The 144179-nt window shown below is 44.2% G+C and overlaps 1 protein-coding gene and 1 long non-coding RNA gene across 9 annotated transcripts; both read right to left on the bottom strand.

Annotated features, from left to right (window-relative positions):
• Positions 1–23507: 23507 nt before the first annotated feature.
• Positions 23508–50917, bottom strand: LOC148184550 (uncharacterized). Its single transcript, XR_015772191.1, has 3 exons — positions 50795–50917; positions 49592–49662; positions 23508–24014 (listed from the first exon to the last, which is right to left on the bottom strand). It is a non-coding gene; the product is annotated as an uncharacterized LOC148184550 (long non-coding RNA).
• A 259-nt stretch (positions 50918–51176) lies between these two features.
• Positions 51177–117532, bottom strand: CCDC85A (coiled-coil domain containing 85A). Of its 8 annotated transcripts, XM_088053301.1 has the most exons (6): positions 117290–117532; positions 116787–117175; positions 113318–114233; positions 67971–68047; positions 58643–58762; positions 51177–53130 (listed from the first exon to the last, which is right to left on the bottom strand). In XM_088053301.1, exons 2-6 carry the CDS (start codon positions 117003–117005, stop codon positions 53041–53043), a joined length of 1422 nt encoding a protein of 473 aa, XP_087909427.1. In that variant the 5' UTR covers positions 117006–117175; positions 117290–117532; the 3' UTR covers positions 51177–53040. The 8 variants fall into 8 exon arrangements, with proteins under 8 accessions (XP_087909427.1, XP_014110081.1, XP_014110080.1 ...); XM_014254606.2 differs by lacking the exon at positions 58643–58762; XM_014254605.2 differs by lacking the exons at positions 58643–58762; positions 67971–68047.
• Positions 117533–144179: the final 26647 nt, after the last annotated feature.

Genomic DNA, 144179 nt, shown 5'->3' with positions numbered 1-144179 from the left:
CCTTTCTTTTATTTTTCTCTCAATTTCATTTCCAGCCCTTCTTCCCCCAGCTACCAATATGGACAAACCCAGTCATATAATCACATAAAATATGCCAAAGCCTTGAAGAATTTCCAGGTTTTTTGCCATTAAGATCCTTGTGTGAAGCACTGACTCCATACGTGTCCAGGGGACATAATAGTCCTTTTTGGGACTGACCTGCTTTATGAAAAGGAGCCAGTCAAACCATTTAAATAAACATAGATTTTAAAGTGTCCTATAATACAAATTGTATTTGAATTATATTTTTGATTATCTAGTGCTTTCCAAGTGGTATTGTGGTAGAAGTTTGAAAATAGTCTTAATTTTTTATGAGTGTTTTAGTGTACTTTCAGAAGAAGAAGTAATTAAAACTGGTTTCCCACATGGTTTCTCAGCAAGGAGAGCTGCAGCCATAGACTCCACTCGGGATGGTTTTTGTTGCGGTTCCATAATGAAGCAGGTTAGGAGGACAAGGAGCAGCTTTGTAGAGAGCATTTGGACTGATTTGTGTATAGCAGCTATTTCTGGGATTGCAGTCTGGGTAATTATGCCCCTAAATAGCAAAACTATTTGTGCAGAGCTTCCTCCACGACTGTAATTCTGCTTGCACTTTGCACACCCAATTCAGCCCACACTGAAACGCCGTCAAATTTGGCTGCAAGCTTTTGCAATAGAATGAAAATGGGGATCCAGCAGAGAAACCAGAGCCACCCCTCCCAAAGCAGGCTCTGAGTGCAGCAGCCCATAATGAAATGAGGAGATGCTGGATCCTGCCCCCAGAACAAGGTGCTGCAAAGAGGGGAAGACTGCGCTGACCCAGGGGTGACAACTGAATCCCATCACAGGGAGAGGGGAAAATGTTACAGTCAAGGACCTTCAGCCCTTCAACAGGCATCCTTGAGAAGGAGAACACGGCAAAGGGAGTGGGAAACAGCCTCAGCTCAAAATCACACACACAGCTTTCTAAGGAAAAACCCACAGGAGTGTGTTTAGAACTGTGTTGGGTTGAGGTGGAGTTCACAATTTGCAGTTTGTGAAAATAAATAAATATAAGACACATGAATTTCCAAAGTGCTGCAGAAACAACAGGCAGCTGATCCTTGGGATCACTTGCATTTGCCTTCAGTCTCCTTGCATTTGCCTTACTGTCACTCATCCCCAGGTAAAGGCAATGAGAAGGGACACACTTGTCCTGCTCAAATTTGTAGTTCGGAGATCAAGAAAAGGCAGTCTGTTCTGTGTCACAGTGTGCTAAACAAATGGGTTTTCTTTTCCTTTGATAGTAAACATCCCCTGCGGCAGAACCCGAAGCAGGACCCCACGGCAGGTGAAAAACAAGGCCAGAACTGCCTTGCAGAGTTTCACCAGCTCAAACGAGACTGAGATAATCCCAGGTATGTTGGAATCACAAAGTTCTCATTTTCAAACTGAGAGAATCAGAAAGTAACAACCCATTTTAAATGTGCTTGGCTTAAATTTTTTAATGATCTCTGCATGGGAATTATGAATTCACCAGCACCACCAATGACAGGCTGTTTTAAAAAGAGAAAACCCACTGGATTCATTCCCCTGGTTTCTGTCACTCAGGCATGGTGTATCCAGTTTGTGCTGCAGCTTTTGCAGTTTAGCATTTCAAATAATTATTAAACCCTCCTACATTGACTCTTCAGTTCACCCACTCCAGATGAATCAATCTGTAATTATTGTTTGTCTGGGCTCACCTCATTTTCTGCAGAGTAAAGAGCCAATACAGTGTTTTGGGTATCACTAACACTTTTCCCAAAACCACACAAACAGAAATGCTCATAAAGGAGATGGGTTTGTAAATACCATCGGGAATTCCCTTGCCAAGAACCTCCCGTGCCTTCAGTACAGTCTTCCCAATACTGAGAGGATACAATCCTGCAAACACCACCCAACAAACAATGCAGAGATTTGTTTGGTAAAAAATAGGTTGGTGAAATCCTGCAATACTTCCTCTTAAATCTGAGATGCTTTGATTACTAAGTGTTCTTACAGCATTTTGTGCTTGTTTGGCTGCTTCCTGCTCCTGGCTAAACTCCTTGGAAAATTAGAATGGAGTACTGATGTCTCTCTTTCTTTCCTAACTTTACCAAGGTTTTAGGGTTTTTCCTATTTAGGAAAAGCTTTTCCCTCTAGACATGCCCATGGTGGGATGTTGGTCCCTGAAGAACATTGTTCAACCCAGGATTGGTACTATGAGGCCTTCCCATGTGGGAGAGAGGGAATCATTCAAGCAGTTCACTCTTTTTTAAAAGAATGTGTCAATCCCTTATCTCATAAAAATAAATTATTCTATCAAAGTGCATGTGTTTCCAGGAAGGAAAAGCCAGTATTTATATTCTAGCTTCCAACTTGCTGTTAAACGCCAGCAGTAGCTGTAAAAGTGAAGCTGAGCCATAGAAAACACGATTTCAAGTCTCAGTAATTTGGGTTTGGATCTCAACTGGAAGCCCAGAACAGAGGGGGGGATTATCCTCCCCAAGAACCACTTGGAGGATCCAGGCAGAGCCTCTCCCTGAACAGTCAGTGGGGGCTGATGGCAATTCCTGCCTTCCCCACGCTGCTGCTGCTGCCACGGGAGCTGTGTGGGGCCAGAGGGGCCTCTGCAGGTGCTGGGAAATAAACCAAAATAAATAAATTTAAATACATAAAATAAACCAAAGCCTAAGGGAAACCAGTACTGAACCCCATTTGAACTGGTGCTTTACCATTCCCTATCGCGACCAACGGCCCCAACGCTCTGTAGAATGATCCACTGCACTTGCTAAATTACCTTTTTCAAGGGGATTTCATTTGGGAAAAGCAAAACAAAGCAGCTTAACAGAACTTGAGGGCTTAAACATTCTGATGATACAAAAATAAGCCTGAGTTATCACTACTCGATATGCACAGATCACAAAGCTTCCAAAACAACTCCCAACAACCGACAGCGGCACGCAGATCAAAGGAGGCTCCTGGGCTGATGTGAAACTGCACAGGCCTTTCTATTAAACATTGAGATAATAGGGTTTATCCTGCAGGAATGTGTGCACACCTGCACACACCTATAGGATCTGTAGACACACCATTCCAAATTCTCTTCATCTCTGTGTATCTCTACATACACACAAACCTCTGTGTGTTTGTACACATACAAACTTCAAAGTCTCTTCAATTTGGGATCAAATTCTACTCAACAACCAATTAGACATTTTTTCCCCCAGCAATCCTGTAAATATTCATGTGATTTCTTTTCCCTAAAAGTTAAGTCTGTCACCCACGTCTAGAACCTGCTAAATAATTCCAAGGAAATGAAACACGGCTTTTGGGATGTCAGTTGTTCCATTGCCAGGTTTGCCAGCAGACAGGGAGTCACAGAACCACAGAATATTCTGAGTTAGAAGGGACCCACAAGGATTGGAAACCACTCATTCCCAAATCCTAATGCCTAATTTTCAGCACACAGATGTTCATGTCAAGTCTGTGAGTTCAGAGTATTGACAGTGCAGAGTTTCATCACAGATTGATCAAATTTCAGGCACCTCATGACAGTGAAATATCCACTATAAGCAATTGCCAATAGCCATGTAAGTCAAACCAAAATGGCTTTTAAAGGAAGGTTCATATGCAGCAGATACGAAAGAACTTCCTGATTATTCCAAATCCTGTTTTAATTAACACTTACTCCTATTCTGCCTTTATTTTTTCCTTTCCATCCCCTGCCTGTCATTTATTTGACATCTCTACCATGATGAGAGCAGTACTTACTATGAATGAGAAACACAAAAAGAAACAAAAGCCCAAACAAAACCCCACATTTCCAATACTCTCTCTGCTTAAAGAGATCCTGCTGCTTCACACGTACTCTGTAACCCATTTTTTTTCACTTCATTTCAGAACCATGTCACGATTCTAACCTAACTCAGGACAGAATTTTAAGAGAGCAACTCAGCTTCTCCTCTCCCCAGCACATTTCCCTATCAAACACCAATCCTTGGCTGCTAAGTGCCTCCAAAATCAGCCTGATGCTGAGGCTTTTCAATGATGATGGAACAGAAAAGTAGGGCAGACAAGGAGAGGAAATTTTTCAAATGTATTCGTGATTGCCCCGAGTCCTGATCCACTGCAGTCAGGATGAAAACGGGCATCGCTTCCAGTGGATGCAGTTGTGTTTGTTTTCTTCATGATTCCCTCACTTGCTGATTATTTTTCATTATGCAAAGCATATTGTTAAATGCTGAATTACAGGTGAGCTGACCTCCACTCACTCAGTTTGCTCAGGGTCTACATTATAGGAGATAGAGAATAAATCTGGCTCCAAGGCTTCTAGCTGGCCAAGTATGCTCTGTGGAATGAAAAAAAAAATCAACTTCTTCTGCAAAATGGGAGATTTAAATTTTAGTTGAAATACAGAAGCAGATTTACTCACATCTTTCTCTTTCCATGAGCTTTCTGTCAGTACACAATTACATTGTCAAATCTGTTTGCAAATGGACACGAGGCACACACAACCTGGGCAACACAACAGCTGCTCCACGTTTGCAGTCAGTGCAGAAATCACATTTTCCCTGATATAATTTCTGCCTTGTTTGATGCCAATTAAGCACCTAAGGTGCGCTTTCCAAGTTATGTCAAGGGGAAAAAGTTCACTTTGCTCAATATTTTGTCTCGTGTCTTCACAACCACATTGACCCTGGAATTCAGACAGGGCTGAATTCAGGCTGCCACAGCTTGGCACAGTCAGAGCTGACAATTTTTCAACCATAAGGTGGGAAAAGCTGGGATCCACACAGGATTATGGGGATGAAAGAGGAAACATTGCTTTGAGCTTCCCCCTGGTGACCTCACACCCAGGGAGGGAGAGAGGAACCCAACCATGCAAGGGACAAACACTTTCCCCCAGGCCTGAACTTTCCAAAGCACTGCTAAGGAAGGGAAGGCCTTGGAGGAGTTGCACATGAGTGTAACAGTGAGGTAACAGGCCTGAGACCTTGGGAGTTTTTATCGTTTCTTGAGACTAATCAGATTTTTTTTCCTAGCATAACACTATGAAGGTCACCCAGGGAAGAGTTTGAACTGTTGGCTGATCAAGTTTTTAATTGTGGTTTTGCCTTTGAAATTGCCATTAAAGACACCACAATTAAAGGGTGAAGGCTAAAAACGTGTCAAGACAGCAAGCGTTAACAAATGTCTTGTTTCCCTACCCCAAGATCTGTTAAAGACAAAGCCATCATGAAAACTTGTGATTTGAAAATTGTGAAATATGAATTGGAGTTTTTTTCCAGTTTTACTGCAAAGTGTTGCCGTTTTGTGGCTTGACAGATCTTCCCCTCACTGAAGCCCTGCAGACCAGGATGAACCCCTGGCCTGGAGCTCAGAACCCATTAATCTCCTACTCCATATCCATCCCATGCCAAAGCCACAGGGCTCTGCTACAGCTACCAAAGAGTCAGGCCTTTCCTGATGCCTGCTTTGTGTGGCTCCTGGGAGGTCTGCACTTTTGTAATAATAGAAATAATTATAAAAATACTAATTTAAGCAGCAAAAATATTGAAAGCACATGTGTGTGTTTGGGGATGTGTGTAGCAGGGGATCACCCTCGGTCCTGCACTGGGGACTGTTTCTCATCCCACAATCCAAGATAATACACATTTCAGGGCCCCTGTTGTGAGCAAGTATTTGAAGACTAACATTAAAGGAAAAGAAACCTCTCCAATCAATTGTGAAAGTAAAACCAGCACTGAAACTGCTACAGAAATGGAAGCACAGCTAAGAGAAAATTAAAAACAGCAACCCCAGAATACCTGTCCTAATTAAACCTTCACTGGGAATACATGAATTAAAATAGGAATGACATTTGAATTAATAAAAGAGCAACAGAATGTTTCAGGAACTGTTTTTCCTTGACTGATGGTGTAATTTCCTGAGCTCCAAGTCATGCTGGCTGGCTGACCAGCTTTTCATGGACACTTCATAGGCTCATGCAGCATTTTTGGGAACTGATTGACCTTTTCTATCCACGGTATCCAAGCCACCTCTATGGCTTGGGTAGTCAAAAAATGATCTGTGGAATGTTTTTAGGCTGTAAGCAAATGTACAATTTATTGTACATTTAAATTGCAAGAAAGCCAAAAGGTGGCGAAAAGCACACAGTGCTCAGGAGAGAAATAGAACCTTGAAATGCGTCCAGCACTTTCCTGTGCTGGACACATTTTCCAACACTTCCCTTGGTTCCCAGCATAGATAGAAGCTGAACACCACCACAAATCCCCACAATACAGCAAGATACAGCGAGATTAAAGATAATGTAAGAGCTATTTGAGATTTTTAGAAAAACTAAAATTAAAGCTTTGAAATCACAGGACCAAGTTTACATCAACCATGCATTTCCAGATTTGTGAGGCCATTTTTCTATGAGATAAACATTTGACTAGAAAAGGGTTGTCTGTACTAAACTGAATTAGTTTATACTGCCACAGCACCTGAGATTTTTGGCTGCAGGGTGAAAAACAGGCTTAGTATTTCTTAAAAGTACAGATTTATGACAAGCCCTGCTAAGGAGGCTCCAGCACACAGAAAGCTCCGTTTGGAGCCCCCAGTTTCCCTGTGTTCTATCCCTGCAAACTCCTTTCTGAACACACAACAGGGGCTTCATGCACCAGTTTTCTCTTTCTCCCCTGCTTTGCTCCATTCCCTGGTTCCAGAAACCCATTTTTCTAAATGGATGTCTTGGATCCCGAGTGCCCCTCCGTGTTTGAGCAGCCCTGCAAGAGGAGAAATGCAGCCTGATACTCATTAAAAATCTGTTGATGGGCTCAGCCTCTCCTGCTATTGAAGATTCATCAGTTTCTTTTTCCAGGAGAATGTATTTGACTGCAGTATTTGGAAAGTAGAGCAATAGCACCAATTATATCCTAGCAAAGCGTGTGTCTGCATACAAAATTTCTGTTGTGGTGGGATGGCATTAAATTTCCCTGGTAGATTGCCAGAGTTTGGAGATATTACTGCTGGATTGTGGCACGGTGACAAAGCCGTGTTGCTGCACCCAGGGGAGATATTTCCACACCCCTGCACCAACACAGGGACAGCACAGAGCTCAGGAACCTGCCCTGACACACCCAAACAAGCCCCAGGCTATCCCTGACTCCCACTCTTCACCCACAGAGGTGCGAGGCCCTGTGCTCTGCTCGGTGCTGCAGCAGCTGCTGGGCTGGAGATGTGGAACAGCCCCAAAAGTAAAACCAGGGGCCGTGCTCAGCTCCCCCAAGCGTGTGTTGTGACCCCCAGGTCTTGTCTCATTTTTAAGAATAACCAAGTACAACCAGCAAAACCACATTAATGATATAAAGAGCTGAAAGTCAGGACTGGCTTCCAAATGCTTTTGAACAGAGCTGGTTAAGTCACATGGGCACTTTTTAAGAATGTCTTGGTCATCTTGTTCTTGTACAAAGATGCCCTTGTTATTCTGCTGCCTTAACATCAGCCACCAATATCCCATTGCCTTCTGTAAGGAACAGCTGGCCCAGCACCTGCAGCTCAGGAAGAGAATGCTGTAAAAGCCCAGGGAAACGCTGCTCAGGGTAATGAACTGTGAGCAGAAGATAGCTGGGCTGGGTGTGCAGGACACCAGAGCACGTCTATCAAAACCAGGACATGAGGCTATAAATAAGAGCTGATCTGCAGAGCAGCTCCCAGCCTCCACCGTGGAGATAGACGTGTGAAATGAATTGCCTGGGGGAGCAGGCGGTGGGGAGGGGAGGGAATGGCAACTCAGAGCATGGAGTGAGAGAGAACCTTCATTTATTCACTCTGGAGCCTGCAGCCAGCAGGTCTGAACTCAGAAAACAGCAGTGTAATGGAGGGTGTTGGGTGAAATACAATTATTCTGTCAGAGGACAACCAAAGAAAAATTAATTGGGGATTAATATTAAATGAAGGCAAGAGAAGTTGGAAAGGGTAAATTCAGCCAAAAAGGTTTGTAAGAAAGGGGCATTCTGCAGCCTGATGGAAAACAAGGAGAGCCAAGACCACACTACTGCTTTTTTTACATCCCTCATACAGGAAAAAATAGAAGGAAGCCTGAAGAATATAGAGGAAACAAAAAACCCCTCTACATTTAGTTCATTTCAGCATCACACAGAACTTGCCCTAAAGAGCAGCACTCCTGTACCTGGCACAGGTCCCCCAGAGGTAAGAGTGGGACACAAAACCATCACTGCCCTGATGTACATCCAGGGTGTCAGGGGGTTATTTCCAGTTCAGAGCAGCACTGATGAGGGGCAGATTTGCAATGACACAACCAGGAGCACACTGAGGCAGACAGGAGTGTATTGAATATTGTGTGGGAATACAGGGAATTGCTGTCAAAGGGATGTACCTTTCACTCTGAGCAATAGAAACTTCTTCATAAACTGTCCCACCTGTTCTCAGTCCCACCTGACACCCACAAATTGCAGATCTCTCCTAGGTTATTTTTCTGGGCGACTTTAGAGAGAAGGTCACGACTGGAGAGCCAAGGACATTGCCCAGAAAAAAAAAAAAAAAAAAAAGGAGGTGCTTCCTTATGGCATTTCAAAAAGAAATATTCAAAGCTCCTGCATATAAAAAATTAATTAGCTGACCAAACATTTGAATGCTGAGTAAATAACCTTTCCCTGGCAAAAATAAAGCTGAATGATGTGAAACAAAATAAGGGCATCCATCCAGCAAGGAGAAGGAAAAGATAAGCTGCTTTCCTCTCTAAATTTCCCCAGCTTTCATTAGAGGTCACACAGTTCAAAGAGGATCGAGTTCAAACAGGGCTCCAGAGTCTGAGCCCAACCTTGATCACAGTGCGGTGTTCCTGGGAAGCACAAAGGAGGAAATGATCAGCCCTATCCCAAGATAAGGTGAAACTTTAAAAAGCACAGGTCTGTCCTGCACCCTGGTGCAGGAGCTTTGAGTCCCCTCCCTGTGCAGGGAGCTTGTCCTTCCCAGCACCTCCAGAATCTCCTGCATGGCCAGGAAAATACACAAAATTCCTACCCAGTAATGGGAAATTTTGCCCATTCCTTACAAAACTGGCTCTGTGCCTCCCAGCAATCTCCCAGTCTCCAGTAAGTGCCATGAATCTGCAAGGGAAGGAGCTTCCCCCTCCTTCCATAAGGTCCCACTGCTGTCTGCTGTAAATAAAGGAAGGCAATGTTCTCTGCCCCAGGGATGTTTTATCGAGTGGATTTCCACACAGAGAGGAAACACAATGCCCAGAGGAGATGGGAAGGCACATCCCACACAGAGATTCAGGCTGCTGCAAATCCTGCCTTAGTGCTTGATCAGGTTGCAAGTCTGGAGTTATTTATTCAAATTATTATTTTAATTTGAATCACAATTGAATTAGCTCAACCTGTACTTTTAAGGCTTGAGCATCCACACTGAGTCAGGCCTGTCTATAAAAACAGTGAATTGAATATTTTTATTAGATTCTTGCCATGCTTTTGTCTCCTGAGTTCAATCACTGGCAATTTATTATGCTGCAGCTCCTTTCCCGAGCCAGGGGAAGAACCAGCCTTTTGTCAGTACATGGAACCAGCAGCACGCTCATTTTCCCCACAAAACTCCCTCCTTTCAAAACATCAGCCTGACTCAGAGCGCTGGGGTCGGGAACCAGCTTGTAGGGGAGGGTAATGAATCTGCAATGTATGCACAGGAACAAACAGCCCGTGAGTCATACCAGATTTGTCCTACATTAACTTCACAGCCAGTCCCTGCTGGGGAACACAGAGGTGCTGCTTTAAAAGAGCTGGAAAAGAACTCGGGGGACACGCTGAACTCTCAGCTTGTTCACCAAAACGTGTAATTTGGAAATACCAACAATGCTCAGAAAACATCGGGGCAGTGCATTTATTTTCTCAAGAATTTCTCTGCTGCAGACAGGAAATTCACAGTTCAGCCCAGCCTTGCCAGTCAAAGAGTAGTTCAGATACACTTATATAAATGCTTGCAAAATTACCACAAAAATTGAATAATCCTACAGGAGATGCTTTCCCAGCTTTACTGCGACACCTGACAGCAAGAGCACATCGTGTTTTATTATCCTTTCATTTGAAGGAAACTCCTCAGCATTTTGTTTGGGGATGTTTGCAATTATTGCTGCTTTCCAATAAAGTGATTTTTTAAGCAAGTAATGGTATTTGGCCCATATTTGCAGAAAGAAAAGCCTTCCCTTGCCCCAAACACAGGAACCTAATAACGGCAATTAGTGCAGAGGAGAGTTGATGGGTTTTTCTCATGGAAACTCACCCATTGCACCTGATGTTCACCTACAGGTGCCCAGGCCAGGAGGGTGTTCAAACACACAAAGCCACCCCAGGGATGCTCTTGTGCCTGGGATCTGCAGCCTCTCTCTGACAAGGCCTGGCAAAAACCTCACTCGTGCCTTCAGCCACAGGGTTTCACCTGTGGGTTGTGCAACAAAATATGATCCAGACCCTTCTCATGTTCCCTGTCCCTCACAGGCTTGGTTTAGTGCCCTGCAGTGATATCTGCTTGATAAAAGCTTTTCTTCTGGAGGAATTCAAATTAAGATCTCTGTTGGAGCGTGCAATTATCCTACGTGTGTCTGAAATCAAGGAGAGCCAGTCAGAGGCGGATCTGTAACTGGGGATTATTTTCACAGCGTATAATTTTCAGATCACGCACATCAATGTTATAATTGGGCTGTGGGAGCAGAGGGTATCTTTATTTACACACAGTTCCTTTAACTCAGCAAAGTGCTGGAATTTCCCTTCTCCTCAGTAAATATATTTCTCTCTAAATCTGCATCACAGGGATGGCCCATAACTGGGAAAGCCCTGTTTGCTCCAGAGGTCATTGCGTTTGGTAAATTAATCCTAATTGCAGGGATACTTGCTGAGAAGCTTGTTGAAGCTTGATAGACTGAAATGGGTTTGTGATTTTAATCAGGAAACATTCCAAACCTAAACATTAGCAATTCTCCAAAATATAATTAGATCACCTACTTAAAAAAAAAACAAACAAAAAAACAAGACAACAACAACCAAAAACCAGCCCCATGAGATTTGTAAAACAGCAGTAGATACCTTTTAGGACCTGGCTGTTTCACAACTCCATAAAAATCTTGTTTCTATTGATTTGTATCTTTTGCTAGATTGGCAGACATCAGTGGAGTGAGTCTTTTCCCAGACTACATTGATCAAGTTTGCAAAAATAAAATTTTTCATGTCTAGTAAAAAATCCGTACTGGAGCCTTGTATGTGGGTTGGACTTGGAGCAGGTTACTTACTTCCATCTGCTTCATTTCATGAAATTTTTAACAGCCTAATCGTTTGTGAGACTTCTGCTCTTCTCCCTTGCAAACTTTGGTTGGATTTGCCCAGTGAGTTTAAAAATTTTAAACCCATGGAAGAGCACAAGAGACAAAATAGTTTTGTTTAGGGAGCAGGTGACTGAGATACAGACATGATGATTTCTTTGTCCTCTGGTTTCAGTCATTCAGAAGCACTCAGGTCATGTTACCAATTTATTTTCAACAGGAAGACTTAGTATTTTTTTCCCCATGAAAACATTTTAGAGTCAAGAGCTTTTAGAGCACATTTCAAAGAATACACACAAAACTCTACAAACTGTTTGAGCTCATTATTAACTCCAAAATCAGCATCACCCTGTACACACCTAGTGCAGTGGCCACAAGCCTGCCCAGCTAAGAGCCAAGTGTTATTTCTGATTTCATGTCCTGTGGAGCCAGAGCTTGGCAGTGTCAGCTGAAATCATGTGTACTTCTGGTGTCATGAAGAGTCATTTATTAGGAACTGGTCTAAAGACAAAATCTGCTCAAGAAAGCAAAAGCAGCACAAAGTAAAGATGAGCAGAATGTGATTTATCTTTTTCTTGGCAAGCCAACAATGCTGAGATTTCTATGCCATTTACTTTAAATATAGAGGGGTTTATAGGCCTGTCTTCATGTTTTCATTCCAGCACCTATGAAAACCACATGTGCCAAAGAAAATAAAATAAATTGAGGTTTCTTTCACTGAGTACCAGAACGATGCATTAGTCACAATTCCAGATGAATCCGTTATGGAAGATTTCATAACTATTTTATTTTGTTTTCAGCTGTTCTGCTGATACTTCATTGAGTGACTTTTCTGCAATGTGTTCCTTGCCTAGGGAGCTTTCAGTTCACAGATTTCTCTGGGCTGACCTTCCTGCTGTCCTTGCCACGATGTGTCTCCCTCACAGGATCCCACTGCTCTCACAATGCCACTAATCACAGCACTCGGCTCAGGAAATTTTCCCTGCACTGGGGTAACTCTGGAAACTTTGTCTAAGCAAAGTCCTCAAAATTCAATCTATGCAGAGCATCAATCCATTCAAAACAAAGGTTTTCTTTAGAGAAATAATGACTAATTATCATTAAGGGAACCAAACCAGCATATTTTGGCTGCTTGTCTGATTTGTGGAGTATAAAGATACCTCAGGTTATGTCACAGGACTGTGCCTATAGTGCCAAGTCCAATGCTGAAAATGAAAGCAAAAATCTCTTGAGTAGGCTCAAAACCTCCACCAGTGTTCTTAAATAAAGACTTGGATTTGTCTTTCAGTTACAAATACCACAGAACACTTTGGGTGGGATGGACCTCAAAGCTCATCTCAATTCCACCCCTGCCATGGGCAGGGACACCTCCCACCATCCCAGGCTGCTCTAAGCCCCGTTCAGCCTGGCCTTGGGCACTGCCAGGGATCCAGGAGCAGCCACAGCTGCTCTGGGGAACCTGTGCCGGGGCCTCACCACCCTCACAGGAAACAATTTCATCCTAATATTGAATCTAAACCTTTGTCAGTTTAAAGCCATTCCCCCTAGGCTCTTACAGATGTTTCAGGATTTTCTGCTGGGGGTCTGTGATCATCAGAACCAAATGATCAATTGCTCTAATTCAGCTTTTAAACTGAACTGAATTAAGATTCTCTATGATGTCCTTTTTCAGGGCTTTTCAAAACCCAGAAGAGAAGGGGAAAGGTACTTGTAATAAGAGGTGGCTGTGATGGAGCAAGCAGATTTTCTGCCATTTAACATCACAATGGTGAAGTTACTGCTAATAACAAATTCAATTTGTAAATCCATTAAAACAACAAAACAACCTGATTTGGTGTATAAAAAGTGATGGCTTTGTTCTAGAAGAAAAGAGGTTTGTTTCAAAAAACAGGGAAAAGAGTTGTTCTTGTGATTGCTGTCCTTTTTGCCCCCTCTGCTTACGCAACCCACAAGATCTGTAAATGTTCTTACTTCCAGCAGCTTCCCGCGGCCAAAACCTGCTTAAAGCCAGAACTGAACCAACATCCAAATGGGGACAGGAGCTGACCCAGATGTGTTCAAGCAAAAAGACTCAGGGGCTCAGCAGGAATTCAAGCAAAAATGGGAATAAGGAGCAAAGGAAGGCTCCCACATTGCCGTGGCTTCACTGCCCGAACCTGGAGGAGTTTTGCCCTGGGTGAGCTGCCAATGCCCAGGGCACACAAATGGCTCCGGAATGCTGGCAGCGCTCCAAGTGCTCAGTGTCCCTCACAGCCATTGACTGCAGAGGTTCTGGACCCAAAATATCACCACAAACATTCCAAAGGCAAATATCAAAACCCTGAATCATTTTACACATCTTTCAGCAGAAATCTTTGAGCCCTGCAAACCCAATTACAGGAATGAATGATGAGACATCTGATAGGGTAATTATGCATAATTAGAGTTTGACAGTCTCTGTGAGATGGACATTTGAGTACCAGGGAGAGATGTTCTCGTCTCCAAATTCACCCAAATGTGAGTTATTGTGTTGAAAAGTCAAATGCAGCAGTGTAGTGCTAAAAGAGAGGAATCCACACAAGCAAGAGGCACGGAGCCCTGGAGCCACCTCAGCTGTTTCCAGGCCTGGGAAGGCTCCCCTGGCTCCAAGGCTGTGTGCCCAGTGCAGCAGCAGTGCTGTGCTGCAGTTTCCTTCTCCCACCCCCTCTGCTAAATACCATGTGCATGTGTCAGGCTCACATTCCCATTTCCTGCTATATGCCCTCCTCACCACAGTTTTTGTGGCAGTCTGTGACTTGCCCCACCTTAAAAGCGGCATTTCCCATCACCTACAATAAACCAGCCCATGCTCTCAATAATGAGTAGAAAAAGAGGGAATGAGTTCCCCAGTTATTCCAGATGGGTGGAATTGCCTGCAAGGAGAGCCAGCTCCATCTTCTCATGAACAGTAGAAACAACATCACTGGCATATCACAAAAATAGCAGGTAGTTTTGTCTTAGACCTGGACAGAACAAACAGAAATGGGAAAAAAACCCTTTTGGCAGATTTTAGTCAGCAAGGGAGAAGTAAGAGAGAAGGGTTCAAGTTTTCCTTCATCCTTGCCTGATGGCAAAGAGGAATTTACCCCATTTTCCTTGCCTGAATTGAACAATAACTGTATGGAAACTAAAAATAGCGTTGACCTGGTTGTTGCTCTTTATGACTCCATTCTCATTTCCACTTTCCTTCCTTTATGCCTTTTGCTCAACCCAATTGCAAATTGGTTTAATGTTTCCCTTCTTCATGAGCATCCCTCCCGAGGGGGCACAGCCTCCTCATCTCTTGCTTTTTTGGCTTTGAATAGCTGAGAGCTTTGATTAGCATCCCCTCACTGGAGCAGGACCAGGGCCTTGCTCTGCCTTTCTTTCCTCAGCCTTCAGTAATTCTTCTATTCAAAACTTCCTTTTCAAGTGGCTGAATTTCCCTTTAGCCCATTTACACTCTCTGAGGAATATTAGCACTAAGGAATCTGCCACATTGACTCTCCCTTTGGTCCTGTCTCCCTCCCTCACTCCTGAGCCATAAATACAGATGGTTGGTCTTTAACTTCTGAGTTTCCCAGTGGTGTCCATCAGCCCCCTTCCACCTCCTGCACTAGGGAGCTGATGGGTGCATCATAAAACACGACTTGTGGTTTTTATTCCAGTACAAGCACCCTGAGCAGGCCAGAAGCATCACATTATAACCCCACACTGAAGGCAGCTCTGATTGAAAGGCTCCTTCATGTTGGAGAAGAGCTGCAGGCAAAGCTCCCACCCAAAGCTGGGATTCCACCACATCCAAAAGCACTATGGATGTACATTTGGGAACCACTCAAGTCAATAATGTGCTAATAAACTAATACTTAGTCCTTCATTTAATGAGAATCTGTGTGTGTGTGTCTGTGTATTTGTTACTTAATAATTCTCTAGTGGGAGGCAGCAGAAATGGGGATGAGAAAAGCAGGTCCCTTTGCTCTGGCACTCGGGACAGAGCAAGGAAAACTGAAATATTTGGAAATTTAGGCCTTCACCAATGCAGCCCCCAAGGCCTCCTCTGGCTCCACCATGGACATGGACATTTTCCTGAACCATCCTCAGGCCTCTACCATGTAGCCAGCCCAAGCATTCTGCCTGCAGGAAGCATCTGGAAAATAAAGTATGACCTGTGCACATGCACTGAAAGAAACCCAGTAATCTTCCCATGTCCTGTAGAGAAATAGGACACATTTTATCTCATGTGATTAAATTTGTGCTTGGCCTGCAAGAAAGTTGTAGCATATGATTTCCCTGGATTACTTCTGTGAAAAGCACTTTCCCTATTTCCTCTCTGATTCCTTGTTTGCAGCCAGACTCCCATTTTGGGAGAGGACCATTTACTCCAACACGTTTTTCTTTGCAGATTACATCACCTCCAAGAGATTTTCATTCCTTACAGCCCTTACTTGTACTTCTGGTTTCTAATGCATTTTGCTGTTGCTGCCCTAACATACAAGGAGCCAAATATATAAGGCAAGGAGCAGAGGGGAGAGATTCAGGGATGTGCATTTACTCAGATTTCTTCATTTCACAGTAGGTCCAGGAGAAATGCACATACATTTTTCAAGAGATCAATCAATAATCCTATTTTGTTTGCTTGCATCCTCAGTGCAGCATTTCCATCTTATTCCCACAGCAAAAAAAGGCTCAATTCTTATTTACCTGCCACAGAGCTACAGGTGAATGTTTATGCACAGACTTCAAGGAGGTTTAAAATAAGACAAAACAAACCCTTCTCTGACAGCAAACATGGAAATAATAAATTGCCTTAACACAGAACAGTGGCTATGGCCAGTGAAAAACAATGAGCACCCTGTCTGCTTTTGAGGGATTCCCTAGGGATGCTGTGGAACTAGCAAACATTTTTTTGACTAACCAAGAAAAATCCAAGTGCAGCCCTGCCAGCCTTTCTTGTAGAAGTCCATTCCCTGGGCAGCTTTGGATGCACAGACTCCCATAGCTGCTCCTGGACGGAGCACAAAGGATGATAATTCCAACAGGGTCAGCCTAAACTGTGCCTACACTGCCACAAACACAACCTGTCCAGCCTGGGAGCTGGATTTCCATCATCCTTGTGGGTCCCTTCTGGTTCTGTCCCTGACTCAAACATGCAGCTGACAATGTGGCCCTTGGCAATAATGGAATTACACAGAAGTCTCCCTGCTATGCCCCAGGGTTAGCCAGGAAAAACAATGAGTAAAGAGGAGAACTAGAAAAATTAGTGTCGTTATTGAGTATGGTCTTGGAAATACTGACTATTTCCACCTTTGTCACCATGAAAAACTGCACCTGATTCTGAGTTAATGAATTGGTAGAGGACTTCCAAAGGATATGGGATAAGTGACTGCAACTCCTCATTTCTGTGTCCCAAAACTTAATGCAAAGTCTTCCTGACTGTGCTGGCACAGCCTGCACACGGCCTGGCACTCGATGCCAGTGGCTGCTTTTTGCTGCAGAATTGGCAGTTCAAAGGTGCAAAGCTATTTCTGCACTAACCTGATTTGGGGCTGGGATGGATTATGTAAGGTTTGCAGAGAGGTATTCATCAGCACAGGCTGACAACGTTTCATCCTGCACAACTCCACAGCAGAAATTAATGAGACATTTAAGAAAGAAGATGAAAAGGAAGAGGGGAAGATAAAAGAAATGCATTGTTTCATAAAAAAAACCCCACCAAAACAACAACAAATAATAAGCAGAACTAGAAAGTAAAGGAAAGAACACTTTTCTCAAATCTCTGTCTTTTGTTCCTGAGATGTGTTGGTGTTTGTCTCCCTTGAGTTTTCTTTCCCTTCTCAAAAACTGTCCATGATCAATTCCTGTAACTGCAAAGAGCAAAAACCCAAAGAACTTTAAATGTGATTTCTCGTTTTAGTCCATTTTCCCTGCATAACTTTGCAGGCTGTATTATTTACCATTAAACAATTCTACATTCAACACTTCAGGAGACATTTTCTTCAGCAGTTTTGTTTGTCACTCTGAGATGAAGCTGCTGACTTTAGAGCAGAGAGGATTTTAACAGCAGCCAGCAGAAATGTCACTGGGTGTAAGTAACCCTTCCATAATAAATACAGAAAAGTCTCTTTAATTGGCACAGCTCTGGCAGAAGTGGAGAGGTGGCAGCTAAGGGCTGTCCTCTCTGTGTAATTCAGGGACAGGGGGACACGTGGCTGCCTGTGGGAAGAGAAGGGAGGCTCTACAGAAAATATTGAGTTGTTCATCTGTTACCCGATTGCGCCTGTGACAGACATGGGGCGTAAGGGGCTGAAGTAATTTTTCTTACATGCTCTTATGCCATTTTTTAGCAGGGAAGAGGAGGATGCCTCAGGTTTCTCGGGTACATTTCTTATGATTAAAAGCACACGTTAATGGTGTCAAGTAATACTCCAGCACCTTCTGCAAACTCACCTCCCATACTCTTAGGCAAATTTGTTTTCCATTCAGTAACCCTCTCTCAGGCTGACTCTGAGATGCAAAATGCTGCACAGTTTTGGGTCCCAGAGGATCAAAATAGGAACAGAATCACAGAAAAGAGTGGGAAAAGAACCTCCCAGGTCAGTTACTCCTTTCTCCTCCTCAGGGCAGAATCAGCTCTGCTAAATCACTCCTGACTTTGTCTGAAGTCGTCTGAAGAACCCAACAACAGCCCTTAAATGTGCAATGCCAGAGCCTGCTCTGCACTACCTCTCCCAAGAGCTGTCCCACCCGCCCTGCGCAGCCCAGGGGCCGCTGAGCCACACAGCCAGGAGCCTCACAGCAGGAATTTTCAGGTGTTTGACTCTCCCAAGCAGGAAAGCAAAAGGATTCCTCTAAATGCAGGTTAGAAATGAGGCTGGACATTCAGGAGCTGAAGGCAGAGCTGACATGGTGCAGTTGGAGAGGTAGAAGAGACCCTTTCCTCCCTTTTTTGGTTTTCCTATTACAGCTACTAACTGGGATTGGAGAGAACTGAAAAACTCATCTATCCACCAGACCAGGGCAACCTGTGCCAGCACACACTGGCTCCTCCCAGGAACTGCACACAGGGAAGGTTTTCAGCAATCCTTAAATCCCAAGACACACAGTCACAGTAAAAACAAACAGAGAGAGTGGTTCAAGGAGAGTCATTCTGTTGTTGTGGTACACCGGTAATAGCTGCATGTAACAGCAATGCTTTCTCTTGAAAAAGAGTAGTGTTGAAATTTCATTTAAAAGCACCCAAAACACACGAAGCTAGAGGTGATAAGAAGGTTAAAAAGTTAAAGCAGTAAGAAAACAACGTGAGGAAAAATGGAAAAATCATCTAACTGTTGATAAATCAGTCATGGTATACCCACAGGCTGAAGGGAAATCTTGGGCACTTTTGAGAGGAATCAATGTTTGGACATTTATGGACCATCCCAGTGCTTTCCACTGCCCCCTTTCAAAGTGACTTTGAACAGGTGCCTGCCACAGGACAGGTCAAACATTCCTTGTCTCCACAGGAGGGAAGAGCCAGCACCAAACAGATTTGTTCTCCCGAGTGCTTCCACACCGAGCTCTTCAGTCACTTGGACATCCATGAATACGTTATCCCACTCTGCTGCAACAAGATCTGCTAAATTATCCTGCCTGTCCCTGGACAGGGAGAGCTTGGAGAGAGGCCAGCCACCAGCTGAGAGCTCTCCTTGCCAAGTCTGTCAAGCAAATTGATTTTCCTCCAAGACCTTTGAGCCCTTTTGAGCAAAAAGAAACCATATTTCATCTCCTTTTTGCTCAAAGGGCTTGGAGTAAAAATCTCCAACCTGGACTAGAGGACGCAAAGTGCCACCCCTGGTCACCTACAAAACTTTTGGATGTGGCCCAAGACAGCGATTCTGTACCAGTGGCAGCTGATGAAGGATCAGCTGTGACGGGTCTCCGTCCTTTGATATAAATGCATTGGTCTATCTGCTTATTCACTGGAGATATTTTGAAGGTTCTGTGCTTGTGAGGGGGTTTCTACCCCTTTCCATCCCACAGCTGTTCCTCAGTTCCTAAAGAGTTCCAGAAACCCGTGAAAATTAGCAGGCTTGTTAAAAAGTAAATTGAGGATATTTGTCGCACCGGGGTAAGCTTTAACACATCACTCTGGTGCATCATTGCCTCGAGTGAAAATAACCAGGGAAGATTTATGGTGTACCCTCAACAACAGTGGAGGAAATAAAATTTGAAGCCAAAGTTTTTCCACTCTAAATATCCCTATTTCTGCCTTTGTCTGGACAGCTGTTGTGACTTCCCCTGAGTTCTAAGGAAGGGAAACATAACAAAACCAGCACTTTTCCTAACACCAGAGAAGGCACATTTCTGGTTTAGGGACATATTCCACACCAGCACTCCCATAGCTGTGGGAGCTAATTTTGGCATTCCACTCACGCAGTGGCCATCAACCACTCCGTGCCCAGGTCAGGGAGAAACTCCATTCCCAGCCCCAGCAAAATCTTCACAGCAGCACAGCTCTTTGCTCAGCAGCACTGAGTGGGTAAGGAAGGGCCATGAAGGAGCTGTGTATCCCCAGTTTTTCCCATTTCCAAAGGGGTTGTGTGCCCCTTGCTGGCACTGCTCAGACACTGAAATAACCCTCTTGTCCTGATATGTCACACACAGCTCTTCTTAGGGAACCACTGCTGGGACAGAACTCTTCCCACAGTCGCAATGTGTTTTCAATGGAAGTCAATGCTAAACACATAATGGTTAAGCAGAAATGTATCTGCAGTGTCAGAAAGGAAGAGAACCAACAATGCCAAGCTTTGGTCAGGTCTAAATGATTCTGTTTCAAACCTAAACAGGTTTGGTTTAATTACAATTATTGTTGCCAATTTCATTAGGACAATTCTTCTGCCTTTCCTGTCTTTCATCTAGAGTTCCAGGACATGAATAAATAAATATACATTCCAATGAACAGCAGCATTTCCATGGAGCTTTCTTCACTGTACACAGATGTCTGCCTGAGAATTTCACTCCACCTCTGCCAGAAAGGAGAAGAAACTATGATATAATTTACTTTGAACAGTGACAAGCTTTGGATACAAGATTTTGGTTTAGTCTACACTAAGAAAACCAGCCATGAAATCTAAGTTTGCATCTGGGCTTAAATGTAAATCATCTATAGGGAGAAAGGAGGGGAAGGTCATTTCATCTTGGCATTTTATCTTTGACTTCCTACGCCCTCAGCTGGAACAGCAATGGGCTAGGTGGGATCAAAACCTTGTCTGGAAGCACTCAGATAAGAACAACCCATCACTGTTTATGTTACAGGCTTAAAGTATGATAAAGTATATCGTTCCTCAACTCTCTACTGCTTAATATAAGCTCTAATATTTCCCTTACTGACTGCAAATCAAATCCCTCAGGTTTTGCCTTACCAGGGACAGTTCCAAGCGCTCCTGGTCAAGCAGAGTAATTGACCTCAGTGAGGTGGTTGCACCTGAACTGCAGCAAGTCCCTCAAAAGTGGCATTAGACACGGCCAGGGAGGATTAGGGACCCTTGCAAGAGTGCAGTTCAGTGCATCAGCTCCCCAGGATGCTCCCACTAAATCCAGCCTCATACAGACACACGATTTGCAGCTTTTCTATATATAAGCCAGGCTGATTCCTTATCCCATCAAATTTACATGTTTCCTCACGGCAGGCACTGAGGAGTAATTAGGAATAGTGAGGAATGAAGAGCTTTCTCTCGACCACGGAAGGGAAAGATTTAACTGTTCAGTTGTTAACGAGGTGGTTCCCCAAAGTAACAGGGTTGGATACTATTCATACAGCACATTTCCAATACTTCTCCAAGGAAAAAAGTTTTAAATAAAAGCAGCAGGGTGCCAGAGATTTTACCTGTCAGAGCAAGAGGCGTTACAAATGTATTGCATTCAAGCAGGAGGAGGAGTTAAAAAAACCAGCACCACTTGCCCAAACCCACCACCCTGACTGGGATACAAACTTGGTACAAAATGTACCTTTTTTTTTCCCTGTTATGAAGTGCCCCAAAGCACTGACCAGTTGAGACACTCTCCCAGACTGTGTGTGGAGTCATTTGACTCTGGACAATTACCCAAATCACCTCTAAGCTTACCTTTCTATTGTATTGGTCGCATTTACCTGAGCGGACACATTTATTTAAATGCGAGACTCATGGCATTGGTTTGCTTTAAAAAAGAAAAGCTCTGTAACAAATCTTAAAAAAAACAACCAACTGAACTGTGAGACAGAATTGGCAGAGATATGGAAGGTTTGGCAGAGCCCATTTGCACTCCTCACAGCTGGAGACAGGAGTGCTGCTAACCCCAGCTCCACTGGGAGCGCAGGTCAGAGCTCTGCAGAGATTTCTTTGAGACATCCTCTTTTCACTTGCAAAGGGAGAACATTTCTGCTGAGAAACAGGAGTGATACAATCCAGCAGGTCAGGGATAAGCAACGTCCCTCTCCCACTGCCCTTCACAGGCACAGATCCCAGCAGACAGCTGGGTTTTATTTCAGAGATCACTTCCTTGGCAAAAACTTGTGCAAGCAGATAATAACAGCCAGGTACAGAGATTCCCCTTGCATACACTGCCCTAGGACCTGCTGACTGTTCAACAGTTTGATTTGATGCAGTTTATGGTTCATATTAAATATTATTATTGTGGTTAATAATAAATTAATTAATATGGTTCATATTAATATTATTAAATAGGAATACAAATAAATGTTCTTATTTTCTGTTGGATGACAGCCTCTCTACAGATGATCTTCCTAGATCGGGGGGAGTTTACCACACCTGACACCTCACTAGGGAATTCCATGGCTGTCCCAGCTGATGGATCTGTGTTTGCTGGCAGGAGCCAACCAAACCCAACCCATTCCCACCAGCCAATGCTCCATCCCTGACCAAAGCTCATTATTCAAGATGTTATTCAAGGGACAACACAGAGAGGGGCTGTTCCAGAGGAGCAGGGGATAGGCACAGTACAGGCTGGGAGAAATCAAGGCAATTCCTGTGCCTCACAAGTCACAACAAAATTCATATTAAAATCCTCTTGCAAAAACAGGAGGGGAAAGAAAATTGCTGACAGAAGTACAGAGCCCAGGCATGGAAGATTTGAGGCTTGTGGGGGGGAAAAAAAAGAAATCTCTGTACTGTGTTTTTCCTTTTTGCCTCTCAAATGTCATGACCTTTTTTCCCCAAAGTATTCTCCAAGAGTTTTTTTGTTTCCAAAAAAAGATAAAGAGATTTCCATAGACAATTCTGTAGGAAGCTCATCACAGTCTCACCAGCAGAACTGACTGTATAATTAGTAATTTTTCCTTTCTTCAGTGACTGCAAACTGACTTTCTTCAAAAGCTCTTGCCCTACTAATTTCTGTCCTGTAGGAAAGGCTTTGCCAAAGCCAAATCAATTATGAGGTATAAATCCATGAGCAACCAGGCTTGGATCATTCAGCTGCCTTTGCAAAGCCGACCCCAGGGTCAGGGGAAGGGGAGAAGCCCCTTTATGTGGTGGGGTGACCCTGGATGGAGGCCGGGTCCCCATGGGCTGCCCCATCACTCCCCCCAGCAGGACAGGGTAGGGAGAAAATCGGATGGGAAAAGTGTCATGGATCAAGAGAAAGGCAGTTTACAGAAGCAAAGGAAAACAAAATATTTATTCTCTGCTTTCCATCAGCAGGCAATGTCCAGGCACCTCCCAGGCTATGGGACTTCAGGAGGCACAGGGATTGCTCCAGAAGACAAACAACATCATAACAAACGCCTCTCCTTCTCCTACTCTCTCACAGCTTTTGCTGCTGATGTGATAAGGAATGGGAGATCCCTCTGCTGAGCTGGAGTCGGTTCTCCTGGCTGTGTTCCATGCTCTTGCCCACCTCCAGGCTGCTGGTGAGGGGGAATCCTGGGGAGACAGCCCACATGCTGTGCCAGCACTGCTCAGAGCACTGGGCTCTGACCAACACCTTTTGGCTACCAAGAGAAAGCTCAGCACTGGGGGGAAAATTAACTCCATCTCAGACAGACCCAAAACAGCCAGAAACTCAACGAGTTTTTAAAAGGTATGCATTTGGATCAAAATTATTTATTGTTTCCATAATGCATTTAATTTTACATATCCATGTCTAGTGCATGCAACTTTGAACAGTATAAGAAAATAAAGTATAATATCCCAAGTTTTGTGAATGCACTTGGAAAAAAAAAAACAAAGTCAGCCATCAAAACTCTGGTCTTAAAGTTTCTTTTCACAGTCTGTCACCATAACCAGATCAGCGTCTTCAGCTCACTGCACCACATTTCTCCCTGACAGCAGCAGCAGTCACGATAGCAACCAGTGAGAGGCATCAAAGACAGCTCTTGGTGCAGCACAGGGTCCATCCCCAGCACCAGGCTGTGCCAACTTCCAACCAACTTCACCAGGAGCTCTGTGGCGAGGACACACAGGCCTACTGAGGCACAGATGTGAGTTTTAGAAACCCGAGCTTCATCCCAAGTCCAAAACCTCTGGCTCTTGTGGGTTTAGACCTCTGATGTCATCTTAATGCACTTCATGGTCTGGAAGCCTGCACAGAGTGCTGCAGTCGAGTGAATGTCCCTCAGGTGGGATGTGCTCGGTCCCTTTCCTTTGGAATCTCCTGGCTTCAATCCAATTCAATCCAATGGTTGATAATGTGCCAGTTGCTACCAGGCCTAAAGCACCACAATACAAGGAAATCAGCAGAAAGAAAGTGCTCAGTGCTGCCATCCATGGCACCTCAGTGAGGACTGCAAGGAAGGCAGTGCCAGGGAAAGGGCACTGACACCTGCTCAGGCACGAGTGTATATTGAAACAGGCCCCAAAGTGATGGCTGCAGGCACATTTCAGGGGGTTCTAGAACCTCAGAGCTCTCAGAAAATTATAAAATCCAGACACAGGTGAAAAACATTTTTTTGCTTGTCCTAAAATGGTTGAGCTCCAACAAAGACACAAAAATAAATACATCAGCATTAGTCCCTTGAAAGTTGAGAGCTTCAGCTCCTCTTTCCTTCCAAAAGCTTCATCAAGGCAATTTCCTTCCAGGAGCAACACAGAATCATTTTGCTGGAAAGGGCCACACCAAAACATTCTTTTAAATCTTTCCTTGGGTTAACTGTGAGACAGGCTCAAGTATGGCAGTCAAGGCATGGGCAAAGCTGCACCAGACTCTCTCTAGTGGCAGATCTGCCAGAAAAGCCTTGGGTCAAAGACTGCAGTGTTCATCAGCTGCAGCAGTGCAAAACAGGCAAGGTCAGATCCCATTTAGTAAACAGCAAATATCCTTGGAAAGGGGGAAGAGAAAAGGCTCCCTCTTTGTTCAATGTTCAGTTTTACTTATGGGAACTCTTGAAAGAGCCATTTCTGCCCTTCTCTCATTCCCTCAGGATTACCTGCTGCCTTCCAGGACAGCCAGGGCACCCAGCATCAGTTTATACACCCTGCAGCACGAGTCAAGAGCTGCCTGTGCACTTACTTCCTTGTTCCTGTGAGGACATCCTGAGAGGACAAAACCCCAGCTATCCTCTTGGGTTTCTGATAAACCCTCCCACCACTGCAGTAGCCATTGGCCAAGCAGCCAAGGCCTTTTGGAGGTGAAATCCCAACGGACAAGCCTGAAGCCCAAAGAAAGAGAATCCTCCTGTCCAGGGTTGCCCTTCCTGCCAACTGCAGGAGCCTGTGCATTTAAGCAAGGTCTGTCCTTATTTTTTGAAGTGCAGCAGAAGAATCAGGACTATTGCTCACTTTACCACTTCTCTTTAGCTTTCTGTAAGAGGCTTTCTAGAGGAAGAAATATCTTCTTTTAACAAAGGCAATTCTTTAACAGAGCATTCCTCTGATTCATCGTTTTCATCCCTTGTGTGTTTACAGAACTCACACCACCCTTCAAACAATCCTTTTGCCACCAGATCCTGAGAGTCTCGATCAATATTCCACTCAGCCCCTCACACAACTACTTTTTTAAAGTGTAAACATCCAGAAAAGATTTTAGCTCAATGCCGGAACGGCTTGAACTTTTCTCTGGCCTGGACCAGCTGATTTCCAGTGGTAGCTGGAAGAGAGATCAGCTAACCCTGCTTTGAAATGAGGCTCACAGAGGTGCAACTCTCACTTAATCCGGCCTGCTTTTCATCACAGGTATTAAGGATTCATCTTCAAGCACTTATGCTCTTCTGTTTAATCTTCCCTTATCTCCTGAGTGGCCATTGAGCAGCCTCTTGGAATTAAGAGGGCTCAGTGCTAATAAGCTCAGGAACTGCTCTGGTTTGGAAATGCCATGGAAGACTCTCCTCAGGCTCTCCCAAAGCACCGCCTGGAATCACTTCCCATTGCAGTGCAACAGCCACAGATCCCCTGCTCCACACCCAGCCCATCAGACGAAGGCAGAGAACAAGCAAACCTCCAGAGGGTGCAAGTCAGGAGTGCTGGTCCCACCTTGGCTGCTGCCCTGGATGGCAGCTGGGGCTCACAGAGAGTGAAGGGGCTGCTCACCCAAAAGCCTCTGCCTTCAAAGGAACACGTGTGGGAGACACTGACTGATGCTTTTACCCTTCCCTTGCGGGGGCAGCTGGGGTGGCTGGGGCTTTGCTGCACTGCAAAGTTCTGCACTCACATGGGCTCGGGAGGGTTCGTGCACACAAATCCTAGTCAAAGCAGGAAATCTCTTGTGCTGGTTTTGTGCCTGTTATTACAAGCTGCCTGTCTGGCAGCTTGAGCAGGAGATCCTTTCAGTATTACTAAAACAATAAAGAGCTGGAAAGGAAAGATGAGAAAGGACAATGTGGATTTTTGCAAGGGGAAAGGGCAGGAAGGCCCAGGAGAGTGTCAGTAGAGCCAGAGAGGGACATTTTGGCTATTTCCTCACTGTGCAGTTATTCCAGGCTGAGAGCCAGGTTTTATCCCATTCCTCACATCTGTCTGGACACTCTTTACTGTGGTTTGGAAGAGTCAGGTCTGAAACTCCTTTTGCTCAGGGAGGGAGAACTTCTTGCAGATTAACACAGCTGAATCAGGAAGGGTCACAGATCCTTCCCCAAGGACACATCCATCCCTCCAGCACTGTAACTTACCAAAACCAACTGTAGATCACAAACAAGCATAACATTTACCCAAAAAACTCTCAGACCCCAGAAAAAGTGAGGACATGTTAATTTAGGCAGGGTGTCAGTACATCTGCACTCTTACACGGGCTGCCTTCAGCAGTTTGATCAGAGCACAGCACACAAAACTGGAACAGAGCCCTACCCATAAGCAGTAAAATATATTTATTCTTGGCTCATGTTTCCACAAACCCTAGCACAGGAGTTGGGTTTCATGGTGACAGCCATTCTGCACTTATTGCAAAAGAAACACCCTAAATAGATTTAAAACTCTCTACCTACAAATCAAAGGTGTGCCAAATGTGTGCAGAGCTGAGATTCCCAAGCAACACAGCCTTGTGCTCTCAGAAAGCCCTGTTACTCCCCCAAATATAAATGATAAAGACATCCTATAACATGGAAAGGAATGAAAAAATCCCTTCACAACACTCAAAAAAACCCTTCTAGTGACTTACTGGCAGGCTCAAGAGATAAGAAATAGAAGATGAGTGAAGGCAAGCACCCCAAGTGCATTTCAAATACCAGTCCCAGTCTGGAAGAAGAAAATCTATTACTCTTCTCAGGAGAAGGAATCAAGCTCTCCATTGTCTCCAAGCTTGGAAAAAAAGAACAATATCTCAAGACAGAGTTTGTACTTCTTGGGAGATAGATGGGAAAGATGTTTTGTCATTTTTTCATTGAACTTTGTTCAGAAAAAAACGCTATTTTACCAATAAATCACACTTTTTGTAGCATTTGTGCTCTGACCTGATACAGAAAAAGGATTTGAAGAGAAGATATGAGAGCAGAGCTTTTCAGAAGTGAACCCACATCATTTGACTGGGTGTTACATCTCTGCAAAGATTGCAGGAATAACGAAAATGAACACACCCAAGGCTTTCTTCAGAGCCTTCCAAATGTAAAGGTCTTTAGATGTGGGCAATCTACCATAATGCCTTGGCAGAGCTATTCATATTCACACCAGTAAAAATACTGACAATTCAGGAAAGCTCCTTTTTTTGCCTGTTAGTTACCTTATTCCAGATATACTCTAGAAATACCCATACTGATTATTAAAATGTCTATACATTCAATTTGAATGATGGAAGTCACCCACTATAAATCAGCCTCATGTCCAGTTAAGGCCACGTATGCAGCATCAATTTATTTAGGAGCAATGTGATTGTTCGATTTCCAACCCAACATCAGATCTTCCCAGAAGATGTCCTTAATGTTCACCATCAGAATGCATAAACCACCTTTTCTTTCCCCTTTCCATGAAGGGATTAAAGGCATTTATTACTAGAACCTGTCCTCCTTCTCTACCAAACTGTTACAGGAGAGAACATTTCTACTAGGCTTAATTAAAACTCATGTTAATAAGATAAAGGGGAGTAAATTAATATAGCCAGTATTTTATTGTAAGAAGAAAATGTTATATATTTATAATATATATATGATGTGTTTTTTCACTGTATATTTAAAGTATTTAACATAAACCAAAATGTCTGGCCAATAAATACAAATGTTAAATATACATATAATATGGATATGCTTAAATGTAAATTGCACATCAACATTTTCTACAGTACACTGCTTCCCTTATGGTAGGTAAGAAATTACTGGTTTATGACATGTAAGAGCTCTGAGCTTGTAAAAGCTTATTTCTGATGTCCCAGAGCAGCCTGTGCTGAGCTCTGTCCAACCACTGACTTCCTTGCAGCACTCTGAAGGCAATTCACTCAGATTTATTTGATTCCCTTGAAATGTAAGGCCATACATGTACAGCAGATTATTAAAAATGCTGTCTGCTACCAAAAGCACAGCAAGATACACCTGCCTTGAGCAGGACATGCACAGAACCACCCCCTTCTCACAATTTGGTCACTTTTCACCACGAGGACAGCAAACACACCAGCAGCTGCCAACCCCTGGGCTGCACCCATCCTGGCTCTGAAACCTGCACCTCCCAGTCTGCTTTCCCAGCTCACCAGAGGCAGAGAACCACTCATGACTTCTTTATTTGCATTTGTCCTCCTTGGGTTTCCAAGGCTCACTCTCTCCAACATCAAGATGCAGTTCCCCCCGCAGGAAAGGATAAAAAGTGCAAAAACTTCATATTCAGCACAGACCTGCACGACCCACGAGAGGCCAGGCCTACTTTAGAGCCCAGTCCATGCAGGAGAACACGGATTACATAATCATTTTACCATTTTGCTGGTTTGGCACCACTACCCTTGAGATTTTAAAGCTCATTCCAGCTTCATCATGGGACCAGTAAAACAGCCCTGTGTCCCCTGGCTGGAGGGAATGAATACATTTCAGGTATGCATCACACACTATGACAGAGGTGTATGGTCAAGAACATCTACTGTGGTTTATAGGACATAAAGGAGAAAATGTGCTGTAATAAATTGTAAAAGTTATGCCTTTTAGCATCTGGATGGCCACTTTAGAAATTTAAGACCTCACCTTTAAAAAGTGAAACAACTGAGCTGTAATTCTTTTTTATTTCACTATTTCACTTCCCCATCAAAGACTTGCACTCCACATACACCATCTTTTTTTCTCAAAAGCTGTCAGGACTAGAAGAAATTTTCCCTTGAAGGAAAACACAGTTATTTCTTCCTACAACATTGTGTGTTTCAATCTGGACAGGGTTGTAGCAGTTCCATTTATGCAGATTATATTTCAGGAGAGTCCATCAAAGCAGGGAATGATTGTTTTATGTGAGAAAGGCTAATGCTCCTGAAAGGATCCCAGAAGGTAAATATTCCAGGAAGGACTCAGAGAGCTGCCTACACTGTAGGCTCACCTCCTGCATAGGCTGAAGCAGCTTCAGGGCTAAGCTTATCTACTTCAACCTTTCCAAAAGTTGATTTCACGGTCAGAGTGTCTTGTTCAACCAAGTTCTGAGCACACGGTGCTTTGGTTCCAGGTTGTGGTTATTTTGCCATTTCTGCCCTTACATTTCCAGAACCATGGACACCTTGAAGAAGCAAAGTCACATCTCTCCTGGACCATCCCCAGTGGTCACCATTTCTTCAACAGCCCATTTTTACTGCTGCTTGGGTGAAGATGTTTGTGCAAAACTCTGAAGTGCCTCCACTTCTATACAGTGCTTATACACAGACTTTTACTAATCCAAAGCAAAACCAAAGTACGGGTCCTTCACTCTTCCTTTTTTTGGAAAAGTGTTACAACTTTGCAGCTCCTTGACCCCTGACGATGCAATGAAGATTTCCCCTGCTTTACCCGGCTTAACCCCGGCAGAGTTTATTGTGGTGTCTATCACAGGTCCCTTCCTACGAGCCTGCAAACTCACATGAAACACTGAGTGGGACCTTTTCTCCTGACTTTGGATTAATCCAAGGTCACACACACATCTTTTTAAGGGAATTGATACTTTTTAGGATCCCAGCGCTTTGGGTCCCATTTTGCCCTGGGTAATGGAAGCTTCCCAAGAGAGCGTGGGTTTAGGCAGTATTTTGTGCTTCCCTAACCAATCAATACCCCATATAAAACACACGCTGAGGTTGCTCTCACAGCTCCAAGGAGCCTCCCAGCATCGAAGCAGAGCTGCCGGGAGTACTTGATCTTCCTTCGTGCCTTTGCCTGCAGAGGCCTCCCGTGGTGCCCTCAGCTGGAGGACAAAGCTGTGTCATTGCGGAGGGATGCAAACGAGCCGCTGATTACAGAGCACAATTAAGAGACATCGCGCCGGTCCCCGCAGGCTGGTGCATCTCAACCTTCCGTGCTCCAAAGGTCAGACGGAGCGAGCACAGTGGGAAGCTGGATCCCTGTCACAGGGGAAGCTCATTGCAAGCGGGGTCTCGTCTTTTGGGGAAGGCTCGAACAAACATTTAGATTTAATTGCAAGCGGCAAACCAGAATGCCAACGAGATGACAGCAAGCTGGTCCTCTGCAAGCACATGAGCTTCAGTCACTAGCTCAAGCCAGAAAAAAAAAAAAAAAAATCAACATTATGAGCTTGGGAAGGTGATAAACTCCTGTGCAAGGATATAAGGATGTTCCTTAGCTGCAAGTGTGACTTGCATATATTCCTTGTCTTTGAGAGACTAAACCACGAGTCAGTGTGATGTGGCTTTCACTTACACCACATATATAGCACTTTTCTGCTGAGTTTTACAACACTGGATTTTGGAGAAGCAAAGCTCCATGTGAATTTTCACATCTCTGCAATTTAGGCATGTCCTTCCATATTTTAGATTCCCATCTGAAACAGAGGCTTATATGATTACAGCCCTCTGTGAGCAAACCCCAAGGGAATAACAGCAAACACAGTGTGAACACACAGCCCAAGTCCTTCCCCATCCCACCTGCACATCCCTGCTCCAAGCTGGTACCACAGGGATAAAGGCAGGCTGATGCTACAGACCTCATGGGCTGAGGTTTGTCTCTGTAAATAAAACCACTGCTATTTTTTCTTTGAACAACCTTTAGCAGCTTGATCCTGCCTCTGGGAATGATATTTCCTTTACAGGAACACAGTTGAAGGATAATTCACACAGATCCACTAAGAGCCAAGGAAAGCTTCCAGAGAGAGCAGACCCTGAGCCTGCCCCGGGAGGTGAGTGCCACTGGCTTTGATCTGCAAACCCTCACAATTTTGCTCCATTTCTGCAAACTTCAAAAATTCGAAGTTTCTGTGAACTTCAAATGCCAGGATGCAACCTTGCTAAATTTGTTGTATGTGGACTATTCAAGGAATAAACTTGTAAATAAAATTTGTCTTTTTCCCTATGTCTTCGAGGGATTTGATGGAGTGTCTGCTGATATTTGGGGCAGCTGTTGCCAGAAGCTCATAACTGCAGAGTAACCCCCAAACCAAACTTGAAGTGCTGGGTTTGCACAGTCTGATCACAGAGAGACAGACTGACACTCTTTAAAAATATTTCTGCTCAGACTCTCCCTTCTGTCTCAGAGGAATTAACTATTTTCCAATGAGGCTGAATTTCCCTTTTTGTGATGCCTTCACTAGAGAGGCACCATTCTCTCAGGCTCCAGAGACAAAAGATTAAAAAAATCTTTCATGTCTAATTTCAGTTTAACTTCTGTTATGACTCCCCGTCTCTGGCTCTATACCAGGATTTCCTCTGCCTTCTGAAGCAAGAGTAAACTCAAGTATTAAACAAAAACTTCTATTTAAAAAGAAAACAATTGAACTTTTCATATATAAATCTACACATTTGTTCTAGAAATTTAAACTTGATTTATCTCTCTAACAGCTCTATCAAAAAACCCCATGCTGAGTAAAACTGAGGACTTTTTCCCTTTTGCTGACAACAAATTCAAAACAAGAGACAACTGTGCACAGACAATGTGTGAGTCACGGCAGATGAAGAGTTAATACAGAAAAGCTGATTTCCTGATCATTTTCTGTGCCTGAGTTCTCGTGTTTCAATATCTGTATTGTGCTATGATTTCAGAGAGATCACAAAGCCCTTGCAGACACCGGTCCCTGTGTCACAGGCAGGCTGAGACACCCCGTGCCCCCAACAGCACAGAGAGTGTTACAAAGTCAACCCTCAGATCTAACAGGGAGAGGAGAGGACACAAAACAAAAAGGGAGACAATTCAGACGGAAAAGATAAGCTGAGGACACAGCACAGCCTTGATCTGTAGCTGATCTCATGCCCTCAGCACTGCTGGAAGCTCTGGCTAGAGCACAGCAGACTTACACAGACCAGTCCCAGTTTCATTTAGTCAGAAATGAAAGGCACTGCTGGCAGAGGCTTCACACACAGCCAAGAGCTCAGGAGCAAGTTAAAGCCAGCTGAGGTACCTCAGGTGGCAGACACCGCCCCTTACACACACTCAGATCTGGAGGCTGAGCTGCATTCCAGCCATGGCAAGAGCTCTCCATGCCTTGCCAGGGATTTGGGCACAAAAGCAGCAGAGCAGGGAGGGAAGGATCTGCTGAAGTGGCCAGTGAGATCTGCAGCCACCATCAGACACTGTAGCTGCAGTGCTGCTAAGTCTGTGAAAGGAGGTATGAAATCTTACCCAATTAGCTCATTCTGAAAGCTGCAAATACCACTGTTTGTGCACAAATCATCACAATATACTCCTGCTATATTTTTTTCTGTTTTTAAATAATCTTTCATGTACCTAGGATCAGAAGTACACAGAGAGAAGTTTAAAATACTGGAGCAGAAGACTGGAGAAACTTGTCCTCTTTGTTCTTGCCAGAACAATGTTCCAAATTCCCCAGGAAACACACTGCCTTATAAAGCCTAAGTTCTATTTTCAAATGAGCTTAAAACCCCACCAGGGCTCACCAGGCACACATATGCTCCCAGACACAGAGCCACAGAACACCAGCAGAAACTCCTCAAAGATTTCCAGCATCATTTTTCCTCATGGCATTGTATGCAAAGCCCACAGCCCATTTCTGACAACACCTGTGCAGGTGTGGAACCCCATTCTCACACCCTCACCCACAACATGGCAATGCTGGCTTAAAATCCAGCAGAATCCACAGGACAACAGCTCGACCTGTTCTCCTGCAGGGCACAAGCCTGGTGCTGTTCCATAAGTCACCTTTTTGGTTTAGGGGACAACAATCCAGAGCCAAGGCCACAGCAGTAAGGGCATTGCAGGTGCTGAAGATGGGGATATGGCATTAAAAAAGGAGTAACTTTTGGCTGTATAATTATAAACTGCATCATTATGCATGTGCACGACCAAAGGAGAGGACAAACTGAGGTCACCCAGGGAACTTTGATGCTGGCATTTCTTCACCTCCAAGTGTCTGACTTTGCAGCTTTAATAATATTCTTGTCATGAAGGGGTTTTGTTTAATTTATATATAGATTATGGGTTGCTGTCTACTGGCAGACACCCACAGTATTGGCTGGATGCAGTTTAAACAGCAAACCTTCCCTCTGCTGGAAACACCTGTTTTAGCCAGAAGATCATTTCATTGCAGGTGTTACACTCTGAATGAAATAGGAAGCTATTTTGATTCTGTGATCTGCCCAGGGATGACAGCATCCTTTAATGTACCCACCAAAAGTTACTAAATTGATCATATGGAATGGGGAATGGCACATATGACCTTTATTTTAAATTACCATCACAGACTTTTAATGGGTTTCCCAAGAGTTATTGTTATTAACATGAATATTACAGGAATAAAATCAGCCCCTTACAGTCAGTTATCAGTGCTTAAACAAAGCTGATATCTGCATACAGCCTGCTGAGGTATCAAGAACTCTGTTGTTCCTAAAGGAAGACTTAGATGGAGACAAATCCATTGCCTGGTTGAGATAAGGGTAAAGATATCACCAGATGTAATCAATAGTTTTAACCAAGACAGAATTTGAGAGCGTGTCCTGTGGTTAAACAGGCAGAAGCTGATCTGCTGCATGTGCCATGCCTGGCTGGTGTGTGCTGGGTGCCGGCTGTGAGGTGCAGGACATGCTGTGAACCTGCAACTGTGACCCTGAGCTCCTGCAGCCACACACCAGAATTGGTGTCACATTTACAGCTGAGGCTCGCCAGCAACACAAGGGAACAAATTCCTAAGCCACGGTGGACTGTGGTTTTTTGAAGATGTCCCCTCTAAATTTTAATTTCTAAATCAGGTGTGAATAAACTGTTTGGTCATCCAGAAAGAAGAACAAAAAATCTCAGTCACATCCAACTCTGTTAGTTTGCTGTTCATCTTTCTTTGGTGCTTCCTCCCTCTTGGATCACCGCTCCAGCGGGTCTCACATCTGCTGTGCATATTTTATTTTTCAGTCACTACCAGAAAAACTGCAGTAGTGGGTCTGGGAAAGGTGCAATGCACACAGCAAGGATCAGCAGTTCCCTAAGGATGTCCCCTTGCAGAATGTCCAGTCCCGGGTCCAAGGCCCAGCCCCAGGCTCCACACAAGTGTTTGTGTTTTGGCCTTCTCTGGGAAGAAAGGGGCGAGTTTTGATGGTGTGCAGAATTTTTTTTTGTAACAGCCTCCGACTTCTCATGGTCCCTGTGAAGAGTTATCAGAGCCCTGAGTGCCCTCTGAGGGGCCACTACACCCCTTTACTCCATTTAATGTGCTAAATGCCACCTTGTGAGCTACGGTACCAATTACAGAAATCAATGTAGAACTAAGTTACTAAGCATGTGAAATAGGCTACAAATAGCAAAGGCATTCTTCCAGGGAAGATTCACATTTTTTTCTATCATGCCATAGTTTTCAGCTATTATTGTCATTTCTTAAGTATAATTATATATAGTTGGTGCTAAACTAAGTTTACAACCCGTTGTAACTCCATGCTGTCATCTATTTTTCTGCCCCAGCAAGCCTAACTGCCAATAACAGGAAAAATCCACCCCATTTACAAAGAGAAAATCATTATACTTGATTCTACACATATAGCAACGCAAATACCATAAATTTTAACGCTGGGCATTGCAAAAGGCACTTAGCTCTGTACTACGCTGCCTCTGCTGATTCAGGATATGCAATAACTGCGCAGTACAAGTCACTAAAGACTCCAAAAGCTACTGGAAATGGAGCATGTCTGGACCTGTGGAGCACCATGCCAATACTGTGTTATCCAGCTTTTCACCTGGCAGCTGGCCAAACCCAATAAAACTAATTAGCAGGAGATGTTTTTTTACAAATGGAAAGGCTGCAGTTAGAGACAGTCCAAGTGCTGAACTCTGTGCAAATGGCAAACAGCACTGCCAGGTTTTTTTCTGGTGGAGGAAAGGGCAATTTGCTCACTCCAACAGAGGAAGCCACAGTTGTTCTCTGGATCTGCTGCTCCTGGGAGACAGCAGCAGAGAGGACCTATCACTGCTATGATAAAGATGATTCCCTTGCTCTGCTGAAGTACTTACTTGCAGATCCCATTCCATTATATGCAATTTTTAGTTGCTTTTTGCAGATCACATTTTTTTCACACATCCTTCAACCTGCCACTGCTACAGAGTTTCATCCAGTCAGGTCCAACATGCAGACACAGTTTCCTGTTACAGAGAATCCCACAGACTCCTTTAAGCCACACCAACGTGGAAGCATTCTGAAAATCCTCTACTCCCTGCCAGAGCTTTCAGATTTCACACCAGAGAAGATCCTATGGCTCATGGTCTCACTGCCACTTGTTTTTGGCATGTGGCAGGAGGTCACTAGCCTGACACAAAGCTCCTGGCACAGAGCAGAAGCACAAAAAAAGCCGCTAAAGCAGTTCTGGTGCCCCCAGCTGTCACATCCAGAACTGGCTGCCACCAGTACCACAGCACATCCCAGTCTCATATCTAGGATTCTGTTGGCACTGAAAAAGCACTGTTGATATTTACCCTGATCCTCTGAAAAATTAGTGGGAAATGAAAAACCAACAAACAAGAATCTTTGCTCAAGATGGCAAAACCAGGAAGATTATTTGATCAGGAGAATAAATCTGTCTCCTTCATAGGCAGTGATATTTGGGATGGTACTGAGCAGTGATTTTCAGTTCCTGAAATTTTCTTTCTGGTCTGTGCCTGAATCCAACCACGTGCTCCTGAACCTCCTCGCTTTGAGCTGGGCCACAGCTCCCCACACATATCCATAGCCTAAGGCTTTTGGGCAGAACACATTTGCTGCTGGAAGGTTTGGTGCACCGAGTCTGTCAAGTTCTTGAAATTATTGGAGAACATTTACTGGCAGGTGCCAGCGCAAGGCAGTTTCCCACTCCTTTTCCTTTAGCTGCTGCTCCAATCCTAATGGATCCTTCCCAGAGCCCTCCTGGGAATCCATCAGACTGATCCTCTCCTGCCAAGACCAGCCCAGGAAACAGTGGCTGATAAAAGACAAGAGGCATCACACCAAGTAAATGGCTCATTAATGACAATGTTTAGCACAAGACAGACACCAAGGGTCCTTTCTCGAATGAGGGGATCTGTGTCTGACAATGACTGCAGGAAGAGCAAAAATAGCACAGTGTAAGGAAGGACACACAGCAAGGCTCCCAGGGATGCTTCTGCCCAAGAAGGAATCTTTCCCTGGGAGTCTACACAAGCCATTCTTTGTCTCATCTGCTGCCCCATTTCCTCTGCTCTGTGCAGGTCACAAGAAGTCAGCTGACAATGTGCAGGTACAATGGAGCACCACTTTCAATCCCCAGCCTCCAAAGCACGGCAGGCACCACGCTGCCATGGACACTTTCAGAGCAGGGCACTTGGACCACGATCTGCCACTTCTGTGAAGTTTCAAGGGTATTCCCTTCCTCCCAAAAAAGGCTGCCTGAGCAGATGACTGCACCATTTTGGAGCACTTTTCCCACTGCTGCGGGCACCTCTGCAGGCTGTGAGCTCTTAGTCCAGAACTTCCACCAAAGTCAAATGCATTTTGAAACACAGTGACTCTGCAGCCTTGGCCAAGGATTTCAGCTGCATTCCCCAAGCATTATGCTCACCGTGCTAAAAAGCACCTGCAAAGCAGTTCTTTCTGATATTTACTTTGTAAAATTAAAGTACAGGGAGGGAAAAAAAATAGAAATCAGTATCTTTCTGCTACTCCCTAGTTTGCATAAGCAGTCAATGGTAAATGTCAAATGCCAGCAGTGCATTAGTAAAGGATCACACTGAAAAATTCTGTCTTCAAGGCCAGAGCCCAAACCCCAAAACCGCTCTATAGTTTCACACACAACATTCTATATCAGGAGCGTGTACACTAATGCCTAATTTAGCCATCACAACTCCAGGAGTGTGGGAGTCAGGGAGACTCCAACAGCACATATGCAGAGGGTTCTCTATGCTGAATTTTAGGAAGTGCTCCCCTGCTTCAGACAGCTCTGCCCAGGTTCAAAGGAAGGAACGTGGAATATTGTGAGATCCGAGCTCATTAGAGGAGCAGGTGGGGATGTCTGCAGCTGAATAAGCAGGTTGCTTTGGGAATAACATGAAACAGATGTCCTGTCTTTGCACTCCCTGAACATTTTCTGCAAATAAATTGCAAGTTCAGGGTTTAAGGCTGAGTCTGTCATTTATCTCTTTAGCAACTCCTCTTCTGTTTTCTTCTGCCTGTTTTCTTTCAGGGTAGAAAATCTCTTCTGTAATAAGAAGACTTTAGAAGCTAGAGAGCAAAATCTGCTTTTTGATTGAGCAAGGGAAATGAAGGACTCCCTGCTAGATGAGTTTACTAATAATTTCAAGCAGAGAATACTGGGAGATGCTCTGCACATAGTCCAGGACAGACACATGTAAACAACATCAAAGCCCACTGAAGAAAAACTATCAACTAGGCTTTATTAAGGGCTTTTTTCCTTCAAGGTATTTCCCCAAAAATGTTTATTGCTCAGGCTGGGGAGGAAGTTGGGTTTTTACATATATTAATTATAGCCTGCAAACTGTTATTGCAGCACAGTAGCGCATTTACTCATATCAAATGTCTGAAAGAGATGAGGGACACTGGTTCTGACCCCATACCCAAGTCCTGGGAAATAGTCTGGGCTAGAACCATGTTTTCCAAGAAATTACTTAAATTTCTCTAAGCACATGTTAAAGAGGCTTGATTCCCCTTCATTCAGGCACATTTTGCTTTGAAAGAGCAAAGCACGCAGCATTTCACACACAGCAGTGTCCTGGGCTGGCTGTTTGGAGACACCCCCAGCCTCAACCAGAACATAGCTATTGATCATCACTAAGTCCCAATCCCTTCCCACCATGGAAGGTCTCATTGAGATCCATTCAGGTTTGGCAGCCAGCCCCATTGGTCAAGACCCATATTTAACATATTTAAAAAACATTACACAGATAATGTGCAAGGGACTAAAACAGGCAACAAACTTCAAACTCTTACTAGCACAAAAAATGGGACTTACAGGTCTACTGCCTTACCCCACAGCAATGTGTCTCTTCTGCCTGTGCTGCTGGGATAACCTTTCCTGCGTGCAGCTCTCTTAATCAGGTGCTCTCAAACAGGTTGCAAAACTGTGCAAAAGAAACTTCCAAAAACCTGCACAGAGGATTAGCTCAAGTCTCAAGACAAAGAGGCAATAATTCACCCACTCCATCAGTACTACCAGAAGCTAATGTAAAATAAATTCCATGGGAGTTTCCAAAAATGTCAGATGACAATAATACCTTAGTGAGGCAGAGCATATTTTATGCATCCTGTTCATTAGCTGAAAAGCCTGTCTGCATGACTGTTTTTTCTCATTTGAATTAATCACACTGTATATTAAGAAGAGACCTGCTGAGCTCTTTAATACATAAAGTGTTTAAAAGATGTTATTAAAAAAGTTATTTTGGAATATTGCAATTACACATCTATGTGTACACTTGCATTTATTGCTTCTCTTCCTGTCGAGAAAGAGAGACACGAGCATTTCCACAGCCAGAGCTTTGGAGCCATGACAGGGATGTTTACAGGGAAGTAGCAGTATTGCAGAATTATCCTTGTGAAAGGCTACACATCTTCCAGCACAGGTTTGGCACAAGTAGATTTGTCAAAATATTTCATACTAAGTTCATAGAGTACCTCAACTTTGTTCTACACCCCAGTTCCAAACCCAGGAACCCAGAAAATCCAAGCTCAGCTTAGTCCATCAGTAGTGCCAACAACCTCCAACTGATGCTGTGCATGGAAGCTCCTCTATGTGCAGCATCTCAGTTAGCCCGGAGCCTTAAGTAATTTAAAAAGCCCTTTGCAAGGCAATAAACCCATCTGTCCACCAATGTACATCCCCTTATGTGCATCGTTGTACCTAAAAGGAACTTCAACTTTTTGCTTTGGCCTTTACAGGCAGACAATTTTTCTAGCTTGAGAGTCTCTTCCAACTGATACAGTAAGTGCAGCCACTGCCACTTTATCCCCATTTACTCTGGCATCAGGCAGCTCTTCTCCCTTCCTGATGCTCACCCTTAAACTATTTATAGGCAACAGCCTAAAACATCCAGCCAGCCCCTAAAGCGAGGCTTGGGCACTGATTTTTGTGTACAAGACGAGCATAATTTCTGCATGTGGGGCTATCACCCTGCTACCACGACTAAAAACAGGAGAATAGCAAAGTATGAATTCCACAGCCCTAACAAATCTCATGAAATTTGTGAATCACAACAGCAAACAGGTCTCACTCAGACCCCTGTGGACAGTGTTGGTAAAGGTTGACACAAGGGCAGCAGTTCCAAGGGCTCAATGGATCAAGTGGCATCCCCAGCAGAATTTTTCTTCATTCACTATCAGACCATTTTTAGAGTCACCACATAATCCTGCCCACCCTTCCCCACAGGGATAAGGGTATCAAGTCATTCGTCAGCAGAATATTGTCACATTTTACAATATCACCCTAAAGTACACCAGCTCTCAACAGGACAGCGCTGGAGGTTATTGATTTTGAACCACTGACACAGCAGACAGCATCCCCCCAGCAGGAGAGATGCCCAAGGTCAACTGCCTTCTTAAAATACACATTTGGCTACAGGAGTTTCATTAAGTTCAATAAACCATCAGGTATTGACTGGCAGCACTATTTATAAATAATCAGCCTGTGCAGTGCTGACCCCTTTTTTATTTAATGAAATTTGCTTCCTCTTGTCAGTGTCAGGTATTTTGAGTCGGCAAAACATTGTGACCTCTCCTACTCTAAAAATGAAACTGTGTATGAAGACTGTCATAAAAGCCCAACACCAGCTCCCGGAAATAGCATGTATCTATTTAGGTAACATAAACAAGATGTCAAGTCTTTAGGAGCGTGAGCTGTTGAAGCAAGCACCAAACCCTCCCTAGACATTTGCACACCACAGACAGGGAGTGAGGGAGTTCTTTCATTCAGCCTTCATTAAATAAATAACGTATTATGCATGAGCAAAATTTCTGTTATCGCAGCAGTAACAACAACTTATCCTGAATGAAGACATCCAGGAATTAAAGAGCTTGCTCTTTCTTTATTTCCTAAGGGGAAAGAATTCCCCAAAGGCAGGATTTCTTGTAGAGGAGCTGTGATGTCCCACAGCACTGTGGGCCCAGCCAGGTCAGGGCTGGGACTCAGCAAAGCCTCTCTTCTCAGAGCTCCAGTGCAGGACCAGCATCCTGCTGTGCTCAAGCCCCCACACTCCCTTGGTTCAGCATTGCTTCCTCCTCCTTAGCCCAGAACTGGCAGGAGCTTTACCCACCACAGGCTGGCAAAATCTCATTTTGAGTTAATGGTCCTTTATTTCCCAATGGAATTTCCTTACTCCTATTCTTTGTACCACAGTGGCAGAAGTAGGGATCCCTTTTCCTCTTCCCGAGGTAGTTTGTTCACCTGACCTTTAAATTCTCCTGCACCATCCACAAGGCAGGTAGGGGCGGGGAATCACACGAAACAAACCCAGGAAACATAAGCTCATCCCTTCAGGCCATTCTATATTTAGCAGTCCCCTGGTGTGCTGCTATGTTTCTAATTGCTGTTGTCAGAACAGATGCAGGAGAGGGAGCTGCTGTTTTACAGAAGAACATCCCTTCCTACCCAGGTGTGAAGTGTGGGACGTCACCCGAACCCGAGCAGGCTCTGCCAGGGTCAAACACAGCACCCAGACTCTTCCTTCCCCAAGTCCCAGCCTTGCTGTATTCTCACTGGAAGCCGCCTGGATTTGTTTCACGCACATCCCCGCTCTCACAGCAAGGGGCGCACTCCTGGTGCGTGTGTGTGTGTGTACACGCCGATAGCCACTACATTGCATGGGGACACTGATTTGCGAGCGAGCAGCGTTCCGTGACACCGCACTGTAACGTATAGGGGGGATGGAGAGATAAGGAGTTATTACAAGGCAGGATAAAAGCCCTTCAGTTGATCTGTATCGATTTGATTTTTGCCATACATCATCCCATCCCGCTGCTGGGCAGGAGGGGGCACGGCTCAGCCGAGCCTGCAGAGTCCGGCGTGTACCCGTGGAGCGGAGGGAAAGCCGCCGGCATCCTTGAGTGGTTACAAATTACAGACCTCTCACCAGGGGACCGGGCTGGAGCCAGGATCCAGTTTTCAGAGTGCCAAAGCCAAGTACAGCTAAATTACACTCTCAGCTGCTTTGCCAAACAGCTGCTGTGGCAGACACAGACTCCAGCAGGGCCGTGCCCGGAGCCACCGCGCACATCCACCCACAGCGCCCCAGGCACGGAGGGGCCAGACTGCTCCCTGGCTGCCTCACTTGGCCCAGCTTCAGCCCTGTCCACGTGCAACAGCCGAAATCCCCTCGGGGGACAAGAGGTGCACAGTGGGAGTGCTGAGGGTGAGCTCCCGCACCTGCACACTCGGCAGCCACAGTGCTGCCTTCGGAACTCCCTTTCTTTCCAGCCCGGCTGACCCAGGAGCAACTGTGTGAGACCGAACAGCTCCCACCCCTCCCTGCTGGCCGGAAAGCAGCAGATTATTGGAAAGCAGGAATTCTTCTCAACCTTGTTAGCATTTACCAAGCGTCATTTCAACCCTAACATTATAGGTGTTTAATAGGGCCATACTGAAAGTCTTTGAACCTTGCAATCAATACGGCTGAGCCGCTGCACAAAATTTACCATTGATCTGTGTTTCCCTACATTAAACATGTTGGTTTTACAAGCTTTGAAGATAGGCTCGCTTAAAAATTGTTTAACAACCTGTGGCTGCATCATCAGCTCTAAATGGCCACGCAGCACAGGCTGCAGGATAAGCCACTGGTCAGCGATTTCTTGCCCTATTTGGCATACGTTGTTAGTCACTTGGAGACCACACAATCCTCAGGTGGACTAAGCCATACAGATTTGCAGCAGTAATAACGTGCACACCCAGCAAATTAATCATTAAATCTGCTTTCTGGCTTCTCTTCCTTGATTCATTGAGTTTAGAGTGAAACACAAAACCTTGATTCCTGCTACACCAGGATGGCTGAGAGAATCTATCAAGCCCTTCATCCACAGGCAACGCTCTGCATGGCATAAATTATGAGGGTTGATGGCAAACCATCACTCTGCTACCACTACTAACACACAGTGTTACTTATCTTCTAGACAAGTGTAATATTTTAGTGAAAATGGGTTTATGTACTAGTATTTCCTCATTTCTATGGCCTTGCCTCGCCAGCCTCTACATTTTCACTTCCACAGTCAACAGCTAGTAATGGAGAAAAATATTGTACATTCATTACAGAGGAAAACAAAAAACAATTCCACATCCATTAATCCCTTATGCTCCGGTTAAAGGTTACAGTTTCCTCTTCATTCCAGTCACCTGTAATTTATTAAGCCCTTTTCCAGGGTAAAATTGATGGCAATTATTGGAGTAGGTAAAAATCTATTTGCACATACAGCTGATATATAGCACAAACCACCAGATAAAAACCAGCATTCTTGAAAATTAAAACACACACACACATATATATATCTTTAAAGCATATCAGTAGCAAGGAACTTTGTCACCTACCATGTGCAGACAGCCTGGGGCCTCCTTGCTCCTCCTGCCATCCAGGAGCTGCTCCTGGAAGTGCTGCTCAGGTCCTTTGGAAATGGCTGCTCATGGTTGCTGTGCCAGTCCTGCACCGCGCCCGCTGCACTGCTCCCCTTCAGAGGAGAGCTCATGTTCAGCAGTGGGAGGTTCAGAGAATCAGGCCACATTTACAGCCCAAAATAAAGCAGCTCCCCCATTCACCAGGCAAATTATTGGACGTGGCAAAAGCACTGAAAACATTTTTGCACTGGTGCTCCGTGTGACAGACCAAAATCTCCTGGATGCCACTATGGAGGTGTTACACTTCAGCAGTTACTCATTCCCTGCCAACAAATGGGAAACCTCTTTTGGTTGCCAGGAGGGAGACACACACACACACACCAACGCTGAGGTTTGGAGGTCTGCACTGCCCAGAATGATCAAAACCACCTATGCAACACATCCCAGGGAGGTTCACAGCACCCACAACAGCAAAGGCACTCAGAGAATTCTCCTTTGTGCATTATTTCTCTCCCTCATCCACAGCTTTGCTTTGGGCCATGCTGACAGCAGAGGCTGGGAAATGGAATGCTGGACTTGGAGCGAAAGTATCACACGAGGCAATGTTTATTGTCACTGTCTGCAGGAGAAATGCCATTTCTCTGACACACTGACATTCCTACACAAAACAAACACTCCTACGGGATAAAAGGAGTGGGGAGCTGCTCCAGCCACAGCCCAGCATGACTCCACAAGGCCCAGCAGCCTCTGCCAACTTGCCTGGCACAGCCACAAAACCAACTTCAGACCCAAGGCAGGAACGGAGAACTGAAATCAGCTCTCAGCCATGAAGTTTTACTCCTCTGAGCATCGACAAAACCCAGATGGTCTTTTCTCTGAGTGAAGACCATTTTGCACCTGGAAAACTCCAGTTGGGCAGAGAAACCAGAAGGCAAAGGGAATCTGCTCACGCAAGCACTTTGCTTTGCAAGCAGAGCTGTACCCCTCTAATCAGCAGCAAATGTTCCTGTGCACAGCAGGAATATGTACAAACCAAACCTGTCTTTCAAAGAGATAAAGGCATTCCTTCATGTCAATAAATGTTTCACACAGGTGTAAACAAAAAAACCCAAACAGACACCTGTTGGAAGGTTTAAAATTGAGGGAAAATGTGTTTTTAAGAATGGTGTTAATGAGGCTGTTTGGGATCTACCCAATCTTTCTTTTCTGAAATTATTTGGGGGACTAGGGCTGAAGTCAGCAGCAGATTGGAGAGACCTTCCCTCAGGAGCAGAGCTCAAACAACAGGATTTTTCTGTGCAGTGTTCCCAAGCAAAGACCACCAAGCATTCCCAGGTGCCTTCCAGTAGTACCACAGCAAATAAAACCACATACCAACATAAACACTAAGCTAAGACCAAATAAAATAAGGCCCAGGCTCCACAAACCCAGAGTAAACCCCATACACCGTTTCCCCTCTCTACCAACTTGCAAGGCGAAATTGATTTTTAAACCTTTTTAATTTGCGACAATTTCCACGTAATTTATCCACTCCTCAGGAAATCACAACAGACACACCAAAACAAGAATAGAAAATGCATCATTTTGAGGATATTTTCCAGTAATTTATACCCATGAAATCCCAATTAACAGGATAGGGTCTGTAAAGCAGCAATACAAGCATGAAGGGATTTGGGCCTTTTTTTAAGTGAATGTCTGGTAAACCAGCATTAGTTTTCTGGTAGGTGGGAATATTGTACAGGTCACTCAAGTAATTGAAAACAGAATAAAAACTTGGGTTTGTGTGCAGTTATAGTTCAGCACTGCAGTCATTTTTGCTGCCCTTTGGACATCTTTATGTATCTGAAAAGAATGAAAACTCACAGGACACATCTGAGAGTTACTTTGGTTATACAGCTCTCTTCTAATACTATCCCTTAATTTATATAATTTCAGCTCCTCTTGTCCAGGCCACTGGAATGCTGAGGCTAGTAAGACATGAAATAGCAACTAGAAATGTGGCTAATAGGCAGTTTAGCCCAAAATCTTTTTGGGAGCATATTTAATTACTCCTAGGGAAGAAGAAAAAGAAAATAGTCTGCCTAATATTGCCTCCCCAGCCAAGCAAATAGCACAGGGTAATTAGACTAAACATCTTTCCCTCTTGCAATTGTTCTGATTTATGGACTGTTTGTATATTTTCTATGATGATAGAAAACTAAAATGCAGCAAATATGACTTAAAACCCATTTTTTATAACATGCATTCAGAAAGTTTTCCTCAGAGTGTGACATGAACAGCTCCCGAGTTACCCACAGGCACAGGTGGAGGCACAAATTATTTATGTAGATTCCATCCAGCCCAAGAAAAGTTCTCTCCCTCTATGACACAAAGGACTAGAAATCTCCAAATTCCTTTTTTTTTTTTCTTTTTCCCCCTTCCAGACTCTCCCAGATCAGTATTTTCTGTATTTACAGCGAGTACCTGTGCTGGGGGTGAAGCCCGCTCCTGGCGACGCTGTGAGGGGAGAGCGGGGCCGTGAGGGAAGATGGCGGAGATGGGGCTGTGAGGGAAAAATGGAACTGAGGAGACAGAGAGAGGAGTTGTGAGGGGAGAATAGGGCCATGGGGGAAAAATGGGAGCTGTGAGGAGCGAGAGAGGATTTATGTAGGGAGAGGGGAGATGGCAGAGACAGGGGCGTGAGGGGAGAGAGTTGTGAGGGGAGAATGGGGTCGTGAGGGAAAAAAGGGAGCTGTGAGGAGAGAGAGAGGATTTATGAGGGGAGAGAAAGGGGAGTTGTGAGGGGAGATGGCGGAGACAGGAGTGTGAGGGGAGAGAGTTGTGAGGGGAGAATGAGGCCGTGAAGGAAAATGGCAGAGATGGGGCTGTGAGGGAAAAATGGAGCTGTGAGGAGAAAGAAGAGTTGCGAGGGGAAATGGGAGTGAGAGGGGAGTTGAGGAGAGAATGAGGCCGTGAGGGGAAAATGGGCTATGAGGAGACAAGGGGTAGTTATGAGGGGAGCTGTGAGGGGAGAGACAGGGGAGTTGTGAGGGAAGATGGCAGAGATGGGGCTGTGAGGGGAGAGAAGGGAGTTGTGAGGGGAATTGTGAGGGAAGATGGTGCCATGAGGGGGGATGAGGAGTTGTGAGGCGGAGATGGTGGAGATGAGACTGTGAGGGGAGACAGGGGAGTTGTGAGGGGAGATTGTGGAGATGGGGCTGTGAGGGGAATTGTGAGGGAAGATGGTGCCGTGAGGGGGAAAGAAGAGTTGTGAGGGGAGAGAGAGAAGAGCTGTGAGGGGGAAAGAGGAGTTGTGAGGGGAGAGAGAAGAGCTGTGAGGGGAGATGAGGCTCCGAGGGGCTGTGAGGAAGCAGGAAGGGCTCCGAGGGGGGTGCTGCTCCCGCCATCCCGGCTGCATCATGTGAAAAACGCCACTGTAAAAACCAGCCTCAGGGAGCTGAGGGGACAGAAACACCCCAACAACCCCTGCCCCGATCCCTGCAAGTGGATCCTGGGACAAAGCAGGACCAAAGCCCTCGGTGCCTTCCTCAATTAGGCGAGGACATTTCCGACTGAGACCTCAGCAGCAATTCATTAATCGAGATGCAAGATAAAACCTTATCAGCGCTAGTCTGGGCACTAATCACTGGCTGCCTCTTCTCTCCATTGTTTCTTTTCCCTGCTAAGGTAGGGATGTTAGCAGGGAAAAGTCAAGCCCACTGTCACATGGAACTATCCTCTGAGAAAAAAGAAGGCAGCTTCAAAAGAGCCGAGGGAAGCAGCTGGGAAAACCTCAAGCTGTCTAGTCTTCATTTATTTGTATTTTTTTAACCAACCGCTCCTTTTTACACCTGAAAATGTTTCCAAAGTGCCTTCAGAGCAGTATGTTTATTGCTCTCTGCTGGCACTTACCTGCCTTCCCATCCAGCTCAGTTTTCCATCAGCGCTCGCAGAAACATTTTCCTGGACATAGTGAAGTTATTACTTAACATAAGCACATATGGATTATGGATGCTCTGTATGGATAGTCCTGCAGTTTCCATTCTGTCAGGGTTCTCCCCTATCTCTTTGGCTTTGTTTGTCCATGGTTACAAACATGGATAAGTTGCTCCAAGACAATCCACACGTACTGGAACAGGTTTTAGTTTAGGAAATTAAAATCTCCAGTCCATGTTTAGCAGCATAAAGTGAGAGTACCCAAGTAGCACATCCAACCCCCAAAATACTCAGTGCAAAACTCTGAGATCTCTAGTGAGAAAGCCAAAGAGATGCTGCAAAACAGCCACAACAGGCTTAAAAATAAAAACCAAAAGGAAGTGTGAAAATCATGCCAAAAAGCCAAGGAAAAAAAAATCCACACTGTTTTAACATCAGAACATACAAGAATGCTCATAAGGAAGGCTTTAAAATTATTTTCATAATTTGTTGTGATTGAAGAAAAGGCCTTATTCGTGACATCACTCATCTTGCACCTAATTGCATGCACATGTTGGGGCTCCAGCCTGAAGCAATGGGTTAATTCTCCAATTATTTCACAGGATTAAGACTACTTTTTTCTCCCCCCAGGAAATGTAGTGTTATTGTGAAGCCCATCAAGACATGCTATTTCATAATTAACACTAAATAAAAAGTGAATTCTCTCCTTTGTCTAAATAGTTTGCTTTGGCTCAGCTAGGAGCAGCAATTAGCAGGACAACCTCCCTGAACGCATTTGATCTGCTACGGGGTTTCCTGCTGCGGATCAGAGGAACAAACCTGATTTCACACAATCCATGGGGTTTATGTTGGCTGGATGTGCTGTAATTAAAACGATCTTATCTTTTTTTTTTCCCCAAGGGCTTTGTTTATCTGCTTGTGCTTTCTTACAGAGAGGCATGCACGTACCTAATTTAGCAGTGCTGTTGATTTACACTTCTGCTCTTTACCAGCTCCCTTTGTAGCATTCACCGTTTGTAGTTTGGTGCAGAAACTGGGACCTGTTGTCACTGGTGTTATAGGTCTGTTTTATTAGCAGGAGTAGAGGAACAGTTCCCATGGAAACATTTCCATGTTTCATGGTGTGCTTTTCCTGGGATTCTCAAGGTTGGGTAGGGTGGGCTCTGGGCCTTCCTAAATGGGAGCATGCAGCAGCTTGGACTTCCCCTTCAGCAGGGGGAGGAAAATACTGTATTTTTAGATTGTGTATTTCCTCTCTTATTAAGTCTAATGCCTGTGAAAACAGAGCACCTCAATGGCCCCACACCATTGATTGATGCTCAGGACAACTCCCACTGCTCTGACAACAAACCAGACCCTATTTGGAAATGCCACCTCCAAACCCAGGAGAACATTTTCCTTTCACTCTGACCTTTACACTTCAGCATTTTATAGAGCTCAGCACACTGGCCAGAGCCCGGATGGCCCTGTATCACCCCAGGGACTTCCCAAGCTTCCTGAAAAAATGCCACAAATGCACCATCAAACCCCTCCTGCTCCACAGTGGAGGTGTTCAGGCCTGGGAACACCATTGCTCTCAGGCCAACCCCAGCCCCTGGCATTTACCAAGAGTGATGATAAAAACAAAAATGAAATCACCTGTGAAAGAATTAAAATACCTTCTCTCTCTCTCTCCCAGTGTTTGCCACACACAGGTGAGCTCATTGCAAATAGATTGTCCCACCTAAACACAGCACAAGATTCTTCACCTGCAGCAGCCTGGCAGGGCATGTCCCCATCCCCCTTCCCTTTGTCCTCTTCCTTTCCAGAAGCTGGCAATGGGCTCCCAGCGTTATTTTTTAACTTTACTTTTTTTTATCTGCAGACTTAACAAATATTTTTTAAAATCTGCTTCAACTTATACACAGTAATGGGGGGGAAAAAAAATCCAAAGAAACTTCAAACTTCAGAGCCACAGCCGGTGCTTTGAAGAGATCACTATAACTAGTTCTTATTCAAAAGGAGAGTTAATTAGCATGTTCTAACAAACACATTAAATAATTCAGTGTTAGAATTTTGGTAGTTCTTTGTGAAGCAGGTGTTTAGGAAGCTGTTTCAGACAGAAGCATGTGATGCACTCCCTGGGGTCCTCCCCACAAGCTGGAGAGCCACTAGTTCTTGGACTAGACTCGAGCTCCCCAGAGCCTGATTCCAGCAAAGCCCTTGTATCAATATACCACAGGACACTGTGGCTTCACTTATTTCTCATCATCCCCATCAATATTTCTCATTTTTTAAATTACTCACACAGAACTGTCTGATCTTTCATAGTAAAGAAAGATTCAAGTAAGTTTTGGGTCTCTGGTCTGTGTTATCTTAAGCTTTTAAAACACACTCATTTTTATTTCTGTAAGAGTATTCAAAAGTTCATTTTCCTTCACACTACCATCTCTGTGTTGCTTGATCCTCACCAATCCCACGTAGTCTTGCTAAGCCTTCCCCTCCTCTGACCTGCCACACATTGAAAATCTCAACCATGCCATGCTATTTCTGGGATTAAAAAAACAAACAGAAGGAGTCTGGAACAACCAAGCAGGAGGGGAAGGAACTTTTTCTTTAAGAAAAGAGTAATTCCAAGCAAAATTATTTGCTCATTCCTCCTTTGGCAGTTCCCCTTCACTCCTGGTATTGTACACATCAGCCCTGAGCTGGCAGCTCTGGCAAACACCACCTCACAATCCACTCCTGGGCCCAATTGCATGTGCTAGAAAGCACCATGACCACAAAGCAGCCTAGAAAATCCCTGTTGCTGCTTGATTAATTAATGCAGAGCTTCTGTTTACTCCTTCCAGGCAGAGCTGCTATCGAGTCAGCTGTTCTTACCTTGGGGATCTTGGATGACCAGTTGCAGTTTGGTGCTGCTTTGGGGACACTCATAGCTGGTTCACCTGAGCCTGGAAAACACAAGTATGGAGATGGAGATTTTGGTATTCCATACCCAGCAGCTGCATTTGCTGGCCCATTCTGCTCAAAATGAAAGACAGTCTCATCAAGACTTTTTTCCACTTGAAAGTGGAAGGGGGAAAGAAAGGCTCCGGCGTTTTCTTCTGCATCAAAGTAGTGGTGAGATCAGTATAAAGAATTCAAACCGCCCTGGGACTTATTTCAAAAACACTTGGGGAATTAAACAAACCAGTGCTGGTACTTGTTGGGGAGGCAACACAGCCTGGGGGGAATTTGGTGTTTGAGAGGTTTGGGTAGCACAAAGGAGTGCAGGGCCAGGCACTGTCCCCAGGCCACAGAGGCTGTTTGGGCTGGCTCTGATCAAAACATTAAAGAGGGCACTCTGGCTTCATGCCACATTCATAAACATGTCCATCAACTGCAGCCTTTGGGGAACAGGCTCTACTGAAACCACTCACTTGCTGAAAACAAAGTGCCATTCTTTACCTTCTAACCCTTCAGCAAAGCAGCTTTTCTGCAGTACAGAAGGTAAAATCCACTCCATACATCCACTACACAAGTGCTATTTAAAATTCACTCACACAGTGAATTTATAGCTCATTCAGGCTCAGCTCAGATCCTGGGAAAGGCTCCATAACAACACGTACAAATCTCCAACCAAAGCAGAACTCTGCTAAAAGTAACTGCACAAAGAGTCCACAAGGCTTGGCACAGTCACATTCCACTGAAAAACAGCTTAACCACAGGGGCAGGGAGCAAGACAGAGGAGATGAAGGTCCCCAAGCACTACAGAAATTTTTATTCATTAGCACAGAGGCATTTCAGCAGGCTACAGACCCTCCCAAGAGCACTGACCCCCTTCTCCACACTGCCTGCTTTCTCCTCTTAGGAAGGTGCATTTTAAAGAGTTCCCATGGGATTTATTAGCTTAAAGATATTGACTGTACTAAGTATCTCTTTTCTCCAGAAAATTTAGTGGAAGTTTTGTGCTCTGCAGCAAGAGGCAGCCCCATCCCCCAGCCCACACAAGCCCATGCTGGGGCAGGGATGTGGTTACACACACAGCCACCAAAACACTGTAGGACACTGCCAGCCTCCCTCAGCCCCACCAGCACCCCTTACCTGAACAAGAAGATTCCAGAAGCTCCACGTTCTCCTGTCCTCACCTCAAGACTGCTCTGTGAGGAGGGCAGGAAGAAAGAACCAGCACAGAACATGGCACAGCTAAGGAATAAACGATTTGCACCTGGTCACAACCCCCTGCACAATTACCCACAGCTATTCCTCGTTTAGAAGAAAATAGAGAAGCAACTTCATATTGCTGGGAGTTTTTAAAGACACCTGGCAAGGAAATGAAGAAAAATGCACAGCGTGCAGCTAATTTCTCAGGCAAGCAGGAAAATTTCCACGGGCTCGTGCCTGTAAGCCCAAGCAGCTCAGAGCTTCAGTCAGTAAAGGAGAGCAAACAAGGGTGGGATTCTATAATTTATTACCGTTGCTAAGATGAACACAATACTTGATACCCCATCGTATGCAGAACTGTAAAAAAATAGCTTTAATACAGTATCAAAATTTACACAAGTGTAGTGTCAAAAGACCAGTGTCCCTCGCTTGGCCCCTGCACATCCAGAGTGCAGGCACAAGTACAGGTGTTACAGCTGTTCATACATACAGAGAGATAGGAATACAACAATTGAAACTGAACTCTGCAAACAATGTAGGGCAGAAAACAACATGGGAAGAGAACAGAGAGCTGTCTGGGCTGGGGATATAGCAGAAGCCACGCAGGAGGGCAATGGTTCAAAACAGAAGGCTGGATTCTGCATTTCCAACTCAAGGAGAAGCAGTGAACGGGAGTTTTACTCAGGAAATCAACGCTGGATCAGAGGCCTTACATTGAATGGTACCAAGTGAAAATAACAACAGAAACCAACAGAATTACTGCTGCAAATTAACACACTTTTTCTGGAGACAGATAGCAGATTTACATCATACTCTTATATAACAAAAGATTGTACAGCAACCGAGCTACATTTCACTGCAAATAGCCCACGGATACAGTCCAAGCTCAGAAAAACAGAGGTTCTGACTTTGGCTCAAATCTTAGTAACCAAGAACAAACCAGAAACCCAGGAATTGTTGCATTCCTATTTTTTTTTATTAATTTTTATTTATCTTTTTGATACTCAGCTATGGTAAAAAGTTAAGCAACAGCATTCAGTCACAAGCCTGTTGCACATTCATACATGAAACTATCATTGCTTTAAGATATACACAAAATATCTATCGTTGTAATTCAATACACACAACTAGGATCATACACAGAGATAAAAATAAACTAAGCACATCTAGGGCGCCGGCTGGTCAAATCTCAGGCAATCTGAACAAGAGCTTTCTGCCTCATAATAATGAAAGACATGCTCTGAGGATAATAAAACCTTTTTCTTTGAAAGAACACTACAGTGGCAAGAAAAGCTTTTTTATAATGCAGTGCAATCCTTTAGATCCTTGTAGGCTCTTGTTAAACAAACCAGCATGTCTCTAAATTAAACAGTAGAAATTAGCATCCTGACAATTGGAAAATACTTTCCAAAATAAATTCTGATAGAAATCCTGACTTGAGACCTGTAATAGTGATGCCTAAGTATTCTGTTTATTAAAGGGCCGTTCATGAAACACCTTACACCTCTTCAGAAGATGTGCACCAAAGCGAATCGAAAAGAAAGCTATCTTGACTTTCATTTAGAAAGAAATTGTGGATCACTACAAGTACTGTAGTTATGCTACACTACCGGCTGGTTAGGACTTTATGGTCTTTTAGCACCTCCAAAGGCAGGTATTCTACCAAAGCAAAGAAATCACCTGGAAATCGCCTAAGCACCATTAACGGATCCTTTACAGACTGAAGTGGGAGTTACTAAGAAGCGACTTTCTCAAACCTGCGGAGACCAAAGGCACAGTTTATAAGTGTCTCTCCAGTCTGCTGAAAAACCTCTCTTCAATCCAATGGAAAACTCGTTCAGACCTATCAGAGATTCACTGTAACTAACCAAAATAAAACTTATTTCGCCTAACGCCTGCAGAATCCCAAATATCTTTTGGTTAGGATGGCAATACCTCAGTGCTTCTAAAGGTGGAGTGTTGCAGTGAGGGTGCAGCGCTTCATTAGCCGGGATGTTGGAACAGCAGGACTGGGGGACACTGCCACACGGCCAGACCCCTGTGCAGAACGTCCCTCCTTTCCAGCAGTCTCTTGCAGTGCAGACCCCCCGTCCTCAGCTGGGAATTGCGGCAGACGCAGGCGGCTCTTCCCCTCTCCTGGGCAGTTCAGTCCGTGCTCTTCAGAGAGAGGACGTGCTCAGGGCCTCTTACATAGGTCCTTTGTACTGATTTCCTGACAAGTGCTGTCTAATTCCAGGGCACGACCCTGCAGCATCTCCAAGTTTCCTCCACACAACCTAGAGGGAGGGATGGAAAGAGAGCTCATTATCCCCAGTTAGGGAGCAGCGGCGTTCCCATGGACATGCACCTGGAATGCCACGGCTCGGCACACACACCATGCAGCACAGCTGGGACACAGGGCAGGGACACACAACAGGAGCAGAGACTGTCTCTCGAGGGACACAACATTCCCTCTGAACACAGAAAGCACATGCTGCCAGGTACAAATGATTAGAAACAGGGACACATGAACTGGCACGTACAGCACTGGGATATTTTATGCTTCACACACAGGACTCAGGGTGTTTGCAGACCTCAACAGAAACTCTGTCCAACTATTTCCCCAACCACACCTCTTGCAGAATGTGATTCAGAAGCACCAAGATCCATCCAAAGGTGTCTGAAATGTCTCCAGTTTAAGAACCACAGAGCAGTTCTCTATTTCAAAGGATTTACTTGTTCTCTTAAAATCAAGCAAGGCGTTGTTTACTTCACTAGTTCTTGCTTGAGGTCAGAGGAATTGTGCCTGCACTCACTGTGCTACACTCTGCTTAACACCCATGCTCCAGTACTGGAATTAAAAAGCAGAGAAGGGATAGCCCCAACATTCAGGGAAGTCTTTTATAATGATTTATAAAAAGGTTGATGTATGAGCACAAGAACAGTAGCTTGTGTCATGTCCTCAGGCCTCTCAAGGACCACTAGAGACAAGAATGGTGATTCCTATCAACTGTATCACAATTTCAGATTTTTTCTTTTTGTAACTGCTACTAAATCACCCACTAATCTCTAGGCCACCAGCAATATGACTGTCAAGAAAGGTAAAAGCTGTTTTCCATCGTCTTCATTGATTATTTGTATTTTACCAGTGCCTAAAGTCCAGCAGTGAACAGACTCTGTTCTGTTACCTGGCACTGAAAGACAAAGGAGCTGGATCCTGGGAAGCTGACATCCTGAAAAGGTAGTTCCAATAACTGATGAGCAAAGGCAGAACAAACTCAAGGTCTTACTGTGATTCTGTGCAAGAGATGGGAAAATAACCCCCTTTCTGTGAGCCTTTTCTGTAGAAAACCTGAATGTAAGCATGAAAACCAGAAATACTTTGGACTGGAAGCACCATGACTACAGTGTTAAAGCACAGGGCTGAACAGTCAAGTCTTTAAAGGGAACTGTCTTGAATTCCAATGGGTGGGCATGACCCAAACCCTGCAAACATGACCAAAATCTTGCAGCCAGAAATCCCAAGTCACTATCATAAAAAAAAGTGTGTGCTTTAGGCACGTTTGCTGTGCAGTGAAACACTGCAGTGGTGAGAGCATGAAAAATGGGGGTTCAGAGTCACCTCCCAAACTGGGTGTCTGTGGCACATCCAGGCTGGATCTGACTATTCTTTCCAACCTCTGGTTCCTGGTTTTCCTAACTTGAAGCTAGCAAAATGGAAGATCTCCTGGACAGCTTTTGTGACAAAGCACACTGCACCTATCCATGACTTTCAACTATTTTTTCTTGTCAATAGAAATTAAGACAATATTTACCATGCAGCTAATGCTGACACAGTAATAAACTAGGAGGTGACTCTTCCCAAAGTCCTTTATTTCCAGCTGAATGAGTGACCCCTGATTGCTAGGAAGGGACAAACCCATACAAGAAAGCCCATGTCCTAAGCACAAGTGACAAGTTGGGGTCAAAATGTCACTCAAAATCATTCCAAATTCCAGCAGAAACCTCAGCTAAAGGACAGCTGTGAGGATCACAAGATTCCTTTTTAGCTTACATCCAATGCAGCAGAGCTCCAGGATTCAGAAATGTCCCTGGAAGCCAAGTGAGAGCCATTACATCTGCTGGCAGCATTCCGAGCCTGTGGGACCCCACGAGCAGCAGGAAATACCAATGGAAATCTCAGCTCCCCGAGCCCTCCTGCCCAGCTACACCCCTAATCCCAACTGATGTATCCCACTTTCCCTTGGCCTCCCTTCCCAAGTGAATTGCAAACAAAATTTCCCAGTAACATGAGAAAAATCCTGAATAACAGCCCCCCAGACATTCCTGTGCTTTGGAATTACCCCCATGCTCACTGATACACCAAGAACTACCCCTAAACCTGCTGCCACATGTGGCTACATCCTCAAAAGGCACTACAAGCTGATAAATACAAAGCAAAACCATTCCCAAATATCAATCATCAAATTGTTGATGAGGAGGCACCAATTCCATATGCACATCCTGAGGAGAGAATTCCCACCTCCGTTCTCTTAATAAAATACCAGCACCATCATATCCCACCACAAAATTCCTACAGCATGAATTACACATCCATATTTGCATTTTGCCATATTTTGGTACCAGATTGCATTTTGGTACCAGTCAACACCATGCATCAAAATCCTGGAGCTCAAAGGGGAACTTGTCATCGTTCCACTGTTTTCACAGGCAAAACGATGCCATGGCAAATGTTTCCTGTGAAACACCCACAGTGCATCAGGCTGCAGCTAAACACTGAGTTACAGCCTGGCAAAGACTGCAAGGAGAATGCAAAAGAAACATTGTAATTAGTTTATCACAAATACACTGTGCTTTTAACGTGGACTGGGTGGGTGTAAGAGAAAACAAAACCAGAAAGGAAATAAGCAACTATTTAAAAAGTATAATAATATATCAAGAGTCAAATCAGGCACAGATTATGAAAGTCAGAGGAACAGGGAGCATTTCAATGCCAGCAGCAGAGCTTTGAATGGCTGGGGAACAAAGGGACAAGGTGGGATACAAGTGTCTATTTGAGATTTACACAAATGAAGTGATTATGTCAAGTTGAGTTATTATTTTAGGAGTGGCATTACTTACATCACAAGAATTTTTATGGATTACAATTAAATATATATGACTTACAAACTGGGGTTTTATTAATAAGCTGCAAAAGAATATCATAGGCAGGAAAATACAAAAGGGCCATTGTTCAGGTGGGGAAACTGAGGTTGCCAGGTTTCATCACACTTGCCAAGTTTTATTCTTATGAAGGATATATTCAGGTTATCTGAGTCACACAGTACTTTATCCCAGATATATTATACACATAGATTTTTCTGATCAATACTAACCTACATGTTAACACTACAGTGCTCCTAATGAAACAGTAATTGCATTACAGAAACAGTAATTGACTTAATTTCCATATAAAATCTTCAAGGGCGTACTGTCAGCATTTAAACAAAGATTACTCTGCATCTTCAGGTGTTTCCAGGCTCACTATGGAACATGAAGTTAAACACCTGAAACTTACCCTGCACATTTTTCCAGCTGTCTCAGTGCAAAGCCAATCTGGTGGAGCACCACCAGCAGTTTGGTTGGATACAAGTGGCCCAGGCATGAGGACACACACGTGGCAAATTCTTCTTCCAACCATCCTGTCTGGCAGAGCAGGTCATGGCAGAGCCTTGGCCAACTGGCTGCAAGGCAAAGCTCTGCTCTTGTTCCCTGTTTCTACACCAGAAGGAGATTCTATACAATTTTAAAAATGTTTTTTCATTTTTTTCAAGGCCAGGAAAACAACAGCGCTATTTTAATAACTCCCTCCTCTGTTTCCTAATGGAAATGTCCCTTCAAAACACATTCCTGCTCTTCGGGTTTCTTGCTGTGCACAAGTGGGTTGCACTAACAATGAGGTTTTATAACGGAGACTATTTCTTTGTTGCAGGAATTCCAAGTTGCCAAATTTGTACAGAAAAGCAGACTCCTGGTGCTGGCTTGTTCTTCCTCCTGTACCTGATTCTGCAGAGTGATGCAAGGGGCAGCTGAGAATTTTCCAGAAAGGTGGGACCAAACCCACCCTGGGAAACAGCAGGATCTGCTCCCTGACTGGGGATGGGGAAGTCTGGCAGTCTGTGAGCTGACAGCTCACTCTCCATTTGGATACAACACTTCATTCATATCAATTGCTGCAGTACCTTCTAGTGAACTTCAAGCTCAGCTTTCACATCATATTGAACTAAACTCTGTCTATTTCTTATCAATCCATTTCAGCAAGCAAAGCATCAGCTGTTGTTCCAATATTTCACTTACACAGACCAGCTGTTATTATAGGTTGTCAAAAGCACCTTGTTAAATGCTCTCTTCAGGGAAGAGCCTTTGCCAAGGGGGATTTTAAGAGAATTACAAACTGCTTTTTTCCATAATGACACATGATCTCTTCACAGAATTACCCAGCATAGCTTTATTTTCTAGGCAGCAGCAGGTGAAATATATGGAGGGTGCAGAGAGGGCCTGGAGAGCTCTGAAGCAGGCTCAGGGCTGGAGGCCACCACAGAGGGGACCTGGCAGTGAGGGCATGGGGAGAGGGGCTGGGGCCCTCTGGGCTGCCTCTCCCCTCTGGATGCCAGGAAAACAGGCGAGGTGGCTGCAGGGAAGAGCTGCCGTGCCCGGGGTTGTGTTACAGGAAGGGATCTGATTGCTGTAATTTGTGCTCTCTTCTCTTGCATAAACCCATTTCCTCAGGCTCCACAGAGGAGAAGCCAATGTCACCCGGCCTGAGGGACATAATCACCCTGTGCAGGAACTCGGATGTCCAGGCAAGTCAAACAGCACTGCTGAGCTCAAAACCAGAGCAAATGTCTACACAGGTCCCTTCCAGAAGGAAGGCAAACCTCCCCCTCCAAGTATGTCCCTGCAACCCTTGTATAGGTGGGGAAAAGCACCCGATTAACCTAAGGCAGGTTAGAAATGAGTGCAGCACAGAAGAGAAGAGGGGCCCAAAGCCCCAGACAACCAGGACTGAGCCAGCCCTGGCAGAGAGGAATGCACAGTCCTCACTCTGCTCGGCTCTCCCTCGGTTCTGTTCCCCTCCAGAGGAACATGGACACCACCGGTGCTGCAGCTGGACGCTGAACTCGGCCACTCCTTGTCTCACGTCACCCCATAAACCTTGGATCTTGTCACACTTTCTAAGTTGCTTTAATTGCAACAGTTTTACTGCTGACAGAAGGGAGAACTTGAAACTTTACCCCTCTGATTACTTGTGTCAACAGCTGTGTATCAATGCCACACAGGCCTTTGCGGTCCAGCCCCGACTTCTGGGTGAAACACATCGGATCCCAAGGGAGTTTCAACATTGACCTTGGGATTGTGGTCTTTGCTATTTTTAACACCAATATTCTGTGTGCCTTGGCTTTATCTCTGCACTAAAGTCTTTCTCTCTGCACAGGTTCTTCTACAACAATCTCTTGTATTCCACTGGAGCACAAACATGCATACTCAATGAAAGACTTCCTTATCCAGCAAAACACCACTCCCAGCTTCAAAGAAAAACTACAAATGTAACGTGGAGAGCAGCTCCAGCTGGAATCAACACGGCTGTGAGGGCTGGAGCCTGCCCAGGAAACACACAGTCCACAGATGCAATGAGTGACACACAAAAACAACCGCACTGGTGAAGGTAACATCCCGGCAGTGCCCACGGGGATGTTGCCAGGACAATACACACGTGTTGAGGGACAGACAGGACGTTTTGCATGGACTGTACCAGAGGAGCAGCGTTACCTTCAGAGCATTTACCACTGAGTCAGACTGCTGAGAGGCTGAGCCATGTCCACTGACGTTGGCTGGCTCGTTTGCAGAGCAGTGACTCCCCTCCGCCCCTCCTGGCATCCTAATGGCATCCTTCGCAAAAAATTAAACACTATTTAATACACAAAAGCCTTGGTCACTGATTAAAACAGATGTCAGTTATTTATTGCTGTTTTGCAAAAGGCTGAGAAGCGCTGAAGGCGTGTGTGACTCCAAAGCCCCCCTCAAGAGCGTCTCCCTGGAAAAATCAGGACACTGTAACAAAATTTCTTACGTGTGTACATTGCCTCGCAGAAGCGCTACAAAGTTTAGAGAGATAATTTCAACCTCAGAGGAAGGTTTTCACAAGGTCTAATTTTATCTCCGTAATTCTGGAGGTCGCTCCATCAACAGAATTCCCATTTTTGCATGTTGCTGTGAGGTTTGCAACACCAGCTGCAGCTGACCAGGGCTGCCAGCTCATTCCTTCCCTGCCTCCAGCCCTTCCAGGCAAGGGCATGGCCTCCTTGGCCTGAGAGATGCCAACTTGTCCCCAGCAGTGACAACCTCGGGGGCTTTGTCCTCCCAGTGGACACCTGGAAGGGCTCTTCAGGACACTGCCAAAAAAAATGCAAGCTACCTAAACTCTTCCAGCCCAGTCACCTCAAACTTTGCAGGATGTAAAGAATCTCCTGGAGTGAGGTAACCTGAGCAAGCAGGAGGCTCTGGAGGAGTGCTAAAAATACCCCTGCTGCATCTGTGGGCAGCAATGTGAGCGCTGCAGCTGCAGGAACCTCCCCAGCCCCGCTCCCGAGCTGCTCCCAACCTGCCCTGCTCTTCCCTTTCATTCCTCATGCAGAACTTTGTGTAAAAAAAAATTAAAATATTGAGAAAAACAAAGAAGCAAAACATTTCAAAGATCGAGGGATGGAAATTTCCTCCCTTAGAGAGTAACAAACACCATAGGAAACATTAAGAAATAATGTAGCGGTAATTCCTGCTGGAATGTGTGGGAAATGCATTCCTGAAGGAAAAATAATGACAGTGGAAAGAGCCTCTGATGAGGATCGGTGCCCCACGTGCAGTCATTTGCCCTGCTGAGCAAGCACACAGCACAGTGCAGAGTTTCTGGGGGTGTCTCTAATCTAAACAATAGGAAAGATGAAGGTGGGTGTGGGAGAAAAAAGGGCACAGAGCAAAGACACGAGGCTGAACTCTGCAGATCAAGTCTGCCTGAAAATTCATTGGAAAGTAACCCAGTCAAAGCAAGTTCCTAATGCTCTTGGGATATGCTAAGGCTGCTGTGAGCAATGCTGCAGGCTCAGAGCAGTGCCAAGGGGCAGAGAGAACCCTCCCGGCCACCCAACACATTAACTCGATCCCCACAGTCACCTGCAGAACTGGACCTCACATATTAAAAACACCAAAACCTTAAAAAAATTAAATATGTTTAAAAAAAACCCAAACAAACCCACAACAAAACACCCCAGAATGAAACCCATGGAAAAGGTACTTTTAAAGATACATTTACTGAATGTGAAACCTCATTTCATACACGACCTTGTCCTCCTGCCAAGCGCTGGATCCATGGAATCCATTCCAGTGGGTGCTAATGGATCTCGGGGCTGTGCAGGGCAATCCTCCCCAGCAATGACCACTTTGCTGTGAGGTATGGAGGGGTTTTAGGACTTATTTTGCTTTGGGAAGGATTTATGGATCTCTTAGTGACTGGCCAGACTTAATGCTGTACTCTGAGAAAGGAAATGAAAGTTGAAGGAAAAGGGGTAATAAAGCAGATTGTAACAAGTCTGGGTTAGGATAAATTCAGTCTGTCAGTTTTGGAAGTTTTATCAGTAGAAGTATTCTGTTTCTTTACTAACTCCAGGGGCAGCAAAGATTTTAGTCAGTTTTGAATAGAAAATAGAAATATTGCCATTAAAATGCTGAGAAAATGAGTAAGGACTACTGAAGACAATAAAATCCATTCCTCCTGCAAGTGATGCTGCTCTCAGAGTTCAAGCCCTCCTCCAGGCAGTTGTGTTCCTCTTCCCTGCCATATGTAGCAGATTTTCGTCTCCTTTCATGAGAAAGAGAAACTTGTGAACACACTGCTGCAAGCAGCCAGCACATGTTGGTAGGAAACTGAAAATAAGTATTTCCCCTGTGGACATCCTTCTCCTTCCTCCCTCTGTCCTTGATAAGAGACTTTTTAAGCTTTTCTCAAAAAAAGTAAGAGATTTTGCAGCCCTGAAGGCCCTTCCCCAGCTCAGGGATTTCTCATGTCAGGTGAGGCCACTCCACTGAGGCAGTAAAGCTTCTGCCTCCCTCAGAGGAAGCTGATTCCAGGGGATGATGGGGATGCCCAGCCTGAGCATGGGCCCTGTGAGCAGGAGACACTCCAGCACTGTTGTTAGGAGCTCCTGAGGCAGTGAAGCAAAGCAGGAGGAAAAGGCGCTTGGCCAACGCGGTAGTGTCTGAACACACAGGGGGTTGAACTGAGATCCTCTGGCAGAGCTGCTGCATCGTCCCAGGGAGAGCACGGACACGCTTCAACTTCCACCAAAACCTGGCCTTGGTGTCCTTGCACTGAGCCCCTGACACTGCCCAGCCCAGAGTACAACTGAGTCCTGAGCAGGACCTTGAGAATGGGAAGAGAAATCTGCTCCTTTCCTCCTCTTCCCCAGCTCCACACATGCATCCAACCACTGGAAGCAGTGCTCCCTGTGACTGATCTTCTAAATTCTTATCCACTAATAAACTGTGTTAGTGGATCCAAACGGGACAGGAGGGATGAAGTCATAGCTCTGTAGTGCTGAAATCTCTATAAACTTTAAACATCTGGAGTAATCTGCTGCATAATACCAGCACCTGAGAAATAATTTACTTTTTTGCTCATCCCCACACAACCAGACTTCCCTAGTGGCCCTGGCCAGCCCTTGTGCCTGAGTACAGCAGTGTGCACTGAATCTAAAGAGATCTAACTCTTCTGAGTCTAAAGGGATCTCTGTGCAGGTCACCCTGCTGCAGAGAGCAGGTAAAACCCACTCTATATCCTGTGCATGGCTTCACACAAAGATAAGAATGTCTGAATGCACAGATCCATTTGTTGTTAGAAGTAAATCTACAAAATATCTGATGCCAAAACGTGACTCTAGTGAATAAAAAGAACAGGAAATCTGACTCAGCCCTGTAATATCACCTAACAAAAAGCCCAGATGAATGGAAATTTAGCATTTCACTCAGACTAACTGCAAAATGTTACTACTAAGGCCATTTTCCCACAGTGCCAGAGGCAAACCCTGCACTGTACCCTGGTCAGGGTCAGAATAAAGACCCCTGTGTAGAGCAGGGTATTCTGTGATGGAGAGAATTAATCATGAATTTTCTACTTAAGTCAGTACAAAGATTAATTTTTTCAATCTGTATTGAAAAATTGTACTAAGGACAATCATGAACGGAAGCCACTGCAGTGTCCGGCTCAGTCCGTGGGAGCCCACGGCCCCTCCGGAGGAACCTGGCATGCAGGGAGAGCCAGGAAGGGAAAAGCATCCCATGGCTGCCCCAAGGACACTCACAGTCACCTCATCCAAACTTCCAAGAGAGCAAGATTTTCCTGCCTGCTGGGCACTGCTCTGTTCATTCACCATCCAAGCTCTACCTCATTCTGCAGCAGCCTCTTATCCCAGAGGCAAGTGCTTTACTGGGGAGCAGATCCTTCCTGCTGGGTAGCTGCCATGCCACTTCAATCACTACCTGATTTTCAAAGCTTTTTTCCCTGATTTCCCCAGCCTTCAATTTCCCTGTACAGCTCAAAGCAAACATAGTCTGTGTTTGTCAGCTTGTTTCAAACAGGCAGGAGAAAGGAAAACCAGAAAGCAATAACTGCAGCTTGTTGCTCTGCTGGATTAATAACACACTGAAGAAAACAGTGACATTTTTTTAGGGAACATTCCTGTCAATTAAAATACACAATCTTCAAATGCTGCAGTTTTTTGCCTATCCTCAAAGACCACAGCAGAAACCTTTGCAGGATATTGCTGCCAACATCCACACACTCTCACAGTGGGTTGGAGGCACACTCAGCATTCTGAGTGGCCAAAACCATTGCTGGCTGCACCCCCTCAGAAGCTGCCATCTCCAGCAGGCCCTTCAGAAACCTCTCTTGATAATGAACAGGCAAGAGAAAAAGGTTCTGGGCTGTGGCAGTTCCAAACCTTGCAGGCCACACATGTAAAATCCAGAAGATTCCATGGAGTCTACTAGAAAATCCTGAGGACAAAGTAATTCCAGACTTTCAGAGTTATAACTGGAAAAAACCACTACCTGTCCTCTGAGAACTGCAACTCTCTGCACACCAAGACTTTCTTGAATTTGTGTCTTTGTGACATGAAGTTCATGAGCTCTTGTCTTCCAGCCCTCCCCTGTCAAGCACAATGAGACAAAGACTCTGCCCAGAACCTCAGCTGTTGGAACTGGAGGCCTTCATTAATGGCCTATTAATTTACACTGGCGGTGGGAGCATATGAAAGAACAGGGTGGGTGGATGCTCTTGATTCACTTTCTTTCAGCAAATATTTGATTACATGATTAGGAAATATCAGTTTGTTCAATGGCTTTTAATTACATTTTGGTTGAAGGATTCCCTATTCTACATGCTAAGGAAGGGAGGAGACAAACACTATGGGCCTGTGGTGACACAGATTTTAGGAAAAAAACACTAACCAAACAGTTCCCATCTTCTAATTAAATTTATAATTAAAAAAATGTCATCAGGAGGTAAAATAAAAACTACAAATCTCAGCAAAAGGTTTTTGAAAAATTTGGAAAGGGGTTGAAATAAAATGAGAGAATCTAATGGAAGGGGGAAGAAAGAAGGAAATGGAAATGTTGGAAGAGCTTAAAAATAAAGTAATGTGTGCCTAAGAGTCACACCTGCCATTTCCCAGTTTAACATACCAGGACTGGAATGGACTAACAAGGATGCAACCCTCCCAAAAAAGGGCCTGAAGCAACAGTGCAAGTGAAGGAAATACAGCAAAAAGAGATGGAAAAGGACCAAAAGCCTTGGAAAGGCAAGAATGAGGAAACAGAGGCAGCAGAGCCCAGGTGAGAGGGAGCAGAAGGGCTCCAGCTCAGCCCAGCACTGGAGCAGCATCCTGGTCCTGTGCTGAGGGAGCCAGGAGCTCACTCCCTGCATCCCAACTCCACTTTGTCTGCAAGCATCCTGGCAATGCTTCCCCTCCCCTTCACTGAAAGGGAAAGCTGAATTACAAGGACAAAGAGCTGGAAGGGGAAAAGTCTCCTCCTCCCGTGAAACAAATAAGAACTGAAGCAATTTAAATTGGGTGACTTGCCAACTTTGTCTTTTGCAAATGCATTCACTGTCATGATATGACAGATGTCCACATTCCCAGAGCATTTCAGCTGAGCTGATCAGCCCTGAAATATCACCCCTACAAAAACCCAAGGATATCTCCAGCTAATTGACGTGTGGATGCTGGATCCTGATCCGGCTTTCCCCGGCATAAGGCACGGGGAGCAGTCCCGCACCACGGCAAGTCTGGGAGGACACTCGTCTTTCCAGGCCTCTGAAGTTACTCACTGGCACAACAGGGCTGTCTCAGCTGCAACTGGCATCCAAATCCAATCTCTGATCCCTACATATTTTATTAATTATCTTCATAATAATGCATAAATAAAGCATAGTTGTTATGTCCTGGACTGGTGTGACAAGAGTGGCAGGGGAAGATTTAGGGGTTTAGTAATGGGGAGTAAATAGGGATGGCTCCCTAAAAGCTCAGTGCAGATGAGTTACACATTTAAGAAGGAGGAAACAATGCCCTTTCCACCCTGTGCTGCTGATGGAGAGGAGATAGAGAAAATCAGGAGTAAAGCTGAGCCAGGAAGAAGGGAGGGGTGAGGGGAAGGTGTTTTAAGATTTCGTTTCTATCTCCCATTATCCTACTCTGATTAGAGTGGTAATGAATTAATTTAATTTCTCCAGGCCAAGCCTGTTCTGCCCATGACAATTACTGGGGAGTGATCTGTCCCTGTCCTTATCTCAACCCATGAGCCTTCTGCTGTGTTTCCTCCCCCTGCCCAGATGTGGAAGGGAGTGATGGAGCAGCTTTGGTGGGCACGTAGCCTCCAGCCAGGGTCAGCACGCTGTGTGTGGTTAGAGCACTGCTGATGCTGCATTTTCCCTTTTCAACATCAGCTGCACAGCCCAGTCCCCAGCGGTGCTGCAGCTCCATGTGCACTTTGAGTCAGCAGAAGGCACTGCCAGAGCCCATGTGCTGCTCCTGCCCCAGCCCCACGGGGAGCTACTGTGGTCTGAAGTCCATCCAGCAAACCAGAAAGGTTTGTGCTCAAGCCCTGCAGCCCCCAGGCCCTGCTGTCACACAGCTTTGCCCACAGGAGCGTTTTGAGGAGCACCAGTGCAAGCTGCTCACCCCTCGGACCGGCCACAGCCAGCACAGTCTGGCATTCCCAACAGAAGACCCAGCTATGTGTCAGAAATCTTGGAAATTGTCTGCTTTTTTGCTCAGAAGTCCTGTTTGTGGCCAGAAAGTGAAAGGGTCTGGATCATATCTTGTTATTGGAGAGAAGGAAAACAGAACAACAACAAAAGAGTAGCTCTCACCAAACCTGCAACCTAAGGCTCCTTGTAACTCTGAAAGCCCCTCCTATGCTCTGAACCACCTTCTCAATCCCTGTGCAGCACAGCAAGAGACATTGACAGGCTTAAGTGAACATTCTGATTTTTATACATTTTCTATTACCTGATCAAACTAAAATATTGACTCAGTGGTGGTACTGCAATTCCCCTGACAAAGCAGCCCTTTGGTACAGCAGAGTGAGCTGAAACTCAGGTTCCATTTGAACAGTGATGGCAGCACTTAAAACCATTTGCTTTGAAAATGCTTTTGCCACTAAATATTAATAAAACCTTTACATTAGAGGTCTGTGGGGTTTTGAAAAGAAAACTAATACATACAGAGGGAGACAAGAAAAGCAAAAGAAATTGGAAAAGAACCACATCTAAGTGACAGAGGAACAGAATGATTTGTCTGGAGAGGTGTCGACAAATGTGTCAGTGCATTTCCATGAGTGACACAAAAGCAGAAAAGGGGAGAAGAAAGGATATTGAAAGCAGAGAGGAAAAAGAAGAAAAGTGTGGCAGGAGGAGAGGAAAAAACACCTGAGACAAAGCCAGGGCTCCTCAGCAGAGACAGCAGAGATGTCACACTCACGACTGTAATCCTGCAATTCCCAAACCCTCCCAGTGCTCCAGCACCCCATCAGGGAGGGGCTTTCCAAAAAGCAAAAGGCATCTCTCACTGAGGCACTCCTGAAATTTTAAGGCAGGACACTGTAACTGAGCTGTGCCAAAAACCTTCATCAGTTGCAGAGCTTGTTGTAGATTTTCAGTTTATTTGTCAAAAGCGCTTGGCTTGGCTTCATGCCTAATAAACTCCCATTCCTCCCATTAAACAGAATCAAACCAGTGCCAGGAGTTGATGCATTTCCATCCTGCATCCTTGTCTTTGTGACAGGGCCTGATCAGCTCTGAGGTGAGCACGTTCTAGGTGGGACCCCCAGGAATAACAAACCCCCAAAACAAACTCAGGCACACGTAACAGCGAGGTGATGAGTGTAGAGTTAGAATAAACTCTGTGTCTATTCTTCCTTCCTCTCCCCAAAGCCGTGACTTCAACCAGGAGGGAGAGTAAAATATGCCCAGAAATGTGAACTCTTGCCACTCATTAAGCCTTAGAATGAAACACCCAAAGAAAAGAGATTTTTCAGAACTCTACCACAGATCCTTTTGCCAACAAAACCATACATAAGACAAACTGACCTGGCTATTTGAAAACAAAAAGTAGTTTCCAGGCTTGCTCACCTTGCTCTTCCCCTTCAAAACCCTACCCTCAGCACATTTAGTTGCAATGGTTTTTGCACCAGCTACAGGCTTAGGGCTGTTTCCACAGGCACTGTTCTCTGGTTGGGCACCCCAGCTGAGGTGTTTTCACTGAGATCAGTGAAAGAACTTCTCTTTGGTAAGATTTGGGAATGGTTTTTGTGGGTTCTGCCTCGGTGCCTCAAACCCAGACAAATCAAACACAAATCACATGGACACTTCTGAAGATTTGGTCCATGAAGAATGTTCTGCACAATTGACCTCCCAATGTTGTTCCAGACCCAAGACAAATCACACATTTGTGTATTTTTGGATGGGTTTGTTAACATTTGCCCTGAAAGACATTCTTGAAAAGAAAATAATATTTGTTATCACTGAGGATCAACCTTTGTCTTTCCTACTGAAAACTGTTAAATGTTAATCAGCGTATTTTTTGTTGTCTTGTTGTCCTTCTTTTCCAGATCCAAAAATCAGGGTAGAGAGAAGCAAAGTGCCCAAGATCACCAAGCATTGAGCTGCAGAGGCCCTTCCAACTGTCATAGGAAAGGTGAGGGGAAAAGCCACCACACTTCACTTCAAATCTGCCTTAGGAAAAGGGCAATAAATCTGAGCCAGTGGATTTTACTTCTTACTACATCACTGTTATCTTGGATTTTACAGTCAAACAATGGTACTAAGTCCAACAAAAAGCACTTTTCTTTGTCAGACCAATGACTAGTGTTCAATGTAAACAAAATCCAACTTCTTTTCTTTTCCAGTGGGTAACTTCATTTGAAGACCTGAGATTTTTCAAAGGATTATTTAATGAAATATAATAGAGATATGTTCTAGTAAGTATGTGCATATATGACAATTACAAGTGTCTTTGATTCATTTGTACCGGACTTTAAAATTTTTCATTCTTAGAAACATGTTAGGATAACTTTTAACATCATATTTGCTTATTTATTCAATTGAATTTCAGTCTTGCATTAATGTAGCTAATATATTCCTTGAAGTATTAAAAAGAATATAACCCAATTATTACTTAAAATGTTTGTACTTTTAGAGCAAAATATTTTGGTTAACTCTAAAAAGTAGTCGATATTTTAACAAGAACCTCTTGGAATAAAACCAGAATGCAAAGGGTCAGTTAATTGTGATTCCCAACCCATTAATTAATTAATTAATTAATTAATTAGAAGTAGTGGCTTCTAGGAAATTTTTCTTAACAAAATATCAAAGCCTGCAAAGGAAAAAAAATTAATGAAAGCATTGTCCCAGCCTTAAATGAATCCCCTACTGAAACACAGCAAGATGAGCAAACAGATGTGAGAGCCTTTGGTTATCTGAGTGTTGACAGGCAGGAAGGGGCTGCTGGTCCCTCTGCAGCCCGGGCACTCCCGCGGGGCTGTCACCCACCTGGGGCAGCATGCGATTTTCCTCCTCCAGCTGTCTTACTCTGGCCTCCAGCTGCCTAACATAGGACAAGGTTGATTCTAAAAAATCAAACAGAAAAAAACTCGTATTATCCACAGAGATCTGCTTGTGTTTACCAGTGCCAGAGCCTGCGCCACATTCTCACTTGTACTCACAGCAGATTGCCTCTCTCAAATATCCACGGAACATCCCACTCTGCTCCTCCCAGGGCACAGCAAACAACACTGATCCTGCAATCCATCAATTCCTTGTTGCTTGTGATTCCGAACCGCTGCACCCTAAGGTGGTCCCTTGTCAGACCCAAGGGATCTCACAGAAAGACAACACAGCTTGAGTTCTTCCAACCCACGTCCCCTTGGAAACGCTCCTGACAGGCGATGCCTTTCCCCGTGGGTCAGCCCTGCGGAGCCCAGGGAGAGCAGACGGTGCCATGTGGGCAGCCGGGGTCAGAGGGGTCCCTCGCACCGTCCCGGGGCTCTGGGACACTCATGGTGGCCCCTGGGCTCCAGCCCCATGGCTAGGGCTGGGCTGGGCAGCAGCTGTGTGTCCCCAGGGCCTGGGAGGCATCACCAGCCAGGGCACAGCGCGGCTCACGGCCCAGTTTCCTCTGCCCCACACACCAGGGACACGCTCCCGCTGCCCTGCTCTGCCCCCAGAACTGCACAAAGAGCAAACCCTGCTTGCTCTGCTCACCAGGCACTCACAGACCTCCATAAGGGCAACCTTTGGTGCTTTGTGAAGAATGTGAGTCACTCCCAGGCTGCTCCCAAGGACTCGACATAAGAGGAGATCCCTGATCCGGCACTAAAAGCACCCACGAGCTTTTACCATCACACAGCTCTTGGGTCACACTGAATTGCTGCTCTTAAAGTCCTGGATCTAAGAGAGAGACGTGTCTAGGAATGTAGCACTCAAGTGTAAGAAAAAAAGTGCAGAAAAACTGCTGTGACTCTTGCACCTCCTTGTATGTAGGTGGAATTCTGCATGGACTTGTTCCTGACTCAGTGATCCACTGAACTTCCTCTGAGATGTCGATTCCCATCACACATTTGTACTCACACCACCATGTAATTAGCAAAATTGATGATTGATGGTATGGAATCCACGGGTATCAGGGCAGCTCTGATGGCTGATATAGCCCTGCAAAGCTGCATTGACAATGCAACTGTTCACTGGTTTCAATTGACAGATGAATTTAGACATTAATTTCCTCTGATACCTCATCGCTACTGCAGCCTGCCCGTAAAATAAGGGGGAAAAGGTGTCACTTACTGCTCTTACAAGCCTGCAATAGGTTAAAATATGCATGGGAATTTACACAACATGAAGACAACACACAGTAATTTGTCAAAGATGATTAATGCCCAGCCAGGCACTGGACTAAAAATAGCCTTGTGCAATAAAAGAGGAAGAGGTAATCTGAGGTTCTGCGCGCTCTGCTGCGTGAGGATTTTCATAGTTAGTGATGGGTGCATCTCTGGAGAGCCGCTGAGCCCGGCTCAGATGAGCACTTAGGAGATGAACAGCTCATTCAATTAACTCCCTACGACAGGGGCCCTCCCACCAAATCAGCTCCTTCCCAGCACAGGCACTCCTGGGAGGAGCTGCGAGCTCCTCACCGTCACGGCTCCCAGCACATCCCAACCCTTCCCTCTGTTGTTTTCAACCTGAGATGATTCCAGAGCACCCATCTGCTCACAGGGGCTGCTCCCTCTGGCACTGGCCAGCTCTGAATTCCCTGGTTACAAGTTCTCTGCTGTGCCAGTGTGGGTTTGGACTATATGTTTGAGCCCAACTTCCCATCCGTGCCCACCAGTTCCCTTCATGTGAGCTCCCCTCTGGATTCCCTTCAGCTCCAGGCCTTCTGTGATTTCCTGGCTGAGCATTCCTTTTCTCCTCAGACAGCACATGTCTACCTCTTAGTTTTATTCCTTCACTTGTCTGTTGGGAGTCCAGAGCAGAGAGCTCTGCTGCTTCAAATGACACAACTTTGCCTCAGTTCTCAACTTCCCGAAGCCGGCTCCCACCAGCTGAGGATTTGGTCTGGAATCTCTGTGCCTCTTAACCCTTCTAAAGTGTGAAACAGTTATTTAATTCTCCTCTTGTACTCTGATTAAAAGGGAAAATTAGGTCATCTACCAAAGGCTTGAGCAAGCAAATCCTAATGTATGTGAGTCTTCGTGACACATAGACTAGACATATATATATTTCAGGATCTGTTTAATATATTTATGCTGGAATATTATGAGCTTAGAGAAAAAATGAGCAGAAAAGTCAGTCAAGGACATAGGAGATGGAGAAATTGAAAACACATGAAGTGAAGCAATGTCACCAAACTTTAAAAAAACCCAACCAAACAAAAGGTGAACCTAAAAATGTTTATGAGAAGACCTCCATCTCTTCTGCTCGGGAACAACCCATGCAAAGAGGACAGTCACTGGCTCGTGTCCTTACTGCCAATCTCAGCCTCTTGGTTACATGATTTCCACTCCTTCCCATTTTCCTCTGTGAGGCATTGCTAAGGGTGTAACAATTTGGAAAAATTCCCATTCTCAGGAATGGGTTACCACCAAATGAGCTTCCTGTGCTCTTAATGTCATTGAGAACGTGATCAACATGCGGTGCTTCATTCCAGGGCTGAAATAAAACTATTTTCTGAACTATTAGAGACACAGAAATATCTTGCTCTTAGGGAAATTCTGTGACAACTCACCCTCTCTCCACATCTGTCACTCTAACATGTTGTAAGAGAACGTCAATATTTACGTAGCTGATCTCTTTTTCTTTTGACATCCACACTCTTGAAGCAAGGAGATATTTTGGGGCTATGTCAAACTTTATCAGACACTCATGTTGCTGCCAAAGGCATATTTGTGCATTGGCTTTATCCATTTTAATATGACTGTGCCTGGTCTCACTCAAGCAAGGAATTCATAATATTCTTTAAGCCAGATTATCCTCTGCTGTTTCAGAATGGGTGAGGATGTCATGTTAAATTCTGATATTCTCTTTTTTCTTTCTGGGTTTTGCTTTTTTGGGTTTGATTTTTTGTTTTGGTTTTGTTTTTGGAGGCTCACAACTCACAGGCAGCTGCGGGACTGCATTGGAGAACATCTTAAAGTCTGAGGTCCTCTACACACTTTTTAGATCCCTGAAAAAGGGATGAGAACCCCACAGAAGGCAAAACCCCAGAGGTTCAACCCACTTTTCTACTTGTTCATAAGAGCTGGAATAACAAGCCCAATACAGCAGGTGGAAGAGATTTTATCCAACAGAGGAGTATTTGAGGGAAAGACAAAATGGGAGACCCAAGAGCTGGACAGAAGGCTGCTCTGAGGCAGTCCTTACATCCTCATGGCCAGATAATGGAAAAACATAATTTGGTGATAATGTAAAATTCACCTGGATTCTGTTACCAGCAACTCTTCCTGCTTTGGTATTCCTGTTCCTAAAGGAGGTCTGCAGAATCCCATATTTTTAAACACTGAGGGTATAAACGAGGGAAACTGCCAACAATTTACCCAGGCAAGGAACTCAGCAGGTTTGGTGTAGGGTTTGCCATACAGTTGGATGTGTGGCAGCAAGAGTTTAGTTCAGGTATATCCAAATTTGACAAACTCCATTTGTTATGGTGCTCTTCCAGAATCACAGAATTAACTAGGTTGGAAAAGACCTTTGAGATTCCTGCACTATGCTGGCAGGAATTTAATAACTGCATATCAAATCAGATTTTGGTCATTCAAATCCACACCCAGCAATGCAGTGACAAGCAAATAATCTTTCAGTAAATGGGAAATGAAAACCAAGGTTGTGCAAGGGGTACTCCGAACCCCCCTGTGACTACCTGGCAACTCCACACATTTAGGAATGAGTTTCTCTGCTAACTGATTCAGTGCAGAGCAGATTCCATAACATGCAAACCATCTCCCTGTCCTAGAATTCCTAGTCATCTGATTTAATTCCCTCAATATTAATATTCATGACTGAAACATGCTATCACTGCAATCCATCCCCTTTCAGCTACCTTGTTTGGAAATAAAAAAAATAAAATGGCACTGCTGGATTTACTCTCAGCAATTTATACCCCCTGCACTCAGTGCTGGCACTGGCAGCATCCACCTCCCCAGGGCAGGACCAGAGGACCTCTCAAGGTCATTTTTAGCCCTGTCTCCTGTGATTTTCTATTAGGGCTGCACATCTTACATAACATCTCTTACTGAAGAAGTGCTGGACAACTTCTTATTAGAGTGCAGCCGAATTCCCCCGCAACGCAGCGACGCTGGGATTAGTGCTATCATGTAGAAAGAAAGACAGCTGCCCAAGGCAGGATTTTATTAAGCTCACCACAATGTTTAGGAGCTATTTATGACAAAGGCACATATTCTGAGGAAGTTTTGGGACAGTGAGCACCGTGGCACCAAGACAGGTTTGCATTTCTCAGTCTTGCTCTTGTCTGAAATTCTCCCACCCCAAGCTCAGATTCCTTGTGATCATGGATCCAGCAATTCTTGACTTCTCCCAGTAATTAAAAATACAATTAACTAAGCTGAGCTAGTTCACCAAGTGTGTCAAAACTGAATCCCAGCAAAGGGAAAAGCTGGCACATGCTGTTTCAAACATCCAGGATGCAGTGGCAGCCCTGACACTTCTCAGGCACTGTGTGCCGTGTTTCCCCTTTTCAGCACACATTACACACAGACAGGTGCTAATTACCTTATCTCTGTAATCAGAGAATTTTATTCAGATTTCACACCAAAATGGTGTGTTATCTCAGGTGCAGCAGCTTTTAGTCCCAGATTAACTATTTATTAGAAGAAAGCATACTCTCCTTATCCGAAGGCAGCCCTTGCCATGCCTTTAACAATTCAGTGGTGGGGTCTGACTCAGATTCCAAGGTGTTTGCATTTGCCTGGATTTAGGTCCCACTGTGGATCAGGCAGTTTAGTGAGCAGGTCTGGGCTGACTGTGCACACACATCCCTGTGCTGAAGCTCTCCCAAGGTTTTCCTTCTTCCTGAGGTCACCAATACCCCAAGCCACCCAAATGCTGCCAGTGACACAACTTACTAGAAATGTATTGCTGGCTTCCACTTAAGAACGTTACTGATTTAGGCTGAAGGTTTTGTTGCACATTTAGCTTTAGGTGCAACAAAATTTCCAGTTAAATTCATCTGGGAAAAAAATAAGATAAAAAAAAAAAAAAGGTTTAAAAACCTTGCATGGAAAGGAAAGGATTCAACTATAGGAGCACCTAAAAATGATCTCAGATGTCAGCTGAGGTAAGGCTCTTGCTAACAGCTGGATAACACTGTCACACTAATGGGCTGCTGAAACACTAACCTTGCTTTGTTTGGGGTTTTTTGGTGCTAGAGGTGACAACAGCAAGGCTTTCCTTGCTGGCCTGTTTGATACCCCGTTAGCTCCCCTTCTGCCTGTGCTAAATGCATTTGGCACGTTATTGATGGAAACAGAGAAAATCAAAGCCATTATGCTGTTGCTGAAGCCTTTCCTGCTGGCTGTCAGCTTGTTCAGTATTGACTGGCTGTGGTTTATGATCGGTAAAATCTTTATTGGTTCCATTTACTCAACCACTCGGGTTTGTCCCCGTGCCACTGCACTCTCCTGGGCTCATCAGGAGCGTCCCCAAGAGCAGGCACAGCCCCCGGACTGGAAACACAGCAGAAGGAAAGGGGGATGGATGTCCAGCAGGCTCCTGCACAGAATCAAATGGAAGGCTGGAAAAGGCATTAGCTGAGAGCAGCTTTGCTTAGGGAAGGAAGGGAGATGAAGCACTCATTCCTCTCTCCAACCCAGTGCCCTCACCTCCTTCCTTCCCTAAGCCAGGCTATTCTCAGGCTCGTCTTTTCCAGCTTTCCCCCTGATTTCACACAGGAATCTCAAGCTTACATTGGTGCCTCCTGGTCACATGGAACTGCAAACCTGTGGCCACTGAGAAGCCACTGTATCCACAGAGCCACCTCCAGCTTCTTCCAGTTCTGCTCTGTTGAATAAACATTTACAGGACAAAATGAAAAAATACTATAGATGAAAACATAAATCTTCCTAGCAACAGCAATATTTGTGCAAAAACCAGAAGGTCAGACTCGCTGAGACACCAAATACATGCACTAAGGGCCACTCACAATCCCCAAAAACCCGCACAGATGCTCACAGCCACTTTCCTTAGCACATAAAATTATATTTCACAGGTTCCAATCATCAGATGTTGAAAAGACACGGTTTAGAAAAGTTAGTTTAGGTGAGAATTTTACTATTGGTACAGCAATTTCAAGTTAATAATACATTGGCTTCCACCTGGCAAACTGCAGCTTAGGCCAAACTTGAAAACTACATCTCCAGGAATTCTGAATCAGACCAAACCTCTCAATCATTTTTATGCTCATCTAGTGCCTCGTTAGGAGGCAGTTATCCAACCTGTAAACTCCTCTTTTATGGGTTACTGTTGGTGTGACTCAATCCCAAATTCAAACCATGTTCCTGAGAGTACAGAAATAGAAACTCTCACATTACTGAGGCCACTGAACCATTGAACGTTTTCTTGCTACAACTACAAAAGAGATGCCAAAACTCACAACAAAGATCGATAGCCACGTGAATATGTGGGGGAACAGCCAACCCACAGCTCTTCCTCCTCCCTGTGTGAGTGAAACCAACTGTCCTTCTGCTGGGTTTATATTCTGGGTTTATTTCTGGGTAAATTTGGATGGAGAAGCAGCAGGGCCACTCTCTCAGGCTCTGTTTCCAGCTCCTTGTCTCACTTCTGGTCCTCCTGGTGCTTCATTCCCCGCAACAGGAGCGTCCTGCGTGAGCTGAGTTGTGCACACAGCATCCAAAGCCTCCTCTAAACGCAGCAGGAAAAACTACAAAACCACTAAGGGAAAAAGCATCAGAATGTGCACAATTATCCATCTCTAGGAGGAGCCATGGGGAGCACTGCCATGAGCAGGCAAGGGCAGAAGCTGGGGAACTGCCAGAGGAAGCCAGGCCAACCTGGGCAAACTCAGTGGAGATTTAAAATTATCAGGACAAAAGGGGGTTTTGGATTAATCTCCCTACACTGAGTGATTAAGATGTAGGACAGGCTATTAAATGCAGTAAAAGATGTTACAAGATTAAATATGTCCTGGGGACTGAAACCACTCTCTTGCTTCCACAGCCCATTAAGGAGCCATGGTACAGTAATGCCTGCCTGTCCCTCCTGAGCTGGGCACGTTTAAAGCAGGAAAGATGAGCATTTTGTAAAATTACTGCACCAGCAATCTCAGCCCAGAACCTCATTCCAAGGAAAAATTAGCTCTATCCATTTCAGCTGGCAGCTACACAATAGCAGAGGAAAAGGCTGTTGGTACAGTCTCCATCTCCTCTGTAAGACTCTTTTGAAATGATTGGGGAAGGGATAATGAAAAGAAATATTCAAATGACAAGGTATTTAAAATCTATCAGTGCAAGCATGTCAATCTCTAGGGACTCAATCTCCTGGGCTGCTCCCTCCCCAGCTGGAGCATCCATGGAAAGCCCCAAGAGGGACCTCAAAGATCAGGAACCAGTCTAAGTGTCCTTGAAATCATCACTCAGCTACTTCAGCACTTAGGAAAACTCTGCAGATGTCTCCTGCATGTTCCTGATAGCCCAAACATCCTGACTTTAGAGGCAGAAAGATTCCTGTGCCAGAGCAGAGCAGACATCACCCAACAGAGGATCCTGCCCCAGCTTCAGCTCATTATTTCCCTAATTTCTGAAGATTTGCATGTCTGATCAGTATCTCTGTGCTCCTGATATGATGCTGGGATTATGGGATTATTCCAGAGAGACTCCCAGCAGCCAGGGCAGAGGGGACCCAAACCCTGCCACATTACACTTCTAGGCTTCCAAGCTCTCCCAGGGATGGGGTTTAGGCACCTTTTATCCACATGGTGAGATTCTGTCTATCCTAAACCCACATTCCCCTGCCTTGCTGAGATTTCTGTGGCTGCATCCTACACTGTTTCAGCTGGGCCTGGGAACTAATCAGACTGTGCTTTATTTTGTGAAGGTGCACAGATACAAACCCTCATCATGAACTGATGCAGAGCAACACTTGTGAGAGGCATAAACCACATAGGAGCCTGTGTTTTGTCAGGAGGACAAACACTCCTATGGTTTGTTCCTTTTCAGAGGAAGCCAAATGCTCCACATGAACATCTTGCTGGTTTCTCAGTGCCTTTTCAGCCTTATTTCACTGCAATCAATATATACCCCTGTTGTGTTAATACAATGCTGATTAAAACACTCATAATTTAAAAGTAATCTCAACACAGGTAACAAGCTCAGCATGTATTACTGAGAGCTGTGCTAAGCACATTTACCTGCTATAAAGCTGTTGAATTAATGATTTATAGTGATTTACCCCCAGACATGGCAAATGGAGCCTCTTGTCCTCTCCTTTGCTGCTGGTTGTGGATTTGCAATGTCTTTGTAGCAAAACCAGCTGAGATTTCCCAAGTCAGCACATTCCACAGCAGCTGTCCATTCCCTGGGCTGCACCTGGGACTTCTCCAGAGATCCTGCAGATCCCAGCACAGCAGATGTGGCAGCTCCTCCACTGAGGGAACTGCTCCCCAGTGTTAGTGAAGCTGATCCTTGGGCTTTAAATGTTGTGAGCATCTTCCTGACCAAAGAGGTTAAGGAAGTGCTTTCACTTTACTGTGCTTCCAAGACTCAAGTATCTCTCTGTGCAGCCCTAACTTAAAGGATTTTAATTGCCTTGCATGGAATGGTCTGTCCATCCTTGTGGATGTGTGTCCATCCAAGTCAGCCACCCAGCACAGCCATTCCCAGATCCACGTGCCCCTCGAGCTGTGCCTCAAACACAGGAATTGATGCCACTGCTGTTGGCTGCCCCAGCACCTTCTCCTTTTATGTTCTGAGCACCATTTCATCCAACAGGGATAAAATCAGACAAATGCAAGAAGCGTTCTAGAACCTGAAAATGGCAAATTGGAAGTTGCAGTAATTCCTCAGGGTTCTAAATCATCTGCATCCATTTGCAGGCCTGTAGTGCTGTGTTGACATCCAGACACAGCTGGGATGACTCAGGGAGAGCAGTCCAACTTGAGAGCTCCCCCAGCTGCTTATCTTCCTCATCAGAACAAAACAAACGTTTTAAACAAGGTCTCCTCTGTTTATTTCCTGGTTACTTCGCTAATGGGAAAGCAATTTACGCATTTCCTCTCTCCAAACATACAAATAATCGTGCAGGCTTTTGGTTCCAAGGGCTGCTGGAAGCGGTCGTGTCCTTCTCGCTGAGGTTGACGCGGAGCAATCCATGACTAATCCTCTGCCCCCGGCACGAGGAGCTCGCCAGGGCCCCTTCTTGCCCCTCCTGAACCACACAACACAGGCTGAGAGATGAGTCAGACTTAAAAATCAGGTGCATGTGTTTGTGTGGACATGTGCACGTGAGGGAAGGGTCTTCCCATGAATTACCTGCCCTCAAATTACCAGGATTTCGTTCTGGCCTCTCTGAAAGCTTCTTTTATACAAGGAGGAAGAATTTGCCCCATCAGCAGGTAAAAAGCTACAAGAGACATGAGAGCATTTCCCAGGCAGGTGGTACAGTCCCATTTATCATCTCTGATTAATATTACTGATGAAACTAAAATACAGTAATGTTGTGAAATACAATAAATTCTAGAAAACTAAAAAAATACCATCATTTTTCCTTACCAGCAGCTGCAAAGTAGAACTGAATGTCCTGAGATTTTTTTTGAATTAAGACAAAAAGAATTATTCCCAGGGTTCTGGGCATAAAATACAGATGTGACTGTAACTACAAACTGCAGGGAAACTCCCAGTAAAACAGCTGGGGGGGTGGATTATAAATCCCATTATATTACATATGTATGACCACAGCAAGTCATATTAGAGATGCAAGTAAAGCCTGCCTACTGCTTTATTACAGAGGGATCAGCTCAGAATCTGCACTGCTGTGGGCAAGGGAGGTAAAACCAGTGTATAAATGAGCTGTCAGGCCAGCTGCTGGAGCAAAATGCAGACAGCATCCCAAAATTTCTGGAGAAAATTGAGACATATAGACAGCCTCAGAGGTTTAAGGCTAGAAAAATGCTATTAAAACAAAGCAGTCTGGCTTCCTGCCCTGCAGAGACAAAGGAATTTTGATAATAATTCCAGGAATGCCTGGTTTCCTTTTCGCTGCTGGAAGTGGATATGGTCAAAATAAGTTTCTGGGTTTTTTCCTGTAAAGGAAATCTTGGCAGAAACAATTGGATCAAAATTAAATTTATGAATGAGATTTTTTTGTGTGACTTAGGACACGAACATAAGATCTGTAGCAATAAATTATTGCAGGAGGGTGATATATTTCATGGCTTTTGTGAGTCTAACAACCAGTTCCAATCCATGTGCACTATTTCCTGCCATTCCTCATGTTCACCTATGGAAAGAGCAGGAGAAAACCTGGTATCAGTTACCCTCTGTCACTTTGTTTACAGCACGCTGAGCACAAGAAGGAAACCCATCTGCCCCAGCTGGAAAACCACAGAACATCCCACAGTGTTTCCTGCATCCACCTGCTCTACACGAGGCTGGAATTGCCTCCGTGGCACTGAGATTTGTCCTGCTACAGTTGTTAAAAACCTCCCTAAATCTTACACAGAAGATGACCCCCAGCAGCCCCCCAGTGTTTCCTAGATGGCAACAAGCAATCCTGGCCTCACCAAGGGTACAGAAAACTGCCCTCAGCTCCAAACCTCTCAGAAGCTTCCAGTCCTACTGAAGTAACAGAAAAACAGAGCACTGGATTGGAGACTGAAAGGAATCTCCTTTCCTGCTGCTCTTCCTGGAGCAGTGATTACGGCACACCGACCCCAGAAAGAGCTGACACAGAACAGTGCCTTCCTGGAAAAGTGCCAGCAGCTCAGGAAAATTATAAGCTTGCTTTTCCTGTAGCATAAACACATTTCAAGGAGGTTCCTTGAAAAACAACGGTGGCAGCAGCTCCTCTGGCAGAGCAGCCACTGAGAGCTCCACACTTCCCTACCCGGCCGGCTCTTCCCAAGGGAGAGGGAATTTCTGGGACAGCTGAAATAATCCTTTCTTGGGCACTCAGGTCCCACTTCTGGTGGGAACTGAACTCTTCCAGCAGTGGCAAGTCCCACCATTCCTCATCAGCCAAACTGTGACCGAGGCACGTGGGCGGCAAGTGGAGTGAGAAGTAATGGGAACTGCTCCATTTGCTCTGCTGAGCTTGGGGTTGGTTTGGGGTTTGGTTTGGTTGTAACTTTTTTTGTCCCACTGTTACAAATAGGCAGAAGGCAAAAAAGGCATTTAACACATCTCCAGCCCATATCCCAGGAAGCAGTAGCGAGTTTTCCCACCTCAGTCTCCTCCTGCTCCCACAGCTGTTTGTTCAAAGACAATATTCCCAGGTTTCATTTTCACTTTTTGGTAAGGGAACACTTGCAGAGGCAGCTGACACAGCTGGCTGAGTTCTGCTGAGAGCATTTGTTCTATGCTGCCCAGGGCCTGGCTCCACAGTCAGCACCCAGGGACAATTTACACTGGGCAGGACAGCAAGAGAAGTGCTCCCAGGGCAGAACACATGGAGTAACAAGAGGAGGGGTTAGAAGGCCATGGCCTTTTCCTGGTTTTACTCAAGTCCTGCCTTTAATCAGTGACCCAAGGACTCTACGAAGGGTTATACCCACACTCCCTCCAGAAACACTCACTCCAAAGGATGCTTCCCATCATCAGAGAAAAAGCAACAACAGCACCAAACCAGGCTCACCCAGGTGGATGACTTTGGCAGCCCTTTTTGGTGGAAACCCTAAAAGGACTGAGAGCTGCCTGGCCAACATTTTAATGAGCCATCATTTCCACCTAAACATCAGGAGCTTGATTTAAAAGCCATCAAGCATTGTGTCAACTTCCAGATTTGCTTGCTGATTACTGTCCTTACTGAGGACATTTTATATTTTGATAAAAATCCTTCTCCTTGAGTTAAACATGAACACACAAGTTAATGCTCTGCCTTAGAATATGAGATTAAAGGGTCAGATCTCTAAAGGACTGAAACTTTTAGTAAGAGACAGATTAATGGATAGACTCACACCTGGATTTGAAGCTTTTGGAAGGGAAAAACAGGGTGGCAGAGTCAAAGAAAGGAAATTTGACCTCAGTTTGAACTAACAAGCGAGACAAATCTCTTCTTGTGGAAGTCAGAGGAATGCAGACCTGTTTGGGAAAGTAAATCAGAGGAAGTGAGCAAGAATGAGCCATCTTATTTTCAGAAAAACATCTTTACTGCCTCATTCTTAACACAAACACAAAGTTTCTTGTGTGACAGTAAAGAATTCCTTGTAAAGAAGTTGTTTTTTTCTTGCCATCCATTACATCCAAAGTCTGCAATCCCTTGAGCATCAAGCATTTTTGCCACTGGACACGGTAAATGTTGGCAGTGGCCAATTTTGTTTCAGTGTAGTTGTTCACTGTGTCATGTCAATTCCTACTTTGTTCTCCTGGTTCTTGCCAAAGCCCAAATAACATCCCCTGCTGGGGCCACCAAACCAGTTTCCTTCACAGAGCCACAGAATACTCTGACTTGGAGCAACAGAGAACATTTCAGAACAGCAAAAGAAATACATGAAAATTAATTGAAAATGGTTTCTTGTCTTCCCATGCAACTGCCTCAGTTCATAATTCCCAGGTGTTCAGACCCTCCCTGTGTCACAGGGATTTCCTGGGAACAGGACATCCCATCATAGACTCGAATTACTTCAAGATCCAAATCTGTTTTCCTAGTCTTTAATCAGAGACACTTCACTCTTCAATATTTAACACACTGACCTAGGACTAATGCAGGACACTTGTGACTTGAGTATCAATTTTTAAAGTGGTTCTGAAGCCTCAAGAGGCTTTTCCCACTAAAATTCAGCCCATGCTTAACTTATTTACATAGTCTTTCATCTTCCTGTTGTAAGGATATTCAATCAAATCTGCTGAGTCAGATAAACCTCATTATAGGAAAAAGGATATTTGTCCTTTGGATTCAGGCTTGGAAACCACAAGTTTTCACAAATTCTGTAGTAAGTGCTGATATATTCTGGGGAAACATCTTTGTGAGTTATTATTTGCTGCCTGGTAAGCATATCTGAGGAAATTTTACATCACAAAAAAGCTTTCCCATGCTGTAAAAAGATAATTTCCCATTCTGTACATTGCAACTTCTCAAATTAAATTCCTTTCCCCGTTTAAATACCCAATCCAACTCATCCAGCCTACAGTTCATTTAGGGTACTGAGCAGATCACATGTCAAGCCAAAGTCACTTTGATCCTAGAAAAGAAGTAGACTGTTGAATCAGCAGTGTCATCCACTAGATTAAATTTGCCACTAATCCAATCAGACCCAGCACTTACTTTGCCCTACATGTTGAGCACCCCCTCCCAGTCTATTAAGGACAGCGCATTTCATTAAATGGTGCCGGTTCATAATTCCCAGTTCACATCTCAGCACAAATTAAAAGGCAGTTTAAATTCCACTTGCCCTCGCTGATGTGTATCTCTGTGAGCGCTGCCTTGCCCAGCCTGGCTGGGTGCAGTGCCACGAAGCATTTCCCTTTGCACAGGGCAGTGAAATGGCTCAGAAAGCTTTGGAGGTGATGGATGTGGGAGCAGCAGGAGAGCGCGTGAGCCGCGGCCAAAGCTCCGAACACAGCACAGGGGTGAGCGCCCTGCTCTGCGACTCCTGGTCAGAGGGAGGTGCAGAGTAGGATATTGATATAGCGTGGATATTTGCATTTTGTATGTATATGGACACATTTGCTTCCAGCTGGGCACGGGTTCAGCTGCACCCCCTGCTCTCTGTGCCAGTGCTGCTGTAACCTGGGGGCACCAAGCCCCAAGGGAGGCCGGGCTCCCTCCTTCCTGAGTTTCTGTATCAGCCAATTGAAATCCTCACAGCAGGGACTAAAACTGGCCCCTGTAAAGAGTGTTTACAGCTTTACCCTGCTGTAAACACTGTGAGGTTCCCACAGCTGCTGGGGCAGCTCTCCCAGGACAATCCCCTTCCCTCCCCAGCAGCCTGGGACTGATATTACAGACTGGTGTGTCTGTTCATCCTGCTGGAAGTCAGCCCCAAACACCGACCTTTACCTGCTCACTGTGCACTTCCCATTTTTCACCAAGAATTGCCTCTCACCTGCTGCTCCAGACTTCGAGAGACCTTAAACCCTTCTCACCCAGAGCTGTCTCCCAGAGCACAGGGAGTGAGTCACTTCTCACTATAATTAATTCCTCCTGGCCCTGGGAACCACAATACAAAAGTTAATCAAGCAGAAGAGAAATTAAGGATGTTGTTACTCAAAACACCCAAGTTTTACAAGTATTATTTCTTGACTGTGAGATTATTTCCCATCTGCCATTCATTTGTTAAAGCTCCTCTGTGAAAGCACTGCAGAAAAATAATGTTTATTTCAAATGTCACCTTTAAGGAGTCTCATACCAAGTTAAAGCTCAGTTAGCTCAGACCTCTCTAAACTGAAAATCTGTTGAACAAGAGATGAATATGACTGAATTGCACTTTTCATAATGCCATAGCACATAATCAAAGGTAGGATTGCTGTCCTCAGCAGAATTCTCTCTAGAAAAAAATCTGTTTCATTGTAACAGGACAGGTTAATTACTTTTTGCCCCCCAATAAAATTACTTTTATATAGTTTTGGTTATTACATTAGAACAAATGATGCATGGACAATTTTAAACATGATTTCTCTCTCTGTGAAGACAATCAATTAGCAAACTCCCAAGTCCTTTTGCAGTTTTTAGTCTGGGTTTATTGAAATTCTCTTCAGATTTTACTCCATTCTCATTACTCTCTTTGCCTGATAATTTCTGAGACTGGGAATTAATAAATAAGTAATTAACTTCCTTACATCTTCATATCACCCATGAACATGAACTATTACTGTGAACACTTAGAGATGTGCCAACAAAAACACCTGAAAGCCCACAGACAGCAGTGGGAGTGGACATCTGCCTCCAGGTCCTCAAAATCTTGCTCCCCTCTCCTTGTCAAACACATCTCTTACATCTGACATGTTTATCAGCTGGATAAATATGCACATTGTTAAACTTCACACTCAGAAGCATCACTTTGACCCTGGGGCACACATTCACATTGTATATTTTTGCAGCTGGAGGACCCACAGAAAAGAAATATGCTTTGAAAAACAGCCAGGTCAAGGCCATATGAAAGAAGATTTAACATTAAGATTTATTTAAGCAAAACAACTTTTTAAAATAATGAAACCAGCTCAAAAAATAACATTCCAATGAAGTTAGAGCCTGTTGCAAAGAAAGGTGAGGGGACAAGTTCGAAAGGAGTGTAAAAGTCCATTGTCCAGGGTGTCATTTAGGGCCTTTTTCAAGGGGTTAGAATTCCCACAGAAACATCTTGAATGTTAATCCAGCACGAGAAGGGGCTGTCCTTGGCCATAAGGTGGCTTGTCACTTCTGCTATTTGTCTGATCTGTCACTGCTACTTGTGGCATTTTGACTGTTGCTCTGCATCCCCTTTGCAGCCAGCCAGGGACTCAAGGGCTGGTTCTTTCCATGGGTATTTTCAGCAATTGTCCCCCACATTTTTATTCCTAACTGGCCTGTTTTGTTACAGGAGCAAATTGTCACCCTTCCAAATGCTCCTTTCAAAACGGGAATTGCCCATATTTATTCCTGGAGTCTGTCCCATCTCCAGAGAGGAAATGTCTGATTACTCAGTTCATTTCAGAGATTATTCGCTCACTCATTCAGCTCCAGGGGAAGTGAGTACTCGTGGCATTTTCTTTTAAAGGCTTCTGATTCTGATTGTGTCACCAATGTAATGAACATTATGATATGAATGACCATGACATATATTTTTTCTAATAAACCAGTTCAAGCAAGGTTCCCATCCTAAAGAGCCACAAAGGGAAGCTGTATGGATAAGATGATTATTATGCAAGGGATGACTGAAAATTTGATTATTTACTTGAATTAATCAATGCAAGCAGGTGTGAAGGGAAGCAATTTTTCCCTAAAAATGCAGGAAAAGCTTTGTATTCTTTATTCTCTCTCTGGCTCGTGTGTCAGAAAATTATAAAAGCTTTCTAGTTTCTCTTTTAGAAAAATAAAAAGCCAACACATTAAAGCTGCTTTATGTTACAGGATCTGTGAAATCAGTGCCTGAAACGATGGACGCTGCCCCAACACCATCCTGGATGTGCTGTCAGTGGGGAATTTGGTCACAGCTGCCCCAATGTTTGGAACAATCTGCAAACAGCCTTGCCCACAGCCCCCGAGGCTCTGGCAAACAGGAACACAGTGGAGCACAGCTCTGGTCTCCCACCCTTGGAACAGCGAGAGAGGGTTCTGAAGAGGGACATAAAATGCCTGTCACGGTGGCTCTGCACCCACAGGCACCTCTGGGCTCAAGATGGGTTTGAAACAGATTTAGACACCTTTAGCAGGATCTGAGTGGAACTCAGGGTGCCAGATCCAAACTGTGCTCTTTGCTGCACTGCCTGGGGTTCCCTGGATAGAGAGAAGGCTGAGGAGGGAATTCACCAGCACAGGGCAGCCCTGCTGCAGCACAGCCACTGCTGCTCTCTGTGGTTCCTCCCACGTCAGCCCAGGGAAAGCACAACAATCTGATTTCCACTCCAACATTTATCTAGGTACACTTATTTGCATTTTCACATGACTGCTGCATTAAGAATTGCTCCAGGCACCATGAGAGAAACTCTGGCTTGAGTCAAGGAGCAGAAGAGCCCAGCAGAAGGGACAGGACACACGTTGTCATGGGCATCAGCAAACATGAAAGCTGCTCTTGGGCTGAGGCTGGTAAATCACAGGAGCTCTCCAGTGCTCTTTCCCTCCTCCAGAGCCAACCTATCCAGCACAAATTGCTTCAAATGCAATATACAGTGACCACACCACCAGGATAAATTCCCTAGGAAGGAGCCCTCTGTATCCAGCCAAACCTGGACAGCCCAGACCTGGCTTACAGTAACCCTTCCACTTCTGTAAGGATTATCTTAATGGGGATATTTGTGGTGTAAATTATGTTTACAGCCACTGCAAATGATGACAGTGATTTGTTGTATATTAAGTTATGGGTCTGATTTTCAAAGGCAGCCAAGTGCCAGCTTGGTTCCCATTAAAGCCATAAAGAAAAATCTCCCTTGATTTCAGAAGAGTCAAATGGAAACTCAAGACTTTTCAAAACTCTTAATTGTATAGAGATGCAAAAACAAAATAAGCCTAGAGAAACTGAAAATACTCAAAAAATTCTTCAAGTTTACATCAAGAGAAATTTTGCAGTTTGCAAGATTTCACATCAAAACTATAACAGATGTGAAAACCAAAAAGAGCAAGAGAGAGTTAGTTGAGATCCATGATTTCTTAAATCCATTACTCTTCTGTTTCTTAAATGCTGATAAAATGCAGAATTACTGAGTCTTAACCTTGCCCTGAAGTATTAAGACATGACACTACAACATTTCTTACAGAAGTATCTCTGTAAATTTTAAAATTTAAATCTTTGTAAAATTTAAATTGTATGACTAAGTAGATTTTAATAGGTACCTTAAATAAACTATGTGTCATGAAAATAGCATCACATACATATAAAACCTTTAACTGAAAATGTGGTAAAGCACTTGCAGGAAATAATTTTCATTTTCATAAGAGTCTAGAACAGTAGCTGAACACACATTCAGAGCTGGCATCAAAAGAACACCAACATCCTCAATAAAATCCCAGTTTATTTCAGAAGTATCTCCCATCCCATTGCTAGCACATCATCCTCAGCACTCAGAGGTTTAGGAACACCCAAGGAGACAGAGCCCAAAACCCAAAAATCCCTGTCAGCACTTCTAAGAGCTGAAATCAGCAGCTGCAATTTCCATGGAACCAACAGGACTTCCTTGTCCTCAAGGCAAAGAGTAGTAGACTCTAATAAACAATTGTTACTAAAATAACTCCTACAAAGGTATCAGCTAAATCAGGGGCTCCTAAAATGCAGAGAGGCTTTTTCTGATTCAGGTATTTGGGTGCAAATCCCACAAGGCAAATTGCAGCTCCCCTGCCAGGACACCAGAGACCTCCCACAGCAGCTCTCCCCTCAGAATAAATGGTTCAATGCTGAGTTAGAAACCTCCAGAAATAGAACTTTGAGATTATAATTTTCACATTCCCTTGGCTAAGGTGTTGCTCTAAAAAGAAACTGCTGAAGAGAGATCTATGAGTGAATTAAAAATTCAGGGCAGGTAAGTTCTGTGTGCAATGTCTGTGTATTTAAGAAACCCATTTATCCCATGCATTTATATTTCTCCCTGAGCTTCCTTTTCATGAAATTGTATTTAGAATTAATAGGATTTAGAATTATATTTAGAATTACACAGTCAACACTGTACAGCTGTGTCCATCTTTTTAAGATGCTTTATAAACCAATTTTCCCAAAGATTTCTCAGCAATCTGAGCTAGATATGGATTTTTTTCTCCCATTTTGCAATTCTTCAGATATTTGGATTTTAAAAAAATGTTTAAACAAAATGAAGCTTAAAAAAATACCTGCTAATGACAACAATTTGCTTAATGGCAGCTGTTCAGCCAGTGCAGCAGGAGACTGCTTACATCTGCCAACAGAAACCATTTGTAAAATATAGTCTTGTAAACCACCACACATAAATCCATGGAAAATCAATGCCCATGGTTTCTATTAGGAAGTAGCAATGAATTATTCCTTATCCAAGAAGGAAAATAAGATGCCTTTTATTTTTTTTCTTTCTTTCCTCCTCCAAAATTTTGAAGGCCAGATCCAAATCTTTCATCAGTTAACTGCTCAGTAACTCCTGTGGGCTTTGGGTGGCACCGTTCGCCTGTCCTTAATCTTGTCAACAAATTCCATTGTATCCTTCGGAGAAAATCCTGCCGTTGTTTTAAGTATGTCTAATCCATAAGGACAAAGCTTTAATGAGTTTCTAAATTTGTATCTTAAGAAGTAAAATAAAATAAAATTACAAAAACCCCTGTGACCTAGAATCCATTCCAGAGCTTCGCTCCGTGGTGAGGTCTCAAGATGGGATTTATCCCACATCCATGAGAAAGAGGCACAAAGCAGGAAAGTTTCCAGTGTTTCTGAGATGGTTTTCATATCCCTCAGAAGACACCAAAGGGGTCACACTCTGCACATCCCCTGCCACTGGGGAAGTGGAACCTCACCTCCCTGCAGGTGTGTGTGTGTGTCTGGCAGCACGACACCATTTCTACATGACAGACAGCACTTCAGTAAAAATGAGGAGTCCAATAACTGAGAGGTGGAGGAGGCTCCTGGGAACAGCAAGAGATTTCTCGATTCTCACTGTCCATCCCTTAGGTGGTTTAATAAAAGGCAGGATATTGAGCGTGGCAAAATGAAAGAGAGAAAATTTGTAAGAACTCCTTGTGTTCCACAGAGTTTGTTTATAATTCGGCAGTTGTGTAATTTAAAAGAATTGAGCAGCACTTCCCATGCAGACTTTATCAACCTGAGAGCAATAACATCCTTGCCTGTTACCTTGGGTTTATTACACTTCCACCAAAATGACAGATGAAACACCAACCTTTCACCTGCTTCTAGTCAAGAATTTAAATTCCTTCAGATGACCCAAATCCACACCCTGCAGGAAGCTGCAAGGCAAAATTGTTTATTTGGTCCCTTTTAATTTAATTTTTCATTTCAATCTATTCACTTAGATAAAACAAATTAAGGCTGGTAAGCAGGCAGGGGAGTGGAAGACAAGTGAGTGTAAGAATAGATGGGATTGTACATATTTCACATCTTCCTTTACGGTCCTGTGGTCTCTTCCTTCCTGATCCTGGTGCACTTAAGGAAGGAATGACTTTGCTGTCATTCACAGGCACAGGTGGAGGGCTCCTCCACCAGTGTGTATGAAATGTTTCATATTTTATTTCTACTCAACCTCTTCCCTGACTGCTCAGCCACATTTTCACAGAGAGGTATGTGCGTATCTTTAGAATGCAATATGTGTGGTGTTATGTCTGCACATCTAGCCCAAACATATTTCTACTTGCAAATTCCCTTAATTATAACCATCCTCTGTGCTAAAATAAGGCACAGTGTTTAAAATCCCAGAGTGCTCAGGGTGAACTCACACCACTGCAAGTCAAACCACGCACACAACCTGTAGCTACACCACGAATACAGCAGGTTCTGCACGGAGGGATCCCCTCTAAACAAGCACAGCTCCGTGTCTGATCTATTAAAAAATTACAATTGCTGGGGTAGGATTTGAGAGTGAAATGAAGCTTCAGTATAAAAGGGTAAAGACAGATTTTAAATGGTCAACTCAAGCTGATGTTACAGCACACAGGAGTTGGCACACTGAGCTGCTCCATCACTCATGAGTTCCTAATAGCCACATTTCAGTCTTTTTTCTACCATGAATAGCTTCTAAGTATCACATTTTATTTATATGTTCAAACAGTATGTCATTGCTTTTGAATTTCCTGCTAGTGCATTTCACAGAGCATCCCCAACATCTTCTAGAAGTAAAATAAAGCTTCAATCTGTCTTTTGCAGTTACTCATTGTTTATATATTTTCACTTTTCCCCCTGCTTCTCCTCAGAGATTAGTCTTTTCCAGTTATCCCTCACCAATTAATTCTTTTTCTGTCCCCAAGGAGGAGATGACCAGAGCTTCACTTACTATTAACAATGAAGCTTATACAAAACACATACATTTGTATTCAGGTTGTATTTAGGTTAATTGATATCAAATTCTAGAATTGGAATAGGAAGTCAAATTTGGAATGGGACTAATTTATAATATTCAAGTAAGTTGATCTCAAATAAGTTTGTTTTGCTGTAGGATGCATCTTGAGTAAGTTTGTTTTCCCAAGCATGACTCACTTCTAAAGCAAACAACATCCAGAGTGTGGTTTTACTCCCAGAGACATTTGAATCTTTTGCTAAAAAATTGACAGGAGGACAAATACTTGAGACCTCCTCTGAGGAGAACCTCTGGTCAATCACTGCTTTAACTGGGGCTTTCTTCCTGATCTCACTCACACCTTGGTTGTGAATTCTGTGGATGCTCCCTTTGTTCACTTTTAAATGTCACTCTCTTTTCGTGTCCCAACCATTTTTAAAAGGCAGATTTTCTTAGCTGGTAAAAGGGCATTTGAGAAGGCATAGCAGCAGTCTAACATTTTCAGCTCCAGTCCTGCACTGTGTCAATTTAATCTCATCACTTGCCTGAAAGTTCTTTCATTCTCCTTGTTTTGGAACCTACAGACATATGGCAGTAGTTGTCTAGAGGCAGAAAGAAGTGACACGTGGCGTGAGCTGAGAGCCAGCTAAGGAAAATTAACAGGCAGAATGTGAGGGTTCTCACTGGAGGCAACAGAGTTAAATATAGAATTAGAGTGTCCCAAATACAACAGCAGTGCTTTCCACAGGGGTGCATGTGCTATAAATACTTGGGTTTCTGGTGGCACACTCCAGGTGAGGAGCAGGATTCCTCCCCAGCTGAAATGCCAGTGCTTCTCACTGAAGCCCACAGGAAACAACAGCAGGAGCAGCCGGCAGCAGGGGACCAGCAGCTCCCACTCATCTGCAAGGTCAATACTCTGTTGACAACAAAAAGCACTTTCTCTTTCTGGATGAACTTGCAGGTATTTATTTCCCTGGTTGCTCTTACACTGGTTCAGCAAGAGCCCAGGGAACAGGGCTGGGGGACCTGCTCCTGCACTTAGTGAAGAGCAAAATGCACAGAGATGAAATTCAAGGAAAGGGGGTCTTGTCTGCACAAATATGAAGGGATTTGCTTCCTTTCTTTAAATGAAATTATTCCAAACTCAGAGTAAGGACCACCTCACGGTCAGGGTTTATACAAGCCCACGTACCTGTTAGACATACTTTCAGGTGCAAATCAAATGCAGAGCAATCCAGATCCTCTTGTAAGTCAGGGGTGTTTAACCCCATGTGCATCACACCCTCAGCTGTTTGAAGTTAACACAAAACTGCTCTGCCCACCCAGACCCCTTCAGAGTCCAAGCTGCAGCTCAGAGAGGCTCAAACAGAAGCAACGCACCCAGCCCACCGGATGGAAAATTATGGATATCCTGTTTTAACTGATGTCTCTTCATGAGACTTTTCCTTTTTCTTCCCAGGAAATATTGAAAAATCTGTTGTCTTTTGATAAGCTTTAGTTTTAAGCCTTTAAAGAACAAAAGGGAAAATTAGTGGGGTTAATGTCTGAGCACAATAAAGATAAATGCTGGTAAAATCCCTATAAAAGTGAAATACAGCTTATTCTGCTTGCAGCTTAACATGCAGCTTGCATTTCTTCCTAGAGCTTCAGCAAAGGCCAGGAGACAGACTATTTATCAGAAAACCGCTGGAATTTCACATCAGGCTAAGAGATCCCAGCTGAACTGTTTACTTCTAAATAAAAGAACCCACAAAGTATGGTATGGAGCTTGAATTCCTTCACTTGGAGCTCCAAAGCTGAATGGTCAGACCCAGAAAACTCCCTCCACAGTTTAATTCATGTCATTTTTGAAGCTCTGCTGCACCTGGTAGCCAGATCCACTGTGCAGAGCACTGCTTTAGCCGAATCCATATCATGAATTGTATAAAATATACTGCCTGAGCTTACCAGGTAAAATGGACTATTTTATTAAGTAGCAAAGTCAGGGTACAGAAGGAAGATGGAAAAGAAAAACTTCTGCATCACTGGAGTGGCCACTATCCCAATCTTTGCAGCTTTCAGAAGAGCTGTCCTTATTTGATGTCATGTATGAAAAGCCCTGAAGATCTGAAAACGGAGCCCAATTCTCCATCGGCCAGAAGCCCTTTGCATTATGCCACCTTAAATTAGTTAAGGATTTGGCATCTCATCATTCCATTTTTACACTTTCATCTGGTGATTTGGAACACCCACACAAACCATTTCCCATTCCCTGTGGGTGCAGGGGGATGCTTGCACAGAATCACGTTCTCAAGGTCCCTCTCCAGTAAGAGAGAAGGAAAAAGAAAGGAGAGACTTCATTTCCACAGCTCTATGGTCAGGAGTCATTTTCTTCCCTTCTCATTACAGCCTCTTTGCATTTGTTAAAACTCTTTTAGGGAGAAAAAAGAAAGAAAGTGAAAGGAACAAGATGCATTAAGATGCATAAACAGCTAAATTAAAAAATCTTTGTATTCCAGCTGTTACTAAATCAGATTAAACCAGCTCCTGCAGTCAGACCCCCCCCCTCTTACTGAGGAAAGAAGTGAAGAAATGGCTGAGAAAAGAACTGGCCTCAAGAAAAGCATCATTATTATTTCCTTTCCTCTTCAAAACTTTAAACATATTCAGTCTCCCTTGATTTCATCAAGATGCTGCCTAGGCAAGTAAAAATAGTGTCAGCACCGAGACTACTTGCACTGAACATATTCCCGGGCAGTTCCGTGCTGATGTATCGCTGCTGACAGACATGCAGAGCATCGCTGCAGCTCAGCTCAGGCTGTGGCACAGGAGGCTGCAGCAGCTGCTGCTGTTTTGTGGGATGGGTGTCTCTCCCCAGGAACCCCCAGCCGGCTCCTCCGCGGGAGGATGGGACTCGTGAGCAGAGCGCTCCTCTCCCACTCTGCCACAGAACTCCCAGGGCCTGCACACTCAGCACAACTCAGAGCAGCCCTGCCAGGAATTCAGAGCTCTGCTGTTCTGCAACCTCTATTTTCCCTTTCAAACAGTTACTATTTATGTGTTCTACTGGACAAAAACACCCTCAGCACATCCCGGTGCTTCCTGCCTTTCTCCCCTTTTCTTGGCTCTGCTACAACATCTCCAAAACTTGACACCAAACCTGCTTATTGTTTTAAGCACTCATTGCATTAAGTGTAAGGAATACTGCCTAGAAACTATACAGTGTCCTTTTTCCTATCCTCCTGTCCTTCAGAGACTTCTCGTTCCTGCTGACACTGCCCACCTGCAAAACCTCAGCTGGGGGTGAAGGACTTCAGTTTGCTTTCCCTAAGGAAGAGAATATTAATAAAATAAGAAACAAACCACACCATTAAACAAATTGCCTTATCATTAGTTAGGCAAACTTTTGTTTCATTCATGTATAAGAGTTTAATTTCTATTCCCTCTGGATTAAAACCAAACCTTCCATCACAGCAGGTACAGAGGGACTACAACTTCACACTCTCACAGAGTTGGTTCAAATTTGTTCTGGATTTCCAATTTAAGACATTCATTCCTTCTCCACTATTTTTTTTGCCATTTTTTTGCCTTTCAACCAGGAAAAAGCTAAATTGAAGCATGCAGTGCAAAGTGGGCATGTAATACCAAGTGCAATATATCCCCAGGGAGGCATCAAATCCAAATTCTGCCCTGGGACATGAGGATAAAGCTGCTGCAAGTGTATCAGAAAGAGAGAGAGACAACTTTGTCAAGATTTAATCAAGATCACAAAGCTCAAGTCATCTGAATTTCCAGAACCAGAAGCTGGAATGATACCTGTGGCTTTAGGAACAGTCAATTTCCTTTCCCTGCTTTTAAAGGCATCTAAACTAGGCTATGAATCATTCAGTGTTTTCTGTCCCAGAGTTTTATCCTGTTTCAAGATTATCTCTTGTTCCTCGCTGACAACACTCAATTTTTTAGAAGTTTGAATTCTACTAATTAATTATATTCCAAAAAGTAGCATTTTTGATGCACATGCTCCTTCTTGAAAACAGCTTCACCATTTTTCCTATCCTGAGGAACTATTTTTGTTTGCTAAATATCCAGGGAAGGGACACTGTACCAGCACTGAAGCACGCAGCTTCTCTCTGACATAAAAATGAAGCCCATGAGTTCCTGTCTCAAGGATAGTAACAAACTGTGGGGTCTCTTCTGACTGCACCCATAAGGGATTTTAAATTTACAGTGAGGTTCAGAACGATGCTAATTTTCCCCTTTACTCATAATAATAATAGAAAGGTTTTTAATTTCTGTAGACATGAAAGGGAGGAGCACACCATGGAGACAGAAGAGAAACCGAAGGAGCATTTGCAAAAGAAATCAGTAACATGTGTTTTACCACTGAAAGCAAAGCCAAGGCTGAGAAGTGCTGGAAGTTCATGCCTTGAGCACCTGGAATGATAAGGCATCACCTCTAGGAGATGTGGGAAGCCTCTTCCAGAGGAACAGCAAACAGGGCTCAGTTTGGCCAGCTTTGTTCTGTCCTGCCCAGGCAGGAGCACACAGCACCAGCCCAGCCACGTGAGGATCATTTCAGAGAGCTACAAAGAACCCACAGAGCTCTGGCTGCTGAGGAAGACAAACATATTTTTGACCCCAGATACATTTCTCCAATACAAAAAGATTTTTTCCATAGCAGAAGTTTGATGACTTCACATTCCAGACATCAATAATTTGAAAGCACTCTTCTATGACTACCAGGAGCACAAAGCTTAGTCCTTGAAAACAAGCCCATGTCTCCTACAACATTCATTCATTTTTCACAATTTTTCCAGGGGTGAAGTCTGAGTGCCAAGAGCCCTTTAAGGAAACTCATAGCCACAGTTGTTTGTCAGACAGCCTGGCCAGATTTAGCGATGAAAACCCAAACATGGATCATTCTGATGGATCCAAGATGACAGATAACAAAACAGGGAGATGTAGAAAGAATATGATGATTGATTTTTACCAAACAGACTATTCCCTGGATTGTTGCACTGCGGGGCTTGGTGTCTGTAATGGATAGAGGAGTTGTGAGCAGCTCCGAGTCTGAGGAGCACGTGATATTTACTTAAAGATGAAGGCCAAAAGACTGGCTTATGGATCATAAAATTCTTTAGCAATGAAGTTTCTGAAGATGTGCAGGGAAGCATAAGAGAAACAGAATTTCCAAGAGAGAAAACAGGTCAGAGAACAGAGACTTTTCCACAGAATGGAATGATTCTTCTTGACATAGTCCTACCCCATTCCTACCCTAAGCAGGCATTTTTGACTATAATTAAATCTATTTTATCTATATTACCAAACCACCAGCAGAGTGGCAGAGACAAGGGGTAAAGAGATGGTGTAAGGATGGTTGTGATAAAGAGAATAAATAAATAGGTGCTGTGATGAGAGAACAGAACACAAATCAGCTTCAGGACTCCAAGGAGAGGGGGACACAGGGGCTGTGTTTGCTTGGAGCACATGGCAGCACAGCAGCTCCTGACAAAAAGTGAATGATAATTCCACCACCGATGTTTGCAGAGAGCCTTGGAAAAACTTTCAAGCTCTTGGTCTTTGGTATTTCAAAGAGCAAGTAGAAAGAATCTCAGCTTAATATTTCAACCTTTATCCTCACGGTATTTATGACTGACTCAAAAGATAATGGTTTTTCCATCACAAGCACACCTGTGTTCTTTCCAGAGGTTAAAAACCCAGGTAACAATCCAGACTGACCCTGCTCAGCTTTCAGATGCTGAGAAGAGCCTGGCTTGCAAAAGTACAGCTTCTTTCCTTTTAAATAAATAAAGGATTAAATGAAACACGGAGCCTTTGCTTTTGTCAGCTCAGTGGCTGCTGAGCCCTTGTGTCACCCCGGACCTGCACAGGAGCCCGAGCCTAAAGGAGGATTATGAAACAACTTCTCACAAAGCAAAGTCATCCTCTCACCTCAGCTCTGTAGGGCAAGGACCAAAACTGCTTAAGGACCTATAAAATTCCACCTAAGTCCAACATTTAGTTGCTGTGGAGGCTGTCAGAGCACATATCCTATGTGGCCTAACTGCCTGCATTTCGGAAGCAGGGCTGACGCTGATGGTTCCAGCAGCAGACACGAGCAGCCCTGGAGGCTGATGCTGCTGAGCTGAGCTGCTCTTTGCTCCAGCAGGACTCTGGCTGAGCTGCTCACCTCCAGCACCCAGCAGCAGCTCAGCTTCTACACCCAACATTGCCAAAATGAGACCTCCAGGACAGGCTAGTACGTAAATGTATATTATTACAGAGCTCTGAGTGTAAGGAACCCACTGGGGGAGCAGCACATGTTTTTTCAAATCCCCCACAGTGCAAGAGGCAGACCCAAGGCTTGCTTGCATCAGAAGAAACCCCAAAACTCTGTGTTGTGGGGTGCTTGTGCTCCAGAGAGAAAACCACAGCACATTTCATCATTTTCCTTGCCTCTAACACACTTCTCCCTTCTCCATCTCCTGCTCCTGGATTCTCCTCTCTCTTTTCTAGTGCTCATCATCTGTCTGAGCAGGTTTTTCTCCCCAGAAGTTAGAGGGTAAAAGCAACTACAAGACTGGGAGCTGAAAATTCCCCTGGCTGAGCCAGCCCTGCTGTGGTGATTTCCCTGTGAGCTGAGTCCCAGTGCCTGGGGTTCCAAACTGAGGGCTGTGAGCTGGGATCAGCCCAGGGGCTGCAGTGGGAAGGAAGGACCATGCACAGAGGGATCATCCATACACTGGAGATTCACTCAATCCCCTGAGAGCTTTACAGAGTAAAACCAGTTATTTGATAAAGAACCAGAATAAAGTGAGTTATAAACATCTTCTGCAACACAAACTGATGCTACATTAGGTTTGTAAAATATCTCATGGGAAAAAGGGGGGGTGTTCTAAAATGCGCAACCTTAAAATCTCTCATAGTTAATTTCTGAGTTTGTTTTTTTCTTTTAAATTATGTTTATCAACCATACAAGATTCCAGGGGGTAAAAACAATGAATAATCCACTCAAAATTAATTCTGCACACTGGTTCTACAGTTTTGAAGGTAATAAATCATCAATCACCAGCACAGGACCACAATATCTATTTCATGCACGAAGCAGCACTTTATCATGGCAAATTTAGCTGTGTCTCATTAAACTGACTGCAGTCTCTGGCCAGCCAGTAAAACCTGAATAGGTTTTCACATTATATTCCTCAGAGCTCCAAATAAATCACAAAGTTTCAGCCTCATGTATCTATGTGATCTTTAGAAAATGAATTAACCATTGCCACTACTGAACAGCGTGGAGTTAGTGTGAGCAGCAAAATTTCAAGGAGAATCTTTCCTCAGCCTCCATGGCTCCATAACAATACTATTAGAGACTTAAAAGCTAATTTAGTCTCCATGCAGGGAAGTGGATTTTGTTTCTTTATTTGTGGTGGTTTTTGTTTGGGTTGGGACTTTTTGGAGTATCAGTGAATTAGTCTGTACCAAGAGAAAATCACAGTCACAGACAAACGAGGTGGCACATCCCATTCCTCCAGAAATCAATGGCAATATTCTTGCAAGAGGATCAAACTGTGTATGATCAATTCCTCATTCAAATTCATTTCTTCTTCCCACTAAAAATGAAATTAAAGCCAAATCCCTCTGTCCCTTCTGCCCGTGGTTCACTGGTCCCACTTTTTACCTCTGTTAATGCTCTAAAAGATGTTCTACATGTGGCCAACTGTGCCAAGGTTTTATTCCAGCCCCATGTGTTTCCTTCACTGCATTCTTCACTCATTTCTTCACTGCAAAAGATTTTTCATACTTTAGTTACGGTGGGAAGCAAAGACTTAAGGAAGGCATTGACTATTAAACACGAAACATATGTTCCTATGAAAATAAAATCAAGATAATCATTGTGTGAATGGTTCCTTGCAGCAAGATGAATGACCTCTCTCCCCCTGACATTCCATTTTTCATCAAAATGGGGTTGAACAGGCTGGGAACTCTGCTTTGGAGCTACCCCTGTGATCTGCCAACTTACAGCACACCAAGTGTTGAAAGGTCAGTTGTTGCTCCTGGCAATCCTAATTCTTATTCCTGCTTCCAGGACTCCACTCCTGGCAGAAAACAGGCTCAACAATCCTAGTTCAGTATCTCCTTGATTCTACTTCAAATCTCTCTCCTGCATGTCTAAGAAATGACCTAGGCTGTAAGTGTATATGGATTTTTCTTTTTAACATCTTTAGTGAAGGGGGTGATTGAAAAAGCATATGATGCTCTTTTTACTCAAGATATTTAAACACCAGAACATCTCATGTTAGGATACATTCAATAAATTATTTACCCTCAATATTCTGGGCAGCAGAACTTCATTCAAAGGTTCCACAATCCTGTGCTTCACTCTCTCCACAGTTTAACACCATGCCTCTCCATCCAGTTCCACTTTCCAGTGAAATGCTTTAAGAAATTCCTTGGTTAAGAGGAACAAATCTCCAAACCACACACAAGATCACACAGTAAGTTTTAATTATCAGTGACTAAAATCTGCATTTCCTCAAGAAGAGCCATCAGCCTACCATTATCTATTTAGCAAACACCACTGGCCCTCAGCTGTCACCAGAGTGATGTCAAAAGGTAACAGGCAAAACCCAATTCCAATCTCCAGAAATGCAATCACAGATTGTCACATAGCCTGAGTGCAAGTCCCACACAATTCCTCCTTGAAGCACCAGGCAGAGGCAGGTGTGCAGCAAGGATGGCTCCCAGACTTCCAGAATATTCATTTGTGTCAGAAAGCAGGGCTGATTTCCTGCCCCCAGTACAGTAATGGACTGGCAACTCTTGTATTCATTCTATTTTCTCCCTTACTGTGGTATCTCAGAGAGACTGTACATTTGAATATTGAGCTTATTTGTACAGCTACAGAACAAGCTCTATGTCACCCCCAGTGTACCCTCCTACACTGACCTGTCCCTTGGATACAGATTTGGAATTTCCCACCACAAGCTTCACATCCAACCTGGAACCTTGTACAGGGGCATGGAGGGAATGGGGTGTGGTGACAGGGAATGAATGTAGCCCACAGCTATCTAATTCCCTCAAAAGCACATGTTATCTTAGAGTGAAATTGGAAATGTAAAAACCCTCCCTGATAAACGTTTTGACTCTTCACAAACACCCTGGGAGGGATGGAGAGATGGAGGGATGGAGGGATGGAGGGATGGAGGGATGGAGGGATGGAGGGATGGAGGGATGGAGGGATGAGGGCAGTTGCCCAGCAGCTGCACATGATCACTGTTTTCAAACCAGAAAGGCAATTTCATAGTAGCCTGTGCAATTAAAACCAAACCCATTTCTTTTCTGAGTAACCTTCCAGGAAAGTTTCCTATGCCACAGTATTTTTGATTCATGTTAAATTTATCAGAATTACCATTTAGACAAAGGAGAGATTAAAGGTACTTCAAGCTATAGCTAGAAACAGTCCAAAGCATAAAAAATTATTCAATAAACCTTTCAAACCTTCTACCTTTGTAAGGCTATTCAACTAAGTTCCTTGACAATGCTGAAAACAAAATAAAAAACCATCTAAACTCATGTTGGATCAGAAATTTTCAGTTTAACATGTTTGTTATAAGGTGCCTTCTACCTGTGTAACATAGGATTAAATAATTACTGAGCAATTCATGGCAGCCTTAGTAACTGAAGTTAATTCACTGTTTTTACTTTAATTAATCTGATCCCATAATAGGTGTACAGATGGATAGTCCTATTTGTGCAGCTGACTGAGCATTTTCTACTTGAATTAAAATGAGGCACGTGGTCCCCTAAATGAGCTGCTCCCCTGTATGGCCACATGATGAACCATCAGATTCTTACAGATTCCCTTCACCTGGGATCTTTTTCCAAGCCCCAAAGCACAGGCTTGTAGGAACTTCTTAGTGCCACAAATTTCAAACAGTTGCTAGGCATGGACTGACAAGGGGAGCCAGGAGGAATTCCTAGATCCTTGTCTCATTCTTAATAATAAATCACCTACTATCAAAAATAAATCAAGGAAAAGAACTAGAACTGTAGGTTTAAATCTCACAATAGACTTTCAGTTGGTTTTCCAATGTAATTGCTTTTCCACCAGCAAAAATAATCAAAGGACTCATAGTAATGACTTGCACAAATCTTTAAGATTAATTTAGTAAAAGCAGATAGGAAGAATATTTTGTTTTCTCCTTTTTTAATAGGAAAGCTCAGATTCAGCAGCAGGGTTCAACAATCACAGACTATTGACTGATACTGTGGCAGCAGTCATTTGAAAAATTAAACACTCCTAATGGAAGATTTCTGCCTTCCAGCACATGGGGGAAGAATCCTGCTTCATAGAGAACTCTGGTAGTGGAAGAGAGGCCACACAAAAAGAAATTCACTTTTGTAGACCATCAGCTGCCAGGACCGCTGAAGCTCCATTCCCACTTGTGAGGAAAGACTGGCAGGAGCTTCTCCAATGCTCAACACACCCAAAGCCACGGGGAGCTCAGAGATGCTACAGAAACACAAATCCTGAGCAGTCCCTGGGAGCTGGTGAGGACCAGCAGCACCACGATGGGCACTCCACCATGGCTGGCACTGTGACAAATGTCCTGTTTTCCACTTTGTTCCATTCTGCCAGCAGAATGAGGTGGGCAGGAGACTGAACTGAAACCTGTGACTGACTGAAAAACTACAGTCATTAACAAAACCCTTCAGTCATATTCAGCACCCACAAACAAGTGATAGATAAGTGATCATTACCCACAGCTTTTCTGACCATTTCAAACTTTGAGCTCCGGTTATCCTGCAATCTAATTCTGCTCTCCCACACCTTCATTTTTGGGACTGTTCAAAAACAGGACAAATTCAACATGATCCAACTTTGAGTAACTGGATTATGACATTTTTCCTTGCCCAGAGTCCTTCACTTTACAACCTGTGCACTCCTAGATATAGCTCTGAATCTGTCTGACCTCATCCACTTTCTTCTCAAAAAAAACCTCAGAAACTCTTTGCTTAGCAACTCGATTGTCTGCACTCAGCAGGGTGCGACTCCAAACCTCCAGCATCAAACACAGCCTGCTCTCATTACAGCTCCAAAAGCTATCTCCACATCTGAGTGATGTTTCCCTAGAGATGGCAATCAGTCCTGAGCCCAGTTGCAGGAGAAAGGAGATCCTGTTCAGTCCATCCTTCTCCTGCCTTTCCGCTTCCAGCAATTGTGTGTTTGCTGCTCCATCTGTGATCCCGTAGGGGGAGAGAGCTCTGCCCCCCAGGCATGGCTGGCCCAGCTCCTCCTCTCCTGGAGACTGGAGATGCTTCATCCCTGCAGCATTTTCCAAGGTACCTGCCTTGTGAAGAGCTCCAGCCTTGGCTCAGCATGTCCAAGGCAGCAGAGAGGGAGCTTGGCACGCTGCCCCTGGAATGATTTCCCAGTGCTATGTAACAAGAGTTTTAGATCTGCATCATTCCCAAGATATGTATCTTTATACATTTCTAAATAGGTTTATTTAACAGGCCAATTAGCATCTCACTAATCATCTCTCATGCTGGGTAAGAGTCTAGCAATGTAGACAAAAATATACAGAATATTCTGGTTATTCCACTCCTCTGACTCTCCTGGCTGTGCCACACTCAGGAGCATTTCCAGTCTCCCTTCATTGTACACAGATGAATGTGCTGCTGGTTTACATTTTTTAATGCATGCTCCAGACTCAAGCTTCCCATGGCTCAGGCAGAAGGAACACCATCACTTGGGAAGCCTGTTCAGCAGACTGAACACAGAGATGTAACCAGCTCCCATGTGAGGGTTCTGGACACTGTATTTGAGCATTCCAGGTCTACTGACTGCCAGTGATAGCCCAAGAGTTCAGCTTAAAAATAAAATTACTGCTTTGACCCTTTCAAAATACCTGGGATGTGTTTCAGTATACAATTTTATTTTCTTTATACTATTATCACTATTTCTTACTACTCTCTTTGAATTTCTAACTACTTACTGCTCATTTATCTTATTCAGGGTTCAGAGTTTAATTTCTTGATCCATTAAAAATTTGCAATTATAAAAACGTGAAAATCCCATTAAGTAGCTATAAAACCAGTTAAATACAGTAGGAATGTTTCTACAGGAGAAAATTATATGGCTCTGCAGAAAATTTTACAAGCAAAGATATTTAGACAAGTGCTACCTCAGAAGCAGCACCATATGTTGCTGTACTTCAGCATGAAAGAAAAAATGTCTGCAAAATGAAACACAATGAATTTTTTCCAAAAGTTACTGCCACAAGAATTTAAAAAGATACACTTATTTCAAGTACCAAATAATCAGAGCAATGGAATTAGGAAGGAGATAATTAAAAGACTAACTAAATCATGCTCAGGACACACAAGCTGGTGTTTGCTCTGGTTTGTAATTAAGATGAAAACAGTAGCAGGACTAATGTCTCTTTAATCCCTGCCCAGGTCTGAAACACGAGGCTGTGCTCAGAGCACTTTCTGGCTGAGAAGGGCCATGAAGGACTGGCAGCCTGCTCCTGCTGTAACTGCAGGAACTTTGTGCTCCCAAGGATTGTTGCTGCCATCCTGTCAGAGCATCTCCTGGGCTGGGAATGTCTGGGCTGTCATCCCAGGATGTCAAATCCCAGCTCCCCACGGGGTGCAGAGCACTGGGGAGCTCTGGAGCCTCCTCTGCACGGGGCCATTCACAACCCCTGCTGCAGTGACCTTGCACAGGAAAGCTCCAGCTTTTGGCAGTCAGGGACAACCTTCCCCCAGTGCTCCCTTGAACACAGCCCTGGCTTCACAGGACTTTAAACAAACATTTCATCCTGCAGTGTTTGACAGAGAGCAGCAGCCACCTACCTGCTAGGTCAGAGTCTGCTGGCACCCAGCCAGAACAGCTCCAAATCCCCAGTTCCTCCCTTCCACATCTGCCAAGTCACAGATGTTCAGCCTGCGCCTCGCCATGGAGATTTAGATCTGCTAAGCCCCACTTCCCCCCCTCCCTGGCACAGTCACAACATGCCACACTGTTGATGGATGCTGAGGGCCAGATGACCATCTTTGCCAAAACACTGTGTTCTCTCTTTTTTTAAGCTCAAGAATGTTAATTTTCAAATTTTATTCTGATGGAAGATGAATACTCCTTTGGATTGTACCAGTTAGCAGCCTGAAATCCCCAGCAGAGAGTTGACCATGCCTCTGCTTGGTACCAGCATCTTAATTTCCCAAATCAAGACAACTACAGCTCCTCAACTACTCTGTAACAGTAAAAACAGGCCACAAGAAGCAGGACAGAAAACAGAGCTTCCTCTAGTAAAGCTATCACAGCCCTTCAGATGTGGATCCGTTGTAAATCACTTTGTGTGCCAGGATGCCTTGAAGCAGCCCTGTAAATGCAAAAGGTACATTAACAGCTTCTAGTTGGACTGCTGCACACACAAAAGAGAATTAAAAATAGCTTTGTTTCCCACTAGCCCAATTCAGGAAGTTCAGGAAGGAAGGAAACATTGCTTAAAAGTTGATTTTGAAAGGAAACACATTGAAAAGGTTTGTCTCGAGCTGATTGTTCATAAAGGTGTTTTCTAGGCATGTGAGTAACTCCAGCCCCAGTTTTTACACCATGCTGAAAACAAACTATTCTAAGAATAAAGCTGTTAGAAAACTGGCATGACACAATGGAATAATCAGCAGCAAAACCTCAGGAAAGCTGCAGTACTTGGTGGCTGATTAATCCTGTCTTGTCTTTTGTTTAGCTCATGGTTCTTAATACCCAGGTGATGATGACAATATTTGTGTGGCTGGTAAATTGTTTCCATAAGTATTGATAAGAGCTGCAAGAGGGAACCAGGCACCACTGACAAGTGTGGGCAGTTCCTCAGGGTAACAGCACACCCACAGCTCTTTATACACATCAAGATCTCGTCTTCATAAAGACATTTTTTCTGACTGGGGAGCGTTCACACGCATAAATCGATGTTCCACACATCGATGCTACCCCAGCCCACACACAGGAGCTCTCCAGGGCCAGAACTCTGTGAGTTAATCCAGCCAGGCTCTCCGGGCAGAGCTGCTTTCTCTCCTCAGTCACACAAGACTGCTCCCAGACCCTCTGTAAGCTCAAACTCCAGCATTACAAGTTGGGGCACAGACAGGACTTCCCGATGGCTTTCCACAGCAAGTAAGGGAGCAAAGGAAAACAGCAATGTCCTCCTCTCCCCTGGGTCCCCCAGTCCCCCCTCTGGAGTCACACATTTGCTCTGGACCTTTCAGAAGCTCTCAGGACCCTTTGGAACTCAGAAAGCTCCTGCAGCACAAATCAGAGCAGAAGTTTTTGGGCCTGAAAAGGACAGACATACTGCTAAGGCCGTTTCCAAAAGAGGCATAAATGTTGCTAATCTGATTACCAATATGTTACAGATCTTCAGTCTTTCCCTCTGATGATGAATTCAGCACATAACACCAAGATTGTAGGTTCAATCTCCATACAGGCCATTTTCTAAAGAGTTGGGCATGATCTTTGTGGGTCCCTTCCAACTCAGAATAAACTGTGAATCTCTGAAAATAGATGTCACTGATCATTTGATCATTTATTTTGCCAGCTTTCAGATCTTACATATAATACTTGGGTTTGGGCTTTTCAGCATTTGGCTTTGTGCTAAGAGGGAGAAGTTTTCTGCACAACATATACATAAAGACACATGCTCACAAAACAAGATGCAAGGTCTGATTACCCCCAGAGCTCTCCCCAAAATCCTACAACTCCACAGAGTCAGCTTCTAGCCCAGCTGATTGGTTTTCTATGACGGCATTCCTTCCATGGTGTGGAAATAAACACAGATGGAGCTGGCCATGGACAGATCCACAGGTGACAAAGCCAGCATCACACCAAGCGAAGGTCTACAGCCTCATCCACCCCTGGTTCTCCAAAGATCTGAGCTGGCTCAAGCCCTCAGTTCGAAGCTGAATCCTGAATTCAGATTGTTGAAGGGATGGTGCTCAGAAACAGAACTGTACCTGCAATCAGTGGGACAAAGAGCCACTTCTGATTTACACCATTAAAACTGACAAATCTGTGTTTGATGAAATTTATCTCTGTGGCTGTCTCAGATGTCTCTGGGTGTCTGCTGATGAGACTCCTGGAGCAGTGAAGAAACTCCCAAAGAACTCTTCCCACTGTGTTGCCACAGATATGATGGGACACAAATTTGGGCCCCACATCAGTAGTTCCATGAGCTGAGATGCCAATCAAGCAGCTGGTTCAGACAGCAGCCAACTCTCCCAACACCTGATGGGCAAAGCCACAGGCCAGCAGCCTCAGTGTTTGGCATGAAAAGGCTCCTGGTGCCCTGGGGAACAGCATTTCCTAATAAAAAAAATGCAAACACTACCTGGATTTTTCTCATTCCAGGGAGTAAAAACCTACTAGTAACTTTTATCTTTCACTACAGATTCTTTCCCAAGATTTTCCAGAGCCTGCTTGCTTCCTGTGCATCATGATGTGTTTCTGCACAAACAAATAAATCAAAATCTAACAAAACTGGGGAGGTTTAAAAGGTTAAAAGCACTTAAGTGTTAAATTTGAGAACAAGCATCACCTGACTGGATCTTTGCAGCCAAGATCCTGTTTCCCATGCAACAAGGACAAGGAATATCCAAAGAATCTTACATTAGAGGACATACAGGATTAATATCCAACACTGACTGACTGAAAAATACATGTGCTAAGTGCAGCTCCTCTAAGCACAAGGCAGACACAGCCAAGGTTTGCTACATTTAAACTACAGATCTTTTCAGTGATAAATTCAACAGTAGTTTGCTCTTAACACCAACAGAAATAGTTTCTCAATCATTCTTCAGCAATCCCCATTTTCCAAAGTGATGCTGGAATAAACTCTCGGGATTTTTAGTTAAAAAAATAAAATAAAAGCGCATGAAACAGGAAAGGTGGAATAGAATATGTTTCCCACTCCAGTGCCTGAAGGACACACTTCCAGGTGGCAGCTGATAAGTAAATACTCTTGAATTTGCATTGCTGTAGAAAGTGGGTCACAGAAGTCCCTTTGTGCTACATCTCCTTTTGGAGTTCTCCAGTCACCTTTTCAGGATTCCACGGATACAACCGGCTGTACTTGTGATATTGCAATCGATACAAGGCATCAACCCCATTCAACTCATTCTTGACAAATCCAGGATGATGGAGTGACTTGACAGCACAAAACTCTGGGATCTGTGCTTCCAAGACTGTCTGATCAGTCATTTCCATGCTTTTGGCCAATCCACCAATTCAGGCTGAATATAACATTCCAATACACTCAAAAGTTTAAAAAAACTTTTGATTATGTTCATGGAAAAGCTAAAACGTATAAATCCCAATGCCCTCATGCTGAAATTAGCATTTTTTTAAAAATAAAAACTCAGGATCTTTTGTCCTCATAGTTCTCTAAAACGTTTGCTATGGTTTTAAGTGCTCATAATGTAGCACTTAGCAGGATGGCCAGGAGTGTAAGCCAGGCATCAAGTGCTACAACAGAAATGAATAAACCAATGTTCTTAGCACCTGTACCTGGAGGAGACACAGATTTGGTATCTTCTGCTGTTCAGTTAGCACTGAAGAGCCTTTGGTCTCAGTGGTTGGAGAGCTGGGTAGGAAAATATCGTTGCTGGAATGCTTTCTTGTCATGTTTTCTTTATGGACTTAGTGACACTGAAAAAAATCTAAAATTCAAAATTTAACTTCAGGTTACATAAATTTCTAAATTGGACCCAAGCAAACAAGATGAATGACAGTGACAGACCAGTGACTTCATTCAGAGCACTGCATGAACAGGGATATTTAAGCATCTTGTTCTGTCTGGGCATCCCATTTCAGCACAAGTCAGGTATTAACAAGGAGTGAAGTGCTCAAATCCTTGGAAAGATCTGAGTCAATTTGCAGGTTCTGCCTCACAGCATTTGTGTGCTTGTGCTTGATATATTCATCTGCTCCAGTGGAATGTTCTTCTTGTTTCTCATAATCCAACACTATTTTTAGAGGCTCATCTTAATGTCCTCAGCAATGTTTGCAGACCACAAAACTCATAAGATGGATTTTGAACATCATTAAAATTTGTCCACTGTAAACCAAAACCAGACTCAGGAGCCAAGAGGGGATGTGGGTCAGGAATCAATGCTTTTCTCCAGGCTTATCTGCACTTGGCCTAAGTGGGAGCTGATCACAGAGTGATGAATCAGCCTTGTACCCTTTGCAGAAAGCACAGATATTTTTCTTTGAATCCAAGTCACAGGTACAGGCTCCACAGTTGATCAAGGCAAATTTTCACAGCTCGCAGGAGCTTAAAGAGATGCAGTGAAAGAAATCGAGTGAGTTTTGAGGTCAAACACTTGAAGGAGCTATCTCACTACTGATCACATTAGAGATGTTTAATATTACAGGCATAAAGGCTCTGGAATAATTTGTGTAACCTTGTGGAAGTACCAAAATGGAGACCTTTAGGAGACATTCCATATTGTTGGTTACCACATGGCTCACTGAGCTTTTTCAGCTATGACACACCTTTTACTCTTGCCAGTGCTTGAACACTGCTTTCACTGGCCCAAATAACCATTTGATTTATTAAATGGACTTTTACAAACCAGTGAAGATCACATGAATCATGCAAATAAAAATAAAGGGTAGAAGAAGCACATTCTTGCTGAACTACACAGGTCCAGAGCTGCTGGCTTCTTCACTCCCCATGAATGTTACAGAAACAAATGCAAATATGCCAGAAATTTTATAGTAGAAATGATGAGTAGAACTATTTGTTATTCACAGCCTTCACAGAACTGTTCATCTTTTAAGACAGCCTAGCTCAAGATAGCAGCTTTCCCATTCACAATCAATAAATTTGCACACACTTCCATGCTGCATACCAAATGCTCATGGACACAGATCACAATCCTGACCCTCCTCTGTGTGCCTTGTGGAATTAAAAGCACTTAAAAAATAAATGTATAAGCCCACTAAATATGCACAGAGTAATATCATTACTGCTTATTTTTTTAAGACAGCTTTAATTTCAGCCCTTCCCCCACCATGTTATACTTGTGTAACTCATTCCCTCTCAAACAGATTATTGTACTGCTTTCTGCATTAAGCAGAATTCAAAGCCATGTTTCAGTCCTAGCTGATCCTCTTCAAGAGACCACCCTTTAACCAGTGAAGAAGCACAGGCAGACAAGATTTACATCAAGATCATGACTTGAAGATAATTCTCAGTGCTCCCTCAGTAACTATATATCTCTGCACATGACAATATGACCCAAGATAAGCTATGCTTCAGTTTACTAATTAAGACATAACTTACTAGCTCAGAAGCCAATGAATTTTCATTGCCAGAGTCATTTTCTTATGTACACATGGCTTTATTATAGCTCATTAAATACCCTGTAATTTGGAATGCCTCGCTGTCCCTTATTCCTGTCAACATCTCTGCACTTTGTGTGTGGCAGTACAAAATCTGAGCCCCACACTACACTGCCTGCTTTCTTCCCTAACTCTTAACCCATTCAGCTCCAACCCCTGCTCTGCCTGCACAAGTCTCCATTGTTAAGTTCTTAATAAAACTTAAAAATTAAAAAACCCCAAAACATTAATAGGTGAACAGAAGAGACAGGATATTCTGACTGGCAAACATAATATATACTACAAGGCTAAATGTCTTAAACAAGCAGCACTCACAAAAATTATTGTAATATACTTGACTGCATTGTAAATGACTGATTGCAAAGTGCCACAGTTTAGAGAATTTTACAATTTAATCACCAGTATTTCTAAACCCATATTTTACTGCTCTAAACTCACAACACTAACTCCAAAAGCTGTGTGAAGAACTGATACATGAGGTCCTGAGAGCAGGTTAAAGGTACTCTCTCTACACAAGGACTCAGACAAGGCTTTAATGTGAGGATTTGCTGTTCTGGCACTAAGAAAAATAAAATAACACACAGATGTGCCCACTTATTTCAGGCATACGACACTAACAGCTGTGCAAACTCCTGAGAAGCTCTCTAAGGTAAAGGCTAATGGCTCACACCTTGACACAATCGCCATGAAAAAGAAATAAGCTTCTCTGCTGTTTCCTTTACGCACCAAAACAAACTCCCACTCGCTACCCAGAAAAGACATTGTTTCTCAAAAAATGCCAATGAAATGAAAACAGAAGAAAGACCGGTACGCCAGCTCCATCCCAGGTGTACCAGCACTAGTCAGGGGGTGGGAGCAGGCGCTGGCTCGCAGGGTGTTTGTGGGGACACCATCGGTGCGACTGCTCTGCAGCCCTTCCCTGACGGAGCTCCGGGGTCAGGGAAGTTCCAGCAGCCACTCCGGACACGAGAGGTGGCCACACGCCCCCAGTCACGGCTCCTCCTCTGCACCCCGGTGAAACCCTCGGGAGGGACGGGCACTGCTCACGGGGCTGCAGGAGTCACTGTGGGACCAGTTGCCAAATCCCGGGCAGCACCGACTGCCTCCCATTAACACCCCTCTCCCGGACTAGCAGGGACCTTACTCCCAGAGGAGATGGCTTAAAGGTAACGTCTCTATTCGCTACTCTGCCTCTCTCTTCCATCAAAGAACGGCTGAATTAGCACTAAATCCTCACTGCAAAACAGACTCGCCTGTGGAGCGGGATATGCAGCCTCAGGGAGAAAAGAAAAGACAAAACTTGGAAGCAGCGAGTTCCCAGGAGGTGCTGGGGTGCTCTCAGCCTTGCAGCTGAGTTCCCCTGCACATCCCACAGCAGCAAACAGCAACCCCTGTCCCCAGCAGCTGCCTCTGCCCTGCACAGGAATCGGTGCTGAAGGTCCAGACAATCGTGTGAAACCGGGCCACCCTCCAGAAGCAGAGGCATCACTCTGCCATTAACATTTCAAGAGTTTTGCTGGAAGGAGGATCCACCGCACACTAAAACATTCAAATCCAAAGGAGTTTTGTCAGTGGAGTTAAGGATGTGGAATTGTAAGCCTCTCTCAGAAGTCCTGCAGCATGGGTTCCTAGTAAATTCACTGTTTGATACTACAAAACACATTTTCAACATGATAAATCAGTCTGCAAAAAAATGAGTTGGGTAATAAATGCGGCATGCTGTAGTCACATCCATATTCACATCTCATGCCCCAGTTCTCTTGCAGTGTGCAATAGCTAGAAACAATTTACAAGTTTGACATCAAACCTATGGAGTCCAATGGAAGGACTCTGACTGACAAAGCTTCAGAGCTCCACACTTCAAAATTAAACACTTGAAATAAACATGACGTCACTTCAGACCGTCATGAAAAAAATTCTACTGATCCTTGTAGCCTTTGGTTACTCTGAAAAGTAAGAAATGCTGCCTCAGGCTCCCAGATGTGCAGTCGTGGGTGCCAGCAGGACAGGTCAAATCACACAGAGCGCTGAGCAGTGCCATTAATGCCAGGCAGATTATTTGCATTTCAGTTTTAAGAAACATAACGTGTAAACAAACATACATGGAAACACGGTGTGATCCCACTCTTCAGCCGGCAAGGGAGAGCTGCTTGCACAAAGAGGGTACCAGTTAACTCAGTTACATTGTTGTTTTTTTTCTCTGGAGCCATACTGCAGTTTTTACTCAGTGCAATGTTTTCTAATTTAAGTTCCCTTCTCACAAGTGCATTTATAAGAGAAAGTATCTAAAATGTGTGCTGAGTCTGTGTTTAGCCTACAAACACCTTCACTCAAGGAGAGGTGATGCTGCATTTGTTCTGTAAGAGCCCTCGCACCTCGAGCAGTACAGGAGGTGTTAGTCAGCAGTTTGACTTCTCTTCATTAATAACCTCAGCAGGAAGTGAGAAACACACATGAAAGCCTTTGGATACCTTCCTTTCACACAAAAGTCAAAGCTCAGAGTAAAACAAAGGACTTCTCAAAATAGAAAGTTGAAAATAAATCACTTAGATTAAAAAACCAACACTTGGACTGCAAATGCTGAAAGCAGATCAATTTATAGAGGCACTTACACCCCAGATATCTGTGTCAGAGCTAAACTGTCACATATTCTTCCAGGGTGCCTTAATGCTCTCTTCTCAAAATGTTTTTACTGCTGGTATTTTCTCACCTAATTTCAGCAATCTTTCTATCCTAAATACCTCTGTTCTCATTACCCAGAACATTTAGGTGTGATTACAGCAAAAAGATTGTTATCTTGTTTTATTTAGTTAAAACCTCTAGAATTAAATACACGTGTTTTCAATTAACAGGCACTGAGCCAAATTCAGCTCTCCCATCCCATTTTCTGTCACTCCAAAGGCAATGGACACTCATTTCAGAAAAACATGTAGGAGAACCATGAATAGAGGGTTTTTTTAAAGCCTTATAAATCTTATAAATGAAAGCTGACATGTCATACAAGAAAAAATACCAAGATCAAACTCTTGAGCATAGAAGATGAGAAGAATTACAAAAGGAAATGTTATCACCTCATCCTTTATTCCTTCAGCTGTGCCTGTGAGCGAGAGGCTGAGGTAACTTCCCGCATAGCTTAAAACATGCATGAAGGCCAATGATTAATGCATAAACACATCCTGCAAAGCAGCTCCAGCTGCACATCACATTTCTGATGGCATTGTAATATTATACTGCACTGCTCTGACTGCAGCTCCAGTCTGTCAGGAACCTGCAAACTCTGATCCATCCCACCTTTACCTACAGCCCTGCTCTGGGAGAGCTAACACCACCCTGCAGAATCCACTGCTGCCCTGTGGTCACCAGGTGCTGACAAATCCAGGATCACAAATCCAGGTAAATGGGAGCTGCTAGAAGCTCCCATTTCTCCTGGAATAGCCAGGCTGTTCACAAACATGCTTCCAATTAGGAACACCAGATCCAGGCAGAGAGTACAGCACTTTTAGAATGAGGTTTGACATGCAGAGGAATAGCTTCTCCTCTCAGACATGATTCAGAATGTAGTGTAGACCAAGGAAGATGGACAGGTTTGTACTGACTCCAGTAAATTCTGACTACATAGTTAAAATAATTTATTTTACTCCTTTAAATATCAAAATAGGTTTGTCTCTGCCATTCATCATTTCGGGTCACCAACACTTCATTCTTGCTGCTCGCATGACAGCCCAAAGACCTACAATAAGTTTAGAAGTGCCCTGCAAACTCATGACAGATGTGCAAACATCTGCCAGCTAGAGATACTCCAAATTTGCAAACAAACTGGATTCCAGCAGTGATATCACCAATGTGAGATAATATACTTACTGCATGACTTTGGGACCACAATCAAAATATTGTCCTTTAATTGCTCATCAGAGTTTAGGGCCCAGTTTCCAGGCCATTTCCTAAATCCCATTGTCACAATTTCAGCATTCAACAAGATCAGGATTTTTATCACCTACAGTTAGCTGGCAGGGTGAGGTACACATAGAACATCCAAATTAAGATTTACACATTATTTTCACAACAATAACAAATTATAATGACCAGCACTTCTACCAGCTCCATATTAACTGTTCCCCACAACTTTACAGTAGCTGACAAAATCAAAACACAAAATACCCAGAAGGATTCAGCCTTGCTATGAAGACCAAGTATTTCCCTAAAGTTAAGCCTTTACTTCATAGCAGAGCTGTCAAGAGTCTTACCAAGTTTGATCAAGGTCAGACAGATGTCAGAATTAAACCTCAAGCTTGCATCAAATTACATAAATATGAAAGAAGAGAGGTTCAACAACTTTCTGGTGAGAGAAGTTGTCAAACCAAAGAGGACTTCTCTGTAAAAGTGATTATATAAAGAACAGGGCAGGCAAAGCTCTGATTAAAGTCAATAAAGAGTCTCCCAAAGCACCAGCTGCCCTCTCCAGCACCTTGTGGCCTGAGTCCAATCTTTTGACAGCTGAAATATGCTGCACAAAGGATGCCAGTCAACTCAGGAATAAAGTAACAACTGCTTTCACTGCACTGTTAGGAATATGCTTCTCAACAAGGCTACTTGGGGAAAAAAAACCAACCAAACAGAAAGCCTACAGTGCTGGCAGCAAAAAAAACATATCTTCCTTCCCCTGTGAGTTTTAAAAATATATTTAAAAATTGGTTCACCTTCCTACATAAACTGTGCTGGACTGCTGAACACTAAGGGTGCAAGAAACAAGTCTTTTTTAGGAAGTCGGGTTCCATACTTTGTGCTACTTAGAGAAGGTCAATAGCAAACACAAAGAAGTGAATGGAGAAAAATACAGCATTTAATGGAAGTTGTGTAAGACCAACTTTAATGACTTCTGTGTTACACATCTTCACATATTTGTCACACACTCACCTTATTAATAATTTTTAAATCTTTAAAAAGAGGAGTCTCTACACTTACCATGCTGAGGTTGGTCAGCCCTGTCAGAAATACACATTTCACAGAAAACAATGTGGATTTGCCCCTGCAGAGAGGGGTTAAGTGAAGGTGTTGTGCAAGTTAATCCCAACAGGTCACTGGACCAGTGTGACAAAGGCTGAGGACGGCACCCATCTCAAAGCAGATCCAACAATGGTCACTTCCACTGATGCCAACACAGCTTCTCACAGCTGCTCATGAAATGGAAACACATGAACTCCATCCAAGACAATTTGCAAAGGCAAAATCATCACTTTGTGTAGAGCTTGACTTCAAATCTAAGCGTAAAGGTCTGAGAAAAGGGTTTTCAACTAGGACACTAATTGTCTTCATAAGAACATCCCACAGCATAGAAGAAATAAAAGGCAGCAGGCTATAGAAATTCTGCTAAGTCTAAAATAAGTTATTTCTACAGCAGAGTAGGATGTCTGAACTTTGTAGCTTTCAAAATAACAAAATACTTACATTGTGACTCTCCTAAGACAATTTATTTCCATCAGTCATTCAGGATATACAGCTCTTAAAAACTAGGCATGTTTATTGGAAACCTTTCTAAAGGGCAGCAATAACAGCAAAGAATCCCCTTCTTGATCTTCCTAAATTTTTAATTTGTTATGATTAGAAATATGCAAACTCAAGACTTTGAAAAGCTTTAGGAGCTATCAGATTCATTTCTATTGAGTCTACCCTTCATCTGGGGTCTCTTCCAAAGTTCATGGAAAAGGATATAGGACGCCTTCAATCAATAAACAGGAAATTTTAAAATCTTTGAAGCTACAGACAAAGCAGATTAGGAAGGTAGAAATGAAATTGGAGACACTCACCTCCACTCTGCTGACTCAGATACAGACAGGGCAAGAAACATAATGCAATTCCTCTCTTATGCAAACACAAATTTACCTAGGGACAAACAGTTTACATCTACCAACCACAGAGCAGGGTCAGGGCTGAGAGCTTCTCCTTGATACCTACACCAACACTCAAAACTCACTTTTCCCCTACTTCTTTAATCTGCTCCACACCTGCTGGATGGACAAATGTGTACTCCAATTAAATCATCTGCTAAAGGAGTGACACCAGACTCACTGCCTTTCATTTCATATCAAACATCATTCCTGCTGCAGAAATAGCTGGAATAACACCAAAACTACCTTAGCAATTTTCAAAGTGAGCTTTTGCTCCAAGTATTGACCCACCATTCATTCCGTTGTACAAGCTCCTGTGGTGAGGGGACAGCTCATCTGTCACTTGTCTCCTGAGGGTACCTTCTCTGCTGCCTCCGCTGAGGTGTTTGAGGTGCTCTGGGCTCCCTCCATAATGTTGTTTGAGATGCTCTGGGCTCGTACCCCTCACCTTGTGCAGGTGCTCTGTACTTCCACTGGGAGTGTGCTTTTGAAGGTGATCTGGGCTGCCACCGCTGTGCTTTTGATGCTCAGGGCTACCACCAGGCCTCTGCTTTTGAAAGTGTTCAGGGCTACTACTCAAAACGTGCTTTGGGATAGTTTCTGGACTGCTGCTGCTGTGCTTTTGTTGTTCAGGTACTTTGACAATGGTTTTGTGATGCTCAGGGCTCGGCCCTTTCAGGTGATGATCAGGACTGCCAGAACCCCTGGGCTTCTGCAGGTGCTCTGGGCTGATACTCCTGTGTTTCTGATGCTCAGGGCTTCCTTCCCCCCGAGGTTTTTGCAGGTGCTCTGGACTGGTGCTTGGGTGGTGTTTGTGATGGTCTGGGCTGTCTGTGCTGCCCGTGCTGGAAGTGCTGCTGCCATCCCCAACATCTCTGATGTACGCGCTGGTGGCAGTCAGCTGGCACAGGCTGATCTGGCTGTCGATAGAGCTCCGGCTGCCTGCTCCTCCACTCTTCTCCTCATCCAGCAACACACACAACTCCTTCAGCTCCAGGTTCTCCTTAACCACTTCTTCCTGCCTCACTTCCAGCTCTTTCAGCTTCTGCAGGTATAAGGCCACCTCCTTGTGCATGACACTGGCGCTGTACCTGCCCAGCCTCTGCCACTCGCGGGACACCCTCTTGCCCTTCTGCCGGTCGTCGTCCAGGAAGCAGCAAAGGTCCCTCAGCTCCTGGTTATCTTCCTGCAGCTTCTGGTTGATGTCCTTTAAAAGAAAGATTATCATGACAGAGGAGTGTCTAAAAGCATTGGTGTTAAACTGTTACACAGGCCAGAGGACAGCATTACTGCAAACTCATATTTAAGCATTCCAGTGAGGCATAAATAATTCCATGTGTAGATTTGGCATGAGCAAACAAAGCTGCTGTCCAGCAAAAACTGCCCTTAGCTTGGAGCTAATTTCTAACTTCTGATACAGCAGAAAAGTTTCAGGTGCTTAATTAATTTTCCTGCTAAATATCAGAGTAATTTAGCTCCCAAATTGGGCAAAGGTTGCAAGTGCTCTCATGATGATCTCACTCCCCTGAGAAATATTCACCTGTGAGTTATTGCTAAATAAAAGTGCAAGGTACATCAGAAATTGTAATCTCTCTTAAATAATTAATTATTAACATTTATACTCCCTATTCCCTAAAGTATAGTCACATATAAAGATGACCATTTTAGAGATTCTTAAAAATTGGGGTTTGCTGGATTTTGCTTCTGATAGGTATAAAAAGCCTGGTCACTTGACCAGGATCGCTTTACCCACTCTGAAATGAAATAATCTGCTGAAATAGATTTCCCACCCCTAACAGAATGAAGTACAGGATTCTGTGCCCTTCCCTAAGTGAGGAAAGCTCTGAAGCAAATGCTCTGAAGTACAAATGTCCAGGGTATTACTACAGCAGAATAAAAATATTTTCAGTATTTTATCCTTGTAGTTTGGACTTGTGACCATATTTATCTTTCTTCCATCATCAACATATTCATTCCTTATGGAATCTCAACTAGAGATTAGCCACAGTTGTTAAAAAGTCAGTCTCATGGAAATATCATTTTAGCAGTTTCCAAAGAAAAGGAAGCTTTTGTAACTCCAGTGGGTTTGGGGGCACGAACACCTGTGTTTGTCTGATTTTTGCCTCAAAATAACTTGGAATTTGAACAATTTCAACCTGTATTTGACAATGGAAAAAAATCTCATTGTGGCTTTAAGATGTCCTTAAAGACCTCTGCTAGTGGGAGACATTTGAAATGATCCCACAGTGGAATAAAATAGTTGTGGAAGTCCACAATTCCTCAGTCAGGAAGCAGGAGACACCCATCCAGCTGGTCATCCTTACTCATGGAGCAGTTATTTCATACAGGACAAAGGAGGGAGATTTCCAGGCACCAACACAGGGCTCAAAGAACCTCCTTCTCCTGGATTCTTTTTAAAAGTTCCAGCTGAGGCATCTGAACAAAGGGCGGAAGTCAAACAAGACTTAAGGAGTTCAGAATTGAGAGAGGAATTTGTGACTCCTTCCTACCATCTTAAGTGTGTTTGGTCAGTTATCTAGAAGATGCAGAAATCCAGATATTGGATTTTTGCACATAACTGGGAAAAAGATATTTTAAATGGAAGTTCACTTACAACAGTAGTATAAGTTCCAGTTTTACTCAATACTACCATGGGTGGGGTCTGTTTTACCCTTAGACACCACCAAAGGGACACACATACCTTGCAAACACAAAAACTTGGGAGGCAGGAACTGTCTCCCCCCAGGAGCGATTTATTTTATGCCACACAATTACCAAAGACACTTTCTCAATAATTCTATCATTTAAAGCCATTCTACAAGTGAAGAACTCTCTTCTAATGCACTTTCCTGTAATAATTCAAAAGCCCACATTGCATCTCCGTCTCCTCTCTCCTTCCCTCCAGCCTCACCTCACTGAAGGAATTTCCTGAAAATTCTCAAAGCAGTAAGCCACAAAATGTTCTGTAGTCCTGCCTACTCTAAGGTAACTTTCTAGGTCTATAATGCACAAAGCTAGGTAATGCTCTGTAAATAGGCACACTTTCTTCCCAGTCCTCAGAACTGGCAAGGAAGCATTAGGGACTAAGCTTCTCATCCACCGAGAGTGAAATTAAGAAGGGATAAGCTATTACAGACTTGTAATACAGGCTGCAGCCTGCATGAGCAGACAACTGAGAATGGTTTGATCAGAGATGTGTTACCAGATATCTTTCCTTCTCTTTTCGGACAATAAATTTGGGAATGGTTCAATTCCCAAACCCGAGCCCAAGGGTTTGTCATCACCTGCCACACGCTGCACTGAATCCTGGAAATGACCGACTCTTTCCAGCAGCCTACCAGCCTGCCTGACAGGCTAAATCGTCTGAAAATACTGACAGAAAACAGCGTGAGCTACACAAACCCTTATTCTCGTGCACTTCAGGCAGGATCATTTAACTTCGCTCAAAACCAAGGAAGTCTAATACAAAGCTGACAAGATTTCAGGGCTTTTAATCAGCCCAAAAGAATACTGGGGCAGAGCATAAACCAGCTGTGCACTACAGCCTGCCGTAGAGCTGGTCGTCTCTTAGCCGGCCACTTAATTGATTATTAAGCGGGATCAAATGGTGTTCACCCCAGTTCTCATCCACTTTTCATGCGATTCTGGGGAGCGGCTCCTCCCAGACCATCCACCTGACGAGATTGCTCCCGACGGGGCGGGCGGGGGACGCAGAGAGACCGCACAAACTTCAGGGGTCCCACCCTGCCCACCCCGCTACCTTCAAGCCGCGGATCTCGCCGAGGTGGAGCTGAAGACGGCGGTTCACCTCGCGGATGAGGTTGCTGTGGTCCAGCATCGCGCTCATCTTCTCGGCCTCGGCGCGGCGGAGGCTGCGGATCAGCTCCTCCTTGCTCCACTTGAGCAGCTCCTCGTCCGACACCTTGGACAAGTCCTCGGCCGGCGCTGCCCCGCAACTTTCCGCCGCCACTTTGGACATGGTGGTGGTCCGGCAGCCCGGGGAACTCGCGGAGCCTCCCCGCGCTCCCGGGGCCGCCCCGCCGCCGCCGCCGGGGGAAAGGGCGAGCCCGGAGCCCGCGGGGTGCCCCCAGCTCCAGCGCTGGGCCGGGGGTAACGAGGGAGACCTCTTCTGGCCCCAGGCAGCGGATCCTGGAAAAAAGGAGGAAAAGGAGGAGGAAAGGGTGTGGAGGAAGCCGGGCCACAGGCTGGGGAGCAAACTTCCCCCGTCGAGAAGGAAAAAAAATAAAAAATAGAAAAAAAGACCTAGACAAAATATTCCCAAGACAAGCCCGGCTCTTGCAACAGGTCAGCGGTAGCTGCGTGCGCCCGGTCCCCGCCGCAGCGCCAGGGATGCGCGGTGGCTCTCACGGCACCCGTCGCCCCCGGGCTGCGGGATGCAGGGGAGGATGCGAAGTGCCGATGCCGAGCGCCATGGCGGAGGGCAGAGCGGGCCGGTCCGGGCGGCGGAGGAGCGGCGGAGGAGTGGGAAGGAGGGAGCGGAGCGGGCGCTGCCGGCGCCAGTGGCGGGCGCGGGGCCGCTCGCGGCTTTTCAGCGGGGCGCGCGCCACGTGCGGGCGGGGGCGGCGCGGGCTCCGCGCGGCCCGAGGGCGCTCCCTGCCGGCCAATGCCCGCCAGCGCGGCCGGGGCCATCCCGGGGCGGCGGCGGGACGGACACACCCAAGGGACGGACACACCCCAGGGACGGACACACCTGCGGCCCGGACACAGCCGCAGCAGCATCCTGGCCCTCCCGGCCCCGCGGGATGGAGGTACAAGCGCAGCCGGCCGCGCAGCATCGCGATGGCTCCAGCGGGGCGGCCGGCGAGAGGTCACATTACATCACCGCGGGCAGCACCGCCTCGGCTCAGCGCAGCTCGCAGGCACCGACAGGCTCGCACCGAACCCCAGTGCAGCTCCTTAGTCCAGCTGAAGGTCTCATGCCGTGAGCTAAACCCCTCACAGGAATTAGGCTTGGGCTGCTTACACACCTTCCCTAAGAATATTCAGCTGCACTGTAACAAGATACTCACATTCCCCGATCTGCATAAATCTGTCTTGCAGATGATTTGAGAATGAAACTTGATCATCCATTCATGCCGCTCACAAAGAAAGATGAGACGACAGATCTCAGAGGCAGAGGTGGATGAACTGAAACTATTAGGTGAGTAATTGGTTGAATCCCTGTTTTTCAATCACGAAGTTCCCCCTGAACAATCCCCCTGCGGACAGAGGAGGCTGCCTCGCTTAATGGGCCCTTCCTACCTCCAGCTCTGCAATTTTAGAATTATGTAGGATTAAAGAAGATTTCTGGTTCTTGAGGGGAAAATTGAAGTAGTTAATGCCAGCACTGGCAGATCACGAGGCTGCACAGGCAGCTGCAGAACCTGTCCCATGTCACTGTCCCAGACGGCTCCTGTGGCATTTTCCTGCCAATGCCAGAGGACCAGACCAACGATTATTTTCTGCTCTCTTTCAATTTAAAAATTGCTAGAAGAATGGTTAAATCAAACACTGTTCCTTTGTTCTTACTGCTAATCCTCTCCTTGAACTGCCAGTTGTACTTGACCACAATAGAAGTTCTGCTCCTATCCATCATGGGGTGCACTTGGACTTTTCACCAGAAAAGTTCTCCATGTTTTCCCTTCCTAATTATCATGAAGAGCTGTTCTTTCAGCTGATCCATTTTCCATGTACCTTCAACCTCCCAGGCACCTGCCAGACACTCTGGTTCCATCCAGGATGGGTGCTGCCATGGGAATGGCACTTGAGCTGCTCCCACAGGTCCAGCCTGCTGCTCAGGATCCTCTGCCCCTATTCCAAGGAATACCTGTGCCACAGGAGGGTGGAATGTTGGCTCAGCTGCAGGAGGAACCCCAAAGCCCACCACTGTCAACAAGAGCTCCAAGCAAGCACAGAGCTTTGCCAGCATGAAATCCCATTTCCTGAGCAGTGACAAGTATTGTGTGAAAATTTTATTTTCTTTGCAAACTCTATCACTCTCTTAAATCCTTGGATTTTTTTTAATTTTTTTTACCACTGCAAAGAATAAAGCTCGAGATAAAAGCATCTGACCAGCCACAGCAAAAATACAGTAAGAGGCCATGAAAAGGAACTGTCATCTTTTATGCCCAAATATATTTAATTTTAATGCAACTGAAAAAGAACAGCTTGGCAGCAACAAATAAAGGCTTTTCTAATTCAGTGGTGTATGAGTTAAAAGGTCACATGATGAAGGATTTTTAGAATTAATTAATTTAACCCAATTAATTTCCATCCATGAAATAAACAGTTAACTGAAAAAATTTCCAAAAACTTTTTAATCCAAAAGCTTCAGGGAAGAGTGTCCACTTGCCTCAACGTTAGCAGCGTTTCTCTGGAGCAGCATTTCACAGCTTTTGATCACGAGGAGCCACGGAAAGCACGGATCTGAGATGAACAGCTCCGGGGAGCACCGTGTTCCCCACAAAACCTGTTATTGTACAGGCACCAGTGAGATGGGGGAATTCATGGAGTAGGGACCTTGGAAATAGTTCAAACTTCAAACGTCTGGGACAAATGTAGCTCTAATAACGGAAGCAAAAACGTATCAAGTGAAACTAATCTGGAACGTTTCTATAAGGAGAGGATCTAATTTCACATTCACTCACGCTTGTGTAACAAGATCAAAACCAGAGTGGGAAGTGCAACATAATTACTCCCATCTCCTGGCAAGTTTAAAACTTTCCTTTTAGATAGTCCACCTCACTGTCCAAAGCACCTCCCTGTCAGTGGTGAGCACCACAACTGCTCCGAAACAAACACTGATTTTCACATTAAAGTGGCATTTTTTCAATACTCCCCTGAATAATTCTCATTCACAGCCTGAAATGGAGAGTCTGGGCAAATGAGTTTGGAGACTGCAGTGCTGGGATTGCTGCAGCCTCTGTCCAGTGGCAAGGGGGATGGCAGTCTCTGTCCATCCTTCCAGTTCCTTCACACCAGGAGCCAAATGCCAGCAGCAATGTGGATCCGCAGCCAATTAAATCTCCATAGCTGACCACGCTTTGCCAGCTTGGTAACATTTCCACTGCTGTGTCCTGCTCACCCCTGGACATGCAGATACCCAGCAATTGCTGCTGGAAATTTTCCCTGGCATATTCTCAAGGACTTGCTTTTCATTGCTGCCTGCAGACCCTCCAGTGCTTTAAGTCTCTGAGTCTCTAAGGATTATTATAACCAATAATAATCATCTGATGATTTAAAAAACTCCTGGACATTTCCAACGAGGCCCTAAAGCTGTTTGATAGCTCTCTGCCAAAAATATGTCATAGCCGAGTACTTGCCTAGCAGTCATTTTACACAAAGATGGCTAAACTGGTTTTGTTCAGAAATGAACAAAATTTCTTCCAAAAATACTTTTGAGAGGAGTTCAGACTCGAAAAATGTCATTCCCAAATTGGAAGGAAGTGGAGAGAGCTTTAAAAAATGAAAAGTTCAAGTAATTTTAGTTACAGTTGCTTCTAGATGCTCTTCCCATCAGTCATGTGTCTGTAGCTGACACTCAACACAGCATCCCCAACATCAGCTGCTCTCCTGTGCAGCCTGTTCATTCCCTGCTGGCTCATCCCCTGTCCCTGGGCAGAGCTCCACACCTTTCCGTCCCTAACCTAGGAGAGAGTTCCCTTTCCTCACCCTCCCATCCTGCCCTCCAGAGCCCCTCTCCACCATGGCAGCACCCCAGCCATGCATCTCTTGTCTACCAGTCTGGCCCATTATTCCCTCATTTGTGTCATTGCCATCAGCTCTCTCTGTCCATCCCTAGGTTAAAGTTCTTGGCCAGCGCATTGGCAAAACTGCTTGTACCTCATTTGGCTGGGTGGATCCCACCTGTCCCTAAGAGCACTCAAAGAGGGTCCCACAGTGACAAAAACCAGATCCCTGCTGTCAGTGCCAGCTGTGCCAGCACTCACTGGCCACAGGATCCATTCACTCCTGCTCCAGCTCTTTCACCACCATGGGATTCACTTTCCAGCCCTGGCTGCCACTCCTGTAGTCACTGTAGCAGCATAAATTAGATAATGCATTTTACAATACAATATAGATCATTTTCCTAATGGAGTCTCCAGCAGTGTTCAGAGTGTTGGTACACATGGAAGTTAATAGTCTGACACCAGGCCATCCACACAGCATTTCCTACTTCATTGCATGCCCTTCCACTGCACAAAGGATGTTATGGATAATGTCATCTAGCTAAAGCTGGCCACAAACAAAATCCCTCAGTACAGACACCTTTCAAAGCATTTACAGATGGAATCCTCATCCTTTGCTCCTGACCTGACCACAGTTAAAAGTAAATAGCCAACTTTGAGCAAACCTAACCAGGCAACATGCTCTTTTCTCATCTCAGAAATACTTTGACAGAGAAAGAAGTTAATCTATTTCCAACTAGGAGAAAATGTAAAAGAAATCTAGAAAAAAATGTTTTCAAATTAATAGTCTGAAGAGTGCGGGTAAGTTCAGCTTGAATTAGTCATTGAGCTTTTTAAAATTTCAGAAGTTGCATCTTAAACCCCTTTAACTATTTACTTGTGGTAAATACTTTCTATTTATTCTCTAAGAAAACTAACTACATAAAAAGTTTTTTCATCATTAAATTATTGAGAAGTTACCTCCATATTTCAAAATTCAGAAATTCTCACAAAGCAAAGTTTTCTGTGAACTTCTTCCTGCTGCCACCTACACCTCCCTTATGGTCCAGTGACCATGCAAATGTGTGGTAAGCTGGATCAGCTTAGTGAGTCAGTGAAAAAATAATGTTAAAATCTACCACTTATGAATAATAGCTGGTTTTCCCAGGGATGACTGCACTGATCTGGCTCACAGAAGCTCTATGGGATGCAAGGGAGGCAGAAGGAACACACAAGGCCAGGGATGGAGATGGAGCAAGTCCATCCCTGCTGACAGAAATCTGCATTTGGAACAGACCAAACAGATGATGACGCAGCAGCCACCAAAGATGCCCCAGAGGAGAGGAGTGGAGAGCAAAGAGCTCATCCTGCTTGAGCTTAGGCAGTGCCTGTGGCTCAGCCAGACTTGCAGCTTTGACTTGGAATCTGTAATAGAATGAAAACTCCTGGAAGGTCTCACGTAGGCACTTTGCCTTTTATTTCAATTGCAGACTTGTGTGTCCCTCCTCCAGGACAAACCCAGGATCCCCAAGCCATGGATTACTCACAGGAGGTGAGTAAGGAAAAGACTGAGCCAGGGAAAGATACTGCCACTCAAACTGACAGGGAAATTGGTTCTGGAGGGGTTGGGCCATGCTCCTGAACCTGCTGGTTCATCTCAGTGAGGTTCATGTAAATGAACATGCTTTATAACTGCCCAAGGTTAAACAAGTGGGCTGATGGCTGATCCTTAGAGACAACATCAAATATGGAAACAGGCACCTTTCCAACTCAGCAGAAAACATTCCTGAGACAGTAACTTAAAGGCATCCATAGATGTTAGAGGGAAATCGTTAATTATAACATTTTTATGGGCTTGATTTTATCGTGGAGAGCTTGGCAACTTTTCTGCAGAGCTGACAGTTTATTCTGGCTGGAATCCAACACAGACACATAATCAGAGCATCTGTGGGGTTGTTTTAATTGTGCTCCCATTCTTCACTTGGGTAACACTGGACTTTGCTTCCTGTTCATACTTGATTAGTGAGTTAATAAGGGGCCAGATGCTTATTTGCTTATTGTTGATGGAAATAAAGTACATGCCCATATGGTGGGAGTGAGACAAGGTGCATCATCGTTTACTTTCCCAGCCCCAGAAGAATGGCAAATACTGGCCCAGTATCTACAGACATGAAGATAGAGACCTTCTGTCCTCCTCTAAGACATCAATAGAGCTTTAGGTGTCTGTAACATACTTAGTAAGCACAAGCATTGGAATGAGATTAAGGCATTATTGATACTTGTTAATAAAACCTTTTTACAAAAAGTGATTACTCACTGCATTTTTTATAAAGCTGTGTGTGCTTAAGTAAAACTAATCTAAAACAGAATAGACCTCCAATGGTTTCAAACACTATTTTTCATTTAGAATCATCTTAATTTAGCAAAAACCATTTAAATCAGTCACCCATCCACTCACTCTGGCTGACTCATGGTTATGTGATGGCCTTTTGTATCCAGCTCCTTCCTTGGTAGGGCAGGATTTTGTAATTTATAACACATCTCCTAAAATTCCAGGTTTTGCCTGCAGTATGGTGGGCTGTTGTGAAGTCACCGGTGATTTATTCACCACTTACTTTGTCACAGAGACACCAGTGGTCAAAAGCCAATTTCTCCCTGTGTCTTGCTGCTTTAGTGACAACTTCCACAGTGCAGCTCAGTGGGAAACAATTCCAGGGACTTCCAAATTATCCAAACTTCCCATCCCAAGATTTTCACATCTTTACTAGGATTACCTATTTACAGAGAAGCAAAATTAGATTCTTTTGAAGATTTCCCTGGAGACACTTCAAATACTAGACTGGTTTAAAAACACAAACAAAACCATTCATCCAGCCAAGCATGGGTCCTTGAGTACAAAATTGGAAACCAAGTAATGAAAGCAAAGCCTAAAACCAAGGAACGCCCTAGGGAGACATTTGCACATCAGTCCACATCATTCTCATGTCCTCACTGCAAGCCCAAGTCCATCCCAGCACTTCCCAAAGCCAGTGGCCAGGCCACAGCATCTGGAATTCTGCTTTCCACAGTGTCCCTCCTTGCTTGGGCTCCAGAGCCAGGACAGCAGTTCAGGAACAGCTCATTTCCTGACAAGTTAACCTGCAATGCTGTCCTGCCAGCCCTAACCCAGGCTTCATCTGAGGGGTGCTTAGCTCTGCACAGCTCCTGCTGCAAGAAAGAATTCCAAGACAAAAGCCCTTTAACTTTTAGATAATAAAAAGCAGCAGGAGTAACACAGCCTCTCAAGCAGATGTGGCTGTGATAACATTCATTTCCTTTATAACAGTTGCAGCTCAGATAATTCCCATTTCCTTAACCCTATTCTTTAAAACTGGGCTGGTTTTTTTTCCATTCCTTTTTAATTAAAAAACAAACAAACAAAAGGAAAAGAACAGAAGAAAAACCCAACAGCAGCAACAACAAAACCCTCTAATGTTTGGGCTTCTATGAAGCGAAGCATTCAGAGCTTATCTAACGGAACATGGCACTTCCTATTGAGTGCATTCCCTGTGCTGCTCCAGCAGTTTAGAAACGACTGCAATACTTCTTAGGGTTTATATCTCACATCTGAGCAAACCCTGGGTCTCCAGCTCACTGGCAATTCCCTCCAGGGCTCTGGTGGAACGTGGCAATAACACGGGTGAAGGAGCTGGCGCTCAGGGCCCTTCGGGCTCATTCACAGTGTCAGTGAGAGGGCCCAGTGAATGCAGAGTCTGAGCGGGACAGGAGACACCTTTTGCCATTTTATTTTTTTAAATTGCTATCTACAGATTAGTTTTGATGAGAAAAACAAGAAAAGTTGCCCAAAAAAGGAGAGTTAATGGTATGGCAGTAGAACTATCACAATGCCTAGTGGAGTTCTAAGTTTTAGCTGGAATTAAAGCCCAGCTGGATCTAAAGTAATTGCCTTCACTTCAGTTGGAAACTACAGGACTGTGGAAGGAAGCTGCCTGCTAATAGATAAACTGTTCACTTGCTCCAGCCCTGTGCAGACACCACTGGCTCCAGAAATTAATTACCAGCTCTGACAATGCCATTCAGGACAGAAGTAAGAGTGCAGTTTATTATCCACACTGAGCCTCACTTATTTATTTGCACTGCAATAGCATCTGACACCCCCAGCCATGGAGTGGGATCCCTCGGAACTGGGGCTATAGAAACACTAAAGGAGAGGACCGCCCTCAATATCGTCCATAAAAGACAATGATCCTAGAATTTACAGGATACACCTTTAGACCCCGGGTTCCTTCAAAGGAAAGAGGCAGAATTAGTTAAATCTGAGTGTCCCATTTAACATGTGGGCATTTCTCACTGCAAAGCTGCACTGACATTAAACAGAGGAAGGAACAAACCACAGCTTTAGTGTCAGTTAGCAAACAGAAATCAACTGAACATTTACTATCATGTCATGCAGCAAGGCTTTGAAGTTCTTCACTGGTTTGGGGCCACTGAAATATGCATCTACATATCAATGTATGCAGTGCCCCTCTCGGAAGGAAGGTACACAGTAATTGGGAAGGCAGCTCATGAGGTTATTGAATGAACAACAATCCTCACAGATCACCTTCCTCTGCAACTTTCATCTCCAGGAACAAACTCGTTAGTTATTCTGCTGATTCCTCTCAGCAGGAAAAATCCATTAAATATTTAATTAGGCTGTGTTCAATATATTAGGTAAGTGAACTGCTCTATCTAGTGCTAACTTAACGTTACATGCTGTATCATTACAACACTGTGCTGCAATGATATGCACATTACTGGAGATTTGGGTCTATTAGCTTATGAACAGGAACAGCAAAACAAAAAGGAACACCCAAATCAGAATTTCTATTCTAGGCATCCTCCTTTGAGCTATTATTACTTAATCAAATCCAGAGGAGATGCATGAACTCAGGAAACTGGGCATTGCAGTGAGGGGGTTTTTGGCTTGTTTAAGTGGAGTAGGAATTCATCAGCAGAGAAAATCCCTGTGTATGGCTTGCCACAGGCATGACAGACCAGAGTGGACATTCTAAACTGAACGAAACAGAGCTTAAACAGACAGAGAGCAACTTAGCGATTCCAACAAATAAGATTTGATCTAGGTAAGGCACAAACCATTCCTTGAGAACAGCCAGCAAAATCCTGCTGACCTCAGTCACTTCCCAGAAATTTGGAATGACACACACCATAATGTTTGGAATACACAGGGAGAGGAAAGAGAATCTCACTGATGTACATTTTGTCACAGCTGAGGTATGAAAAATGCCAAGGGCAAGTGGTTCTGAAAATAAACTGATAGGATCCAGTTGAAACAATTGTTTCCAACCAGGAAGTATTAGACACCAGAAACCCCAAACCCCAATCTTCAGGGGATGAGCATTTTCTGTTTGTAGCATTAGATAAACATTGAGCACAAAGATCTTTGCACAGCAAACTCTTGCAGCTTCAGCACCACATGAAATAAAGGAGGATCCAACCCAGAAGTGAGATTCCCTAGGCTGACTCAGCATATGTTCTTCAAGGCTAAAGAACAGGCTGTAACTTCCTAATATCTGTGGAACAATTGGGTTCAGTCCTGAAGGACTGAATATGATGCCACTACCAAAGACCCCAGAACTGACTAACATAAAGTTTTGATTACAAAAGGAAACAAACTTCACTAATTTTTAATAGGAATTCACTGCTATGAAGGCAGAGACCAGTTAGGTATTTTCAAATTTGTCCCAAGACTCACTGGCTCCAAAACATGGCTTTCCATTATTTGCAAGGAGACCTGGATTCATAACTGGCTCAATTACTTCTTATCAGCCTTGATCCTCATCTCTTTCTAAAAGCAGAATGACATTTAGACAAAGAAAATGACAGAAACAAAATTAGAAGAGGGAAATAGCTAACAAAACATAATTAGGAAAAAAAAATCACATTGCCTACTCTTTTCTCTCGTCAACTGAAATCCTCAGTTGCAGCAATACAAGTGGTACTTCCTTATGTTGCCAAAAATGCAAAGATGTTAAAGAGAATTTTGCAAGTCAGCCATGTGTCAGAAAATCCCAGCTGACTGAACTTTGATAAATGTCTTTTAAAAAAGAGCAAATGTGTTTGTATTCTTTTTTCCATTATAACGTCTTTTTTATTTGGGTGGGAGATTTTTTAACAGTGGTTCATATAAGCATTAAAATCGAAACATTTGGGAAAAATGCAGAACACAGAGCCCTGTTGCAAACAGCCACGGGAAGATGTGCAGCTGAGAAATTACTTTTGGAAATAAAGCAGGTTCTGGAACTAGACCATCTTCAACTTTACACAAACCCAGAATATCCCTGATCCATCACAAGGGTGGGGGGAAGCAGTTTGGACCAAGTTGAAAGGAAAACCTCCCAGAAGTTTTCTTCCAAGAGGATCAGATGTTGAATGCTTCCCTCAAAAGTAGCTATTTATAAATAAATAAATAAATAAATAAATAAATAAATAAGGCAAAATAGAAACAGTTATTTTCCATACAACCTTCCAAAGCTCAGACAAGAACGAAGGACAAAGTCAGAGGGTTTCATCATGATTACAGACATAGAAAGAAAAGAGAACAAACTACAACCAGATCCTGTTAAAGATACTATTGCTTTAAAGACAACTCCCCTTCTTCAAAGGGTGACAGAAACATGCTGGTCCCACAGGGAAATTGAGAATCTTCCCATTTTTGTGCTATAATCTTCTTGTTTCTCGTTTTCCAGGGACATAAATCACTGCTCAGCCCTGTGACACATCCCTCTGTAGCAATAGCATCACTGGGCTGGGCTGAGCTCTAAACAAGGAGCCAGTTTTGGGGAGAGGGAAGCCATCAGATGCAATGCTCATGTAGGACAAACCTAAGCAGATTTCTGTATCAATCTGCATAAACAAGGCAGTCTCCTGATTTGTATGGATGGGCACTGCAGCTGCTCTCTTTGCCAGGATTCTGAGGACAGCCTCTGCTATGAAATCATCTTCACCCAGTTTACATCTCAATAATCCACTTAAAATGTACAAGAACTAATTAAACTTAGTGGATAATGATAGTAACAATAGTCCATAGTAATTTCTAGCATTTTCTATCTTTAATGCGCTTTATAGGCATTAACTAATTAATGGATAACATGAATTGAAAAAATCAATGCTTGGGCATAGCATATGATTAGAATTAACATTTCAATTGCTCTCATTCTCTGACCACTACATTTACAAAACGCTTCTCACTTCTTTGCATGTGTGTGTAATAATTAGAAGGGATCACAGCTGTACAACTTATTACAAAGTAATTATTGAGTTTCAGAGCTGTCCTGTACAGTCAGTGAGAACTCACATCTGCTCTCCTATTGTCCCTGAAATTCTGCCTTTTTAGCTATTTCCACAGGTCCATGTTGCTGTAATCTCTTTTTCCTTAAGCTTTGCTCATGCACAGGGGGTACTGTGAAGTTTCTGCAGCTACTGGAGCATTCACACCCAGACAGAAAAGCTGCATTTGGGAAGTTCCAGGGACCAAATCCCATTGCTTCTTCCCACATGGCAAACACCCTCACCAGATACCTGGTGAGTGCAGCCCTCACTGACTCACCTCAAAAATCACCTCCAGTGCTAAAAGCAGAGCAGTGCAGAGCTCTCCACGGGCCAACTGCTCTGGATCTGCTTCACAGGACATTTCTTTTAGCCAGAGCCTTCCGATTGCGCCACAGCAGATTAAATGAAATGCAAGTGTATCTGTGCAGGGGCCAGAAGTGGAAGTCTCCCACTAGGAGGAATTGAGGCTTTCAGAGACACAAAACAAAGACACATTTTGGCAACTTGTCTTCCCCTGCTGCCAATTTAAACCTTACAGTTTAAATGACTTCCTTTCAACATCTGTTGTTTTTGTGGCAAATGGATTGACCTCTGTGAGAAGGGAAAAGTTACTTCTGGGTTTCTTTGCAGGCCACTGGTCTGCAGGGAAGTCCGTGGCTGGATAACTCACAGTTGTTAGATTTTCTCCAACAGTTTTTGAGGGTTTTCAGGTACTAAAACCAACCCAAACTAACAATGCCCAAAGCCACGAGGACCCACACGCATTAGCTACCACACACAGCCTGCAATAAACAAACCTCCCGCAGCTGACAGGGTGAATGCATTTGCCTTTTCTCCAAAACACCAATTTGCAGCATTTTCCCTGCTGGTGCCTTCCTCCCACTGCCCTTTCCATCTGCAGAGACTTGCAGTTTGTCCTGCTGTTCCACGCAGCTTTTTAATGAAAATTAATTCATGTTGCAGCATTTTCCCTGCTAGTTGTGTGGGCTGAGCCTGCCTTTGCTCTGCTGTTCTCTGCCTTTATGGACCAATGCAAACTGCCCAGCCAGAGTTCCCCTCAGGAATCTGTTTTTCTCACACATCCCCACACAGTTGTCAAGTGTTACATGTGTGGAGGGCCAAAAGCACTTCTCCAGCCTGACAAAGTTACCTCTTCCAAATGACTTCTCTGCTCCTAACTCTTTAGGTGACTGTAGCAATCTCTGAGCAGCTGGTTCCTGTTCCAATTCCCCTTTTTTTTGGTGTTGGTTCCATGTTTCCAGTCAATGCAATCAATAGCACACTTCTCATGTTCCCCCGATTACATAAATAAATATAGATCCAGTGCTCCCAGTGCTCAGGCTGAGGTGACAAAGGAGAGCACAGCAGTGAAAGCCAACACCAATCACTCAAACCTTGCTGAATAAAGTTCTTACAAATAATTCAATTATCAGCTTCCTTTTCCCATTTAAATTCATTAAATGCCCATAAACTTCTAACAGGAAAGGCCAGCACTGATTTTAATCTTGCTCATTACCTCTCCTGCTTCTGACTAATAGGGCTGCAAATATTCATTCTCGTGTTAATTATTTTTTATAATGTTATTATTCTTTAAAATGGAGTCTTTCTTTAATTTAGACAGAAGCTGCCAGGTGAGGTCTATATAGTGAATTTTCCAGCTCATTGGATTTTACTTTCAGCCGTGAAAAAAACTGTGCAACTATGAAGACAAGTTTCAATCTGATCACTTCATAAAAGTGTTTCTGGACACTGTGGATGAAAGAACTGTGCTAATAAAGTTTTCTGGACCCTGAATGGAAATTCTCATTGGAATTCTCATGAACAGGACAGTCCTAAACCCTTACTAGTAACTGTGGCGAATATTTCACAATTTTACAACAGCATTAGTGACTCAAACAGGTTGAAACTGGAAAAAACCTCCAAGGCCATTACTGCCACACGAGCCAGAGCTGTGAAGCTGAAATATTTGGTAGCCACAACATAGGAATCAGATTCAATGATTGAATTTTCCAAGCAAACAGAAGCTGGGAGGGTTCCAGGTGCTCTGACATGGAGCCCATCCCAGGAATCCCCCTGAATCCATCCCTGTGTGCAGCAAGCTCTGCTGCCACCGTAGCTCTGTGACCTCCGAAGAGGATAATAAGGGAAAACCACACAATTTCTAAAGCACAGGAAAATGTTTTTGGAAGAACAGCAATGAGTGCCATCTCAGGAGGCTTGGGAGAGCTGGAGAGGGATATTGCTCTGAGCCTAGGAGATGATTTTAGACAAGATCCAGGCACTGGCCCAGAGCACAAGGAAATTTCCACTGCTATTGGTACTGTATATCATTGAGATAAATAAAGGCTTTCCTAAGCTATCCCCTCCCCAATGCCTTTCAGAAGTACTGCAGTCACAAAAACCAGCAAAAACTTGAAGACTGCAGGAAATGCAAAGTATTTCTCTTCCATAAAAATGTTCTAAAGCAAAGAGGTATCATACAGAGCAATATTTCATAAGAAATTACAGTCTCATAGCTCTGCTTTTTGCTTTTCCATTTAGCACTCCTACCCACCTGCTCTCCCACCCACACACCCCCAGCATTATTAATGCTTATGAAAGGGCATAAAGTTTTCATAATAAAGAAGGTTTTTGTCCATTATCTAGAGAATAATGTGGTTAATTTCATATGCTCCCTTGGGGAAAAGTAACATTTTGGTCTGATCTAACTAGATGCTCTCTCTTGGGACAATACAACCTGATTTTCTTTTGGATTTATAAGAGTACCACACAGTTCTGCCTGGAGACAGTGCTTTTCATTGAGGGGGTGTCAGGTGTGATGCTTGTTACACCTCATCATCTCATACCATGTGTTGTTATGTGTAGACCAAGATGCATCTTTGATCCTAAAAGCTGATTCTGTGTTTTTTATCTCATTACTGAAAATGAGATTGCTAATGCTCGGGTTTTTGTACATAAAATCTACTTCAAGGATATGCTTTGTTTCCATTTATTGTTTGCTTCTGGAAAGCTCTTGATCAGACAGAAATCTAGTGATGTCACTAAATCATCCACTTGCAAAACAACCTAAATAAGCATTTGCTTGTGCTAAGGTTAAGGCCAGACTAGAAATTTGAAAGTCAGTGGTGGAGCCAGGGATTTCAGCTGACACTGCTTTAATATCTACAGTCTTAATGTTATGGTAAAAAACAGCAGGAGCAGTCCAGGCAGGAATGTTTTGGCAGAAGGGAGAAGCAGCTCTCAAGGCAGCCCAGTGCCCTCTAAATGCAAACCAAAGTTTGGATGTGCCCGTGGCAGTGAGGGGACACCAGCACAGAACAGGGAAGCTGTGGTACAGATGTCACACTATGAAACTGGTGGTCACCTTCAGCATCACCTAAAGCCTCCAAACAATTGTCAAGGGTAACCAGCCCTCTGTTATTCCACTTTATAGTGATTTAGAATAGAAGAAGCCAAGCAGGAGTAACCATCTGTGTAAAGGCTTGTCATAGCCCTCAGCAAGCATCTAGCAGGTAGGGGACAGTCCCCTAAATATCACTCCCCCAGCTGAAATAACCAGTTCCATAGCAGCCTCGTCTGTCCATGAGAAGTACTGCACGGGAAGTAGGGAAACAGCAGTGGAGTGACTCCAGTCAGCTCAGTGAACTGTGTGGATCTGTTATTTAGTGAACATCACTTGGATGGGATAAACAGACAAACAAACCAACCCCTGGACCTATTCATTGAAATTTTCAAAAATCATTAATATGAGCACTAAAATTGCAGAAATTAGACATAAAGCATCAGATAAAACATAATTGTACTGAGGAGCCAAGAGCTACCTCCCTCTCTGGCTTTTATACAGGTACATCAAATACAGCTTAAATAAAGTTGCCCTGTACCTGTCTTTGATAAGAAATGCTTTCCCAGACTTGTCTTCCTCAGCTTTTGCCACCTATCCAGATGCACCCACACAGAGCCGGTCACTCCAAGTGCTCCATGGGGAAGTGTGGATCCAAGAGGATGGCTCAGCTCTCCAGGACCCTTTGGATGCATCCCCAGCACACAGACCCCCGGGCTGAGGGCTGCCTGCTCCAGGCCGGCTGTGCCCACCGGGTGCACAGGGCACATCCAGGCCTTTGTGGCCGTGTGTTCCCATCAGAGAGGGCTGGAACAACGAGTGACTTCCAGCACCACAAACCAGAGACCAAGGCTCTGAGCCACACTCCCTGTGTGGGACTGACTGCTAATGGAGAACAGGGTGCCTGCCTTAGAAGAAATCCCTGCTGACATTAATACAGTCAGAGACAGTGAAAGATGACCGGGCATCTCCACTGAGGGGGAATCTCCACTGAGGGAGAATGTCCACTGAGGGGGAATCTCCCCAGAGGACAGAGAAAGTTTCCTCTGGGGCCGAAAGCTTGGGTCTCCCTGAAGAAGCTTAAAAATAAGTCGGGATAAATGTGGATGACGTATAACACGGCATGCGGACATCGTTCACAGTTCAAAATACCTTCAGCCTGCCGGGCGGCTCCCTCCTCAAGCAAATCCCCTCACGACTCCCGGCGGGAAAGCGGCGGGAAGGGCACCGCGGCCGGCAGGTGGCGCCCGCACACAGGCGGTGCCTCAGCGCGCCGGCTCGAGCGGACACTGGCACGTCTGAAGCACACACCAATTATTCACTTATAGAAATATGTACATCGGCACTCCCCCGGCCGCCTGAGAACCCTCCTGTTTGATATCCACGAAAAAAGGGGCTTCACGCCAGGCCGTGGTTCTTAACGGCCCTTTGGAGCATCCCACGCCTCCAGGCCTGTGCCTGCCGCCAGCTTCCTCTCCCGACACTGGCTAAGAGGCAATGGCACCACAGAAAGCGATTCCAGAGAAATTGCCTTTGCCTCTCCCGAGGAAGGCCCACGCCTTTTGTGGCTCACAGAAGAGCCAGTTCCACGGGTGTTGGGGTGATTCCCAAGAATCTCCCCCATTTTACAAGGCTTCCCCTCACAGACTCCATACATGGTATTTTGTACCGCTGGCCACTTTGAGGTTACCCACTGAAGGAGTTCCTTAATGTACAAATGCAGGATTTACAGTATCGTTTGATAGAGGAAGGAAGCTCAGGCATGGCTTACAGGCAGATGAAAATCAGACAGAACAGGATTCCTTTGCTTTAGCTACACATCATTCCCTCAGCACCACCACGAGCCGATGCTACCACACTGTCAGACAGAAATCCCTGCGAACGTGAGCTCAGAAATTGGAGGTGAATTGTCTCAGTGACAGGAACCATGGCTAAGGACAGAAATCCTGATCCTCCACTGCTGCTCCAACCATTGGGACCATCCCTGTGAAAACTGCCACCTGATCTCCCTGCCTCACTCTCTACTCTCGCATACAAGTCAAGACTGTTCAAGTCAAATCAAATCAAAATAAAAACCAAAAGCTGAGCAATTTGCTTTTACTGCGGTGTAGTGCACATAACGGTAACTCACAGTTACAGCTCTCAAACTGCGATAAAATAAAACCAAGGGACATTTCCCAAAAGGACCACAGTCAATCCGGCTGCAGAGAGCAGCTGATAAAATAAGCACTAAGAAAGACAGAATTTGAGTGATGTAGCCACCTCCAAAAGCATTTGTTCCTGGAAATGTATCTGGGAGACATCTTTCTCCCCCAGTGCATCGCCTTCCTCACAGGAAGGCAGGAGGAAAATACTCCCCACCTTAGAGCACTGTATTTACTAAGAACAGAACCTGGATTTCTATAAGATTGGACAATTCCCTCTCGTGAGCGATGCCATTTCACACTCTCTGCTCCGTGATCTGTGCCAGAGTCTGCTGGCAAAGGGACCCCACAGGCTTCTTCCTGCTTGTGGAGCTGAATAAGTTCATTAGGCTTACAAGGGAGAGCAACCTCAAATAAAGTCCACACATTGCAGTGCCCTGCTTTAATTAAAATGTATAATCACTAAACAGCTGCCACCCAAAGCACTGCCCACACAAAGAAGGCACGCACATCCCTCTGTTAACAAGGCTTTATTTTCTGTCAAAACTTCGCAGGTGAGGTATTTCCTTGGTGGGTTTGAGGTTTATTTTTTGGGACGGGCATAAGAGGCTACACCATGTGGAACTGGGTCTAATAAGTTTATGGATGTGTTTCAGAAAGAACTTGAAATAACAAAGTTTTCAAGAAAATAATTAGAAAATATGCATATCTTTCAGTGACTCGATGACATTTCTGCAATCAAGATTTTGCAAAATACCACATGAGCACTGACCATCTTTTTTGCTATTTTCCATTTTTGTAACTGATGGCGACATCTAAAATCTAAAAGATTTACACCTCGGAAAGAAATATAAGCATCTAATTATACAAGTTTTTCTCCAGGAGAGGGAAAAAATGTCAGTCCTGTGCTGAACTTTTAATTTTGCCAGACCTCAAGTAATGAACATTTGCCACGGGTGTTTCAACACTGCTCTGCCCACTAAGTGTTCCAGAATATACGATCCAGGCTTTCTTCTGACAGCTAACTAATTCATTCTCAGAGAGAATCAGCTTTCCAAAGGTGAGGAAAAATTATTTATGCAATCATTTTTTGTCACAGCAAGCACAGTTTTAAAGGAAATAAAAATTTTATTTGGAATATGATAAAAAAAAAGCATTTCAGCAAGCAGGATTGAGCTGGCTCATGTCGCTTCTGAGAGGAAAAATATGTGGGTTTTTTTTTTACTTTGTTCTATTACTTGTGATATAGAGGGTTTAGATTTAAGGTTATCTTTTTTATGTCCATTTTTATCACCAGCCTTTCCAATGATCTTGTTCATTCTGGCTGCAGAAACTGGGGCACATAATGTTATGCCATTTGCAACCCATTACAGAATGTTGTTCCAATGACTTGCAATTGAGTGCAATATAAAGCTGTTTATAAGGCAGTCACTTGAGTACAGAGTTTAACATAACTAAAAGATATGGAAGAAAGAAAGGAAAAGAAATGCTCCCAGAGCCATCGTATTTTTATTTGCTCATAAAACTATTTTGGAACTTTAATATTCAAGCGTAAACTTAAGCCAAATTAAAGCGTTGAAATGTTTACTGAGAGTCGTATTTTAGGAACGAGCAACTTCAAAAGTATTAAGAAAACAAAAACTGGGATCTGAAGGCATACCTCTGCTCAGGACGGCAAAACTCAAACAGGATGGTTTAGCTGGAAAACAGTGTGTTCACTCAAAGGGAGAAGTAATGAATAACCCTCTTATGAAGGTGCTTCACATGCACAGATCCCATCAAACACAAGAGGCTGAGAGACACGTCCAAGTCCCCTTTGAACATCAGGAAAAATTCTAAATCAAATGTACATTTCCTTACAAGGGGTAGGTCTTTGGGAGGTAAAAATAGTTGAGCTTTGCTAATTTAAGTCCAGGACTTGAAAGTGTTTTGCAAATAGTCTGGGCTCAGCACTGCTCCTGGGAGATGAAGGTGTTGTTGTGTCCTTTTTATAGAGACTGTGCAGGAAGTGGATTTTTGCTCTCAGCCATGAGGTAGAAACAATTTTGAAGCACATCTGCCCCTTAATGGAGTTTTAGGTCAGCTGCTGCTGCTGGAACGCTGAAGCATTAATCTGATTCAGCACAGGAATTTTTGCACTCCCAAAACTGAGGGGAGAGAGGCTAAAGGCCATCACAAAGGCTGGGGAGCAAATTCTGCTCTGAGTAAGCGCTGTGTGCTCACCCCTGATCCAAAGGGAAAATCCTCTTGTCGTGGAGCTGTGTATGAGCAACCAGGAGCAGATGCTGAGGGGCCAGCACAGGACCCCAGCCCAGATTATTCCAGGCAGAGGCTGGAATAATCTCAATGAAGATTATTATTATAATCTCAAATGGAGAACCATTGCCCTACTGGAGCAGCCCTTTGGGGCAGGATCACAGGCTGAGCTGTCTGGGAGGGACAGTGATTCCCCCGAGGAGCTCTGTGGTGGCATTTGGCAGTTTCATTGCTTTCCACATCTTCTGCTGGTTTGCATTACTGCAAAAAGGCAGCATAAAGTGGAAAAAGCACATGTTTTCAGAGTTCTGACAGTTTATACAGTGTGCCATGCAAGACAGCCCAACTGTTTTCCTTTTCTGAAAAAACTTTCCCCTGAGCAAGCCTTAATTCCCCGTTCCAAACTGACTGGCAATTAGGAGTAGATGAGCACTCCACGCTCCATCTCAATACACTTACAACTATTTAAAACCCAATTAATTTCTTTCTAACTTTCCCATCAAGCTGTAAAGTTCCAGTTGGCAAAGATTTTTACTTTGATTTTGAATTCCTGCTTGGAAGATTAACTGAAAATGGATTTGGCTTGAACAGCTGCACCGAACATATTTTGTTTTATTTTGTTGCCATCTCAAATAACAATACTTAGCGCTCTTCATCTTCAAAGCATTATACAAACATTGAGTCACATCCCCTCACAACAATCTCGTGACATCACCTTCTGTGAATAAAATCATTCTCATTCCAAAGAGGTGGAGAAGCAGCAAGAAATCCACAATTTGTGCGGGTCACAGGAAGAGCCCTTGGCTGAGGCAGATGGAGGAGCCGGGGGATCACAGGCCTTGCTTTATTAACCTCCACTTCTGCAGAGGTGGGGCTGCTTTGGGGTGGAGTTTTCTTCTCTTTTTTTATTTTTCCAGCTCTGTTCATCCCAGGATGACAGCCATGGTAGCCAGTTGTGCACGTAGCAGTTCTCAGGGGCTCTACGAGCCTGCTCTGCCACCTGAAGCCGAGCACGCACGGCTGGGTCCCGGGTAGGGAGTTCCCTTTTCCCTCACTGAATAAATGGTATTTTGGGCACGGTCCTATGCAAGTGTGTCTCTGTCCTCGAGTCACTGAGGCCCGTGGATCTGGCCACATCCAGCAGGGGAGGAAGATGATCTTTCTCTTCAGCCACACTCAAGTCTGACCAAGCTGGGATCTCTGAAGAGTTCCCTGTCTGTGGGGGGAAGCAGTGCCAGGGCCAGCACTTAATCCCCGAGTTCTGTTTACTCAAGGCTCACACACTGCACACGTGGCTTATTATGGGCCTAATTTAGGAACCTCAGGTCGCTCTGAACTTGCTGGAGAAAGGTGCCTCCTTTCAAGGGGGAACTCAAGGACCTTCATTTAGGCTCTGCTGACGACAGAGAGCGCCTGTGCTCCTAAATTAGACATCTAAATCAGTAGTCTGTGCGAAGCAAAGTCGTGTGAATACATCCCTATAAATACACATTCTCTGCAGTGCCAACTCCCATAAAGTGAGTAAACGTCAGACATGTTGAGCACAGAGCTGTCAGGGCTTCTTTTCCTGAAGAAAACTGACAAAACCCTCCCATGCTATTTGTGGCCCTTTGCACGTCTTGGTTTGTTTCCCTCCTTATTTGGCTTCTTCCTAAATATCTAAAGAGATTTTTCAGACTGAAAGAATTGGATTATTTCCTACAAAACTACAACATTACCTAGAGAGCCCCTTTCCAAAGCATCCCGAGGCACAAGCAAGGGAACTGCTCCTCCTGAGGCATGACAGGTATGTGGTGACAAAATCTAGGTTTTGCTGAATTTATGCCTTTGTGAGGTCAAACACCCTTGTTTGTAGACTGGGAAGCACTGGGAAGAACTGGCATCTGGAGGCTCAATCGTTCCCAGGCCCACCACTCCTGCACAGCAGCTTCTAACAAATTATTTCACCTTCATCCTGCTATGAGATATCCTCTATCTCAGCGAGCACTGCCGGATGCTTCCTCTATTAAGTACTAATGCCAGTTTTTGAGTGCAAACTGCCCACAGAATTCCCAAAACCAGCTGAGTTGTTACTGCCTCAAGTGCAGGAAATTCCAGACAGGAAGAGGGTCCTTCAAGTAAGAAAGGTGGAACCAGCGAACCTGAATGCAGAAGGACTAATGAAATTGTCCAGAATCTCACTAGATGTGAGGGCACCCTTGCCACTCTTCTCAGCATAGATAATATTTTTCTGGTATCTCAAACTAAAAGAAAACAATCACAAATAAACTCAGCAGTGATATGCAGCTTTCCAAGTAGCAAGTCTGACTCCAGAGGTGAACCCTGTGGCAGCACTGACCTAGCTCGTGTCTTCTGCAGCACTCTCTGGCATTTTAAGTTCCCCACAGGGAGCCATTATGGCCTTTCTCTCACTGGGGTAGTAGGAACACATAAAGACACCAAGAGCACATAAAAAACCACACAAGGATAGAAAGATGACGCAGCTGAAAGAATTTTAAGAACTTTCTCTCCGTAACAACCCCCAACTGATGCCTTTTGTTTTATTCTGGATCCCCTTTGTTCCTTCTGAGACACGGGGACTGAAATGAACCCATTGTACTCACTACAATGTACCAGGTGTGTAAAGTATTCATTTCCCCATATTTATCATCCATCTCTACACATTCTGGTTGCAGAATGGCAAAACACTGCAGAATAATCTCTGTGACGGAAGAAGCAAGAACAAAATCTTGTGCTGTTCCTCCCGGGCATGCTCGTGTGCAGTGAATTAAATGGCACAGAAGGATGAGTTTAAAATTGATATTTTTCATTGTGCCATAATGCCACTAAAGCTTACAGGGTAACAACACTGGCAGCTGAATCAGGTTCCCACTGGGATTTCAACAGGAGACATGTAAGACTTTACATGAAGCACTACTGAAGTTTCAGGCACTGTGTCACACCAGAGCAGTGTTTTATACAAGCTTCACTTCACAAGAGCATCACTTTTTTCAGGAATAATGAAGTGATGAGCTGTGGAATGAAAAGGAAGAAAGGTAACCAGATACCAAAGGCCTGTATGTATTTATTACTTCAAAGTGAAAACACAGTGCAGACTGGAAGGGGGAAAGGTTCAGTAAAAGCAGTTTCAGCAGAGGAATTTAAAATTGTTCACATATTCCTTGGAAAGAATCCACGGCACTTTCATCTGGTAAGAGTGGTGCTGTGTTAGAAGTTGTGTCATCTGCAAGAGCAAGAAAATAATAATCTAGCTAACACTTGATTCTGAACCAGAACTTGTCCAAGAGCAAACAAAGCAGCATGAGAAGAACAGGAGAAAAAATAAACCCTGACCAGTCCAGGGTTGAGAGGAAGTTTTGTAAACTGTAACAGCACAGATCCCTTTTCCTAAGAAACAGCTTTTATTCCAAATGGCTCCTGAAAAGCACTTTTATGAAAATTCCATTGCTAAAAAAATAAACAAGGAGGAAAAATGACCACCATAAATATAAAAATAAAGAGTAAAAATACACACGTGTATGTAATATATATATATGTATATAAATATAAATATAGACAGAGAATGAAATGTTCTCAGTTAAGTCTGAGACACCATACCAAGAAAATGTGATGTTCTTGCCAACTATGGACAGAAAAAGCCCAGTAATTGTGGCCATTAAAGATTTATAGGAGATTCCTGTAAAAAGCAAGAGGCAAAACCCCAAAAGTCACCAAAGCCATTTCATTCGACAGGCCAACTTAATTAATTTGTTCAGTTTGCTTCTCTTCCATGCAAGGGTGTAAACTCAGGGTGGGAAGCAGGAGGCTAGAGGTGATGGAAATGAAGCTCATTAGGAAGCAATAAAGAAGGAAGAGACACCAGAAAATGAATGTTAGTTCATTGGGAGAATTTTAAAAAATGCCATTTGTCTTCATGACACGGAGGCAGAGAGCTCAGCGGGCCCGTGCACAGGGTGGGTTTGCAGGGACCTCTGGCTCCTGCTGGCCTCTGACCTCAGTGTTCAATCAAGGCAACACTGAGCTGTGCATGGAGCCACCTTGGAGTATCCGGTGAGTAGAGTTCTCAAAGATCACAAGCCCAACCCAGAGTCAAAAGAGACACCTAATACACCTGACACAGGATTTCAGCAGACTGCACATTACCTGTGCCAGTGCTGAAAATTGAAAATCCAAGTTCATACACAACTTGACCCCTTGCCCAGCCTCACCTGACACGTCACACACAGAGCTCCCTCCTACTCCGTGCCTGTGTGATGTGTGTGGATATTAATCTCTGAAGGAGCATTCCATACTTCCATGCTAGAATGGAGTTAAATGCTCTTGAACTGGGACCATTTATCCAGGTAAAAATTTTCCTTCTGCATAGAAACTCATTTCCTATGAGCAGAAATTCAGGGGAAGGCCAGCCCCCTAGATATTGAGCCAGCAGTCTTCTGGAGGAATCTCCATGCGCCACATCCCATTAATAAGTCAGGCTCAATTATTTTATATCAAAACAATATCTTAGCTTTAATGAGTGCAACTGCCAATACAGAGAGACCCATGTTATGAATTGCTATTTTCTCCTTCCCAGCACTTTCTAATTTCCTGCTAAGGAGGCAGCAGAATGGGGTCATTAATCTGAATTAGGAATACCCTGAACCTGCTCGGCACTTTATCTGCTAACATTTTCTGGCACAGCAGTATCGGATGGGAGTCTGTATGTGAGACTACAGGGGGAAGTGAGAAATGTAGGTGCTGCTTTTAAATAACCTCAGGAGAGGTATATTTTTACTAGTAAACTCTTAAATGTAAAAGCAGCGCAGGGTTCTCTGTCTTGAAGCATCACAGGAAATGTGCAGAGCAAACAGCAGATAACATGTTCTTTAAATTAAATAGCAGGGGGACTTTTCTACCTTACCTTCAAATTAAATACTGGAATGTTATTGAAAATACACCGATGAATGAGATCACAAAACAGATAGAAATATAAGGCATTACAATAGAAAAAGTACAATTAATAACAATGCTCAGAAAATTAATGAGAACGCTGCTCCATTTATAATGCAACTTCCCTCACCTGGGAGCCCAAAGGCCCTGACAAAAGACAGGACATGCTGGGTCTGTGCTTCTCAAGCAGAATTGCACAGAGACACAAACATGATATAGCCCAAGGAGTCCAATATCTGAAAACACCTACACACTCGAGCCTTGCTTTCTTTTCTGTTATTATTTTTTATGGGACTAAAATAGAAAGTGCAAGCTGTAGTCATGGAGTGCATTCCCATTGTGTGTGTGGCACAGGACAGACTCAGACCAACAAAAATACAGAGCCAGGACTGAAACCTCAGCGCTGCCCGGACCCAGCTGCCAGCTGTTTTACAAAGGAATGCACCTCCCTCAAAATAACTTTCCACAAATGGATAATCCCTGCAAAGTCAGTGGGAGTTTTCCACAGGATTTAAACTGCTCATGGAAAGGAGAATTTCCAGCAGCCAGCCCAAGACCCGATGAGATTGTAAGCGAGGTCTCCCGAGTTTCCAGGGCTCCTCTGGCAGTGCCAGTCCTAAATCAGAGAACGGATTCACAAAGGCCATGCCTGAAATGGTGAATATTTGTCACCTGGGACTCAACATCCTCAACAGCAGCAGCACCACAGAAAGCTTTGGCTGAAGACACGGAAGAAATGCTGCACACACATCTAACCCTGCAGAAAACAGCCAATTCTCACTATAAAGTACTCAGTAATTGTTCTCTAGTCTCTCTATATATTTGAGAAGCCAAGAAAATTAAAAGCCAGTAGTAAAACTTTTCCCCCCACATATTTCTTTGGTAAAATCCTAATTTTCTCCTGCCTATGACTGTTCTACTAAGCCAAAATCCCTTCAGCATTTAGTTCTATGTAGAACTAGGTGATCTTTCCTCTGTCCCAAACCTCTGGCTCCCAGGGTGGCACATTTATTATCAGGGTTGGATAACATGATAAGCAGTTATATCTCATAGCACAAACATTTTTCATCTCTGTGAACCTCGTTGCTAAATGTGTACCTAGGCAGACTAGAACTTAGAGCCAAGGAAGTTTATTAAGGCAGAAGACAAAGCTTTTCAGTTGCTCATATTGTTCATATTTCTGTGCTTGCTATTTGTTGGCCGTGTCTGGATGTTTCTCAAGGAGGAGGCAGTCAGCTCATTTCTGCCTCTTCTCAGCCTGCTGACATGACAGAGAAGAGGGAGAAAAGCTAATGCTGTGCTCCTGAAGCTGACAGGTATCAAGAAACAGATTTGAAAGTTTGAGGCTAAGATCTCCCCAGTTTTTGTACAACAGATTCTTCCCCAAATGAGCAGCGCTGTGGTGTCCCCCTCCCTCATCCTTGCACAGCACACAGCAAGAGAACACGAGATGAAATGTTCGTGCTGGAAACAAGATGAGCATTGACAGATGAGCTGGTTTCTTCCCTTATTTGATGTAAAGAAGTTTTACAAGAACATCAGAGTTTTTTCTCTTCCATGCAAACAGATTTAAAAAAACATTGCACCATGCAGGCTACAGAACTAATTTTTTTTTTTTTTGTTTAAATGTGACACTCTCAGCAGAGAGGAGGGAGCTGGAGAAAATGCAAACTGCCTGTATAGTTTCCTACCATTCCCAGTCCTGCTACCTTTGTCCCATCTCTCTTTCTTGTTACCAGGACATAGGAATTCCCACATAGGATATAAGTCCCTGATTTAAAAAGACATTTTGTGCTGGGGAAAAAAAAAAAAAAAAGCCTACAGAGGGCAATGGGCTGGGAGCTCCTGTCTTGATTGATTTAATTTATCTTTTAAATGTATATGCTGGTATAAGAGCTAAAAAGAGTAACCTTTAAAAGTGTGGGTGTACCCAGAAGGAACGTCTCTGCTGCTTGTTCAGCTCTGACTTCCTTTAATTCCAGAGAAAGAGCTACAAACTGCAGAGCTGCTGACCTGTGGCTTGACAACTGCTTTAGGACCAGGAAACCACTTGCTCTACACTGGACAGGCACTGGTTTGCTTTATTTTTTTTTCTCCTTTTTTTTCTTTTGACTATAAAAAAAAAATTTATTACATTTTGGCAAACAAGAGTGCAGGAATTGCTGGTCAGCAGTCCTGCTGCCTCAGCGTCCTGCCTTTGCCAGCGGCTTTCAGGAAACCCATCTCTTTTTTGGGCAAACTTTACCAGTTCCTGTTGTCCCAGGGCCCACCCAGACACTCCCTTGTGGCTGTGTCCCCCTGGTTGAGTACATCAAACAGCCCTTCCTTAACTTTGAAGATGCTCCATCAGCCTCCTTTATTGCACACTACCAACCTTTGAGGAATGGCATTGTTTCTCAAGGAAAACTTCATGATTTTCCACTGACATTCCACCCCTGAAAAATCCTTCTGTCCTATAAGTGGGTCACAATACATTAAAAATAATGAATTCTATCCCCAAATTAATTCCTTGTTCTGTTTGAGTTGTGACACAAACAGGTAAATCCTAAACTCTGTTTCCAAATCCCTGTAAAGCTGAAACATTCTAACACTCTTTTTTTCTCTCCTTCCACTGCCATCCAGTTTTTCCAAAGGAAACAGAGCAGCTCTTTTCATGAGCTTTTAGAGAATTTTGGAGGCTAACACTCAGCCATGCAGCAATTCCTAGAAAAAGGAAAGCAGAACAACTGAACATTTGAACTCCCACAAATAACCTCCATGATGATTTTCCACATGACCCAGAAGAATTATTTTTAGAACCAGAAAAGTAGCTTTATTCTCTATTTCCACTTAGTGCTTGCAATGTTGGAAAGGACATTCAGTAAGGATGAGTATTATTATTTCTCCGTGATGTGGATTCCCTTGGAAAAGCAGAAATTCCTAGAAGTACCAGCCATGATGAAGACAGGCTGTTCTAAGCACAGTGTAATTCATGGTGAGAGCTTCTCCCTCCTGAGGATTTTCAACCAAAGCAGGCAAAACAGAGCAAACAAAAGATGAGCAGTTTGTTTTGGAGGCCAGGATCCTCCCCAGCTCTGTTTTGGTGCTGTTTGGTGTGAGGTGGGACAAGCCAACAGCCCCTCTTCACTTCAGACTCCATCTCTAGGCAGAAATGTCTCCACTACCTTGCCATGAATTGAAAGGTTTCAGTAATAGCTCTCAACTGCCCTTTTCCACCTCAGACCCAACAGGCAACTTCCCTCCATCCCTGACTTCTGCTTTCCACTCTCCAGGCCTGGGGGCACCAGGTGCCACTGGGTGGGCACGGAAGAGGCTCAGCTGTGCAAACCAGACCATCCCGTCTCCAGTTTTGGCACCCCCGTGGCTTCACAGCTCACAAAATGTAAGGTTATTTCCACAGTATCCCTGCTCTCGTCATTTCTCAGTGAATACCTGTTCAAAAGCCCAGCAAATGCAAAATGCTCGTGCCCACCTGGCAGGACCCC

This window comes from Pseudopodoces humilis, chromosome 3 (assembly GCF_049639895.1).
Source record: "Pseudopodoces humilis isolate 2021_Gansu_Grassland_sample_001 chromosome 3, ASM4963989v1, whole genome shotgun sequence".
Classification (NCBI taxonomy): domain Eukaryota; kingdom Metazoa; phylum Chordata; class Aves; order Passeriformes; family Paridae; genus Pseudopodoces; species Pseudopodoces humilis.
Note: the sequence above shows the minus strand (reverse complement) of the source record. Positions and strands in the feature narration are given on the sequence as shown.

What these genes read in the sequence shown, in the direction of transcription:
- CCDC85A (XM_088053301.1), bottom strand. Translation starts at nt 117,005, where the DNA reads ATGTCCAAAGTGGCGGCGGAAAGTTGCGGGGCAGCGCCGGCCGAGGAC. An exon ending in GCGAGATCCGCGGCTTGAAG is followed by an intron (nt 114,234 to 116,786) that starts GTAGCGGGGTGG and finishes TTTCTTTTAAAG; the next exon opens with GACATCAACCAGAAGCTGCA. An exon ending in AAAATCGCATGCTGCCCCAG is followed by an intron (nt 58,763 to 67,970) that starts GTGGGTGACAGC and finishes TTTTTTGCGAAG; the next exon opens with GATGCCATTAGGATGCCAGG.